We start from the raw sequence: 117,771 nt of genomic DNA, 5'->3' as shown, positions 1-117,771 counted from the left end.
ATCAAAACAAATCCATTTGAACAGATTCTGCCAGGAAGGACGCCAGAAGAAAAATGAGATGATATATTGCTTTCCCAGTTCTTTGAAAGGGATGAATAATCTGGTAATGGAGTGACAATACTGGGTTTCTTTATATCAGGTGGTTTATTGTTACTTTCTTTGAATCAACAGTCTAAAATTCAACATTAAGAGAGGTTTGACTTTATGGTGCTGGCAGGTTTGTGCTCTGAGAATAACCAGGAACAGTCCCTGCATTAGTAATCCCTAATTAATTTATTTGCTTACATCCTCCGCTTCATAAATTTGTTAAATAAATAAAAGCACCTGGTGGAAGCTGGTTTCATAACAGATGTTTGTTGACATGCTAAGAAGCTGTTCATTTAGGTTGAAACTGTTGCAGCTGTACATCACTGATAACACTACAATAAGCTCATGCCAAATATAAAATTCTTATATATAGGGAACGGTTTCAACTTAAGGCCTTAACTCTGTCATGTTTAAATGGTTAGAGGTATTCAGTATAAATTATGAAAATGGAAAGACAAAAATTAAAAGAGTTGGTGTAAAGTGTTCAGAAAATTTCATAAATAATCCATAATTAAATAACAAATCCAATCTAAAATCAATTAACTTCTAAAATACACAAAATGGAACATAAGTGAAATACTAAATATAACTGATTGGACTCGTGTGTCGCACCATACACTGCCCCCTGCTGGGCAGCCGGTGGAAGTTCATCAAACAATTCTTCAAACCTGGTTAAATGCTGATAAAACAGATTAAAAAACATTGTCAACATCAGGTAACAAGTAAAAGCTATTATACTTGTTAAAATGTTTAATTATTAATTTTCATTTTGGGAGGAAGTTGCATTTATTCATGTGTCCAGTAAATAGAATAGGACATAATGCATCATGGGCTACATTTAAACGGAAATTTTGACCATTATTGTGACAGTATACAGACTAATCAAGAGGAAGAGCAGAAAAAAGGAGGGATGAGACAGGAGCACACTGAAAGAAGAGACGAGGAAGCGAGGAAAGGTTCATTTTCATCACATTGAATAATATAAAAAATGGCCAAATATGTGCCCTCTTTATAGCTTTCATTTAATAAAAAGTCCTATTAATTTGTTTGCTACATGTAACTGGAACCCGTACTCATCGTCTTCCGCTTTATCTGGAACAGGGTCGCAGGGGCAGCAGACTCAGTAGAGACACCCAGACTTCACTCTACTCAGACACCTCCTCCAGCTCCTCTGGGGGGAGCCCAAGGTGCTCCCAGGCCAGCCGAGAGACATAGTCCCTTCAGCGTGTCCTGGGCCTCCTCCAGGTGGGATGTGCCTAGTACACCTCCTGAGAGGCATCCAGGAGCCACCTCAACTGGCCCATCTCGATGTGGAAGAGCAGCGGCTCTACTCCAAGCGCCTCCCGGATGGCCGAGCTCCTCACCCTATTTCTAAGGGAGTGCCCGGCCACCATATAGAGGAAGCTCATTTCAGCCGGTTGAATGGGGGATCTTGTTCTTTTGGTCATGACCCAAAGTTCATGGCCATAGGTGAGGGTAGGAACGTAGACCAACCGGTAAATCAAGAGCTCTAAACTCTCTCTTCACCACAATGGACCAGCACAGCATCCCCATTATTGTGGCAATCGCACCGATCCGTCTGTCAATCTCCCGCTCCATTCTCCCCTGACTCGTGAACAAGACCCCAAGATTCTTGAACTCCTCCACTTGAGGAAGGAACTCCCCTCCAACCTGAAGAGGACAAGCCACCCATTTCCGGTCAAGAAACATGGCCTCGGACCTGGAGGGGCTGATCCTCATCCCAACAGCTTTACACTTGCCTGCAAACTGCCCTGGAACCAACTGGAACCAAATATTTAAAAACATTCAATTCAATTCAATTCAAAAATTATTTATTAATCCCAAAGGGAAATTAAATGTTGTTATGTCTCATTATGAAGGTTTCTTCAAAGAGCCGTTGTAGATGCTGATGGCTGTGGGCTGGAAGGATCTCCTGTAGCGCTCCGTCTTACAGCAGATCTTTAAGAAGCCTCTGACTGAAGACACTCTGTTGTTGTAGGACAGTCTCATGAAGAGGATGCTCAGGGTTCTCCATAATGTTCTTCATTTTATGAAGAATCTGTCTTTCCACAATGATCTCCAGAGGTTCCAGAGGAGTCCCCAGAACAGAGCCAGCCTTTTTTATCAGCTTGTTGAGCTTTTTTAAGTCCCTGGCTCTGATGCTGCTTCTCCAGCAGATGATGGCAGAAGAGATCACACTCTCCACAACAGACTTATAGAAGATATGCAACATCTTGCTGCAAACACCAAAGGACCTAAGCTTCCTCAAGAGGTACAGTCTGCTCTGTCCCTTCTTGTAGATGGCTTCACAGTTGCATCTCCACTCTAGTCTGTTGTCCAGGTGAACACCGAGGTATTTATACTCCTCCACCACCTCCACTTCTTCTCCCATGATAGTAATAGTTTTTGGCTTGTTCCTGTTTCTCTTAAAATCTACAATCATCTCCTTTGTTTTAGTCACGTTCAAAATGAGATAAGTATAAGGATAGATATATAAGGATATATATAAGGATCTATATAGATATATTTATAACCTTTTTTTCCCCACATTTTCATGTTTCAGGTCAGTAAGGGTTTACAAAATTATTAATATTTGCCCAAAAACCGAGAGAAAATTTCACAATACTTTCTACAAAGTCAAAAATGAATATCCAGAAAGGTTACTATGGCTTTAAACCATTTAAAAATGCCCAGATGATGATGATGTCATGGTTTATTAAGCTTCTGATATGTACCGCATTCCTCAATTCCAACATTTATATCATAGCATAAACGCCATGGGGATATCCAGACATTATACCTGGCAATAGTGAACCAAGTTGCTGCTTAGAGCCCCCGAACCATCAAGGATCTCCTATAAATGCTTCAATTTGAACAGAGACCATACATTTTTTACATTTGTTTATTGAGAATATTAATACCTTTGATTTGACAGGTTTGGCGTAGATTAATTTACTTAGTAAAATGCAAAAAGAAATGTTTGTTGTCTGATTGTTGTGTTAACATAGCTACAATCTAATGCTACGAGTATGTGTTTTCTTTGTGTTTTTAGAGCTTGGTTTGTTCACAACTACATCTCAGTGAATAATTATCTGTGATTCCTTTTTAGCTCAGCCAATTAAACTTACCCAGATTCCACCAAATCTGTATTGAAACGTTGTTAGTGAGGGTGATGTTCTTAACAGTAAGGGGAGCCCCAAATCAAATTCTGCTCAAGGCCCCGTACATCCTTGTGCTAGCCCTGATTATACTCTTCAGGAAGAAAACAGTTTGTGTCCCAGAGATAAACGTGTTTTGTTACGATACGTTTTCATCAAACCAACACAAAGCAGAATTAAGATGTGTGACATTAGAAAAACAAGCTGAGCACATCCCTGAACAACATCGTCCTTTATTAAAGTATTAAAGACTCCTCAATGTCCTTCATTGGTCTAACATTTCTCAAACTGAATACAATAACAATAAGGTATGTGTTGAGATGAAAGAACGTGGGTTTAATTAATATCTGTCATATCTCCTTGAACTAAACAAGAGATCACCATGGAAACAGGGCCCAGTATTTAAGATGTCTTAGACATGTTTATGAGATATCATTGTATACTTTGTTGAACAGAAATGTATTTCTTGCCACAGGTTGAAAAGAAGCTGATATAATATTCATGTCGGTGTGATGAATCTGAAAGATTCAGACTGACTGAAAACACATAAAAAGCGCTCTGACTCAGAGCCCGGAGTCTCATCTCATATTAATAAACTCCAAACACTGCAGAAACTGAGATCGAATTGGAACAAATTCCCATTTTTCTATATAATAATTTTAGTAGCTATGTTTATAGGGGGGAAAAAAAAGACTTCTAAGGTGAAATATTGAAGAGCCAAACGGTTTTGGAGGTTCCTTATCCCTTAGATAGATGATACACAGACAACCCATAGACTCTGGAAGTGTTCCAACATAATATATCTTCAAAAGGAAACACAGGTGGAAGTAGTATTATGGGCTTTGTAGATGCACTGGATCAGCACTGGTTTCCAGTCAAGTTGTGAGTTTTGAGTCCTAATGGTGAAGACACATCATACAGTTCAAGTTCAGAAACTTCTTATTATTAGGTATTAACCTCTAAAATAGTTGCTATTTTAGACTTACTTCCATGTTTTTAACAACCTCAGCTTTCAAAACTGGTTCAATTATTAACCATTAAACTCCCAGAAATAATGACAAGACCAAAAACATACTAGAGAACGCACTATGACTCTTTTTCACTTGTCTTCTTTTTAAACAGCTATATTTACTGCTCGTTTAGTACCATATAAAAGGCTTTGTCCACCAATATAAATTTGCTGACCCGTCCACTGCTTCCAACTAACAACCTACACCCTCCAGATCAGAGTCTTATATGCATATTGTCCCTACAACTGTACAAAAAGGAGACAAAGAAGGAGACAAATGTCAAGTACTTGAAATGAATGTATTCATTCATTCATTCATTCATTCATGTTTTTGGCAGTTATTTCTTTAACTGAGATGTTGAGGAACTGAATATGGTAACCTGTCATTTTTCTTAGAACATTTTCATTTAGTTATATTAGTTGTTAAATAAGAATACAAAGCAAGCTTGTGTCCAAAGGTGATTCCCTACCTCCCATAGTGCAGTATTTTTCAAAGAGCTTTTATTTGGTGGTTGTATAGTACATACTTTGAAATTCCTGTATGGCTTTTGGTTTTAGTGTGCTACCCTGACAAAACCTCAGGGCACATCCACAACCCTGTGGGATGAGAATGAGTTGCAGAGTGTTGCTGGGATGTCTGGGTTTCCTCTTGAACCTGTTACCTGCATGACCTGATCTAGGACAAGCGAAGGGCTGACTGGCTGGCTAGCTGAATGGATGGATGGATGAATCCCAAGATTATGGGGTATGCTGAGCAGAAGAAAAAGATACAGGCAAGTTTTGGCAAGTTGATGATGCACCCACCGTTGCCAGCAATGGCTACTTTAACTAGTCCAGAATGACTTACAAATGAGAATGTAACAATTCAGTTAATATCAAAGCTAACGATAAGCTACTTAAAAGGAAGACCACTAGCCAGGTTTTGTCAGAGGTGACAGGGGTGACCGTGTAGAAATAGAGTGCAGGCACAAAGGGAAGTGCGGAGGAGAACGGCTTGTTTTGTGTCTGTGAGTGAGTGAGTGAGTGAGTGAGAGAGAGAGAGTTAGTGTGCAGAGTTGGGTCAGACCACTCCTCCGAAGGTGAAGCAGCTCTGATGATGGAAGGATGATCGGATAAAGGTGCAGCGGCTGAGGCAGAGGAGCTCACAGCAACCCGTTGTCTTTAAAACCTGTTGCGGTTCCCTGAAGAAGAGTTGATGTGGGGTTCTAAGCTTCCTTCCACGGTAAGCGAAATATTTTTTTCCCCTGATTCAATATTCCATTACTGATTGGGATAGCTTACAAATGCATTTCATGACATAGAAGTTTTTTGTTTTTTTTTACTGGTATTGTCTCTTTCTTTTCTTTGACTGGAAAACTAAAGATGTTAAAATGATTGGGGAAAGAACATTATGTATTACACATATAATGGATGAGCAATAAAATGCCATCTGTGGGGAAAGTCAGCAGTCTTTAATTGGGTGTGGGAGCGCAGAAGTGGAAAGAAAATGTCTGCGGGACATTTAATGTTACACTGATAGTCTCAACTATATCTCTTCATCCATGTATAAGGCTTTTTGTGTATTAAGATTGGCATGCATGGGCAAGCAGAAGATCCACCAGTAACACAAAGTGAGATAAAGCCCCCCAGTTGTTTAAAAATGATCAAATCCAAGTGTGAGATAGGCCCTCTTGTAGAAATGTGATATTGTTTTCATTACAGTATTAAACTTATTTCATAATACAATTTCTAAATTGTCTACAGAAAAAACATGCAGTTACTGACTAACATGTTCTCTAAAAACCACAAAGCTCACTGTATTCTATAGGGATTTTATGCAACACATCAACACAAAGTAAGACACGAATGTGAAGCTAAAAGAAAATGACACATGGTTCTCAAAATGTTTTAAAAATTAAAATCTAGAAAGTGTGGCATGCATTTGTATTTAGCTTCCCTAAGGTAACTGCAGCTGCAAGTCTCTTAGGGTGTGTGATTCTACCAGCTTTGCAAATAGGTCCTAAAGTCTGTCCTGATTCTTCTTTGTAAAACATCTCAGGTTCAGTCAGAATGGATGGAGAGCATCTGTGAACATACATTTTCAAGCCTTGCCACAGATTCTCAATTAGACTTAGGTTTGGACTTTAACTGGGCCATTCTAAGACACTATGCTTTGATCTAATCATTCATCTGGAGCTCTGGCTGCAAGTTTAGGGTGGTTGTCCTGCCGGAGGGCGAACCTCCACCACAGTCCCAGATCTTTTGGAGCCTCTAACAGGTCTAACTTCAGTTTTGTCTCTGTATTTAGCTCCCTCCATCTTCCTATCAAGTCCATTGGACCCGCTTCCCTGTCCCCACTAAGAATCCCCACTGAATGCTGCCACCGCCATTCTTCATGGTGGGGTTGTGTTTAGGGTGATGTGCAATTACAATTTTTCATCAGGACAACGATTTCAGGAATGGAACAGAGGAATCTGTAGTTAACAAAAGCAGAAGTACATCAATATATTATTGTATTATTGTTTATTATGTTATTATCTAACCCAGTGGTGGTTCTTCCATGATTGGTACCCTAAGCGAGACCCCATCTGCTGCCCCATACACAACCAAACACACAACCCCACCTCTGGAAAAAAAACTGTAATGCAGCTTTGTATTATGGTGGCAGGGAAGTGACTGTGGACTGTGGAAGTGACTGTGGTAACAGAACATAAAATGCAACATAAACATAATAAGTAAGAAACTAAACCTAAAGGAATGAAGTAAAGCACCACCTGGAAAACACAAAGATCAGAGGAAAGACTCAAAACAAAACTAAAACACATTCTAATCATGACAGACACCCACAGGCTCCTCAGCAGCGTTCTGGAGACATGAGAAAGATGGGCAGCAGTAAAAGTATTTCACTGTGGCCTTGTAATTCTCCTCCATCTGCAGAGTGTGCCAATTTAGTCCTTTCAGCTCTGTGCAGATGAACATTCTGTTAATGCATATTACTTACTCATCATGTCTCATCATTAATAGTTATTTATGGTATGTTTGTAGCTTTGTGTGGATAAGCTACAACCACTTTATCCCCCTTTCTCCCTCAGTATCACTTTTTTTTCTTCTCATTACCATAGCTGATGTGTGCAGAGAATAAGCAAAATGCTTCCTGCTCCAGAAGTTGCAGAAAATGAACACCTTTCCGTGTGAGTCCGCAGCAACCATGCATGACCTGGTGGCAGACCTCCAAGCTAATGTCACCTGCAACTGCTCCTTGGTCACTTCCAACTGGACAGCCGGGGAGGACGTCCCACAGCTGCCCACGTTCACCACAGCAGCCAAAATCAGAGTCATAATTACTTTTATCCTCTGTGGCACATCAGCCTTCTGCAATCTGGCAGTGCTGTGGGCGGCACACAGAGATGGGAAACGGAAATCCCACGTTAAGGTGTTGATTGTCAACCTGACCATGGCTGATCTGCTGGTGACGTTCATCGTGATGCCCGTGGATGCTGCGTGGAACATCACAGTCCAGTGGCTTGCTGGAGACTTTGCGTGCAGGCTGCTGATGTTTCTGAAGCTGCTGGCGATGTACTCCTGTGCTTTTGTCACAGTGGTGATCAGTCTGGATAGGCAGTCAGCCATCCTCAACCCTCTGGCAATCAATGAGGCCCGCATGAGGAACAGGATCATGCTTGCTGTGGCGTGGGGTATGAGTGTTATGCTTTCAATCCCTCAGGTAAGGTCAGTCATGCTCAGATGACAACATGACCAAAAGTGCAGGACAGATATTAATGTTATACTTTTAGACATATAGTTCAATCTCAGAAAGCCAAACATGTCTAAAAGGTGTTTTGGTTTTTGTGTGCCTGAGATATGATTTCCATTAGAGCGTATATTTGTATTTCTAACCACCAAATCTTATCTATTGTGTTCAGATAACCAGTAGGTATCTATGGAAGTCTGCACTAACCCATTAGGATAATCTTACTATATGTGTTTATTTAATGAACAAAAAAAGACCATTTAATTTTAGGTTGTACGTACCGCTTACAGACAAATTCAATGCCTTGCAAAATGTTACAGACATAGGGTTGAGATCGGAATTATTTGGGGGGGTTGGGACTGGCTGGGGATGCTCCGGTTCGGGTGGTGCCAGCACTAGTCTGGGCTGGTGCTGTCTACTATTCACCACTCCAGAAGGAAGGGGACCACCTCCTGGGTCCGGGGGTTGGTTGCCGCTCTGGGGTATCGGTACCTGGACTTGGGAGTATAGAGTATGAATGGAGAGTGTGATTCAGTGTACGACGTCCATTGTTGTGTGTCTTTATGTTGGGTGTGTGGGTGTGAGTGTTTTTACGGTACGCATGAGGGTGGGAATGTGTGATTGTGACTGTGTGTGCCTGTTTTTGTGTTAGGTTGGATCTTGGACTGCTCCCTCTCCTGGATCAGTTTAGGCTCCCCATCAAATGTGGGGCCTATTTCCTCCCCACCACACTACCTGCCGGTAGCTCTGCCCGCTGGTGTATTGGTGGTTCTCGGTGTCCGGGGCTGGGTGGTTTGGTGTGTGCTGGCTCACTCCCGGTGGCTACTTGCTGGGGCCTGGGCCCCCTGGCTCTGTCGGGCCTAAGCTTGGGGAGGCACGTGCCCCGGGACCTTGTGTCTCTGGGTCCACGGCTGGATCTCCTCCGGCACAGACAACTGCCGGCGGGGCCTGTGGGCTCAAAGCTGCAGCTCCTTGGGGCTTCTGCACTGTGGCTGCTGGCTGGTGCTCTCCTCTGCCCCTTTCTGGGGGAGGGGGGGGTTGCAATAGTCCAGAGGGTGGTTCTCCTGGGGTTCCCGGGCTTTGGGGGGCCTTTGGATGTGTGTGGCTCTCCTCCGTGTCTGTCTCTGGTCCAGGGGGGCAGAACCCTTGTATACACAAGCACGCTCACACTCAAACCCACAGGTGTTTGGATTCAGGGGTTAACAGATATGCAAATGTTATATGTTGAGCTGCAGTAATGACTAAATACATCTTGCATTCATTAGTGGTAACTTTGTGGTAACAATGCTGTTGTTATATAGGTTTCTGCAGGCGCAGAATCAGTCTTCTAGGGTGTTATCTTGTATTCTCTTCACCCTTCTTTCTCTCCTCTATTCTTTTCTCCTTCTCTCCCTTTTTCCTTTTTACCCCACCTCTCTCTCTCTCGCTTTTTTTTTTCCTTTTCGTTTCTGTCTCCGCGTCCGTAACAATTGAAATAATCCCAAAGCAGTTTCTAATAACGTTTCTTTTTAAAATATCAAACAGATCTTTAAAGCGTTAGCCGTAATGCTCCACGTGTGAAAGTAATTCTGTCGGGCTTTTTCTTGGCACTCAGACAACAATTCTGAGCGCTACTCTGCCGGACAGGACACGTATTTTACAGAGATTTTATACAATATTTTGTAGAACAACTTGTCACTGCTATTACACCATCACATCTTTTAGGGCATGTTTCTAATAGCTTTGCACATCTAGAGACTGACATTTTTGAGTGTTCTTCGCAAAATAGCTTAGGCTGAGGCAGAGTGGACTGAGGTTGTGAACATTTATTATCAAGTCATTTGAATGTAGGTCTAAGCTTTTACTGGGCCACTCTGAACAAAATAGAATGAAGCATAATATATTTCACAGTTTCATTATTTTATAAACACTAAGTGAAAATGTTGAAGCGGTAGGTAAAAACTCAACTACACCTTTCCGCTTCGAAATAAATCAAGAAGCTGGCTGGGTAGCCCAAATCTTACAGCACAGTAAAGAACCGAATGCAGAGTAGGAATAACATATAGGAGTTACCAATATTTGCAAAGTTAGATGCCTTAGCATGTTCACTCTGAGGTCAACAATTTAATTATGAAGAGAAGATCCCCAAACTCCCAGGAACAACATCTCATGCTCCCGTTAGCATGCAAAATGGTAAAGCTCATGATAACAAAATTAAAGAAAAAAACCCTGAAGATATTTAGCTTGTTGAAGGTTGCCAGAAGATGGCCATTTCTTTCTGAAATGAACATTGCAGCACAACCTAGATCCAAATAATTATTCTATCTGAATAACCAACGAGACCTCGGAGCAGTTTTCTTTGGGGAGATGTCTCCAAAGTGGAAATCTTTGGCCATAATGTTACAACAGCATGTCAACACAAACGTCCCACTAAAAGTCAAGCAATGTGGTTGATTTAGGTTTGTTTTGCAGTGATAGCATCTAAAGACCTCTTTGAGTTGCCCCCATTTTCTAGAATTTAACCTGACAAATATATTGGTGAAACCTTAAGTGAACTATACATAAACAACAAATAAACCACAACTCCTCAAACTGTTTTGGGCAACATGTAGATTGTTCAAATTCATATTATTATGTGGGTGTATTTATACTCCTTGAATTTTGCATTGCAACCACACAACATTGCAACCACACAATTCAATGTATCTTATTGGGATGTAATGTGGTAGCCTAACTCAACGTTGTGCACAAATGTGAAGTAATGTGACACAGCTTTAAAAACATTTAAGAATAAAAATCTGAAAAGTTTGGCGTGCATACGTATTCACCCCTTTTCATACTGATAGAGGTGGTCAGAGTTAATGGGGAGATCAATGGAGATCAATACAAGCAATACTGGATGGAGAACTATCTGGGGCTGAAAAGACTTGAGACTGGGGTGGAGTCTCAGCTGCCAGCAGAACAAACCTAAACACACAGCCAGAGCTACAAGGGGATGTGTTAGATTAAAGCATATTCACATGTTAGAATGGCCCAATTAAAGCCCAGACCTAAGTCTTATTTAGACTACGTGACAAGACTTGAAAATTGTTTTCAAACACTCTCCATCAAATCTGACCAGAGGTGGGTAGTAACTAGATATATTTATATGTTTTTGGCTACTCTACCCACCTAGTTTACAAAGACGAATGGGCAGAAGTTTCAGTCTACAGTGTGAAGCTGGGAGAGAGACCTAAAAAGGCTTGCTGCTGTAATTGCAGTAAAACGTGGTTAAGTATTGACTCAGGGGGGCTGAAATCATGCCAAGCAATTTAGAATTATGCTGTTAAAAAGGAAAAAGTGAAAACCATGCCCTACATTACACTACTTTGTGTTGGTCTCTCCCTTTTAATCCCAGTAAAACACATTGACTTTTGTTCTATTAATGTGACAAAATGTGACCAAACTCAAAAGTATAAATAAATGTGCTATAGCTACTATAGATAGAATGTAAAGCAGTAAGGGTTGTTATCCATTAGTTGGGTTTAGCCTCGGCAGTGCCAGTGGACCGTTCTACCTTTGCCATGCCAGTGGAGATTTCACATCAGTGACTGTTAGTCTAAATCCTTGGGTTACACAATGTGTTCATTTAACCTTGAATATGAAGAAAAACATCAAGCTAAGTGTGTCATGGGTAATAGAGAAGGAAATCAGTCTCCTGCAGAAAAACATACCAATTAAAAAAATGATCTGTGTAGAATTTTATAAAAGTTAGATACTACCTGATCAATGATACACATACATGGTAGCAGATTGCATTATGAGCTCAAACTGTCATGGCTAAAAGTTTTTAAATTCAACATACAACTATTTTGCCCTATATAAACAGTTATGGGAGATCCCACAAGATTGGCAAGATCAAACACAACGTGCTGAAACATATCTGTTTTTGTGACTCTTCAAGCCTTTCTCTGGGTCAGATCGTGTTCCCCTTAGCTCAGCAGAAGCGTGTGAACATACCAGTGAACTGGGAAATTTGAAAAACATGCTGGACTAGTCATTTCAACTGACTAAAATTACTTTTATAAATAATCTCCATCTCCCTCCTCAGATCTTCCTTTTTCACAATGTGACCATCATCCATCCTGAGGACTTCACCCAGTGCACGACATGGGGAAGCTTTGCCACTCGTTGGCATGAGACGGCCTACAACATGTTTACCTTTTCCTGCCTGTTCCTGCTGCCGCTGGCCATCATGATCACCTGTTACACCAGGATCTTCTGTGAGATCTCCAAGCGACTGAAAAAGGACCACTGTAAGTCTGAACTTTGAGCCAGAGCCCAGTGGAAGCAATTACAAGTCAGACTTTCTGCTAGTGATCTAGCATGGATCTGCCAATAAATAACCTTAAATTTGAGTACACTGATTCTTTAAAACATTTCTACAAGGCATTACCTACCCTGCTCAAACATGGCTATATCTACGCTGGAAACATTAATTCCTAAGTTTAAAAACACTGGGACAGTGACAAACAAGGCTAGACAAGGACCCAAATTTATTTTGATACGTCACACAGTGAGGAGGATGGTAAATATTCCCCAAAGCTCAATGTTACAGAACTACAGCAAATGTGTGAGGGTCAAATAATGCCAGTGCAAAAAGTGAATTTGTTCCAGGGGATCTTTACCAGAGGTACCACTGTAGATCGCAATGCAATTAGACCTTTGAATTTTCCAACCGAAGGACCTGCCTTTATTCTTTAACTTGCTTAATGGATAAAATAAACAAAGTTTCACCAATGTTAGTGTTGCAGTTTTCTCAAAACAGTGCAAGCATGAATATGAATCAGACTAACTTTGGAGAGGCCTCAAAAACCAAATCTAGTACCATGTGGTCTGGTTCCTTAATTAGGAAGGATCTTTATCTCTTATTTTATTGCTACACCACTCTTGAAATCACATAATGTCATGCCTAATTCTTCAGATTTGTCTCCCTCTGGTCTGTCCCTAGTGCCAACCAATGAAGTACGTCTGAGGTGTTCCAAAAATAACATCCCCAAAGCCCGGATGAGAACATTAAAAATGAGTGTTGTGATTGTCTTGTCTTTCATCATCTGCTGGACTCCGTACTACCTGCTGGGCCTCTGGTACTGGTTCTTTCCCGATGACCTGGAGGGTAAGGTGTCCCATTCGCTGACCCACATCCTGTTTATCTTTGGGCTTGTAAACGCCTGCCTGGACCCAGTAATCTACGGCCTGTTCACCATCCATTTCAGAAAGGGGCTCCGGAGGTATTACGGTAATGCACCCTCCACAGTGGACGTAGAGAATACCATCGTTACGAGTGGATCTTTCACTTCTCCTGCCATGTCTTTGTGTCTGAGAAGAGAGTTCAGTCAGTCAGGAAAAACTGGTGGTTTGCAGCGACAGCTTCAGGAAAGCAGAACCACCCTCACTAAATAGCAGCTTTCTGATTGAGGACAGAGATCTCCAGCAGTCCAGTCCTGAGAGCATCTTATGAGAAACATGATGAAAGGTGTATAAAACATGAAGCAAAGCTTTAACATGAAAAGATGACTCAACTGTTTTATTCTTAAAGAAAGGGTTATTAAAATAAACAGTGTTTTGTAAATTGTAACTTGTTAATAATTGCAAATGAAATGTATTCACTATGACTGATTCAGAGTAACTGATATTTAGTTGAAACAAGTGTTGTGAACATAAAAAAATAAAAATATATCCCATATCCTAATAGTAGCTCATTTGTTGTAGTTCTTCAGATGTCTGTTGCTCTATGGCGTTTGCCGCATCCTCACTGCAGTTTCCTGCAGCTTTCCCCATGTTTGCACAAGAGCTTTGTTCCTTTCATCCACAGAATGCATTCTTCAGAGAAAAACAAGCAAAAAAAAAAAAAAAACAGAGCGCAGTGTTAATATTCTAACTGTGAGCTGTCCCTGGTTTGTTGATTTATCCTGAGAGTGAAAACCTTAACATTTGCAGACAGTGTTGTGATAAACATGTTCGCCACCTTACAGGTTTCTTCTGTTTTTCTTTCTTGTCACACATACATGTTTCAAATCAACAAATTAATGTAACTCTATGTGAAGTAATCATCCCCCTTGCTAAATTACAAAATGATAACTAATTTATCACATTTGTTTTGATTGAGTTTCACTAGCCACATCCAGGCATTATTACTGCTTCACCTGTTAAAAGTCAATTAAATAGAACCTGTCAACATTAACTAGACTGAATGATCTAAAGAAATATTTTAAAAAAATGATCAAGAATAGATGAGAAAGTAAGTCACTGACATCCGTCAGTCTGGAAAGGGTTACAACGCCATTTCTAAGGCTTTAGGATTCCATTGAATCACAGTGAAAGTCATGGTCTACAAATTAAGAAAAAACAGAGTAGTGGTGAACCTTCCTAAGAGAGGCTCGCCTGTCAGAATTACTCTATAAGTGCATCAAAAAGAATCCAGAACAACATCCAAAACACTGCAGGCCTTTGTTGCCCCTGTTTAAGTCAGTGACCAAGAGTAAGAAAGAGAGACTGGGCAAAAATAGCATCCATGTGAGGGTTTCAAGGTGAAAACCACTGCTGACCACATAGAACACAAAGGTCCTTCTCAAGTTTGCCAAAAAACATCTTGATGATCCCTGACTTTGAAAATATTCTGTGGGCTGAAGTGATTTGGAACTTTTTGCAAGGTGTGCATCGCTTTCCATCTAGCATAAAAGTAAAAGCATTTCAGAAAAAGAACATCACACCTCCAGTCAAACATGGCAGTGGTAGTGTGATGGTCTGGAGCTGCTTTCCCACTTCAGCATCTGAACTACTGGCCATAATTCATGGAACCATAATTCCTGCTCTCTAGCAGAAAATCCGAAATGAAAAGGCCCAGACCTTAAGCTCAAACCCAGTCTGGTTATGCAGGAGGATGAAGAACCAAACCACACAAGCAAGTCCACCACTAGATGGTTAAAAACATGAAGGTTTGGGAGCAGCCTGCTCAAAAACCTGGGCTGAAATCTGACTGAGGCTGTTTATGCTTGAAAACACTCCAACATGTATAAATCTAAATGATTATGCATAAAAGGATGGCCAAAATTTCTACATGGCAAAAGATAAAACCAAGTAGTGATAACATGAAATGTGTTAAGGTAACAAATTGCAATTCTGTGAAAAATAGCGGAGTAATTTTGGCTACTGCCTAGAGTGCTAACCTTTGCTCAAGGCAGAGGTTGCAGATTTCCTCCATGCTGCCATGACAGAGTGTTGTTTGTTGTCTGGGAGGGTCTAGATGAGAAACAATGTGAGGCTTGATGATGTCAGATTGATCAAACTGGAAAACAAAGAGCTGACTCTGGCTTCTCTTCTTTAACAAATCATTGCAGCTGGTTTTCCGGTCACCTGGGAGACAGATGAAAGCCTTTAGTTACAGGAACTATTTTTAGGCCATATGAGGATCATAATAGTCACCTCGTATGAACAGCACTTGCTGTTTGGCATTTAGTGCGTAAACAGGGTTATAGGGGGAAGCGATTTGATAGGATGTTGGAAGGGTCAGGTGGCACACAGTGGCACTGTTGAGGACATCTTTCAGGATTATTTTTCCACTTCTTTGCACCACAAGCCACTAGTTTGAGCAAGAAAAACAACAGCAAATGGACACATTAGTCTAAAATGATTATTTATTTTATGGTATTGAACAAATTGTGCATTTATTTCATCCCAACAGATTAAGTGCCCCTACCACATCCTGCAGGAAAGGCACGGTCTTAGTAAAAGTCGGGAGATCCCTACTGTCTTTTGGCCTATGATATTAAATAGAAAATAAATGTGTCAATAAAAATGAATGAACACAAATGAAAAACTATTTATTTGTAAAGGAAAGCGTTCATTTGCATTGTTAACACTGGAACCATGTGAAGTGTAGTTAACCTTTCAGTGAGCAGCATGGTGCAGGACTGCATGCCTTGTCCTGCAGTCACTGTATAAATTGCTCCATTCTTATACAACACCAACACACTGACTGGTTTTGCAGCCACAATTTGGCAATCCTGAGCAGACGCAGACCAGTTATCCACAAACTGTATCCTGGAGAGGGCACTGGTTTCTTCTGGTAACAGAACGCTGGAGAGTGGGGCTCCTAAGGGTAAGAAGAAACAAAGTAAGAATTTCATATTTTACAAACAACAATCTCTGATCCTTACCCAATGAATATAATGAATAAAACAAATAGAAATTATGTTTGTTACTTTGCTATGTGGGAGATACCGTTATTGTGTATATAAAATACAGTAACATCAGCATACATTTGAATGTAAGAACAAACAGATGGAAGATTGTTAGCATAAACAGCAATAGTTCAAAGGACAAATGCTTTTTTTTTTTTGGAAATTCAGAAAAATAGCTTCAACAACAATATCTTTATGTAACATCAGTCTAATTTGTCAATAACATGACAGTTGGCGTTCTTAGTTGGGTAGTTGGCTCTGAAACTAAACTGCATCGGATGTCCATGGATGTGCCATTGTGGCAACTTTACTTTCAAACAGAACAGCTGTTCCTAAAAGGCAATACTACCTAAAAAAAGACAGAATTTTCTACAATATATCAGAAGTTTGTATAAACCAGAACATAATCTTAGAGATTCTTTATAATGTTTGCTCACCAGATCGTCTGTCCCAGATACACACCAAAGCATCCTCAAGCCCAAGAGCTATGTAACAAGTGCATCTGCTGACAGCTGAGCAGAGGATTTCCTTTGCATTTGGCCACAACATTTCAGGCAAGGATGTCACATCTGCTTCGAGAAAACAAAAAACAAAAAAAGTATTATTCTGTTGGTTACAAAGGACATGATCAAACAGCTTGAAGAACTCTGAATATTTAAAAACGAAGAAAAACAATGTCCTTCCTGGTTTGGTGCTTGAAGCTTTTTGCAGCAAATATTGAAGGAGATTATGGGATCCGCTCCACCACACAGCAACAGCCACAGGCAGTCCTGCTGAGAAGGGGCTATGCTCACTTCAATTCATTTTTTAAGGGTTTGAATGTAGGAGTTATCCTCTAAGATACACCTGACAACATGCAGCCACGGTGGGAAATACATTTCATGGATATGGCTGTTGAACACTTTAATACTTGATGAGAGTAATTCCACAGTGCTGATGAGAGGTTTGGATACAGTCATGATTGAAATTGATCTCATGTTGTTAGCATAAGTCTGAAGGAACATTTGAAGGTTCATGTTAGCCTGCTTTATCTACACCAAACCCTGTATGGAACATTGTTGTTTTGTGTCAAAGTTTCACTTATGTGACCAAAACTCACCTCTGATGAAAGAAAATTTGTCAAAATTTTTATAATGAACAAAAACAAAAAGCAGTATTCCCCAAGGCACCAGTCTCCCTGTTAGTGTCCGCAGTGAAAAAGAACAAAAACTTTATAGCTGCTCACATGGCCGAACCACGTGAAAAAACACGTCATTGCTTTGACTGCAATGACAAGAAATGCTTTAAGTGCTTTAAGATGTTAATGTCAGGCTTTCCAACCTAAGAACATTGCACCAACTGTCAAGCACATGGTGATGCTAACATCATGCCAAGTGATTGTTTTGCTAATAATGCTAACTAGAATGGATGAAACTACCCAACATTAGGCCTTTGGAGTTGCCCTGGCCATAACCCTATCTAAAAATGTATAGTTTTCTTTAATGCTTGGTCTTCACCAATTAAACCAACCAAATTAAGTGAACTCTACTATTTCTGCAAAAAAGAGCAGCTAAATATTATATTAAGCCAGGACACTGTACTCTGTCCTAAAAAAACAAGTATAGTTTCTCTGCAACTTACAATGGGACATTTAGTCAAATATCATTGGGGTGTTTGTATTTATTTGAGCTTGTATGTATAATTTTGATGTGATTTGGATGAGAGAAAATCCATAAGCAAATTCACTCTAGTGCACTCAGTTGTGGTTTTCAAAAATGTATTGCAATTGTTTGTTATGTAATACTACAGCCCCAAAAAGAACAGAACACATGCAGTATGACATCAAAAGCACAAAAATGAAGTGAAGGCCATGGCATGGTGAAGGTATGTGAACTTTTGACTTTTACTGTGTATAAAACACAGTATTCAGCTATTACAGAATGCCACAAAATGCCCTTTGCATTCCAAACCTGGTCTTGCTTTACTGTCACCAGTTGACCAATCACAGGGCAGGAGAAAGTGCTGAGTGCCACTCCTGAAATAGACAATGCAAAACAAGAGGATTGTTTGAATCTAATGGTTGACAGCTCAATTAAAATGACATAAAAGCATGAAAAGCAGTGTTTGTGCAGCAGATTTTAAAATGTGTTTAGTACATTCTAAATTTAAATTAGCATTACAAAGCAGAGTAGCAGTCCGGTTCTAATCGTATTTGCTTCAATCTAATAACTTAATTGCACCTTGGTTTTCCATGAGTCATCTTTGTTTTTCCAGCATCTGAACTGAATGAGGATTGTTCCTTCTGATGACTGCTGCTTTGGATTATATCAAGAGCCATACAGTGTGTCAAAAAGTCTGATGCTTTTCCTGCAAATCAGCAAAAAACTTGTAATTGTTTACATGTACTACCTAATATTATGTTTAAATCCTGTAACTTAGGTAGAGAAACAAAATCTAGGTTTTTTGTATTATTTTCAATAGAGGGATGTACACAGAGTACTTTTAATCACATTATTACCCCATCTAAAATTTAAACAACCACGGGTAATACAAAGAAGAGTGGATTGAATTTCTATTCAGCAACATCACAGAAAAACTGTAAAACATTTAAAATATTGTATTACCGGTTGGAACAGTAGGGGGAGAGATTTTCATCAGCAGTGTAACTAGAGACCATTTCACATCTGATCCTCCAGATAAGTTTCCATCCTGAAGATTAAAACAAGGTCTGAAAAGTTTGACCTGTAACTAGCTTTCTAAATGGGTAACGTAGTCTATTGCAAGTAGGTGTGTCTGGCAAACCTTCTACAGAACAGCTGGTTTTAAAAAAATAAAAGTAAAATTGAATCATTGCCTCAAAAAAGGAGGAAATATTAAAATTCTATTTTAAAATGAATAGGCATGATATAAATTCCCTTGAGATCAAAATAATTTTCAATGAAGACTTGGACCAGAAGATAAACCTATTCAAAATAACCCATGCCATATTTTCTCTGTGTCCTGTTTTGTAAAAGTCTTTATTTTCAAAATGTTTTTGAAATAGTAGCAGGTTGGTTTGGCAAAAAAACTTTTGAGGATATTAAAACTTTGGTCTGTTATCTATGTCTCCTGCATTCCCCGTGGTTTTTAGGCTAATCTAAAGTAGTTTAGTGCCAACCTCATATTTTGGGGCCAAAAACAATTACTTCTGCCTTTTCTGCATTAATCTTAAAAGGAAATTCTGACCCACCCACTCATCTATATAACAGTCACACTGATTCAGGAACTGTGGCCATGATACAAAAATATTTAGTTGTGTCTCTTCAGCATACAAATGGTAAGAGATTTTGCAACGCTCCGTAGTGTGGGCTATAGACGTTGAATAAACGTATTCCAAGAAGGGAGCTTTGTGGAACCCCACATTTGACCTTGGCTCAGTAAGATTTGTGATTTCCAAATGACAATTGCCAAAGTACTCCCCAACTGAACCAGTTTAGTACTATAACAGACAAAGGCAAAAGTTTTTGATGCATCACTGTTGAGACTTATATTACTTAAACTTTGACCAATGTTATCTCAATGCTGTGGTGTGGCAAAACATGACTGGTAAGCACTGAAGAAATGTTTGTATATAAAGAGTAAATCTATTGATAAACAGTCAAAAATGCATGGTCAAATATTGAAGTATCCAGATTAGACTTCTGAAGAGGTTTAATTGCTGCAGTTTTAAAGAGGCAAGAAAAAAATATTATATGCACTATGTACAAAGAGTTTGCAAAATGATTCCATTCTTTGTGGCCTTTTTCTAGCAACAAGACACTTAATGTAGCCAAGATCCTAACAGATCACAGTTCATTACCTTTTGTTGTGCTGACACCATCTCTACCTCTCTCAGCCATGCTTCTACAGGAAACTGATAGATCTCTAGCCACACTGCACCATTGCCTGCAAAGATGTATGATTTCAGCATTGAATGTAAAGATGGGATAAAATGTGTTCATGCTATTAAAACCAATCACTCACAGCTTACTGATGCTGCTCCATAATGCCCACTTTCATGTAGGTCAAATGTCACAAAAATGCTCCTTACATTGATATCCTCCTGCTTGTCAGATTATTTATTGTTATTACTTTGGTTTTGTTCAGTTCATAAAAAGAATAAGAAAACTATCGATCATTATAATCATCACATTTTTGAAAACAAGCCAGCCACATCAAAATAACAGATAAATAGAAGTAAGAGTACCCACCATGGTGTTGATAACACTGAGAAGATGAATGACATCAGAGTGAAGTCCAAACACTCTGGAAACACCTAGGGAATGAAAGACTTGGATATTAAATAGACGTAGTTTCTAGAAATCAGGCATGAGTCATTTAAATCAGTTATTTTTCTCACAAATAACATCTTTGGGGAATATGTCCATTTAAGATAAATGTTCTGTATGACAGCATGCAATAATCTGACAAGGGAAACGTGCAGTTTCTTGCAAAAGTACTCTTAGACGTTGAATTTTTTTTCACATTACAACACAAACTTCAATGTATTTTATTGACAGACCAACATAAAGTAATTATTTGGTCTTGTGCAGCATGTAACTGGCTTTCTTCGAGTATCTTGTCCTGTATTTAGCTCCAGCCATCTTCCTATCATGTCTGACTAGCTTCTCTGTCCCTGCAAATAAAAAGGACCCCCATAGCATTATGCTGCCACCACCATGTTTCACTGTGAGCATGGTGTGTTCAGGCTGATGTCCAGTGTGCAACCCCAATTCCAATGAAGTTGGGAGGCTGCGTAAAATGTAAATAAAAACCCAAATACGATTTGCAAATCCTGTTCAACCTATATGCAAAACGCTTATTGAGTGTTGTTAAAAGGAAAGGTGATGTAACACAGTGGTACACATATCCCTGACTCAGCTTTTTTGGAACATGTTGCAAGCATCAAATTCAGAATGAGTGAATATTTATATAAAAACAATAAAGCTTATCAGTTTGAACATAAATATAAATATCTTGTATTCTTGTAGGTTGAACAGGATTTGTAAATCATTCTATTCTGTTTGAATTGATGTTGCACATCATTCTGTACATTTTAATCTAATCTGATCAGAATACCCTCTTCTATGTGTTACTTGTGTCCTCTAAATATTTTGTGGGAAACTGCAAATGGGAGTTCATTTTAGTTTAGATTAAAACTAGTTTCCTTTTGCCACTCCTCATATTTGTGGAGTGTTGTTGTCCTCTCTCCTGAGCTGTGGCTCTCCATAGCTCTTCCAGTGTTTCTGTGGACCTCTTGGCAGCTTTTCTAATGAATGCTTTTCATGACCTGCCTCTTAGTTAAAGTGAATAAAAATCTCTTGGTAGATTTGCTGCTGTGCCATATTTTTCATGTTTTGCTAATGAATTGAACAGTGTTGCATGAGATGTCCAAAGCTTTGGTTATTGTTTCATAACTTCATCCTGCTTTAAACTTCTCGAAAGCTTTCTCCCTGACCTGTCTGCTGTGATCCTTGGTCTCCATGGCGCTGTTTGTTCACAAATGTTCTTTAACAAACCTCTGTATGAAGTCCCTGGTGGTTTGTGGTTAGGATTCTGTGCTTTCACTGCTGTGGCCTGGGTTTGATTCCCAGTCAGGGAACCATGTGACAACTGAAAGGAGATTTTCTGGTCATATATAGGTGTTGCATACTCTTGCAGGGTTGGGTGATTCCTTTGGGAGGAGGGTTACCTTGTTGTAGATGTTCCATTGTCTACCTTGTGCCTGGGGGCTTAACTGGTCTAAAGTTGTGAGGTGCTTTTAAATGACACCTCATCAGGGGGATTGTTAGGAATAACCTTTCTTATCACTTATGAGTTTTTACACACACACACCATAATGATATAGTATAAATTCTTCTGTTTTCACTTTTGTTAGGATATGGATAAGAATCCTCATTGACGTACATTAAAAGGACAAATGGCCTATGGTTTGACATAAGGTTTAGTACACTGGGTTTGATTGTGGAACAGTCTGTATGGGTTGATTGGAATGCCGCAGCCACACTTAGATAAAGGTTTGGACACCTGCTATTACAGACTCTATCAGATAGACACCACAAGGGTGACACTAGTCTACTAATAAACACTGAGGGAGTGCACATCCCTTGCAAGGGAATGTCAGATATAAAACTACATGCGACCTTCTTTCGGGGCTGCTTCGTCACTTTGATCACTGAACGGATCCAGGATGGGAGCCTCAGCACTGATCTCTGTAACCATTCCTCTGCCTTATTTAGGTTAAAAGTGTTAAAAGCATAGTACAATTTGAGAGTCATTGCTTTATAAGAAAGTGTTGTAGGTGTCAGTTCTGGGAAAAAGGGCTGTAGGGACTCCGAGGGGTCTATCCGCCAACAGGGTGCAATAGCTCGGACAAACCTTTCATAGAACAGCTGGGTTTATACTGAGATTAAAGTACACCCAGGTGGCCTTCATTCACTTAATGAGTAAATTCTGAAGGCAATGGATTTCATTAATGGGCATCAGAATTAAGAGGGGCTAAGTACAAATATACACCAAACTTTTCAAATATTTATTTGTAAAAGAAGTTGAAAAAAACTCTTTCACCTTCATTTTTGTACTACTTTGTGTTTGGTTAAAATATCTCAAAAATGCATTGACATTTGTGTCAGTAACACTGCAAAATAGGGGCATGAATACTTCTGCAAAGCATTATAGTTAATAAGAAGAAGGCATGAAAATCTAAGGATTAGATTATTGGCTGATCAGAGGAATTCTACCCATATCATCGATGGTCCCAAGCAGATAGGTCATCTCAGCCATTCTGGTCATCTGAATGAAGGTAATTTCCAGCTGTGGTTGAAGCCATTTTGCAACACGGGTGAAAGAAGAAGCACACCACACCGACAGGCCCAGGGTGTGACCCAGACCTAGAAATCTGCCGTCCTCTGTGCATGTCAGACAGTTTGTGCTCTTTGGAAGCTGATGAAAAGCCACATTTATTAAATATATCAAAGATTATTTAACTTTGTTTAGCAGAGTAGAAACTATGTCTATGTATAAGTAATATATTTAATAATAAGAAAAATGCACCAATAACAATATCTTTACTTGATTTGCGTTAAAATGCAATTTAGGGAGTTTCAATCTTAATCAATAATGTTGCGTACCTGCTTCTCATCTGTCGGTTCTAGAATGGATTTTTGTTTGGTGTGAACTGCTTTGCCGGGTCCTGCCATTTCTGTTGTATCCTATACATCCAATAAATAACAAAACAATGTTTTCTGGTATTTTATTCTTGCACCAAAGGGTTACAGCCCGCTTATTTGCGCTCTGAAACTCTGTTCGTCATCATTTACTTTTGACGCACTAGAAAACCCAACTGGACGATAGGATAGGCTTCCTTCATGGAAACAGCAGCATGTGAAAGGTTACCTTAAACGTGTTAAAGGCATGACCAGGTCATGTACGCTTAAAACTGTCTATCATAGTAATTCTTAGCACTTTTATATCAGTCTTACCTTTGGAAGAATTTTAAAGCGACGTCCATTAATAACGCCCCAGTCGTCATGACAACACACCGCCAGCAGAAGTCACGTGTCTATACATGACTGCGCTTGTGCGGCCGGATAAGAAATGCACTAATATGACCAAAAAAGGTATATATTTGAATTTACTTTAAAGCAATATTACAACATTTACAGATGGGAATTTCGGCATGTTTTCATGATTTGGATCATTTGGCCTTGAAAAATTACTCACATCCCTTACGCGTTTTCAGATGTCACATTACAACCACAATTTTTTTATTTATCGGGGTTTTGTTCAAATGCAGTCATGTTCAAAAACTTAGAATATGTGTTCTACTGAGGATTGCTTGTCAGATATTTTTTTGAAAATAACAACCTTTAATTATTTCTGTATTTTTTAATGTATTTTCATTAGCTGTAAGCAGACAATCCTCACAATTAGCTTGAAAACATCAGTTTGTATGCAGTTTATCTATCATCTATCATATATATATATATATATATATTTTTTTTTTTTTTTTTTTTTATTATTATTATTATTTTTTTTTTACATATGTGTTTCATTTAATGAGCTAAGTTACTGAAATAAATTTTCAACAATATTCTGATTTATTGAATGGGTTTGTAGATCAACAAAAAGGTATATGTAAGGTGGAATAATAAATGGCTATTAACAAGGGTTTTGCGAGTAAAAATCTAGAAAGTTTGGGGTGCATTTGAATTCCAGTCTTGAGTCAATACTTTCTAGAACTGTATTTCGCAGTGACAACTTTTTTTTTTTTGCAATTTGAAGTATTTCTACCAGTTTAGCACTAGAGATTGTCATTTTTACCACTTCCTTTCTTCCTAAATTATTTCCTAATTTCAGACGTTTTTAAGTCATGCAAGTAATTTTGGCAGGACTTTAAACCTCAGACATTTAAACCTCTCTCACAAAACATTTATGTTATAAAACCCCAAAAATGAGCTGCCTCTAAACCATTCCTAAATCACAAGTGGAGGCGGCCATATCTCCCATGGACGGCCAAGAGGTACCTTAATCCCACCTTTGAAGTGTTTTGTGAAAGGAGCCCAAATCTGGTGTGCCTCTGACTGGCTAAGAGTAAACATGGTGAGATCGATGGAGCTGTCTGAGGCCTTTAGAAAGGAGGAACAGCATCTTATGCGTTTGGTTTGGAACTTAAAGAAGTCTTACATCAATTTGAAATCAACTATTACACTATCCCAAACATGTCTACAAGTGGAGGACATTCAAAACAACTGCCAACAAAACCAAATCTGACCATCCAAGGAAGTTCACCCTGAAAGAAGCCTCCAGCAGAACCTGGTTAGCTCAATGCAGAATCCACCATGAATTTTGCCCTGTGTCACATTGCACTTGGGGAAAATGTGGGAGCATCTGTAAAAAGTATCTCGCTGAAGTTATTTCTGCCAAAGGGGACAAGGCCTAAGGTATTTTATGCTAATATTTTAAACCTTTTTTTAAATTACCACCCATTACTGGAAAACTTTATTGTATTCAAAATACCTGTAATGCTGCAAATTTTGCAAACAAAAAAAGGAAAGCGTCAACATTCTCTTACATGGGATCATCAGCTGCATTAATCCTGATGATGAATACCTAAACATTTACCTAATTGATGAGGACTCAAGAGCACCAGATGGGATCAGCGCAACAGATAACTTAAATTCCTCATGTCCAAACAACTTGGGAGCTTGTGAACTAAACATTTTGTTAGTACCTAATAAGCCCTAACACAATGTTGCTTGTAAGAAAAGGCAGATGGCTACATGTGTATGATGACCTCTGAATATTGTTCTTCACATTAGCAGTCTAAAAACTGACTTACAAAAGTTTCACTTTCAGGATTCTTTCTCACTGTAGTCACAACATGATGATACTCAGTTAAAAAATACAAGAATAGTGAATGTCTGCAGCTAAAATGGTAACTGATTCTTTCTTGCGAAAAAAGGCTATAAATATGCTTTGCACGGTTCATTCTGAAATCAATGTATAATGGTTGTCTGATTTTTAAATTCACAATCAGCATCTTCTGGCTTACTTTGATCATGGTAACATGGGTCAAATTATTTTGTGTTGATTACAGCCAGCTTAGATCTAAAATACAAATGGAAAATTCTCGTAATCAATAATGAAAAAGAAAGTAAGATTATTTCTTTTTTGTGTTCTTTGTTTTTTTTATGTGACGCATACTCCCCCTGGTGGACAGATTGTTGGCCGTTGCAAATACAGTTGCTAGGGGGGTTAAAACTGTCCCTGATTGGCTAAATTTAAGCAGAGAGAAACCAATCAGCGCTTATTTTGCAAAGACGTGGTTTGCAAGAGTTAGGCATCTACATACAGTGGGTGTTAAATCAGGGGTTGGACAGACCTTTTGCCTGCGTCACTGATTATTGCTCTCCTTGGACAGCATGTCAGTAGGTGGATGGACATGTCTTGGGGGATTAGCGTGTGTGCCATACTTTAGTTTTCAGAAAAAAGAAACTGATAAAAAGTGATCTGTTAGACATTAAACATTTGTTCTCCACAACTTTACCTTGGTCTTCATGATGCTCTCTGGTCCCAAGTGTTCTTTAACAACCTGGTGTATCCTATACTGAAAGTAAATTGCTCACAGGTTGACTTTATTTACTAATTGGTTTATTTTTAGGCTTCACTTTACATTACTTTTATAGGTTAATAGTAGGTGGCCAGGATACTAATGGATACTTTACACATTTAAAAAAAAAAAACGTTCAAAACCATATCATTTCACTGCCACTTCAAAATGATGTGCCATTTGGTGCTTTATCCAAATGGTATCAAATTCATTTATTCTGTCAAAATTCTACACAAAATACCCCATTATGACAATGTGAAAGTTGTTTTGAGATTGTTGCAAATTTATTAAAAATAGAAAACCAAGAAATCATACTAATGTATTCACAGCCTTTGCAATGAAGCTCAAAAATGAGCTGAGTTGCATACCGTTTCCACTGATCATCCTTGAGATGTTTCTACAGCCTAAATGAAGCCACCTGTGGTAGATTCAGTTGATTGGACATGATAAAGAAAGGAACACACCTGTCTACATAAAGTTGACAGTGCATGTCAAAGAGCAAAGATTACACATAAAATCAAAGGAATTGTCTGTAGACCTACAGGATAGGACTGTCTTGAAGCACAAATCTGGGGAAGGATATAGAACAATTTCCGCTGCCTTGAAGGTCCCAATGAGTACAGTGGCGTCCATCATTTGTAAATGGAAGAAGTTGAACAATCAGGGGGGGAGAAGTGTCTAAGTCAGGGTGGTGACCAAGAACCTAAAGGTTACTCTGTCAAAACCCCAGCGTTCCTCTCTGGGGAGAGGAGAACCTTCCAGAAGGGCAATCAGCTCTGTTTATTTTAGCTTTACAGTCTAAACCTGGATTAAAATATACACATTTAAATCTTACTACTGGAAATTGATTTTCAAAAAGTCAACAAAAAGTTTGGTTTCAAACAGTCATTACCTTCACTTTCAACACTTTAATGTTGCACAATGAAAACTACATTCTGAAGATTATGACTGAGATTGTTTAACAACAGAGCAGATTAAATCAATGCCATGATTCCCATTTTGCAGAGGACCTAAAGTGCACTGCATCAAATTAACTGCTGTGTCATTTTTGCCTACATAAAATATCTGGAATAACATTATTATTGCACAGACACCACACTTCTTGAGCCCCCTTCTTTAAAAATATGGAACAAACCACAGATGTGTTTTCCATTCCATGATCACACCTTACTGTTGAATGGCAACCAAAATTATTCATTCCCATTACAAACTGGTACAAGACAGAGGCTCTATCGTTGTTACAGCATCTTACATAGTTCAGGTAAAAGCCTGTCACAATAAGGTTTTGGGGTGGACTGAAGCGCAGACAAGAGCTCGGGCGCAGCATTTCAATTAGTCATCAGTCTATTCCAAAATATCAAAACCGTAACAAAAACACACTGCAGGTACTGACCAGAGTCTGGATTCAAAACAACTTATAGACACTGCAGGAACATGGCAAGGACGAGGGTTGCGAGCGTGAACAAACAAGCAGAACAGAGTGTGAACAAACAGAGGAACCAGCAGGGAACAAAGAGCACAGACTAACTAATATACAGGGAGACGTGAGAGGAGAACAAAGGGCAGATAATCAAAAAGACACAGAACAGGTGTGGCAAGGAGACAGGGAGGCTGAAGAGACAGGTGGAACTGATTAACTAATAAAGAGAAACAAAGACCTAAGCAGAACAATAGACTAAACCCAAACATAAGAAATCTAGAATAACCAAGAGGTAAATGAAACAGAGGAACTGGAATAAAAGTAAACAATAACTCAAGCTGACCAAACAGGAAGAAGAACTGGAACACTAGAAACTAAACATAAAGAACTAAGCTAGACAGAACAGAATAAAAACACAGAAAGGGAATAAAGATGAGGAGGAACAGAAAACATAGACTAGAAAAACAAGAAGAGTGCAAGGTGAAAAATACCAAACCATAAATAAACACAAAGATACTAAAAGAGGAGCTAAAGAATCCAGGAGAACAAAGAACCATAATATAGAGACTAATCATAATAATAGAACCATACAAAGTAATAAGGAAACAACTATGAGGGAGGAAAACAACAAAACACCAGGAGGCGGTAGAGGGAGCAAAACAAACTAATAAACATAATAGAAACATCTAGACAAAATAAATCATCACAAGAAACCATAAAACAAAGTCCGAAATGCCACACCATGACAAAGCCATCCACAAAGCCATAAACAATCATTTGCCATCACGCCAGCTTGTGGAGAAAAGCACAAGTAAAAATGTAAAAACAGACCAAAATCCTTGGTTACAATTAGTATACAGTAAAAAAGGTTTTAAGAAAGCATCAATATTCCTAGCCACTGTATGTCAGGTTTCCCCGTGCTTAATTACAAATAGAAAAAGGTAGTCAAACCCCATGCGGCATCTTAATGCTTACAGACATGTGGGAAAAGGTCAGGACAGTGTGCCCAAGATTAAATCAAGTATCAGAAAAGGACGCTTATTTAGGTGATCCTAAGAGCGGGAGTTGAGTTTTTTCTCACAGTTCTTACTCACATTGCTGTTAGCCATGTTAAGATTTAAATAAACATTAGTCATTAAATAAAGAGAACTTACAAAAAATGGTCTTGCATTAGGAAAACAGTCATGAAGCAGAGGAAATACTGGCAGTGGAACTGCAGTCAAGCAGGAGAGTCCAGCAGAGAACAATGAGAACCAGTGAGCTAATATACTGAGGCAGGAATGGAAGATGACCAATGAACCAGAATAGAGCTGAACAGAAACACAAAGAAACTCAGGGAAGTATCTAACAGAAATCTAACAGGAAATATCCATCTATATAACCCAGAGGTTGGAGTTCTTCCTGTAACCTGTGTTTTGCCGGTCGAGCTCCTGCTCGGTCCGTCTCAGTCATTGTCTCCTTGGGCAAGACACTTGCCCGCCTTGCCTGCTGATGGTGGTCAGAGGGCCTGGTGGCTCTGATTGAATGGCAGCCCTGCCTGCCCATGGTCGGTCTGCCTCAGGGCAGCTGAGACTACAATGTAGCTTACCACTATCAGTGTTTCAATGTGTGTATAAATGGGTGGATGGTTGTAAAAAAAAAAAAACAACAACAAATAAAGCATATAAGATCTGTTGCTGTTGATTTTCCTCCAGAGTTAAACCTGAGAAGTCAATAATTAGTAAATTCTTTTACCACAACAGATATCCCCATGTTCGAAAAGGAGTGGGTGGAGGTACAGCTTATTGAACCCCACCCCTTTTGCCATTGCACAATTAACACTGAAATTTCCAACATCCTGTTCTCTTAAACAATTACACAAGTAAATATCTCAAAGTTACTGATATTCAGTACATTCATTAGGTAAGTTTTTCTGAGTAAATTAAGTTTCTAAATTACACACATTCAGCATGTCATACATTGCCAGAATAATTTATCTTTATATTTTTTTGAATTGCTTGATGTTAACCCTAACCCTTTGTCAATAAACAACTTTTGAATACATTTTTAATATTTTCCGGTAATACCTAATTCTTGACCTTAAACACCACTTGTACTGTTTTAAGAACAACTACATTTTAAAATTTAAGTAATTTTGACCCAAGAAACAATGGGTTGGCATGTTCTAAGTGTTGGGGTCATGCATTTTGGTCGGACAGACCGACTAGGCTGCGCAGTTCGACATGCGCAGCTCAACAGGTGTCGCAGCTCCGACGTCACTTGGGATTATAAAACCCGCAGAGACCAAACTTTCGTTGCCATTTCCAACGTGTCTCACGGGCGACGCAACGAAGGCACATATCTGGAGAGACAAAAGCTCGCAGGCGAACTTTTTCTCCACACGGCCATTCCCGGAAGAGCTTGCAAGCTGGAAATCTGTCTGATACAAGAAGGTCAGAAGATTCATTTATCGATCAAAGACCACGCCGATATCCAGCGCAGGTGAAAACCCACATAGGTTTGTTGCCAAGGAGATGAGTTTTCCTCCTTGTTGATTCAGTCGACTGCAATGGTTCCTCATATTTTCTCCATTTTGGATGGATGAGAAGTTTACCGTTTTTTAGTTGACACTCTGCCCCCGTTGTCCCAGTTTAATTACTGGAGTTTTTCCACCAAGTTCCCGCCTCAGAGTTTTATAACCCTTGGTTCGAGATTTGGGGCAATCAGCTGTTAGTGGCTAAAGGGGCACAGCCCCATGCTTCTACCAGCTGATAGCCGCCATCCAGACACTAATTAATCCAAATTGCACATTTTGTCCATAAAACTGATCTTCATAGACACTCAATGCGCATATATTTTCTTTAATTATTATTTTTAGATAGTCATTTTACTCCCTTCTGTAGAATAGAACTTGTTAGTTAGGTGAAGGTTTTTGGACCAGCATAGTAATTATATCAGGGCTATATGGTCAATAAATGTTCACATATATAAAAAGAAGCGTTTGTGTTTAGAGTGATTTATCTGTCAAAATAAGGTCAAAGTTCCCCCATCGATTGGTGGAGCAGCTGATCAAACAGTGACATTTAGCGTGGTTTTGGCTAATGTTTATCAATTATTAATGAGAATTAACTTGTAATCATTAAGTGCTTCTGAGTCCACAATCACAACACCAGTGTCATATTGGATTTTATGGCTTTGACCCACATGCAGATTACACTCAGGAAAACAGATGTAGTTTAACAATCTCTTTATTTCTTCCTTTTTTCTTAACTTTTCTCTAATCACTTTTCTCTAATAACTTTTCTCTAATCACAGGTACAACTGGAACTGGGTAGGGAATGGATGGTCGCCAGCTGCACGGGAAGAGATAGTGGTGAGTATGGTTTCTTTCTGGGGGGGGCGGTGACAAATCAGTGAAATGGATAATGTTGCTTACAGGTTTGAGGGGGTGGAAGCCTCTGGAGGAAGGAATGACGTGGAACCGAGGAAGTAGGTGTTCCCAGGAGTCCTGGTTCCGGAGTCTGAGCAGGAGAGGAATACACAGGTCCAAGATCCCTCCTACGGGCCTTAACAAGACGTGGTAGTCAGAGCACAGAGAGAGTTGATCCTTGGACTCACGGTGGAGCGTGGGCTGGTTCGTTCCTGGTGTGGAGTGATCCAGAGCTTGGAGGCAGCCAGCTGACCTTGGTCCAAAGACATAGTTAGTGTGGCAGAGAATCTTGGGTGAAAGCGGAGATTTTTGCCAGCACTTGGAGTCAGGGTCTCAGGAGGCCTAGGAAAGATCATACAAGAGGTAAGTTTCAAGAATCTTCTGCGTAGAAAAAAACGCAACATAATTCTCAAGGCCAGTCAAGTTACCACTGAAGGTTAACACTCAGGCAGTGAAGTTCTTCTTCTTCTTCTTGAGATTTTTTGGCAGGTGGCATCAAACGTTTAGATGCATTATCGCCATGTACTATGCTGGAGTGTGGGCCAGAGTATCTAGCTATTTTATTTATTTAATTAATTAATTTAATTTATTTCTTGCAAATAATCCCGTTTGTCTTAAAAATCTTATGAATACTCTATTTATCATTTCATGTTTAGCTAGTACTGTATTCACTCTTAATGTTTCGCTACCATACTTCCTTAATTCTTGCTTTAATTTTTCTCTACTCTCCCTATATTTTTCACACTGAATTACAACATGCTTTACTGTTTCCAAATCCATTCCACAATCACATCTGCCTGTTGGATGTTTACCCAACATATTTAATGTTTTATTTATCATGTATGTCCTAATCGTAATCTTGTTATGCCTGTTCTTTCCGATATTCTCCAGTTACTTCCATTTTACCTACCGATTTTTGTATTTGAAAGAGATGTCACCCTTTGGTTCCCTCTTCCCAAAGCCGCTGCCATTCTGATTTCACTTTGTTCTTAGTAACAGATTTTATTTCAGATTTACTATATGCAATTTCCATAACTCTATCTTTACTTAAAGACTGTTTGGCTAAACGATCTGCAGCTTCATTACCTTCTATTTCTTTATGAGCAGGAATACACATGAACTTAACTATTAAATGAAATTGTATAAGTGTAAATAAAATTTCATGAATTTCATATAGTAAATCTATATGGCTTTTGGATGAGAACCCCATAATCGACATCAAGGAGGACAGTGAATAAGAGCAGATAAGAACTCTTTCTATTTTGTTGTTCTACCCATTGTAACGCCATCAGAATTGCAATCATTTCAACTGTAAAGACAGCTAAATGATCTGATGTTCTTTGTTTCAATTATATGTTTAACTCAGGAATAAAACATGCAAATCCGGTTTTACCTGAATCTGAATCCTTAGAACCATCTGTATATATTACAAGAAATGATCTGTATGTGTTCTCAATTCTATGACGTACTACATCTATCCAATTCCTCTTATCCAACATTAATGCTAGGAAACAACCAATAAGGTGTAACTGAATAGGGCATAGCTGTGCTAAATCTCTTCCCTTGTTCTCCCATTTCCTCACATTTGTTTGCTGCCCAACCAAAACAGTCTACTTTTGCCTTTCCACTTTCCCAGCACGGCTCTAAACTTTTAACTGTTGGATGTCTTTCTGCCTTATGTCCTTGCAAATTTGCCCAATAATTCCTCATAACTTGTTTATATCTTAGATTCAAAGGGAGCTCTCCCATTTCCACCTGTACAGCCAAATTTGGAGAAGTTCACATAGCCCCACAGCATAATTTCAGCGCTTGATTCTGAATTATCTCTAATTTATGAATCAGTTTTTGCAGCCTGTTTATATACTACAGATCCATAATCTAATACTGATCTTATCAAAGCGATATATCATTTTTAGAACAGTTTTATCTTCCCCCCAGTCTGATCCTGTTAAACACCTCATTATATTCACAATTTTCTTACATTTTCCCTCAATATATCTTAAATGGTCACCCCATAGAAGTTTTGAGTCAAATAATATTCCAAGAAATCTAAAGTTACTTACTTTTTCAATTTTTTCTCCATACATTTTTAAATCAATTTGTTCAACCTCCTTTCTACTAAATACAACTGTTTTAGTTTTATCTCAGGGAGTGAAGTACAGGCTGCATCTCCATATAAAGCTCCAGAGATGATTGGTGATGAGCGACACCTGTACCCGGTACCCCTGGTGGTTCTGGCTCTACCTAGTGACTGAATAAGGTTATTAGCAGGCAAATAGAGAGGAGCACTCCCAGGTTCCAACAACCAGAGTGCATCTCTGATTTCTATTTGTAAGCAATGATTGTTGGTTAACAAAAATCATTAATATGGATCAATAATAATTTTCCATCCTTATTTATAGCTTTATATTGATCTTCAGTATAATACCGGCAGTTATTATTGATGTGACTGAAAAAATTATTGTCCAGATCAATAGTATTCTCCACATCATGTACATTGTAATTTGTGTATTCAAATAACTGTAGTTCTATATCGCCATGCTGCTCAGCCTAAGTTAATAAGTCGCTTTTATTTCTACATGTAAGATGATTGACTCCTTCTGACTGTGTCATAGTGCATATCCATGTGTCCAAATTTACCTTTTACTTGTCTATATTCAGCAGTACTTTTCCAGATCCTCTATTTTACTCACAACTACCACTTTAGCTTGTTCTGGAGGGTCATTTAGCTTGATGTATATCATGGAGTTCATAGTCCATGTATTTTGGATTTTCTTCAGTTTCCTCAGATGATGCACTTTTTATGATAAGAGTTTGGTTTGTTAATAAAAGGCATGTTTATTTGTACAGCACATTTCAGCAACAAGTTAAACCAATCACTATTGCCCCGTAGTGGTGCTTTGATTTGTTGGTCTGGCTGAAAACTTTATATTCTAGCTTTATTAATATTTTTGTTGATAATTGTTAATTATTCATTTTAATTATTAATAGTTGCTTAAAGCCAAACCAAATCCATCGCTGTACAACAATGGCTTTCTGATCAAGTCACAATCACAGAGTCACCTTTTTCTACAATGAATTTTATCCAGCAGGTCCTCTGCTTCAGTTGTTGGTGGATCAAAACAATAACACACAGAGACCAGACAACAGGGTCAATGAGGAGAATAAACAAGGACAGCAGAAAGTCAGAAACGGTTTTTTACATTGACCTCAGCCTTACGCATATTTCAAATATTTAGCTGTGTAAAAACAAGTTTCCTTACTTTTTTGTTGATTTGGTTTTCTTATCTTCCTCCTGACTGGTGGTGTTTAAGGTGGAGGTTTACAAACTGATGAGATTCAACCTGGAATAATCAGTCATCAAAGGTCTACAGTGTCTGGTCCTAGAATCAGAAACTAGTTCTGGGTTTTCTTTAATAGTATATTCAATGTCGGATCCATAAACAGGTCATTTTTCATCATAACATTGTATTGTAAACCTTGGTTTGTTATAGAAGGACTTACTCCACAAGTTCTCCGTCTTTTTATCCTGTGTCTTGTCCTTAGGTGTCTCTCTGTTCGGACTGGAAACTCTTCATCAATAAATCTCTGAAAAAAATTGTTGTATCCTGAGTTTTACAACCTGATGAGCTTCAAACCTGGGATGATCAGAGACATTAGCGTTCTGTAGAGTCAGGAACTAGAATCTGACACTGGTTTGGATTATTTTATGTCTATTCTCTTTGTATTAGTTTTCTGTGATGCAACATATGACCATGTCATTTATAATCTTAATCTTAATAAAAATTAACTCCATGTGCGCTCTGTTCCCATCTCTCCAATCCTGTCCTCAGGTGTCCCACTGACCAGAAACTCTTCATCATAAAATTCCTGAATCAGAAATTTTGTGTCTCTGCCGTCTTATCTCTATACTGGGAATCACCTTTGTACTTTCATGATAGTGCAGCAGGTCCTCCATTTGTGTCACTGTGGCATGTTTGGTGAAGCTGATGCACCCAAATGCAGGCAGAAGGCAGGCAGCATCATGTCAATGTTAATTTGCAAGAACTTACAAGTTGTGTGAGAACCAGTAAAGTAACCAAAACAACAGAACCCATATGAGGGACAATAATAAAATCAAGCAATGAGCAGCTGAAAACTGAAAGATTAAATGCCGGAGAGTGGATTAGTGGAGTGAGGAACAGGTGAGTACAATTAATGGTGGGGAAGCATGACTAAAATGCTATGAAACATAGGGGAGTTGTGTAAAAAACAGTAACAGAACAGACTAACCACTACAGTAATCAGAATATAAACTTCAGAATACACTGGACTAGCAAAACAGAAAACCAACGTGACAAACAGATCTCAAAGTCCTCAAAATAGTGACAGAACCACAAGCAGAATCTTGGGTTTACAGTCGCTCAAAAGGAAAACCTTTCTCTAACCACTTTGTTGAGAGGCTGTGACTGAAGTCTCTCTTTCTCGCTATCTGTCTCTGGGACAGACTTACTAAACGTTTTTGCCTCCTAAAACTGGACAGCATATGCAAAATTAGCACGCCATCATTTACTAACGTGTGCAATAAGATCAGAAGGCTCCACCTCCATCAGAGTTGCCAGAAGAGACAGAAACTACAACACAGAGAAGCAGAATGACCACAGCATGATTTGAGGCGTAGCTGATTTGTGACTGTGAAGTCAGAGACAAGCTGAATGTATCTTCGTTGGTAACTGTTAAATACACGTGTACATATTATCCATCCCTACTGATTTATTTATTTATATTATAAGGACACTTTGTGTCCTTTATTTTGTATATTTATTTTTTATACTTGCCCTACTGTGCCGGTTGTGCACAAATCTGCTCTCCATCAGAGCAGTGTGCAGCCTCGGCGTCCTATACAGAGAAGTGGACAGGGGCGTTTTTAAGGTCTCAAAACATTGGGGGCTTTAGCCCAAATCCAAAATATTTAGATTTCAATAAGACAATTTATAGGTAATTTCAAATTAAAATAATATAGGACATATTGTACCAGTCATCTGTCTCGGCTGGTTTTAGACTGAATGTAATTCATTGTGAATCAAACAAGAAAGGTTTTCAATAATTTTACTTTGTATTTTTGTTAGAAGCTGAATGAAACTGAAACAGAGTTTAGGTCTGATGAAAAACCATTTTGCTGAAGCAAATAATGATACATTTTGAGGTATTTAGAAAATAACTTAATCTGAATTTTTGCTGACAAAAGTTTTTTTTAAACTCAGAGATGTTTAATATGGGCCAGATAAATGTGCTTCTTTTGTCATTTACCTAAATTACCTTTTTAAACTTTACATTCTCATCAAAGTGTTCCACTCCTGAGGCTCCATTGTCTTTATTCTTATATTTCAAAAAAGGAAAGTGGAATATAGTGGATTTTATTCAAACACATTTATTTTATTATGCCAAGAGCTTTCAAAAGATTTTATTAATATTGTTCCTTCTTTTATTCATCTTTTCAGCCCTTCATTCCACTTCTGGTGAAATTTGCCAAAAATAATAAATGAAACATTTTTCAACACAGTCTTTTGTTCTGCATGTGAGACATTACTGCAGTCCTTACTATTAAACACTGAGAGGAAAGGGTGTTAAGTTGTGGTGTTTATAATATAGCATAGAGCCTCATCCTGGACCTTATCAGTACTAATATTACAGTTATTAATAACTGCATACATCTGGTATGTATGTCTCACCTTCAGTAAAACTGTATCTTTGTTTAATTACTTTAGTTAATATAATATTACATGTGTAAATCAGAAAAATAAAATAGTTGACTAATTAATGGTCCACCTGTGATTAATTGCTATGATTTATTTCTTAATTATCCTGCATCTTTAAAGCCAGAGCTGTAGAAGATATGAAAAGAGAAGAGGGAGGCTTACTTTTGCTCTTTCTTCTACGTCTTACTGGAACCAGGAGATATTTTCCTGGTGTATTGAGCAACACTTTTTTCTGTCTACATGTAGAACTGGACTATAAGACTGGCTGCAGCCATGAGATCAATGTGTTTATCTGAAGGACCTTTTAATGTGTTCAGCTACATTAAGATTAAATGCTTTTATTTTGACAGAAGGACCAGATATTTTCACCTTATGATGCAAATCCAGCTAGAAGCTCACAGAGAAGGTTGCTACTGTTTTCTATCACAGACAGATCATTTAACTACACCTGTAGCTCAAGTGAAAGTTCCTCATCATGACCCTGAAGATGCTCATTAGAGTGAACCTCCACCTCATGTCTTGCTGGGTGAATCAGTGATTAGCTGTAATTTACATTTAGCCCATTCTCTTCATCTGGGTTATACCACTCTGCTTCCACCTTTTCCTGAACACACACCCACCAGGCTCCCTCTCTCTGGTTGGCTCCGCGGTTGTTCTGAAATGAGCCCTGTTCGAGGCGCTCTATTTGTCACCAATTTTATTGTGCAAATTATTATTATTTTTATTTGCATGGTGCATGAGCTCTAAGGGGATTAGCACTTTTATGGGAGACGGTGTAAAAGACCAAATTCTGCAAGTATTTTCTTGGCCGGTGTATCATCTTACAGAAGTAGCCACAAAGACTTACTACCCACAGTCAATGGACTTTAGAACTTTTGTCAAGTGTATTTATCATGTTTTATTTCCCACAAAAATGTTTCACTGACGATGGATGCATATCATGCATTTTAATTTTACCATGTTGTAATTTAAAATTTATTTTGACAAAGTTTAGCTTTAAAATACTTAAGAAAACTTCACAATTTTGCCACTTCAAGCAAAACCCTTGGAAAGCCCTGCAGTCTTTCAGGTGTTAATTGGAAGCTCCAGGTCAGGTTTGGGTAAGGTTTGTGTTAGAACAGTTTGAAGAGCTGGTTTGTTCTGTATGTTGAAGTTTTTTTTTTTTTTTACACCATGTTTTTCTTTATCCTGCCTTTTTCCAGTCACATTTAAAAAAAAATGTTTTCCACTGATTAATTTTGTTACAACCATAATATGTCAATTTCAATTTTCAAAGTTTTATTTGTTCTTTTCAAAACCACAATACAATCAAAAGGGATGACAGATTACAACAATAGAGAACAGAAAGCTCTCATTGGACAGGTTATATACAATTATTCCAATACAGTTCAGGTATCTTCCATAGTCTGCATCTTTCCTCATGATTTTTGCTGTCGAAGTCTTTCAACATGTAATCACTTAATAAAGTTACTACGCCTTTAACCACAGTTTTTGCTGGTATCTCATATTTTCTAAAGACTAAAACATTCCTTGCCTTCCATAACATATCTTTGATACAGTTAACTAGAGCCCACCAGCGATGATCGTTTAATGTCCAGTTTTCGTCCTTTCACATGATAAATATCTGTTTAAGTCATACAACCAAGGGGATAACAGTCCCCACACCCTTTGAGCAAAAACACATTTCCAAAAAAGATGTTGGACCGACTCTTCATCCCCACAATATCTTCTTGGGCATTGTAAACTCTTTGTACAATTTCTGTTTTTAAGGAACACTCTGGTCGGTAAGCATTCGTGTACAATTTGCCACGCAAGATCTTTATGCTTGTTGAGAAGAAACCTATTACTCACATTACTCCAGATCTTTTTTTGGGACTCCTCATTAAATCTTCCAACTGTAGACAAAACATTGGGGGGCAATAGTCTTTCCTCTACTATCATACGCGACAATTTCTCTGTGGGGAAGTGCTGCAAGCCGACATCCAAGGCCTGAATAACTTTTTCATAAATTGGAGGACATGTATCAGAAAAAGGAGTATTTAAAGGGACTCGCCGACCCCAAGCTCTTAGTATTGTGCGACCAACCCAGAATCTGGCAAAGAAAGGCCATATGGATTCTGATGGTTTCTCTAGACATGCCTTTATAATCGGTGTTACGAACATAGCTTTTAGTTTTCCTTCAATGCTGGGGACTGCTTTCCCTCCATTTTTCAGGGATCTATATAAAATCTTCCTGTTTAACCTCTCATGTTGGCCACTCCAAAAAAAGGCAAACATGGTTTTTCGAAGTGATACAAGTACTTTAAAGGGGACTGGGAGAATAGTAGCTAAGTGAGCCAGGGAGCTAATCACTTCCACTTTTAACACTAAGACTTTACCACTAAAAGAGAGATCTCTGTCCTTCCACTGGAGGAGTTTTGCTTGGATATTAGGCAATTTTGTTTTCCAGTTCTTTTCCTCCATATCTTTTCCTATATACACACCTAAGATTTTTATTGTTTCACTTTGTTCCAAGAGCCCCCACTGCTCATAATTCAGGAAAATGATTTCTTAACCAAAAATCATTACTTACAAATATAAATCAGAGATGTCCTCTGGTGTTGTGATTATGGACTCAAAGCTCTTAATAATTACAATTAGTTATTCATCATTAATGACTGATAATTATTAACCAAAACCACAAAATGTCACTGTTTATTCAACCGCTTCACCGAAGGTGTGGGAACTTCAACCTTATTTTGACAGATAAATTACTTATGCTTATGATAATTACAGCTACCTTAAAAGCCTGTGGTACATATCCATTTACTAAGGATAGATTAATCATATCTAAAATGTGGCTGGTAATCAGAGGAAACACTTCCTTAAATAATTTGGTTTTGATTGGGTCTAACATACAAGTTGAAGGTTTAGATGAAGCTAATATTTCTGATAACTCAGGAAGCTTCACAGGTTTAAAACAGTCCAAACACAAATCAGGTTCTACAGTTACTTCCAATGTTGTCTCGCTTGCTGAGGATGAAGTAATCACCTTCAGGAGCATGTCAAAGAATCAATTTGTGAAGGGGAAGAAACAAAATTATTGCCCTCCATTGTGCTTTTCAGTGATAATGAGGAAATCAAAAGTGGAACAGATTATTTAACGGTTGTTACAGCATTGTCTGATAATGATCTACTATAATGAAATTTTCTTTCAGGTGCGGAGTACTCGGACAATTAAACTCAAAGGTTATTAAAAAATGGTCAGACAGGACGTGTTATGTGAAAATATTGTTATGTCTTTACACTCAATGCCATATGTCAGCACAAGGTCCAGAGAATGAAGACAAAGGTGGGTAGGTTCGTTAATGTTTTGAGCAAAGCCAATTGAGTCTAAGATAGCATTAAAGGCTATATTTAGGCTATCACTTTCAGTGTCAACATGAATGTTAAAACCCCCCACTATAATAACCTTATCTGTATTTAACACTAAATCAGATAAAAGGTCTGAAAACTGATCTAAAAATTGAGAATAAGGGCCTGGTGGACGGTACAAAACAACAAACAGAAGTGGTTTTAGTGCTTTGCAATTTGGATGAGGAAAACTAAGGATTAAATATTCAAGAGTTGTAGCTATTGATTGGTCTGGGACTAAGGCAAAATAAATAAATCTAATTGTCACAAATCGGGTCACTAACTAGCAAAGTCTTTGAATAGAGGTCTTATGTTCAGTAAGCCACATTTAATTGTTTTATTTTTATTTTCGGTCTGAGTTGTGTTTATTTTTATTAGATTTTCCTGATTTTCTCGTTTTAGATTATTTTTTAATCTATTCAATTTTGGCCGTGGGGGAGACACTGTCTTAATAGGGTAATGGGTGGGTAGCAGTACAGAAGCTGCAGAGAGGAGTGTTAAACTACGACAATGCTTCCTGGTCTGAACCCTGGGTTGACAGAGTTTTGGAGAACTAATAAATTCAGCCAGATTCCTAGAAAGAAGAGCAGCTCCATCCAAAGTGGGATGGATGCCGTCTCTCTGGATCAGACCAGGTTTTCCTGGTCTGAAGGACTGCTACGGGGAGCTACTTGGTGGCTCCGCGTTGGCTAAGGGGCCTCGGCTATCTGCTGGTTACAGTACAAGTCTCCAGAAAACAATATATGATTAAAACAAATTATCCATTACATTCAAGAACTTTTAATGATTATTTGTTTCCATGATTTAAAACAAATTAACACTTCCACAAGCTCATGGATATAAAACCGCTTCATTACAGATACACTACAGGTCAAAGGTTCGAGAAACACTTTCTCATTTAATGGTTTTCTTTTTTTCCTTGACTATTTACATTGTACATAGATTTTCACTGAAGGCATCAAAACTGTGCATGAACACATGGAATAATGTAGCAAACAAAAAATTGTGAAAGAACTTTAATTATATTTTAGATTCCTTAAAGTAGTGCCCTTTGCCAAGAGAGCAAAGCAGTAATCAAAGCAAATAGTGGCTAAAAATCTAAAATATAAAAATGTTAAGATTTACTTCACACCTTTTCTATACTACATAAATGTATGTGTGTTCATTCATAGCTTTTTTGCATTTGGTGAGAATCTACTATGTAAACAGTCATGAAAATAAGAATAGCCAGAAAGTGATAAAGTGTATCTAAAGCGTTTGACCAGTAGTGTAACTCATAATAGAAGTACATTCATATTAGAATGGATGTTAATTGACGTAATCATATCAACCACAACTTTAATAACTAAAATATGTGTAATTAACAAACTAGATGAATAATGAACATTAGCACCAAAGAACAACACTGTTTTTAAATTAAATATTTTTCATTTCACAATTAATCAGGGGAGAGCGCGAACGCAGTCCCCCACTACCACAAATTATGCAGTCGAGATTCCCACATTTGGGGAATTCGCAGGGGTCAGCACAACCGGAGTGCAATGGCTGAGCCTCACCCTGGGTGAACCACCTTCTTGATCATGGTATCTCCCCTGCCAGGTAAGTATGAGTTGTTCTACTCACACACCGGGATGTCTTTCACACACACACCTAAATGAATCATGGTGCCAACACACTGTCACCTAACAAAACCAGAGCCTGGAAGCTGTCTTGCTACAACAGTTAAAAAACACTGGAATAACTGTTGTAGAAAATTGAAAAACAAAGTTATTAAGGTAAGATTTATGGTTTAAAATGCAGTTTGACTACCCACAATGCAACACTGCTTTAGCATGGATAAAAGGCTAACTAAGCTAACTGACAGAACATCTCTATTTTCAACCTTCTCCAAAAGACCAACAACCCAACAGCGCTCATATGGGTTGAAAATATGTTTGACCTTTAATAACAACTGTTTGATGCACACCATAACGCCAAAATAAAGAATAAAAATACATTTTAAAACGTATTGTTAAAACTTACAGCACAACCACTTCCTGCTTCTTGATTTTCAGACTCCTGCTGTCGCTGCCACCTGCTGACCAGGAGGGGAAATTACAGCCATTTTTTGAACAGTGTGAACAGGCTGGAAGAGAAATAAATAAATTAACATCAAAATATAAAATACATATTATAAATCTCATTTATAAACAATATCTCATCGCCCTAAAGACTGATCTTTTCCAGCAAAGTTTTGAACCAAATCTTTGAGCATTTCAATGGGTGACTTCATTTCCTGAACACGAGTTACTGCAAATCATGATTGTGGACTGTGGCTCCCTCCATATTATGTTAGCATCAAAGCAGGAGAATTTCTCATGGATAAATACCATTAAATCTGTCTATTCTTTGAAAAATATGTTTGTGGGATTCCTACAGATGCCAACTGCTGTGTCTACCACCCATCTGCAAAAAACCTTCAGTAAAAAGGTGATGATTAGTTTGAATGTTATTCATTCATTCATTCATCTTCTATACCACTTATTCCATAGTGGGTCACGGGGGAGCTGGTGCCTATCTCCAGCAGTCTACGGGCGAGAGACAGGTTACACCATGGACAGGTTGCCAGTCCATCGCAGGCCAACACAGAGACATACAGGACAAACAACCACGCACACACTCATGCACACCTAAGGGCAATTTAGAGAGACCAATTAGAGCAGGAAAATGAGAGTAAATACCACACACCAGGTAAAGATAGAACAAATATGAGAAACAGAGTATTAGCAGCCAAATAATATCAGTAACATTTTAAATGACAATTAAGTAGCAACATAATGTTGGGTGTTACACTCCCTGATTTATGCGGTAGAGGAATGCAGCACTCAGGCTGAAGCGCTTCACAACAACATCCTTCATATCAGTGTTTAGAGAAAAATTCACAGGACGGTCATGCTCAGCTCGTCTTTGGAAACATTCATATTTGGATGCGTTTGTATTTAGAGGTTCCACCTGTTCATCTGTTTTGGCAACCGGACCCCCGCTAAAACTGATCTGAAGTTAAACCAAGTGGGAAAAAACTTTGCAGTAATGTTTAAAGTTCCTGTGCATCAGGTAGTTTGAATGACTAGAAAGTAAAGCTTTGATACACATGTAAAAGATGAAGACTTGAAGGTTAAAATACAAACGTATTTCTCTCATCTTACTAATATTTAATGCTCCAATGTCACTTTTTAAATGGATTACGTTATGCAATGTATGATTGTTAAAACGTTTTACAACTACCTTTATGAAACAATGTTAGAAAATGGCAAGTAGTCTTCAGTTGGTGTTGAACAAGAAGAAATAAAGAGCTTCAATCTGTGTTTGGTTGGAGCATTAGTTGATGTAGAACAGGGGTGCTCAATACATCGATCGCGATCTACCGGTCGATTGCGAAGTGACATTAAAAAAAATATTTGTCAGCCTATCAAACATCCCGTCACTTGATTGACATACAGGGCAACCATTCAGATGACATGAAATGTGGAGTGGCATGTTCGGATTGTTCATGGAAAATACGACATCGACTTTCCGCCAAAAAGCCAGCTGAGAAAGAGAAAGGTGGAGGAACTAAAATCCCAGTTGTCCGGACAGCAGTCACCGAAGCATCGTTCCAGGTGAGTCACGCCATCGTTAAAAACAATAAGTCCTTCCAAGACGGAGAGATGGTAAAAGAAGCATTCGTTGAAGCAGCTGACTCAAGTAATTCAGGTAATTACAGAAAATGTAAATAATGATTTATTATGTGTGTTGTGCAATATTGGCTTATTCAGTAATGCAAGGTACATCAACATACATTATACATACAAAGACTCCTTAATAAATTTGAAAATAGTTATATGTTTTGCATTTTTGTAGTGGGTAGGTTGATCTTTTTGACTCTGTTGTTTTATAAGTAGCTCGCATGCTGAAAAAGTGTGAGCACCCCTGATGTAGAACATCCCTGCATCTGGAGCAACTTGGCTAGAGTGCAGAAAACCCCTTGAAACAAAATTAAAAGTTCTCTGGCGAGCTCTGGTGGACAAATGAGGCAATTGTGCAAACTGCAAAACGTTGCAAGATTATAATCATTTCACCCATTCACCCTACCCTACTGTGTCATACAGAAGTACCTGGCTGCAGGAACCAGCAAACCTCCGAAGCTCCCACCACCCTCAGCTCTTTAGTTCATAAATTTGTGTAATGTGACGCCCTCACCCCTAACGCTAACCTAGACACCTAATCATCACCCCCTAAACTAAGCTTTATCACAAGCTACACTGATAAAAGGTCAAATTCTATGTTTATCAGCCTACTTGCAGTTCTTAACACAAAAATCAACTTGCAAAGATTTGCTCCAAGTGGAGTAAACTGTGAACAAACCTGAAAGAGTTTTAGATTGTGGGGCCTTAGAGCTGTGTTGGTAATCTTTAACTAAATACACACATGGTTACATCCCTAAATGTTTGGGGTTAAAAATGGAGCATCTTACACAAGTTGGTACATATCAACCATGTGTCAATGTTTTTGCTACCAATGTGGATGTTTCAAGCCTGCTTTGATATCTGTTCATTTAGGTATTTTTCTATAACCTGCTTCTGTTCTACCTTAAGAAAATGTGGTTCAATAAATATTTGCCAGCAAGAGATCACAAGACATTTCAGTTTAATCAGGAGGTCATAATCTGTATTTCATATAGTCAACAGACCCCAACTGGAATCAGTACCATTATAAATTAAACTAGTCTCCAGAAAACAATATATGATTAAAACAAATTATCCATTACATTCAAGAACTTTTAATGATTATTTGTTTCCATGATTTAAAACAAATTAACACTTCCACAAGTTCATGGATATAAAACCGCTTCATTACAGATACACTACAGGTCAAAGGTTCGAGAAACACTTTCTCATTTAATGGTTTTCTTTTTTTCCTTGACTATTTACATTGTACATAGATTTTCACTGAAGGCATCAAAACTGTGCATGAACACATGGAATAATGTAGCAAACAAAAAATTGTGAAAGAACTTTAATTATATTTTAGATTCCTTAAAGTAGTGCCCTTTGCCAAGAGAGCAAAGCAGTAATCAAAGCAAATAGTGGCTAAAAATCTAAAATATAAAAATGTTAAGATTTACTTCACACCTTTTCTATACTACATAAATGTATGTGTGTTCATTCATAGCTTTTTTGCATTTGTTGAGAATCTACTATGTAAACAGTCGTGAAAATAAGAATACCCAGAAAGTGATAAAGTGTATCTAAAGCGTTTGACCAGTAGTGTAACTCATAATAGAAGTACATTCATATTAGAATGGATGTTAATTGACGTAATCATATCAACCACAACTTTAATAACTAAAATATGTGTATTTAACAAAATAGATGAATAATGAACATTAGCACCAAAGAACAACACTGTTATTAAATATTTTTCATTTCACAATTAATCAGGGGAGAGCGCGAACGCAGTCCCCCACTACCACAAATTATGCAGTCGAGATTCCCACATTTGGGGAATTCGCAGGGGTCAGCACAACCGGAGTGCAATGGCTGAGCCTCACCCTGGGTGAACCACCTTCTTGATCATGGTATCTCCCCTGCCAGGTAAGTATGAGTTGTTCTACTCACACACCGGGATGTCTTTCACACACACACCTAAATGAATCATGGTGCCAACACACTATCACCTAACAAAACCAGAGCCTGGAAGCTGTCTTGCTACCACAGTTAAAGCATACTGGAATAAATGTTGAAGAAAATTAAAAAACAGTTTACATCTAACGTTTAAAAAAAAAACAACAATTTTATTACCCACAATGCAACACTGCATTAGCATGGCTAAAGCTAACCAACATCTGACATATTTCCACTATTTGTAACTTCTTATAAAGTCCCAACAGCCAAATAGAGAGCTCATGAGTCAAAGATACACCAGTCTGAAATTAACTAATTCATCCACATCGCAGAGAATAAATATGAAACATGTAATGATGTTTGTTTTACTTAGTCTAACCACTTCCTGTTTCTTTGTGACCATGTGAAAAGTCCTGCTGCTGCCACCTGCTGTTCACAAGAAGAAACTGCATCCATCTGTGTGGAAACAGAAGAGACACAATTAAGCTGCAATTAAGTTGATTGTGAGTCTTAAACGTCATGAGAAGAGGCAAAAATATCAATATCTGTGACTGAGTCCAGCTTTCAGACTCATCACAGCCCATATGATAATGTTAGCTGATCTCCTTCACATAACTGTAGTTCAGGACATGGGTACATATTAGATGTTGTTCCTCCTTATGTTGTTTCTTGACCTTGAAGTCAACAGGAGCTAAAATCCTTGGTCACATAGAAAAATCATGTATGCCATTCTTCAAATAAAAACTGATGGTCATTTTTTATTTACAGTATATATGGCTGTAGTCTCTGTTTGCAGCACTGCTGGTGTGAAGCTGTGCCCCTGCAGGGGGAGATTAATGTGGTTCCATTTGTAATCAAAACCAGTTTTAACAACTATTAGCTGCAGGGTACTATCTATATGTTGATAGTTTGTGTTTTGTGGCCATTTAAAAAAAACAAGCATCACAATAAAATAGAATATCATTAAAAAGCAGATTTTAGTAATTCAAAGTCTAACTCACATAGGTTCATTACAAACACAGCTATATTTCAAGCTTTTATTTCTGTTCATTTGAACAATTATGGCTAACAGCTAATCAAAACCCAAAATAGAATCTCTGTATCTGTTCAGCAGTACAGCAATCATATCTGATAAAAATGAGACACTAATGCACAGAAACCTAGTTACTCTCATAAGTCTGGCATATTTAGATGTGCAACATGCTTTAATATATATATGCACCACTGAAAGAATTGCATTAATATCAGTTGTAAATTCAGGTTTCTCTTTCTATTCATGGTTTTCTTTAACAATTAATCAGGGGAGAGCGCGAACGCAGTCCCCCACTACCAGAAATTATGCAGTCGAGATTCCCACATTTGGGGAATTCGCAGGGGTCAGCACAACCGGAGTGCAATGGCTGAGCCTCACCCTGGGTGAACCACCTTCTTGATCATGGTATCTCCCCTGCCAGGTAAGTATGAGTTGTTCTACTCACACACCGGGATGTCTTTCACACACACACCTAAATGAATCATGGTGCTAACACACTGTCACTTAACAAAACCAGAGCCTGGAAGCTGTCTTGCTACACTAGTTAAAAAACACTGGAATAACTGTTGTAGAAAATTGAAAAACAAAGTTATTAAGGTTAGATTTATGGTTTAAAATGCAGTTTGACTACCCACAATGCAACACTGCTTTAGCATGGATAAAAGGCTAACTAAGCTAACTGACAGAACATCTCTATTTTCAACCTTCTCCAAAAGACCAACAACCCAACAGCGCTCATATGGGTTGAAAATATGTTTGACCTTTAATAACAACTGTTTGATGCACACCATAACGCCAAAATAAAGAATAAAAATACATTTTAAAACGTATTGTTAAAACTTACAGCACAACCACTTCCTGCTTCTTGATTTTCAGACTCCTGCTGTCGCTGCCACCTGCTGACCAGGAGGGGAAATTACAGCCATTTTTTGAACAGTGTGAACAGGCTGGAAGAGAAATAAATAAATTAACATCAAAATATAAAACATATATTATAAATCTCATTTATAAACAATATCTCATCGCCCTAAAGACTGATCTTTTCCAGCAACGTTTTGAACCAAACCTTTGAGCATCTCAATGGGTGACTTCATTTCCTGAACACGAGTTACTGCAAATCATGATTGTGGACTGTGGCTCCCTCCATATTATGTTAGCATCAAAGCAGGAGAATTTCTCATGGATAAATACCATTAAATCTGTCTATTCTTTGAAAAATATGTCTGTGGTATTCCTACAGATGCCAACTGCTGTGTCTACAACCCATCTGCAAAAAACCTTCAGTAAAAAGGTGATGATTAGTTTGAATGTTATTCATTCATTCATTCATCTTCTATACCACTTATTCCATAGTGGGTCACGGGGGAGATGGTGCCTATCTCCAGCAGTCTACGGGCGAGAGATAGGTTGCCAGTCCATCGCAGGCCAACACAGAGACATACAGGACAAACAACCATGCATACACTCATTAATACATAAGGGCAATTTAGAGAGACCAATTAACCTAACAGTCATGTTTTTGGACTGTGGGAGGAAGCCGGAGTACCAGGTGAGAACCCACGCATGCACGGGGAGAACATGCAAACTCCATGCAGAAAGATCCCCAGCCAGGGGGGTCAAACCCAGTTTGAATGTTACAGAATAAAATCCTCCAAGTGGACAAATGACAAAGGCTAAAGAGAGCAGGAAAGTGAGAGTAAATAAGAGAGAGTAAATACCACACACCAGGTAAAGATAGAACAATTATGAGAAACAATTGATATAGCAGAGTTTTTGCTTGTGTTACACTCCCTGACTGATGTGAAGGTTTGTGTTGTGTTTTTCTGTTTGTCCTCCCTCACCTCTTCAGCAGGGTGTGACTGACAGGCTCCGCAGCTGCAGCTCGTTGAACCAATCAGGAGGTGCTTAAAAGGAGCAGAATCCCTGAAAGACACCAGGTTGTTAGCTCACATAGTATAGTAATCAGGCCAGATCTTGCTGACTTCTTCATGAAGTATTTTGATTGATCATACCTTTGTCTCCTTCCTTCTAGGATCCTGCTCCAGTAAACTTCGTCAGGTTTGTACCTTGGTGGTTGGTGTTCCTCAGTCTCTGGATTTTCCAGAAGATCCCTCCTTGATCCTTGTTAAACTGCAGCTTGGTAAACCATCCACCTCTTTCCTCTCCATCCTCTGTTAACTGAGGTGTCTCAATCAGCCTCATTCTGGGGAAGAACAAACAGATGCCCTTCCATCTCAAACCTCGCAAACACTATCAATCTGCCAATCTACAACTCAGGGTTGCTTATTTTCTCTGAACCTCCATCTTCATCACCAAACAGCAGGCCACTTATTCAACCTATTACAAGACCCCATATTCAACCTAACCTTACCACCAACTAATCCTGACCTTCTCCTTCCAGTGTTTGGCCTGGTCCTGGTGCAGAAACCTGATGTTTTCTACCTTGTGTTTTCTATAAACCTCCTAAAACTGCCAGGTGAGTCTGTAATTGCTGCTTGAACCAGAGCCGAGCCAACATGACTATGCCAGCTTCGGAACAAATATATTTAATAAAAGTCAAAACATTTATGACCATCTGAAGCCCATGAACCCCTTCATAAGTTATGCTTCCCCTGCTGGACATTTAAAGAAAATGTAATTTTCTTCCTTCACTGCTTTTAAAAACGCCATTAAAAGCCTTAAACTAAAACATGCATAGTAATAAAAAGGTTGTTTAGGTGAAGCCTATTTATCTCTTATTAGTGACCAGAATTGAAAAAAATATACATAAAATGAAATTGGACCGAGCAGGTCAGCGGCCTACACAACGAGGTAGCGTAATACACTTACAGTAATATCTACACTTTAATCCAACCTGTGCTTTTCTAAACGCGGACGACCCATTTATCTGGTCATTTTGTTTGCATTAATCGTCTTTTAGCGTCTCAGGTGAACACAACCTGCAGAGAAACGCTATGAGCCAAACATGGCGCCGAGGAGACGCCGCCAGCGCCCAAACCTTGGCGAAAAGGTGCTAAAAACCCCTGAAAATGTTCATATATTTAGTTAAAAAGCAATATAACGAAACCATAAATGTCACAGATTAAACAAACCGACTTACTGGTAAGATGCCATGGCACAATGAATTCCCTTCACATCGACTCTACAGGTCCTTCTCAAAATATTAGCATATTGTGATAAAGTTCATTATTTTCCATAATGTAATGATGAAAATTTAACATTCATATATTTTAGATTCATTGCACTCTAACTGTAATATTTCAGGTCTTTTATTGTCTTAATACAGATGATTTTGGCATACAGTTCATAAAAACGCAAAATTCCTATCTCACAAAATTAGCATATCATTAAAAGGGTCTCTAAACGAGCTATGAACCTAATCATCTGAATCAACGAGTTAACTCTAAACACCTGCAAAAGATTCCTGAGGCCTTTAAAACTCCCAGCCTGGTTCATCACTCAAAACCCCAATCATGGGTAAGACTGCCGACCTGACTGCTGTCCAGAAGGCCACTATTGACACCCTCAAGCAAGAGGGTAAGACACAGAAAGACATTTCTGAACGAATAGGATGTTCCCAGAGTGCTGTATCAAGGCACCTCAGTGGGAAGTCTGTGGGAAGGAAAAAGTGTGGCAGAAAACACTGCACAACGAGAAGAGGTGACCGGACCCTGAGGAAGATTGTGGAGAAGGGCCGATTCCAGACCTTGGGGGACCTGCGGAAGCAGTGGACTGAGTCTGGTGTAGAAACTTCCAGAGCCACTGTGCACAGGCGTGTGCAGGAAATGGGCTACAGGTGCCGCATTCCCCAGGTCAAGCCACTTTTGAACCAGAAACAGCGGCAGAAGCGCCTGACCTGGGCTACAGAGAAGCAGCACTGGACTGTTGCTCAGTGGTCCAAAGTACTTTTTTCGGATGAAAGCAAATTCTGCATGTCATTTGGAAATCAAGGTGCCAGAGTCTGGAGGAAGACTGGGGAGAAGGAAATGCCAAAATGCCAGAAGTCCAGTGTCAAGTACCCACAGTCAGTGATGGTCTGGGGTGCCGTGTCAGCTGCTGGTGTTGGTCCACTGTGTTTTATCAAGGGCAGGGTCAATGCAGCTAGCTATCAGGAGATTTTGGAGCACTTCATGCTTCCATCTGTTGAAAAGCTTTATGGAGATGAAGATTTCAGTTTTCAGCACGACCTGGCACCTGCTCACAGTGCCAAAACCACTGGTAAATGGTTTACTGACCATGGTATCACTGTGCTCAATTGGCCTGCCAACTCTCCTGACCTGAACCCCATAGAGAATCTGTGGGATATTGTGAAGAGAACGTTGAGAGACTCAAGACCCAACACTCTGGATGAGCTAAAGGCCGCTATCAAAGCATCCTGGGCCTCCATAAGACCTCAGCAGTGCCACAGGCTGATTGCCTCCATGCCACGCCGCATTGAAGCAGACATTTCTGCCAAAGGATTCCCGACCAAGTATTGAGTGCATAACTGTACATGATTATTTGAAGGTTGACGTTTTTTGTATTAAAAACACTTTTCTTTTATTGGTCGGATGAAATATGCTAATTTTGTGAGATAGGAATTTTGGGTTTTCATGAGCTGTATGCCAAAATCATCCGTATTAAGACAATAAAAGACCTGAAATATTTCATTTAGTGTGCAATGAATCTAAAATATATGAATGTTAAATTTTCATCATGACATTATGGAAAATAATGAACTTTATCACAATATGCTAATATTTTGAGAAGGACCTGTAAGTTATTTGGACTCGGACTCCATCGTTGGGTTGTTCCAGGCCAATTATGCAAATGAGCCTTGATCAGGCGGTTCAATGACACGATTTAATGTGTTTCCAGGCCTGAAGAATAAAACAAGAACACTTTATTGAATCCAATAATTAAGACCAACAACAGAGCTTCAAATAATAAATCACAGAAATAGAATGAAGCCTTTCAGTGGTTTTATTACAAACACAAGTAAAAGCAACAACTAACAAAGTTAAACATTTAATCTTCCTTTTATAATGTCTGAAAGGTAACATCAAAATATTAAAGTAGAAACTTGACATAAATATAGCAGCAACAGCTGATTTCAAATTCTTTACAGCTTTATATATATTTCATTAACTTTAGTAGTGACTTCAATGTTTAGAAATGGAGCTCAGGGTATTATGTTTTGCTCTTGAAACACACCAATAAAATATTAAATAATGCACCTGCTTGCTTACTGCAGTCCACTTTTAATTTTTCAGTGAATTAAACCTTTATTTTAAACTTTTTCATGCTATGAAACAAATAAAACAAAGTGCATTTTATTGCATTAATTTCAACCTTTTCTTCGAAACTGTGGCAAACTCAAAGATTCTCATAATGACAGAACCTGGTCACTGGACCCTTGCTGGCCTGCTTTTTCTCTGCAAATAAACCTACTAATTATTTCCAGGAAGTCTAATTAGTTCAAATATTTAAGAACATTATGTTTTTTGTTTTCAATTTTAAACATGTCAGTGTTTTTCTGCTTCTTCTCACATTAGAGAAATATATAATATCTTCATTGATTAGACTGGAGCAGTTTAGGAATAATTAAACATATACCTTCATAATGTCTGGTTAGTGCGAGCAGCACACGAGTGATGCAAACGGCTGTAAGTGACCTGGTCTATGATTACAAGGGATTCAGAGTTATAACATTAGTTTAGTCAGAGGAACGAAACTTTTTCTTAGTGCAGTTCTTAGTTTCAAAGCAAAGAAGCGGGTCAGAAATACAGCTGCCTGTCAGAAATAAAAGTATTTCACTTTAAAAAAAACATCTGAATAGGAATATCAATAATAGATTAGGTTAATTTCACTGGGACCTGGTACATTAATAGCATTGCTGCAAATGCACCAGAGTTGGCCAAGAAGCTATTTTTCATCATAGGTTATAGAGAACTGGCTGCAGTGGATAGTGGCATCATATTTTTGAATTCACATAAAATTACTGACTTCAAAATATACGTTTCAAGCAGTTCCTGATAGTCTGTGGCTAGAAACTGGTCTAAGATCTGCTGATACGTGTTCAGATGTTTCTGTTCCTCCTTCCTAATGGCAGAAGCAGGAACATTGTCTGACTGGAATAGCGAGGACCAGAAAGGGTCTGCTGCTCCTTGCTTCTACAGTGCTGTTGTAGAGCTCCTGGATGGCTGTCAGTTCAACCCTGGTGATGTATTGTGCTGACTTCACCTCCCTCTGCATGCAGTCTGCATCATTACAGCCACCATACCAAGCAGTGATACACCCTGCTAGAAGACTCTTAATGCTCCACAAGTGGAAGGTACTCTCTACAGCAGCTGTTTCTCCCCCTCTGCCTCTTCAGTGCTCTCTGGGTCATATTCTCCTCCACGTAGCCTTGATGTGTCCATAAAATACTATATTGTAAGATTAAACCATGTATTGTACATTGATAACATAGTTGTCCAGTTGGACTCTAACAGCCCTTAATTCCCACTCTTGGTGCACATCTTAGGTGGCCTATTCTCTACAGTCAGAGAATACATCATAAGTTAACTGTAACTGAAATAATCATTTCAATATTATCATAATTTTCCTAATCCCATGTGGCTCTACTGATGACATTTGATTTGTTTATGGCTGTACAGTCATGAGTAAACAGGCTTTACAACAGGGTGCTGTTGTGGAAAATTCTTTTTATCCCTCTCATCTATGACCGCTGTGTTTGGTTACTTAGAGGAAATGGGTTCTAAATTCATTATCAGAAGAGTTTATGGTTAACACTTCCTGAAGTGTTGTATCTCAAGGGATGGTAGATGGGTGCCCTCATAAATAACTTTGTTACCTTTGACCCAGGGAGGGGTCTAGGGGCTATATTTTCAAACTATTTTATGTTGAGATAACACCCACATACTGGTATAAATACTGTCTGTAAATTTTGTTCGGGGCTCTGCTTCACTGACTCGTTCAGTGACAGGGTCTTCAAATGCTGTATGCCTTTGAATAAACTTATAAAGATAAAATCCGGTCTTTCTCTTGTTAATGAGTTGTCTTCTCTCCCACTTTGATTAGAAAATCCACAATAGTGCTTAGCACACACCCCTGTGGGATACAAAAGCTGATTCTTGCATCTGTGGTGGGCTTGTAAAGAAGTCCAAGATCTGGTTTGTAAAAAGAAGAACTGATGCCGAGGTCCTGGAACATCAAGTGTGGATGAAACTGTTGAATTAAAAGCACAGTTTTGCTCAAAATATTGAAATGCACACAACATTATGGGTGACATACCAGAGTTCAAAAGAGGACAAATTGTTGGTGTACGTCTTGCTGGTGCATCTGTGACCAAGACAGCAAGTCTTTGTGATGTATCAAGAGCCACGGTATCCAGGGTAATGTCAGCATACCACCAAGAAGGACGAACCACATCCAACAGGATTAACTGTGGACGCAAGAGGAAGCTGGTCTGAAAGGGATGTTCGGGTGCTAACCCGGATTGTATCCAAAAAACATAAAACCACGGCTGCCCAAATCACGGCAGAATTAAATGTGCACCTCAACTCTCCTGTTTCCACCAGAACTGTCCATCAGGAGCTCCACAGGGTCAATATACACGGCCGGGCTGCTATAGCCAAACCTTTGGTCATTCATGCCAATGCCAAACGTCGGTTTCAATGGTGCAAGGAGCACAAATCTTGGGCTGTGGACAATGTGAAACATGTATTGTTCTCTGATGAATCCACCTTTACTGTTTTCCCCACATCCAGGAGAGTTACGGTGTGGAGAAGCCCCAAAGAAGCGTACCACCCAGACTGTTGCATGTCCAGAGTGAAGCATGGGGGTGGATTGTGCTAGATGGGCGCGTCACTGCCAAGGACTACCGAACCATTCTTGAGGACCATGTGCATCCAATGGTTCAAACATTGTATCCTGAAGGCGGTGCCATGTATCAGGATGACAATGCACCAATACACACAGCAAGATTGGTGAAAGATTGGTTTGATGAACATGAAAGTGAAGTTGAACATCTCCCATGGCCTGCACAGTCACCAGATCTAAATATTATTGAGCCACTTTGGGGTGTTTTGGAGGAGCGAGTCTGGAAACGTTTTCCTCCACCAGTATCACCTAGTGACCTGGCCACTATCCTGCAAGAAGAATGGCTTTTTGGATCCACATAGATCTAAAGATCCATTTACTACAAAAAACTGACTACTTTGGTTGTTTAATTAAAATATTGTTGGTTTAGTTATGCAATAACTACTGAAAATAATAAGAAGCAGGTACAGATTAACCATTTCTAAGAGATTTCGTTTTTTTGATAAAAACAGCCGGCTTTGGAAAAGGTTTGGACTCGACTGATCTGGAAACTTTGTCACATATACACATTCAGCGCTGGTAAAAATTAACCAGGATTTACTCCTTTGTGTAAAAGCATTTTGAAGAACAAAAACATGGAGCCACGGCCCAAAATGAAGATCAGACTTAACGGTGATTCAACCTTTTTTCTTCTGAATGAACTCCAACATTACAGTGAAACTACAAAAACGGACAATAGTTCAGCTGTAAGAACATTAAACCTCTGTTTTAATACTACAGACAGTTACACCTGCCCATCATCTCAATACCACAGTCAACATCATCACAAAAAAGGCTTTCATTAAAAATATCCACATTTTGGTAAGTTGCACATTTCTGTTCATATTATTTCAATTCTGCTGAGCATTTGTGCAGTTATGGAACGTGATAAACATCTATCTTTTTTAAACAAGAAAATATATTCCTAATATAAAAGCTTAATGCATCTGTACATCAAAGATATCAATAAAGAGATCTGAACTTGAGAAAATGATCCAGTCCTTCAGCAGGAAAATCAGCTTAGACATTCATATTATTCATTATTATTATTATTATGAAAATCATGACCTGAAAACATCACAGAGGTAAACAACAAACCACACTATGCTATTCCCATTTTAAAGCATTAAAAACATCCTGAAATGTGAATGACCATCTCATTAAAACTAAACGCTCCCAAATGGACATTGCAAATAAAAATGAATGCATGCATTTAAACATTTTACTTAAAACCTAATAAGCAGATTTTATATTCAGCTCATCCAGCAGATGTGTTCTTCCTCTGGATTATGTGCATCCTCAGAAGAATCTGTCACTTTAGAGATGAGATGAAGCAAACAATAGATCTGCAGTGCAGATTCAAACAATAATTCAGCTGAAGTCTGAATAACAGATGATTTGATTTCTGCTTTGCTGTCAGTCCAGCTCCTCTGATGGTGCTTGGTCAAACGGTAAACTCTGGGTATACTTTGGTTTTATAGTGTTTTTAACCATCACATCTGAAATACAAACAGTTTAACAAACAAATTCAGTGAAAGCCTGAAATCCCAACCAACACACGTTTTAGTCTTTTGATGTCGGTTTCAAGAGTTTTTCCACAAGAGAAAAGAAGAAAAGGTCAGCTCCATGTTGATGAATCCACAGGTTCAGAGCATCTTTATGGTTCCATCATGAGTAGGGGCTGCAGTTCCGTTCAATCCAGCCAATCACATCACTCGCTGACGAAGAGTCCCGCCTTCTTCAACTTTGCAGCCCGTCTCGTCGGTTCTTGGTAACAATGGACTGAGCTCTGAAACAAATAACAAAATTCAATCAAGATTCATATTCTTCAAATTTACCTGCTTTGGTCATTGTTCAATGCTTTTGTAATTTTTTATTCAACACTTCAGTAATGGGTATGCACAGTTTCTATTACAATATTGATCACACACTGATAAGAAATTCAGCCTTTATTCAGATCTGTCTGCTTTTATCTGTCATTCCTGTTTGTGTTCTGAGAAACCAAATGCATCAACTGGAAACTGGTTTTCCTTGATAAATTTAACCCAACATAAAAACTGTTAAAACAGAAAACATTCTTTAAAAAAATTTTATTTCTGTTTTGAGTTTTAGCTAAACATGCTAAAAGGCAGCAGTCTATTAGAAAACATATTCTGCCAGCTGCATGAGTCTCTGTTTAGCAAAATGAATAAAAACCCAAATAGAAACAGCAGAATAATCTGATTTCGTTTTCTTTTTATAAAAAGACAAACAGTGACATCTACTAGTGATTTATTACAAAAGCAATGGGATTGACATTTCAAGCTGAAATACTTTTAAACTATGAAATTACCAGATTAAAGTTCAGATCGAAGCCTGTTTCTTTAATTGTCAAACTAGGCACAAAGGTGGTTCTGTGAGCTCAGCTGCAAGATGAAATAACCAGAATAAAACCAGAACAAAGCACAAGTGTTTCTTTTCATTCAGACAGAAGATCACCAATTAGTGGAATGCACAACTTTCATTTGTTTTAATGCTTTTCCAGAGTTTCCTGAAACCCAGTAAATCCGGCAAAGATTGTATCTACCTTGCATCTCTGCTTCCATCTTGATGTCGTTTCCAGATGTGGAGTTTGGACGGCGGAGGTTGTTCAGAGCTGCTCCATAGTTGGCTGCTCCGCCAGCAGTATTCATTTTGACCTGATCCAGTTTGGCCGTGCTTCTCTTTCCATCCACGGTATCCATCTTTACCAGGCAGAGGGTCTGCAGTAGCCCCACGGTGTCAAAGTTTTCTCTTGAGCATTCGCCGCGCTTCTTTAACATCTCCAACACCTGCAGAGAGAAAATACACACGTTCAAACAAATGTTTAAACAAAATACGACAGTGTCTGAATTATTCCAACATACAGACATTCTAATTTATTTACAAAACAGCAGCTAAAAATATGAAATAACTAGTGATTGTCTTCTGCTCATCTGAGATCAGGGTTCAAAGGTAGCAGAGATACCCAAACATCCACGCCAGCAATACTTCAAAGCTAGATCCAGACGGATCCCAAGGTGCTTACAGGCCAGGAGGGTTTTATCATCTGCCTAGCAAGTCCTGGGTCGGGCCCAGGGTCTTTCCTCTATAGGAAAACCTCCAAATATCTGGGATCACAGTATTTCAGACATTTGGAAAATTTACTGCAATGAATTTAGACCAATTTTCAAGCTCAGCCTCCTCACTCTGACGGACCGGAGCAGCGTCCTCGTTACTGCAGACGAATCCTACATTCCACTGTCAGTCTCCTGCTCCATCATACCACCACTCACGAACGACTCTACAACATAGTTGAACTCCTGTTTTAAAAAGATTCACCTCCAACAAAGGAGCACTGGAGTTTACGTCAGCCTCTTATTCTCTCTGAAATAATTTATTTAGTTTGTCTTTGCCTGAGCATTATTACCGTCCAAATTCTGGAGCAAACAGTAATGAGTTTCATGATGAAATGTTCTGATCCCAGGATAAGGTCAAATTAGACGCTCGGGAAAAGGTGTAGTAAACACACCTTTATGTACTTGTATGACTTCAGCTCGCTGAGGTTCTCCTCCATGTAGAGCAGGTACAGAGAGAGGTCATCCCATTGGCCATCAGGGGAGGGCAGGACGCTCACAGTGGGAAGTGACTGGTAGGTTTCCAGGAAGCGGGCGTGTCCCTGGCTGAAGAAGGGGCGGAGACTGGCGTAGATCACCACTGGCATCAGTGCGATGAACACGGCCAAGTTCACGCCGCTGGACAGAGAAATAAACAAAGAGGCTACAGTCTGATATGAAAAGAGAGGTTATAAACCTGCAGAGACCAAATGATCACAAGAGAAAAACAGACAGTGAATGAAAACCTACCCTTTGTCTTTTTATCACCTTCCATTGACATACTGAACAAAGCAGTTAGACAGCAACTAAAAATTTCTGGATCTGTCTTATTGGGCAACTTTTAAGAGATTTTACAGCAAGTAATAACAACCAAGCAGCGCATGTTTTAAAGTGGAACCACACTGACGATTTGCATGAGAAAGTAAAACTTCCAAGGTCAAAATCTCTCATTTAGCAGGCTCTAAAAATAACCTGAACCAGCACATTAGAGGATTTGTACTTTAAAATGTGTTTTTCATAACATTATCTTCTATTTAAAAGTTATAATTTTGTCTCATGTTCTGTATACAGTATTACTAATTTTAAAAGCATGTAAACCTTTACATTATTTTTAGTAATAAATTATTTTCAGCAACAACAAAACTGAGGAGCCATTTGGGACCTGAAAGAGACACCAGTTTTTACTGCGCTGAGCCATAAAATCCTTTTTTCTTAAAAAAAGTCAGAATTGGGGCACACCGACCCAAACACTGAGGCCTCAGTCCTTGACGCAATGCTCCTAGGTCCCAACCTCTGCTGCATGTCTTCCCCCTCTCTCCACCCCACCTCCTGTCTTCCTACTTTGGGAAAATAACTAAAATAAAGGACACTAATGTTGTGAAAATAAAATAAATAAAAAATAAATAAATATATATATATATATATATATAATAGCCAGAATTTCCATCACTTGGATGAGTGCATTACAATAACCCAATACAAAAGTACACTGCTGCAGGACAAATAATATCCTGAGCTTGGTCTGTAAAAGGGCTGAAACGCTTAGAGAAACTCGATTACTAAAATCTCTCGAGGCTTCATTAAATTCTGCTTAACTATTTAGTTCACTGTCTTCCAGCCAGGTGGTTCTTTGTGTTGCACAACGCTCTCACTTCCACTAATGATAGCCCACGCTGCTGTTACGTCGATCCCAAGTATGATTATCAGCTATTGGTGGAGACAGCAAGGGGCAAAAAGAAGCGCTGACAAAATGACAGAAAATGTCAAAAGTGTGGGATCACTTTAAAAGAAACAGAATAGAAAGCACAGAGCATGCATGTACTGCAAAACTGAATCAATATTGCATAACAGCACATCCTCAATGCTGCAACACCTGAGCGGAAAACATCCGATGTAGCAACAAACTACCTCATCCCTGAGACTAAGTCGCTTGTTTATTATAAACACTTCCATAAACAGCGATGTTTGCAGAACAAGACCACTCGAGCAGCGAGAGGAAACTAGAAGTGAGGTTTGAAATATAAAAAGCAGAGTTTATTATTTATTTCTTTTCTTTTCTTAGTCCAACAAAACAACACTGTGCTTATAACACTTAAGATCAGTAAACTTTCAGCCATCCTGCAGCAGGCTTTGAACACATGATACCCATTTAAATACAAGATTCAACCAAGATCTTTCTATATTAACACAATACACAAACCTGACTTCACATATACATACTAAACATAAATGAGACACTTTCTACCTATTAAATTAATGCCGATTAAACAACTAATGAAACATATAATTATAAAGTCCGCAGCTAATATAGTTCATATTATTATTAGACAAGTTTGGGGAGGTGCACCGTTCCTGGAGGTAATGCAATACCAGGTCGATGCGTGGAGTGGACGGAGCAAGCCCCTATTCCATCTCCCTGTTCCAAAAATCAATTTAATATATGGTCCCCGGGTAGGGGACGTATCAGATATTAAACTGATAAGAACAGATTTTCTTTCGAAAAAATTTATTGACATATACCTTCAGAGCACAGTTCTTCAATTAATACAATACATTACAATAATACAATAATGAAACAATAGGATTAGTCCTCTGATCTTAAGAGATGTTTAAAAACGTCATATTTTTTTAAGTGACAGTGCAATTTTTAAAATTTGTGTAGGATCGGGGTGACTCCTTAAAAAGTAATAGAAAACCATCTCATTCTCCCAAACAGTCATGGTGCTCAGAGGGGATCCCCACCCTGATGCTCCTTCCCACCTGCCTCACCCGGAGAGCCAGGCCGGCGCTGCTTTAACCTTTGTTTGTGTGGCTCCGGCTCCTTCGTCCGAATGGGCACAGAGGCGATGCTTCTTTGTGGCTGTGTCCTAGGCCTGCCGCCTGCAGCTGTGGTCGACTTCCTTGTTGCTGCTGCCATCTGGATCACAGCCACGGGGGGAATCTGCTTGTGCTTCCTTACCAGCAAGTTTCTGGAGGTCCATATGGCGTCTTTGATGGCGGCAAGGGTGAGCCACATCTCGGCGAAGTCCTTTTTCTCTGTGTGTATGCCACGGCTCACCCCGTAAAGCACTAGTTGTGCTGTGAGGACCTCCCTTGCTGGTAAGTACGGGAATTGTAAGGAGCCGGCCTTTGCCCACTGGTCTACGGCAGCGCTGCACTCCCAGAGCAGGTGCCTCACCGATTCAGGTGCGCCACAACCTGGTCGGGGGCACACAGATGTTACTGACATGCCCCGAGAGTGCATGACGGTCCTGACTGGGAGGATCTCGTGAGCCACCATCCATGACAAGTCTCGAAGTCTGTTTGGGAGCCTAGGATGGTTCACATTGAGCCAAACTGTCTTGGGCTCCCCAAAAGAGAGGCCGCGCACTGGAGTCACTTGTTCCCGCTCCTGCACAACAGAAATGAGAGAGCGGTGGTTCATTAAAATGTTCTGCTCTTCTTTTTCCAAGTTAAAATGCAATAAAAACTTCTTTATAAAAGAGTAAGCTGGGGGCATGTTAAAAGCCACAGGTATTCTAAGATCAGGGCTTAAAAGTTTCAACTGTCTCAAATAAGATCCCATCCAAAATCTCGTCATCGCTTTGGTTTTTGGATTGCTGGAGAGATCCATAGCCTGCTTCAGGTGGGTGCTTGTGTATAAGCTTCCTAAAAACAGGTACAGGTCAGGGACCCCTTTTCCTCCCTTCTCCTTTGGCTTCTTCATTATGTCTCTTCTTAGTCTTTCCCATTTGGAGCCCCACAAGAAGTAAAAAATGGTGCGTTCCAATTCTAAAATCACTCTCCTGGGTGGGAAAAAAACAGAACTGGTCAATAAAAGCAAAGGTAAAATCACTGCTTTAATGATTAAAACCTTGCCTTCAAAAGTCAATTTCCTAAGTCCCCAGAATCCCAGTCGTTGCTTTACTTTACCTATCATGTCAACCCAGTTTGTGTCTCCTCCACCCACATTGTTAAATTTGATGCCCAGTATTCGTTGGTCAGTCTGTGCCACATCTAGTGGAAGTCCTGTCGTTTCGGTTGTCGCCCACGGTCCATAAAATTGTGCTCTCGTTTTATTTTTATTTAGTTTTGAGCCAGAGGCTTGTCCAAACCAGTCGGTCACGTCAAGAGCTCTGTTTACAGATAAAAGGTCAGTACATAAAATGTTGATGTCATCCATGTATAAAATGCATTTTGTTGTTTGTCCTCCTCCTCCTGGTATTCCTACCCCCCTGATTTGTGGGTCTCTTCTCAAGATCTGTGCCAACGGTTCTCTACAAATCACGTACAGGAGGGCAGATAACGGACAACCCTGACGGACACCGCAGTTAATTTTTACTGCTTTTGTCAGATGCCCGTTTACCATGAATTTGCTGGAAATGTCCCGATACAGCAGTCCCACCCAGACTAAAAACCTTTCAGGAAAACCCATTTTTTGCAGTACCCGGAAGAGGTACTGGTGCGAGACCCGATCAAAGGCTTTCTCAAAATCTAAATTTAGGACTACTAGCCGAATGTTTCTGTCTCTCGCAAAACAGATGGTGTCTCGAATCAGTACGAGGCTGTCGGTGATCTTCCTGCCTTCAATGGCACAGGCTTGATCCGGGTGGATGATTTCTTTTAAAACCAAGCGCATACGTATGGCTAAAAGTTTGCTAAAAAGTTTGCAGTCACAATTTAAAAAGGGTAATGGGTCTCCAGTTTCTTAAGTCAGTCTTGTCTTTATCTTTATAGATAAGAGTCCCTTCTCTAAAACTGTCTGGGAGTCTGTCCAGTTGGCTAAAATCTGTAAAAACAACAAGTAAGTCAGATGCTAAAATGTCCCAAAAAGTCAAGTAAAACTAGAGGGAGTCCATCTGATCCTGGGGACTTCCCTCTCTTAAAACCTTTAAGACATTTATTGAGCTCTAAACTGGTAAAATCCTGACCTAAAAGCATGCCATCTTTGACAGTTTTTTTGATAAAACTTAAGGTTTCTGTGATGTTCTCCATGGATACAGCTTTTTCTTTATATAATTTGCAATAAAAATCTTCTACTGTTTCAGTTATATCTTTTGTACTTTTAGCTAGACATCCATGTTCCTGTCTTAGCTCTGAGATAAAGCATGGTTTACTTAAAATGTTCTTAAAAAAGTATCTCGTACATTTTTCTCCTTCCACTATTTCCCTCTCTCTACTTCTTAAGATGACTCCTATGCTTTTTATGTCAGTCAAGGCTGACATTTCTCTTTTAATTTCTTTAATTTCGTTATTAAAATTCATTCCCTGTTGATTTAAAATGTAGTACCGTTGCAGACGTTTCTGCAGCCCCATCATGCGTCTATTTTCTTTTTTTTTTTCCTTTGCCCGGCCAGTCGAAAGAAAGTCTGGGTCCTTCCCTTCACCATCTCCCACCACAGTGCACGTGTTTCGTATAAGTCCTGGAGGGTCTGCCACTCCCGATACTGCTCCCTATATTGGTCGGCCAAAGCCTGGTCGTCCAAAAGGGAGCAGTTGAGCTTCCACAGACCTCTCCCTGTCGTCACACCCAAAGAAAGTGAAAGAGTGCAGGACAGCATTAAGTGATTGGAAAAGAACACCGGTGTCAATCTAGCATCCGTTGGTGAACAGTCCCGAGTAAAAACATAGTCTATGCGAGAGGCTTTGGAACCATCACCACTGACCCAGGTGAAGCCCTCCTCTCTAGGATGCATTGCTTTAAAACAATCGACTAGTTTAAAATCCCTAACTATTCCCTGCAGTAAAAGCGATGTCTTATCCACCTTAAAATCTTGTTTTGCTCTTTTCCTATCTTTTCTGCTTAAAATGCAATTAAAATCTCCCCCGACGATAAGTGGTTTCTTTCCAAGCATGTGGGGCCGCAGATCCTCTAAAAGGTCATACCTGTCATGTTTGTCGTTAAAACCATAAATATTTAAGAGGTTAAAATCCTGTCCCATAAAAGTCAAATTTGCTAAAAGTGCTCGTCCTTCTCTCACCACAGTGCTTCCCTTCACCAGAACCTGAGGATTTTTAATTAAAATGGCCACTCCATCATTTTTATTGTCGTTTGATCCACTCCAGATCGACGTCTGTGGCCACATGTTCTGCCACTGGGTATAGTTAGTTAAAAAAGGTATTGCACATCCTTGAATTAAAAGCACATCTGACTTTACAGAACTTAAAAAGGATAAAACACTTTGGGCTCTAACTCTTGACTTCACACTTCTAACATTGATTGTTGAGAAGGTGAGGGCCATGAGTATGGTTAAAGAGACTAGGCTTGACATTTTAGAGGTTAAAACGGTTAAATATAAATAAATACACTTAAAATCCAAAAGGGGTGGGGTGTCTAGTTTAAGTAATTTCTTGTGAATGGAGCTCCTCCTTCACTTCGCAGGGTGGGCAAGGAAGGGATTGAGCTCCATTCCCCTTCCGGACTCTAGGTGTTGGCCTCTGTTGCAAGGTTTTATTTAACACAGTGTCCTTTGGGGTTGATTGAAGAGCTATGTTCAAAAAAGAGACCTCATTTGGTGAGTCAGAGGGGAAGACTCTGGGCTCCTCCTCAGATGAGTTATCTGAGAGGTTCCCAAGCCTACCTCTCTTTTCCAAGACAACGATGTTCTCAGGAGACAACTCTGATGCTGGCCTCTTTGCCAGCTGGGCATCGGGGAGGGGGGCATCCTCACTACTCTCATCTGATTCCATTTCCTCATCCTGAGACATAGCTCCGCCTTCTGCCTGCATGTCCTCATCTTCATTGGATGTTTCAGTGTGTGGGGACATTACAGGCCCCTCCCCTGTTCCCGCCTCCACCTGTTCCTCTCCTCCAATCACAGGTTTTGGCGGAAAATTTAAATTTTCTGGCCCAGCTGCTTCAATTAACTCTTCAACTGTTGTAATTTGTCTTACCTTTTCAGTTTGTTCATTTACTTTTCTATTTTTACGCTTGTTTGCAAAGGACTTTGGGCAGTCTCGAAAAAGGTGGCCCTCCTCTCCACACAGGTTGCATTTTCTCCCATTTGTACATTCATCGAAAGTGTGTCCAACTTCTCTACATTTCCCACAAAACAATTTGTCACAAGCTTCAACCAGGTGGCCGTGCTCTCCACATCTCCAGCAGAGCTTACGCTGTCCCTGGTAATGAATATAGCCTCTGTTTTCCCCCAGGACTACCATCGAGGGCAGATGTTTCAGGCCCTGGAAACCTTGGGGGTCTTCCCATTGTTTAATTGGGACCCTCCAAGCACAGTTCCAGATGCCATCCACATCCCTCACCTTCATAGCCTGGCCTTTCACAGTGCAATATCTCCCCAGCCACATACAAATGTCTTCAGCATTAACTGTCTCATTGAACATCCTGACAATAACTGTTTTCAAGGTATTATCAGTCAGCTTCTCAACGCTGAATGCTGAAAATTGGGGTTTTTCATTTTCAAAACGTGTCCAAAACTCTCGTAACAGCGCACTTGTGCAGAAACTCACATCAAATCCTTTGTTGAAAGGCAGGGTCAGGATACAGTTCAGGTCATTTGCAGTAAACTTCAATGTCTGCTGGATCAGCTTCCTGGAAAAGTCTAGTCTGGACATTACCATTGACTTACCATCATTTTCTTTGAATAAAAAACGGACGCTGTGGTGCCTCCGCATGCCGGCATGATTGGCCGACATGGTGGAGGCACCACAAACTAAAAAACACTAAAAACCTTAAAAGGGTTAAAAGTACTATAAACCAATAAAAATGGGAAACAAGAAAAGATACCTAAGACGCAATAATTAAAATGCTCTAAAAATATCACAAGACACAATAAATATACTATAAACAGTAAGCAAATTAAAAAAGCGTGAAGAAAGTTTCAACTACTTCAAGTTGATCTTTTCTGCACAAAAGAGAAAAACACTTCTGTCAGATGAAAGCGGCTAAACCACAACAGGTAAGACGCTCACCACCCAGAGGTGTCGATCGCTGTCTTAGCCAAAAGGCCGAAAACCTTTTTTATATTATCGTTATTTGGATGACATTTGGGGTGTTTGGACCCACTCAGAGGAGGACTTTCAACATTTCTTACACACACTTAATATCAATGCCTCCATCAAACTTAAATCGACCACGAGCGTTACAGCAGTGGATTTTTTGGACACCACCACTTTTAAAGGCCCTAAATTTGACACCACCGGCATATTGGACATTAAAGTCTTTTTTAAACCTACAGATACACATGCTTTATTGTATAAAACTAGCTTCCACCCTAAGCACACATTTTCTGGACTAGTTAAATCCCAATTGATTAGATTTCACAGAATATGTACACAACACTCTGATTTTTGTGAGGCAGTCAGTGTTGTTCTCTGCTTTGTCCAGCAGAGGCTACCAGAGGTAATTTCTGAGGAGATGTTTAAAGAGCCTGCCTGAGACCCAACTTGTGAAGGAGAAGGAGGGGCCCCTGCTCCCCTTCTTGGCCACTTTCTACCCTAATAATGTGGAACTGTCCAGAGTTCTGAAAAAGAACTTTGTACAGTTCCAATCTAGCAGTGAAAGGCTGACTACGCTGAGGGTCATATCTGCTTTCCGGAGAAATAAGAATTTACAGGACCTCTTGGTGCATGCCAAAATAGGGCCTCCCTCACACATCTCCAAACATAGCACCTCCCCTCCTTTGGTACCTTTCAAGTTTCAACAGTGGCTTCAAAATCCAGTCACTCATACTGTTTATTTGGTGCAACAACGAGGGGGGATGGAAACACACAATTGTGTATTTTTATTGTCTTGTTCCTCTTGTGCTTTTTGTTTTGTGGGGGAGTCTGCTAACATCCTGTATGGCAGACTCTTATTGTTTTATTTAAACGTTGTCAGACAAACACCAAGACACCCACATTTTGGAGTAGAAACACACTTTATTACTCACGGTTGGGAGGCAGCTCAGGTGATGCTGCTTCAACATCATCCGAACTGGAACCGGGGCCAGTGGATGAAAGCCACCAGGACCTGGAGAGCAAAATTGGGCCTAAATTAATTCAATTAGTTCTAATTTGATTTGCTTTCTTTATGTTGACTCATTTACATTATTGCTGACCTTTGACTTCTTGACTCTAGTGCGCGGGGGATCACTGGTTTCCACCCCTATGGTGGAAATCATTATTTTGTTATTTGTCACTTCACATATACATACTAAACGTAAATGAGACACTTTCTACCTAATAAATTAATGCCGATTAAACAACTAATGAAACATAATTATAAAGTCCGCAGCTAATATAGTTCACATTATTATTAGACAAGTTTGGGGAGGTGCACCGTTCCTGGAGGTAATGCAATACCAGGTCGATGCGTGGAGTGGACGGAGCAAGCCCCTATTCCATCTCCCTGTTCCAAAAATCAATTTAATATATGGTCCCCGGGTAGGGGACGTATCAGATATTAAACTGATAAGAACAGATACTACACTTGATCTTAGCCAAAAGGCCGAGAAGCGATACCAGAAATCCCTCGGAGGAGACCAAGTCATTCTGACCGACCTCAGTCTGACTCACGGTTCGGAAACGTTAACAAATATTAGCTCACAACACAAATAGCGACAAGAAAAAATAGTGATTACACGGCACCGATCTGGTTCTGCGGAAGAAAATAAAGTAAAATGACCTAGCTCAAACTAAAAAACGTCACTGAAAAACAAGCCGATTTGTTTATTTCCTGTCACCTGGTACACTTTCCTCCAATAGGGCACCTTTAAGATGAAAATTTAAAAAGGTACATTTCCGCTTACATTTACATTTAAATGTGAAGGTAACTATGATATATGTGTATAAAAGTCATTGCATTTGCACTCGATTAGGTTGAGTAAACCTGTACGGTTGAAATTGATGAAGCCTTTGACGATATTGACGCTAGACGCAGTGCCTACAGCGGTCTCTAGTGGAGATCAAGTGGTATTGCAGCTTGGCCTGTTCTGCACAAACTAAACATTGAGTTGGGGGAGGAGAGGGAGGCATTTACACGTAAAATAATACTGGGCAATATTCTTAACGTTTTCAGTTTGTTTTAACAATAAAAAAAAAATAAAGAATTTAGTGTAAATGTTCTTCATAGTTGTCATAAAGTAACCGATGGCTGTACACCACCACTGCCGCCCTGAGTCAGAAAATTCAAATTTTTCATTCTGCCCACAATTCCCCTAAAGTAGTTAAAAAACAGTAACAACACAGGCAATAATAGACCAGAACGTGAAAACGTAAAAAATAGAAAAAGTATCAAACCAAGAAACTTCTGTAAATGGCGTTTGTGAAAAACGGCAGCGCATTGTCATGATGTGTTAGCAACTAAACGAAACTTTAAATTACTTCTCAATTCTAACTATTTATACGGTCAACACGATCACATTTATTAGTAAAATGACATTACTTACTCAAATAAAATAACTATATGATGAAAACTCACGAATTGGTCGCGTTATCCTCAAACATGCCCTGTTGCGTGGTGAGCTAACGATAAGCTTGTCTGCTTTCATTTGTGCATGCTCACTTCGAGACCTTAAAAATTTTTTAGCTAACGGTGAATATCACCAAAACCAAATATCAAATAACACATTTTAAATTATTTATGTTGTGTACAGTGGTTGACCTGCCTAGCTCATGATTATTTCTCATTAAATTAGCTTTAATGAGAACCAAATGTGCAATAAAGGTCAACAAGCAGATATTTTAACACATCTTTATTTTTAACAGTTTATTCTCAAAATAAGGCAAACAAAAACAGAACAGACAATGTTTTTAAACTTAAATCCTGTGCTAAAAAACAGAGATTTTAACAAATAACAGTAAAAATTGAAGTTCCCAAAATATGTTATGTTGTACATAACGGTTTCTTTTTTCTATCACGCCAGTTGTTTCGAATGTTGGATGCTCAATGTGATTAAGATTGTGGAGTTCCTCTAGGTCGGACTAATATAAAAATGTATATTGGCAACACATGTTTATTTTATAAATGGTAAATAAGCTGAAAAGCTTAGAAAAGACAAGCACTACTCAAACACTAGGTTATATAATCTAGACATCCTGACCTCTTAGCCAACAGTAAAATACAGGGGTTGGACAATGAAACGGAAACACCTGGTTTTAGACCACAATAATTTATTAGTATGGTGTAGGGCCTCATTTTGTGGCCAGTACAGCGTCAATTTGTCTTGGGAATGACATATACAAGTCCTGCACAGTGGTCAGAGGGATTTTAAGCCATTCTTCTTGCAGGATAGTGGCAAGGTCACTACGTGATACTGGTGGAGGAAAACGTTTCCTGACTCGCTCCTCCAAAACACCCCAAAGTGGCTCAATAATATTTAGATCTGGTGACTGTGCAGGCCATGGGAGATGTTCAACTTCACTTTCATGTTCATCAAACCAATCTTTCACCAGTCTTGCTGTGTGTATTGGTGCATTATCATCCTGATACACGGCACCGCCTTCAGGATACAATGTTTGAACCATTGGATGCACATGATCCTCAAGAATGGTTCGGTAGTCCTTGGCAGTGACGCGCCCATCTAGCACAAGCATTGGGCCAAGGGAATGCCATGATATGGCAGCCCAAACCATCACTGATCCACCCCCATGCTTCACTCTGGGCATGCAACAGTCTGGGTGGTATGCTTCTTTGGGGCTTCTCCACACCGTAACTCTCCCGGATGTGGGGAAAACAGTAAAGATGGACTCATCAGAGAACAATACATGTTTCACATTGTCCACAGCCCAAGATTTGCGCTCCTTGCACCATTGAAACCGATGTTTGGCATTGGCATGAGTGACCAAAGGTTTGGCTATAGCAGCCCGGCCGTGTATATTGACCCTGTGGAGCTCCCGATGGACAGTTCTGGTGGAAACAGGAGAGTTGAGGTGCACATTTAATTCTGCCGTGATTTGGGCAGTCGTAGTTTTATATTTTATGGATACAATCCGGGTTAGCACCCGAACATCCCTTTCAGACAGCTTCCTCTTGCGTCCACAGTTAACCCTGTTGGATGTGATTCGTCCTTCTTGGTGGTATGCTGACATTACCCTAGATACCGTGGCTCTTGATACATCACAAAGACTTGCTGTCTTGGTCACAGATGCGCCAGCAAGACGTGCATCAACAATTTGTCCTATTTTGAACTCTGGTATGTCACCCATAATGTTGTGTGCATTTCAATATTTTGAGCAAAACTGTGCTCTTACCCTGCTAATTGAACCTTCACACTCTGCTCTTACTGGTGCAATGTGCAATCAATGAAGACTGGCTACCAGACTGGTCCAATTTAGCCATGAAACCTCCCACACTAAAATGACAGGTGTTTCAGTTTCATTATCCAACCTCTGTACCTGCTCAGTATGAGCCATTGCTGCAAAGTCAATGCAAGGGACTGTCCACTGTCTCTACATTCTTATCCAGGAGGAGTGAACGCTGTACAGGTCCTTCTCAAAATATTAGCATATTGTGATAAAGTTCATTATTTTCCATAATGTAATGATGAAAATTTAACATTCATATATTTTAGATTCATTGCACACTAACTGAAATATTTCAGGTCTTTTATTGTCTTAATACGGATGATTTTGGCATACAGCTCATGAAAACCCAAAATTCCTATCTCACAAAATTAGCATATTTCATCCGACCAATAAAAGAAAAGTGTTTTTAATACAAAAAACGTCAACCTTCAAATAATCATGTACAGTTATGCATTCAATACTTGGTCGGGAATCCTTTTGCAGAAATGACTGCTTCAATGCGGCGTGGCATGGAGGCAATCAGCCTGTGGCACTGCTGAGGTCTAATGGAGGCCCAGGATGCTCCGATAGCGGCCTTTAGCTCATCCAGAGTGTTGGGTCTTGAGTCTCTCAACGTTCTCTTCACAATATCCCACAGATTCTCTATGGGGTTCAGGTCAGGAGAGTTGGCAGGCCAATTGAGCACAGTGATACCATGGTCAGTAAACCATTTACCAGTGGGTTTGGCACTGTGAGCAGGTGCCAGGTCGTGCTGAAAAATGAAATCTTCATCTCCATAAAGCTTTTCAGCATAAATTGTAGACATTCTCCTGGCGCATGGTGGCGGCCATAGAAGACATAGCAGGTAATGGTATGCCATTGATTGGCCTGTTCTGTTTAGATAAAATGGTGGCAGGTGAAGTTTTAACTTTTTCATCTAAAGTTTAGTAAGCAAGTATATTCGTTTTGTTTGATTCCTGGATGGTTAGCCGGCAGGGCAGGGCTCTATCTGACGGCGGAGGGGAGGAGAGGTAAGTTGGACCAGTGCAGGTCCAACTCTCCGCTCTGCACGCAGCCCGTCTCCGCTGAGAGACACACGAGGCGGGACACTATGTGTGTTGGTTGGAAGGGGGGTGGTTGTCGATCAAAATTTCAAAAACCTGGGGCCCTGGTATTATAGAATTCAGAAGTTGTACCTTGGGCCCCACACTATACACTGTAAAAAAAAAAAGGTTTCAGGAGGGCACTTTTTTGTCCATAGGATAAAAGGGCAGGAGCTCTAGCACCACTTCGTGTCTATCTGTGTACGTCCCTGATTGTTACTTTATTCTAGTAATGCTGTGAAACTTTAAAAGCTATTTTCCAGGCAATCTGAAATATAAATTTGTAAAAACTAAACAAAAGACAAATGGTCTGTGAAAATTTTTCGTAGTTCCTATTAATAGTACATCACAACTTTTATCAAAGTCAGTCATTGGTTTCGATTTTGGTGGGCCACCCCGAGATTTTTAATGGCCCCGTGTGCCCCCCCTCTGTAAAACATTTCTCGGGGCGCCGCTGACGTGTTTGTCTGCTTTGAGTAGATTCAGTCACTAATAACATTTCTCTGTCAGATGTGATTATACCATAAAAACTTCAACCTAGACATTTTCAGAGTTAGAAAACTACAAACTGCAATAAAAACAACTGAAAACAGATTCAACATTTCATAACTGTATTTTTTTTTTACCGATATGCAGAGGAGGGACAAAGTTATTGTTACAAGTAAATCTAAGGTCTTTCAATTCAAGTCTGGAGTGAAATCCCAAGTAAAGATATTTTTTGTGTAGAGACCAAAGTTAGGACATGCAAGTGTTAAAGAAGTAATTGACCAAATATCTCATTTGATCACAAGTAATAGTGGAAAAAAATTTAAATTTACAAATAAGTTTTAAAAAGGTGCATTTGTTTTTTGGAACAACCAGCAAGAGGAACTGAACTTAAAAAACATCCGAAAAACCACTGCATATGTTATTTTTTAGAGTAAATGTTAACTCAGTATTATAACAGAAGGATGTAGGTTTCTGTCCTTTTCACTGTCCCTAACCTATCTTTTAATAAAATGATGGCTATATATTACTTTAAATGGATGCTGTATGTAGCTGCATGATTAAGATTTAAATTGCATAAAAATGTAAAAACTATAACTGTTTTGTAAAACGTAGTTCTAGTTCACCTACTTTATAGAGAAATTACATGACACAACAGCTTTATTAATTACATACTTTATGAATATTTTTGACAGGATAGTTTATTAGACAAGAGACGATAGTTGCATTTAAGGTCTATTTCATAATTAAGGCTTCAGAAATGTAAAGGTTTTCTGCTTTTTAGTTAATTAAAATTTGAAAACTTTTCATTAAGTTTCAGGTTCGGACTGTTTTTGTGAAGGTGTCACATTGAAGCAGGTAACTGTGATGGGACTTCACTATTTTCTGTTTTAAGACATCAAGTATTTTCTTTATTTTTTTTACCCTGTCCTGTCCAGCAGAGTAGCACTCAGAGTTTTTGTCTGAATGCCAAGAAGCGCAACAGATTTACTTTCACAAGTGGAGCATTACGGCTAACGCTTTAATGCTCTGCTTGATATATATAGAAAAAAACCTTCTTAGAAACTGCTTTGGAGTTATTTCAAATGCAATGGACAAGGAGACGGAAATGAAAGGGAAGAAAAAGAAGCAAGAAAGAGAGGTGGGGCAAAAAGGAAAAAGAGGAGAAAAGAATATAGGAGAGAAAGAAGGATGAAGAGATTACAAGATGACACCCTAGAAGACTGCTTTTACACCTGCAGAAATGCATTTACAGTGTAGGGAGGAATTCAGAGTTATGATCCATTCTTATAGCTCTACATAAAGAGCTAGGTAGATTAGGTACCTTTTTAATCTCTGACCATATCGATAGTGTGGACTTAACCCATTCATTATTGATTTTTTTCTTAGACCAAGTGTTTTTTTTTACAAAATGGTATCAAGGTATACATCTCGGCAGTCATCTTGTTCCATCTTATACCAAATTGTGTCTTCATCTTGGCATATTTAAGTGATCATTGACCTCAGTTGGGCAGCCCAGTAATATTTTTTTTAATTTGGTATGTTTAGTCCCCCATGTTCTTTAGGGCACATAAGTCTTCAGACTAATTCTTGGAGGTTTGTTTGGCCGAATGAATCTTGAAAGCAATTTGTTCAATATAGTTAATATAGACATAGGTATTGTTATTGGTAGGGATTGAAAAAGGAAAAGCAATTTCAGAAGGATGTTCATTCTAATGGATTCTATTCTACCTACAAGTGAGAGAGACAGAATATCCCATCTCATGAAATCTGCCTTAATCTCCTCCATCAATTTTTCATTTAAACAGTTGTGCTAATTGAGGAGTAATAAAAATACCTAAGTACCAGAATCCCTGTTTGGATGTTCTAAAATTACATTTTCCTGTTAAAATTGAGGGTAAGTGACCATTTGTTAGGATGTTTCTACCCTGGAAAGCGTAGCTTTGGTGTTATTGCCAGTATCCATGTGTTCCTTTCTCAGTTGCATCATCTCACGAGCCCTGCCTCCATGTTGTCTTTAAGTTCACTCATGTCTGAAGCAGCTTCACCATGATGGCTAACTTTCTTACTGGTAGACTTACTTTTCTTTTCAGCTTCTTTTCTGAGGGTAGACATCTTTAGTTGTATTTGATTTGCAGTGGAATATGTTCTTTACTTTTAAAATTTGGCCAGTTTTCAGGGTCTCTGGCTTTTCTCTTCATGACATCATCGGAAGTCGCCCTTTCATTACTAGTTTATTCTAAGATATTATGAATTATTATATTCAAAATCTGTTAACTAAACACATTAGCGCTTGTATATCAAAGGCCCGTAACACAAGGCAGAAAAATTGGCGAATGACCTTTTTAATGTGAGTGGATAAAGTCAAATCCCATGACATGCCACGGATTAGAGACACGGATTAGAGATACTTAAACTCCTCCACTTGAGGCAGGAACTCCCCTCCAACCTGAAGAGGACAAGCCACCCTTTTCCGGTCAAGAAGCATGGCCTCGGACATGGAGGAGCTGATCCTCATCCCAGCCGCTTCACACGCGGCTGCGAATTGCACCAGTGCATGCTGTAGGTCTTGGCTAGAGGGGGCCAGCAGGACCACGTCATCTGCAAAAAGAAAAGATGAAATCATCTGGTCCCCAAACCAGACCCCCTCCGGCCCTGGGCTGCACCTAGAAATCCTGTCCATAAAAGTTATGAACAGGACTGGTGACAAAGGGCAGCCCTGCCGGAGTCCAACATGCACCGGGAACAGGTCCAACTTAGTGCTGGCAATGCACTAAGTACAGAGACCGGATTGCCCCTAGTAAAGGGCCCCCGATTCCATACTCCTGGAGCACCCCCCACAGGGCATCACGAGGGACACAGTCAAATGCTTTCTCCAGGTCCACAAAACACATGTGGACCGGTTGGGCAAACTCCCATGAACCGTCGAATACCCTGTAGAAGGTTTAGAGCTGGTCCAGTGTTCCACGGCCGGGACGAAAACCACACTGCTTCTCCTGAAGCCGAGGTTCGAATATCGGCCGGACTCTCCTCTCCAATACCCTGTCGCAGGCCTTACCAGGGAGGCTGAGGAGTGTCATCCACCTGTAGTTGGAACACACCCTCCGGTCACCCTTCTTATGAAGGAGGACCACCACCCCAGTCTGCCAGTCCAGAGGCACTGTCCCCAACCGCCACGCAATGTTGAAGAGGCGTGTCAACCATGACAGCCCCACAACATCCAGAGACTTGAGGTACTCAGGGCGGATGTCATCCACCCCCGAAGCCCTGCCACCGCGGAGCTTTTTAACCACCTCGGTGACTTCAGCCTGGGTGATGAAAGAGTCCAACCCCGAGTCCCCAGCCTCTGTTTCCACCACGGAATGCGTGATGGCAGGATTGAGGAGATCCTTGAAGTACTCCTTCCACCGCCCGATAATGTCCCAAGTCGAGGTCAGCAGCTCCCCACCCCCACTGTAAACAGTGTTGGTGATGCACTGCTTCCCCCTTCTGAGGCGCCGGACGATTTGCCATAATCGCTTCGAGGCCGACCGGTAGTCCTTCTCCATGGCCTCACTGAACTCCTCCCAGGCCTGAGGTTTTGCCTCTGCCACCGCCCAGGCCACAGCACGCTTGGCCTCACGGTACCCATCAGCCACCTCGGGAGTCCCACAAGCCAACCACAGCCGACATAACTCCTTCAGCTTGACAGCGTCCCTTACTGCCGATGTCCGGCACCGGGTTCGGGGATTGCTGCCGTAACAGCCACCGCAGACCTTACGGCCGCAGCATTGACAATAGATGCGGAGAACATAGTCCACTAGGACTCTATGTCACCAACATCGCTTGGAATCTGGTCAAAGCTCTCCCAGAGGTGGGAGTTGAATACATCCCTGGCCAAGGGCTCCGCCAGACTTTCCAGCAGACCCTCACTATGCACTTGGGCCTACCAAGTCTGTCCAGCTTTCTCCTCCTCCAGGTGGTGATCAGTGGACAGCTCAGCCCCTCTCTTCACCCGAGTGTCCAAAACATGCAGCCGAAGGTCTGATGATATGACAACAAAGTCGATCATTGACCTCCTGCGTAGGTTGTCCTGGTGCCAAGTGCACTGATGGACGCCCTTATGTTTGGGCATGGTGTTCATTATGGGCAATCCGTGACTAGCACAGAAGTCCAATAACAAAACACCACTCGGATTCATATCGGGGAGGCCATTCCTCCAGATCATGCCTCTCCAGCTCCAGGTGTCACTGTCGTTTTCCACGTGGGCATTGAAGTCCCCCAGCAGAATAACAGAGTCCCTGGGAGGGGCACTATCCAGCACCCCCGACAGGGACGGCAAGAAGGCCGGGTACTCCCCAACCCGAAGGCGCAGGGATGCGACCCTCTCATCCACTGGGTTAAACCCCAACACGAGATGGCTGAGCTGTGGGGCAACAAGCAAACCTACCCCAGCCTGCCGCTTCTCCCCGTGGACCACTCCAGAGTAGAAGAGAGTCCGGCCCCTCTCGAGGTGATGGGTTCCAGAGCCCACGCTAATTCATCAGAGATAACCTAGAACTCTGGAACAGCTATGGAGATCACACAGAAACAAATGGTCAAACATCCTGAGATTTTGTGGTGAGTAAACAAACAAACAAAAAAATATATATATTTTTTAATTTTGGATTTTCTCCACTGATGAAATGTACAGAAATGAATGGTTGGATTTTTAAGTTTTGTTTTTCTGGTGAGATTATGGTGCTGCCAGTAAACATGGATCTATTTTAAAAACGTGCAGCTCTAATTTTGAAATAGAGACTGTTGTTTAACCACTAGAAAATGTTATTTGCCGTCTTTCACCTGAAGACCTCAGAGATGTTTGAGTAGAAGATGCAAAGGTTTAGACAGGTAAGGTTGTGTCATGCCATTTAAATTCTTAAAACAAGAAACAAACATTTAAAAAGAGTTGTAAAAAAGAAAAGAAGCCCGTGCAGGTGTAATCCATGTTGGTTGCAGTTGATGAAATCCAGCTCAAGTATTGGCAGCATTTGTTTTTATTCACTTATAGTCGATGCTTTTAAAGGCAACTAAAAGCAAGAGAATCTAAGGACGGAAACAGATTAAATTAAAAGATACCTTTCAATCTTTCTTACATCATGTCCCTGGCTGCATGGCTGCAAACACTTTGATTTAAAAGCTCAGATGACTAATGTCACAGGACATAGGTAAATTGGCTGAAAATAAATACATCAGTAGTTCAATGCAAAAAAAACAACATACACGCAAGTGTTTTTCTTCTATTGGTTAAAATACTTCAGCAGATGTGCTAGTTAAACGCTTTGGTCCATTTACCAGATGCTCAAAAGACAGGGAATGTGATAAATAAATACTTTAAACTCAAGTGCATTTCGGAGACAACACAGATGTCGATTACACTGAATCCATTCAGCCTTTTCTGTTCTCTTTAAAATAAATCTAAATAAAATAGAGTGTGACATGTCATTTTAATGTAACAAATGTTACTAACTCAGTTGTAAGTCCCTCAGCCCACATGGGCTCTAATGCTAAATATTTTTAGTAAACAGAGCTTTGCAAAGGTATTCTGACTTTAAACCTTTTCCCATTTTGTGACATTACAACCACAAACCTCAAATGTATGTCTTTGGGATTTAGACCAACACAACATCATGTATAGTTTTACAGTGAATGGAAAAGGATACATGGTTTATGAAATCGTTATGGAAAAAAATCAAAATGTAAAATCAAAATTTGAAAAGTGTGGCGTGCAAATGTTTGTTTGCCACAAGCCATGTAGGGGACAGATGAGACTAAAACTGAATTTTCTGGACCACATGCAAAACAAGGAGAACTAACACTGAACATCAGCCTAAACACTCCAACCCCAACTCAAAACATGGTAGTGGCAGGATCATGCAGCGGAAATCAAGATTTTTTACTTGTAAAAAAACCTCAACAAATTTCAAGCCATGTATCGTTTTGCTTCCATTTGAAAAATATGCACTACTCTGTTGCAAAGAAGTGCTCCAGATCTCAATAATTTTGCAAAACACTGTAATTCACCATTTTGTGTAATATAGCATAAAATCTGTGAGGAGACTGCAGGGGCAACAAATGAAGTGGATTCATTTATGTTCACATGTGGGCTGATTCACCTATTTCACCTAGATAAGGCAATTTCTAAAAGCATTTTGGCTTACACTGCAAAAAGACATATTTAGAAGAATAAAAGGTATAAAAAAGAAAATAAATGATTTAACAAGTGTCAAAAAAGCACAGTAAATAAGTTAAGATCAAGCCTACTTTCCAACCAAATACCTTTGAGTGATTTTTCACTCAGATTTGACCCTCTTGCCCCTTTGACTGCTCAGAGAGACTGAAACACTCAGTTGCTAATATATTACAAGAACTCACAGTTCCATCTGTGGTTTGAGTGAAGGTGTGCGGAAAAAGCTGATGTCCTCTTTCAAAACTGTTTATATCACTGTTAAAAACACATCAGCACTCGAGCTGGGTATGCAAAGTTGACATTTTTTAAAATATGCAAGCAAATGCTATAAAGAGGCCTTAGAGAGATCATAGTCGATGATGAGCTGTTTGATGTATGACAGTTTTTCATGAAGATACTCGCAGCGCTTCTTTTCTTCCCTGTAGCCTGGAAACTTCTGTGGAGAAAGAAGACAGTGAGTCAGTACAACGATCATCCTCACCAAACATGGAGCATGTTCAGTTCGGTGATATACATGCACTTACATCCACTGACCTCATACTGTTACAACTACAAACCTCCTTTAGGTTTTATGTGACAGACCAACACAAAGCAGCGCATCATTGTCAACCGGAAGGAAAATCATAAATTTTCTTAATTATTTTTTACAAATAGAAATTTGATATGTGCATTTGTATAGTAAAAACATCATAATACCGCCACCACCATGTTTCACCATGGAGATGGTGTGTTCAGGTTGGAATTCAGTGTTCATTTTTTTCTTGGTCAAGACAATATATTTTGGCTCTCATCAAACCAGAGAACCTTTTTCTCCACAAAGAGGACTTTTTACGGCTTTCTTTCAACAGTTGCTTGTACGTTTAGGGTCGCTGCCCAGCTGGAAGATGAACCTCTGCCCCAGACTCAAGTCTTTTGAGAGGTTTTCTTCCAGGATTACCCTGTGTCTAGCTCCACCATAGCTTCCAATCAAGTCTGACAGCTTCTCAACACCTGGTGAAGGAAATTGTCACCCTACTGCATCATATAAATTTTCATGTAGGCCAAAAAGTTCAGTTTTTGGTGTCTTCTGACCCCTGGGTTCTCCACAACCTTCTCTCTGACCTGTCCTCTGTGTTCCTTGGTCTTCATTATGCTGTTTGTTCATTACTGTCCTCTTAGGCCTACAGAGAATATCTGGATTTATCTGGAGAATAAATTACACACAAGTGGACTATTTTTACTAGATAGGTAACTTCTGATGACACATGGTTGCACTGGATTTTATTCAGGGGAATGAAAATAAATGCACAAGACACTTTCTTGATTTATGTTTCTAAAAAATAGCAAACCATATATCCTTACACTTCCCAATGATGCAGTACTTAGTGTTGGTCTGTCACATAAAATCCTTGATGAGGTTTGTGGGTGAAATGGTACAAAACCTGAAAAAAGGTTCAGTAGATGTATTTATTCTCATAGCAATGTGTGTTCTCATGGTGACTGAAGCATTTTAAAGAACAGTCTAAGATTGTGCCCTTTAGAAACATAAAAGTTAGGTCAAAGTAGTTTTGGTTGCCTAATTTACCACAAAGCCATACACCAGTCTGACAAACAAAATTTCTCATTGTAGTTTGGGGCTTTAGAATATATTTTACAACTTTTAGCGTTATCGCTAAAGTTGAACCGCCACCTTAACGTGGTGGAGGGGTTTGAGTGCTCAAATGACCCTAGAGGCTATGTTTTCTGGGGCCTAAATGCCCTGGTAGGGTCTCCCATGGCAAACAGGCTGTAGGTGATGGGTCAGACAAAGAGTGGTTCAAGAATCCCTCATGAAGAACAAAATATCGAGGCACGTGACGTCGCCCGGTACGGCGTAGCCGGGGTCCCACCCTGGAGCCAGGCCTGGTCGGGACTCGTCGGAGAGCGCCTGGTGGCCAGGTTGCTCCTCGCAGGACCCGGCCGGGCCAAGCCCGAACGAGAGACGCGAGGCCATCCCCCAGTGGGCCCACCACCTGCAGGGGGAACCGTGAGGGACCGGTGCAAAGAGGATTGGGTGGCGGACGAAGGTGGAGACCTCAGCGGCCCGATCCCCGGATGCTTAGGCTGGCTCTAGGGACGTGGAATGTCACCTTGCTGGGGGGGAAGGAGCCTGAGCTTGTGCGGGAGGTCGAGAGATATCGACTAGAAATAGTCGGGCTCGCCTCCACGCACAGCGTGGGCTCTGGAACCCATCTCCTTGAGAGGGGTTGGACTCTCTTCTACTCTGGAGTGGCCCACGGGGAGAGGCGGCGGGCTGGTGTGGGTTTGCTTGTTGCCCCCCAGCTCAGCTGTCTCGTGTTGTGGTTTACCCCAGTGGATGAGAGGGTCGTATCCCTGCGCCTTCGGGTTGGGGAGAGGTCTCTGACTATCATTTCAGCCTACGGGCCGAGTGGTAGTGCAGAGTACCCGGCCTTCTTGGCGTCCCTGTCAGGGGTGCTGGATAGTGCCCCTCCCGGGGACTCCATTATTCTGCTGGGGGACTTCAACGCCCACGTGGGGAACGACAGTGACACTTGGAGAGGCGTGATTGGGAGGAATGGCCTCCCCGATCTGAATCCGAGTGGTGTTTTGTTATTGGACTTCTGTGCTAGTCACGGATTGTCCATAACGAACACCATGTTCAAACATAAGGGTGTCAATCAGTGCACTTGGCACCAGGACACCCTAGGCAGAAGGTCGATGATCAACTTTGTTGTCGTATCATCAGACCTTCGGCCGCATGTTTTGGACACTCGGGTGAAGAGAGGGGCTGAGCTGTCCACTGATCACCACCTGGTGGTGAGTTGGATCCGCTGGAGGAGGAGAAAGCCGGACAGACTTGGAAGGCCCAAGCGCATAGTGAGGGTCTGCTGGGAACGCCTGGCGGAGCCCTCGGCCAGGGATGTATTCAACTCCCACCTCCGGGAGAGCTTCGACCAGATCCCGGGGGATGTTGGAGACATAGAATCCGAGTGGACCATGTTCTCCACATCTATTGTCGATGCTGCTGCTTGTAGCTGCGGCCGTAAGGTCTGCGGTGCCTGTCGCGGCAGCAATCCCAGAACCCGGTGGTGGACACCGGCAGTAAGGGATGCTGTCAAGCTGAAGAAGGAGTCCTATCGGCTGTGGTTGGCTTGTGGGACTCCTGAGGCGGCTGACGGGTACCGTGAGGCCAAGCGTGCTGCGGCCCGTGCTGTGGCAGAGGCAAAAACTCGGGCCTGGGAGGAGTTCGGTGAGGCCATGGAGAAGGACTACCGGTTGGCCTCGAAGCGATTCTGGCAAACCGTCCGGCGCCTCAGGAGGGGGAAGCAGTGCTTCGCCAACACTGTTTATAGTGGGGGCGGGAGACTGCTGACCTCGACTGAGGACGTTATTGGGTGGTGGAAGGAGTACTTCGAGGATCTCCTCAATCCTGCCAGGGTATTGGAGAGGAGAGTCCGACCGATAGTCGAACCTCGGCTTCAGGAGGAGCAGTGTGGTTTTCGTCCCGGCCGTGGAACACTGGACCAGCCCTATACCCTCTACAGGGTGCTCGAGGGTTCATGGGAGTTTGCCCAACCGGTTCACATGTGTTTTGTGGACCTGGAGAAGGCATTCGACTGTGTCCCTCGTGATGCCCTGTGGGGGTGCTCCAGGAGTATGGAATCGGGGGCCCTTTATTAGGGGCAATCCGGTCCCTGTACGAGCGGAGCAGGAGTTTGGTCCGCATTGCCGGCACTAAGTCGGACCTGTTCCCGGTGCATGTTGGACTCTGGCAGGGCTGCCCTTTGTCACCGGTCCTGTTCATAACTATTATGGACTGGATTTCTAGATGCAGCCAAGGGCCGGAGAGGGTCTGGTTTGGGGACCAGTTTATTTTGTCTCTTCTTTTTGTGGATGACGTGGTCCTGCTGGCCCCCTCTAGCCAAGACCTACAGCATGTGCTGGGGCAGTTCGCAGCCGAGTGTGAAGCGGCTGGGATGAGGATCAGCTCCTCCAAGTCCGAGGCCATGGTACTCGACCGGAAAAGGGTGGCTTGTCCTCTTCAGGTTGGAGGGGAGTTCCTGCCTCAAGTGGAGGAGTTTAAGTATCTCGGGGTCTTGTTCACGAGTGAGGGAAGAATGGAGCGGGAGATCGACAGACGGATCGGTGCTGTTGCCACAGTAATGGGGGCGCTGTGCCGGTCTGTTGTGGTGAAGAGAGAGCTGAGCCGAAAAGCAAAGCTCTCAATTTACCGGTCGGTCTACGTTCCTACCCTCATCTATGGCCATGAACTTTGGGTCATGACCGAAAGAACGAGATCCCGGATACAAGCGGCTGAAATGAGCTTCCTCCGTAGGGTGGCCGGGCACTCCCTTAGAGATAGGGTGAGGAGCTCGGCCATCCGGGAGGAGCTCGGAGTAGAGCCGCTGCTCCTCCACATCGAGAGGAGCCAGTTGAGGTGGCTCGGGCATCTATACCGGATGCCTCCTGGACGCCTTCTTCGGGAGGTGTTCCAGGCACGTCCCACCGGGAGGAGGCCCAGGGGACGGCCCAGGACACGCTGGAGGGACTATGTCTCTCGGCTGGCCTGGGAACGCCTTGGGCTCCCCCTGGAGGAACTGGAGGAGGTGTCTGGAGAGAGGGACGTCTGGGCGTCTCTGCTGAGTCTGCTGCCCCCGCGACCCGGTCCCGGATAAGCGGAAGACGACGAGTACGAGTACGAGCGTTATTGCAATATCGCTGTATGCAATATGCATATTGCAAAAACTGCCTTAACTGCAACAAGTGTGAGGTAATTATTCAGGTACTGTGCATTCAGGCTACCTATGCCTGTAATACATTTGGTGACACTTGTTGGTTAATGCAGCATAAAACGTTTTAAAAGGTTAAAACTAGAAGGCGGTCAAGTCCTTAACTACAACTAAATTGTTTCAACAGCAAAATAGCGGTCATTGGTGAGAAGCAATGTTTTTAATAAAAGCTTGTTGTTGAGAAGGAAAACTGGAAGTTTTTTCCTTCAGTAGCTGGAAAGAATCCTCACTATCTGGGGTTCTAATTATCTGTTGTCCGAACAGTTGCCAATATTATTGCACATTGCAAGTACTCCTAATATTGTGCAGCCCTATTACAGCTTGAAAAAATATTGATCTAAGACTCCAGGTCATTTGTCTTGATATAAAATTTAGGATGCGTGGATAGAAACAAAAAGGTCTAAATTTGAGCAGCAAGAAATTCACAAAAGGAACCTCAAAAACCTCAATGTTGTTTAAGCGCCGTTACCTTTCGAAACTTGCTGTACTTTTCCAGTATTTGGTCTTCCATTGTCTAAACCAAAAAAAAAGAATAAATTACCAACTTATTGCAAATCATTTAGATTGTACAACAAATCATGTTTGTCTCTATGCTGCATGCCCCGTTTCTGATAAGCTGTAGATGTGCACCTTATATTCCTGCGTGCCAGGAGACAGAGTATTGATCTTGGATCCCAGCTGAACAAACATGTGTGTTATGGCTGCAATCCGGGAGTGAAGGTCTTTGTACTCATCGTACTCTGTACAGAAATCCTCCTGATATTGTTGTCGTTGCTCCGAATGTGTGATGGGGCTGTATGCCCTACAAGAACACACAAAACCCAGAGGTTGTCAGAAACAAATGAGTGTAACAAGACACTTTGTTCATTATTGTTCACAGTAGCCAGATTTTGTTCTAATCTCAATAGACAGCTGTCCAAAAATGTTTCTGCTTTCTAAAGTCTACTTCTAACAAGTTTCTTCTCATGCAGTGAATTATTTTGCCACAAGAGGGCAGCAAGACAGTCATGAAAAATGTAATGAAAGGAAAAATCTAATAACCAGCTTTTGACCCATAACAAAACACTTCTGCTAATAATATCTGTTTTTTGTCAAGATAATGTCAGCAAAATCAACATTCACCAGCAGCTACAGCACACAGATCAGTAACTTTACATCCTGTTTACACTCACAGCAGGTAATCCGGCTTCTCAGAGGCCGCAGCACTTGTGATGTCAAGATCTGAAGCAAACACATGAGATTAAGAAAATTCAATTAAGTGGAGTGGAGTCAGTGCAGTCATCGACATGAAGCTCAGCTGTTGTCTGAATGTTAAGCTTTGTGTTTTTGTTTCCCTAAGAACCGCAAAGCGTGAGGGTGTTTGTGCCGCCCATCTCAGTTCAGACAGGCTAAAAGCTAATGGGCGTCAGGGGACCTCTCGCTCTGTTTGAGCTGTTTTTGAGTCACTAAGCCACAGAAGACAGCGAGGACTCGAGAGGGCTGGCTCACAGGAGCAAACACCGTCACAAATGCATAAATGCCCGGCCCGTGGTGCTGTCCGATTGCAGCCTGAAGCCCTCTCTGGTCATCTGTTTTCAGTGTTTATGGCTAAACTAATATTTTAGTTGCCACAGGAGCAGATCAGATACAAATGAGCTAAAGAATGTGCGGCAACAGGTGTCAAGCTAAGACAGAAATAAAAGAATGCCACATAGAAGCTGAGAAGGCCAAAATTAGGGGGAATAAGGTAAAGGCGCTTCAGGATCTGAGTCAGTTGAAAGAAAATATATGAAACAAAGAAAGGGGGTGGTGGGCTTACTGTCAAGTTTATCTGGATTCTGCTTGAGATCAGGACTCAACTGCAGCCATTCAGCTCCTTTGTCATCTTTTAACCTTTCTCGCTCCTTTTCTTTGTGCTTTTTAGATTTCTTCTTTCTGTGCTGGCTGTTGTTTAGTTGCTGCTGAGTGCAGTCAGAGTTGTTCTGGGGCATTTTGAGCTTGTTCACTTTGGGGTCCTGCTCTCTGTTCTCAGATATGTGTCCATCAGATGTGGCATGCACAAAAGGAAAGTCACAGTGGGTCACATTTAGGCCACACAGGTCACCAGTAATGCCACTGGTCCTCTGAGGTTCAATACTAGAGTTGGGGCTGGGGTCAAGGGTCACAGCTGCATTATCATGTGCTCCTTTAATGGTCACGAGTGCTTTAGCTGCAGACTGGTGGTGTAGCCTTTGGTCAGAAGGTTTTTGTCTTTTCGCTGCCAGTCTTTCCTGTGAGTCCAAAGGAACCGGACGTTTCTGGAAATAAAAAGGAAAGAAAAGAAACGGATGATAATTACATCTAAAACATTTTCAAAGTAATCCTTCCGTCCTACATACAAAATGTCATGACAACCTCCCCCCTGCTCTAAACTACATTACTAAACAAAAGAAAATAAAAATCTGTTTGGGCAGTAACATTATATTAAAAGGAAACCGGTGTACCCAAACATGACAGCAACATTTCCATGAAGACCGTATTTGATGCCGGTTGTACCAAGATGTTACCTTTGTTTTTGAGAGTGAATAGTGAACTTTTGTTCTGTTGACATTAATGCTGTGTAGTAGAGTGATTTTTTTATTTTTTAGGGACTTTTTAGGAAAGCAACTGTAGCGAGTTTAATATTTTGACTGGAAACGATGGTGGTCTCTGGGCCGCCCCCAGTTCAGTTTCCAATACTGATGCTGCATGTAAAACGTAATGAAAGTTTCAGGTAGGACTGTGCAAAAAAATCAAAATGTTTTGTTCGGTTGTTGCTCCAAACAATCCCAAAAAAACTTAATTACAACAATAAAATACCATTATTTACTGTTCTAGCCTATTCCGCTCTGCATGTATGCTTTTATTTTGTAATTGTTCCAGACTGATGTGCACTTCCACCCCTTTCAAAGGCAGAACCCTCATGTTTTGAAAAAGCAGCAGAAGGAATGATGGCAGTCCTGCGGTAGACCGCATCTCTTCATACCTGGAAAAACTCAGGCATGAAACAAAAAAATGCAATGAGCAGTCATTTGCACGTTGGGCAAAATAATCGCAATTATTAATTTTCTCTACAGCCCAGGTGTAACCTATTTGGTACCATTTCTGCATCTCATTAAAGCAGATCCACACATAGTACTGTACAACATCTATCCGTGAACATGTTCCTTGTCTTTGAAGTACACAAAATATACTAAAAATAGTTGGAGCCTTAACAATTAGCAAATCCTTCTGGTTTTCAGAGTTGGAACCAGAACCCGATCAGCTCCTAGATCCGAGCTCCAAATTCAGAGAAAAATGAAACGCAGCATAACTCAAAGAGGCCACTATACTAGTAGGATTTCTACTAACAAGACTAGTTGCTCCAGTTTTGCAAATAGTGAAAGATTATTGACAAGAAAACATTAATTTACCACAGCTGGGTTTTTTGCTGTGCTTGGATCCTCAGGGGTCACAGGTGTTGAAAAGCTTGCTCGAAAGTTTCTTGATTTCTTGCTGATGTGGGGCTGAAGTTTTCTGTTATACACACAAAGAGAACAGGGTAAGTAAACTGGAGTTACTCAAAAGACACTTGGATTTAGAGAAGAGGTGAGTACTGCCCTGTTCAATGGTTAGGATTAATTGGAATGTATGTACCTGACTGTTGTGAAGTGCCTTGAGACAACATGTGTTGTGAATTGGCGCTATATAAATAAAACTGAATTGAATTGAGTATGAAAGTATGAAAGTGAAACAGAATGAGGGACAGGTGCGGACATGCTATGTCTCTGAGTGATGATCCCCTTCATAAAGAAATGAGTGAGGCTGACAGAATAAGTGGGCTAGCACCTGTCTGAAGCTTAAAGCAAGGGAAAAAGTCTCCATGTCTGATCACGCAATCTACACAAAGATAGCGTCAGTCTAGTGAGAAATATGCAGCATAACTGCAGAATAATCTGCATAATTTGACTTGTGCAAATATTGAAGATATTGAATATAAATACATTCCTTTGTTAAAAATATTTTTTTTCTTTTGCTAAAAAGAACATCCTGTTATGGTAGTGATTCCAGATGTTCTGCCAGGGACTATAATAGGCACGCTGCCTCTAACTCACCTGGACAGCAGCTTGCGGATCAGCTGCTTCTCCTCCTCGATGTAGCCTGGCCAGTCCCTCTGCACATGCTTGTAGAAGTCCTCCTTCAGCAAATAGCTGCTGTCTTTGGGATTTACTTTAGCCACCTAAAACATGGAAAACACTGTCCATTAAATGAGCAAGGTGGATGATGCTCTAACATCTTGGGTCCACGTTGGAGAATACAAACAAATGCCTTTTAGTACCCATAGCGACAGCAACCGTAAAAAAAAAAAAAAGATGCATGGAGGCGTTAGGGCGGGAACATAAAGAAGTTAACTGAGATTTAATGTCTTGAGAAAAGTTCACATGGGAAAGATCTGATCATTTAGCCACTAAAGTCAATTATTCAGAAAATTAAAAAGTAGTGTTTTAAGTGTTTTGTCTTTAAATAAGCTTCTGGCTTTTGGATCATAATGTGAACACTAAAGCAAAACTCCTGCATGGTGGCACAGTTGGTAGCACTGTTGACTTGCAGCAAGAAGGTCCTGGGTTCGACACCCGGCCCGGGGTCTTTCTGCATGGAGTTTGCATGTTCTCCCTGTGCATGCGTGGGTTCTCACTAGGTACTCCGGCTTCCTCCCACAGTCTAAAGACAGGTTAATTGGTCTCTCTAAATTGCCTTTAGGTGTGTGAATGAGTGTGTGCATGGTTGTTTTTGTGTTGCCCTGCGATGGACTGGCGACCTGTCCAGGGTGTAACCCGCCTCCCACCCATAGACTGCTGGAGATAGCCACCAGTTTCCCCGCGACCCACTATGGAAGAAGCGGTATAAAAAAATGCCTGACTGACAAACTCCTACTTTACATCTGAATATTTATAAAAACTAAATGCATCATCATTAAAAATCTTAAATATTTGACAAAACCCTTTTTCCTCGTTAAAATGATCTGCATTCATAATCTATTTATAATAATTAGATGCACAGCTGCAAAGCTAAAAAACTAAACTATATCAATGCTTCTGCTGCCACCTAAGAGCCAAACACTTTCTTTGTGATAGTCTCATAGCTGACTGCCTTTCTCTGAGGACATCCATCTTTGTGATGCCTGCTGACACGGCAGCCTGCCCAACAGCAAACAGCATCTCTGAAGAGGCAATTACAGTCTGACCTAATTAGAAACAACAAACTATAAAACCCCCGACCACCCCAAGCCAGGCATTGAGGGGCTAAGGGCTTTGAAAGAACACAGAGACGAATATGATCATTAAAAAACAACAAACAAAAAAAACCTCATAAACCAAGAATAGCCAGAACAATCCTCAATAACCCAGAAAGGTCTGTGAGACCTGATGCTGGTTTATAGCTTTTAGCTCCACGGTTACACACGCTTCAGTAACTATAAAGATTGTTGCTTAGGTAAATTAAAGGGAAAGCATCACTGTTTCCTAGAAATGAATGTCGTTAGTGTTCCAGCCTTTAACACATTGCTTCTATGTACAGGTTGGGTTTTATGACAAAATCCCTTCAGAAACAGGTTAATGTGGAGGTAGATATGTTTCTATGTGTGGGACGGGTGCACAGCTACATCCTACAGGTATGAGCACACAGACACGCCACAGTGTGTATAAGGATTTTCTTTAGCCGAGATGTAAATGTATGTCACATAAATATACAGTCCCTTGCTAGAGTATTCATGGTCACATTACAACTAAACAAACCTCATGGTATTTTACTGGGATTTTATGTGAAAGACCAACACATTGTATAAGAATTTGGAAAAAAGGGATACATGGTTACAACATCCCTTGTGAATCATGGGGTATCAATACTTTTGCAAGTCACTGTTTTCAAACTGTGTGAACCGTTTATGTTGAAGTGTGTGCACATGGTCTAGTTTTTACCTCCTCGAGCACAGCACCCAGCTCAGCCTTGTCCTTTGTTCCAGCTCGCTCTCTTTCCAGCCACAGGAGAAGCTCTGGTTTCCTGTAAGGTTTGAGGGCCAGCAGGTGGATGATGCGTTCCTTCAGGGGCTTCTGGATGGGGGCAGGCATGCTGCTGTTCCTCCTTTTGTTGGCTGACTGCTTGTAGAAGTTGGTGTCAGAAGCAGCTGGGGGAGCGGATCTTTTTTGGTACTTGAGATTTTTACCTGCACACAGGGGAGATGAGCCACATTTGTAGGAAGAAGTATTTGGTCAGATATTGGGTCCTTGGTAAGATCAGACAGAAAAAAAGGTCATTATTAATGTTTCTTATTCTCCACAAGAAGACAGTTAAATGATTACAATAAACGCTCATGGTGCTTATTCCTCTAGGATGTAAACGTATAACTGATTTTTGCTTACATTCCTTTTGCAAGCAGACTGGGCATGTTTGAGCCATGAAAGCCATCATCTCTCTGCGCTAATCCTGGTTAATAAAGGTTGAAATGGGGGGAGAAGTTCAGCAAAAGAGAGGTTTCTCTTCAACCACTGAAGCGTGTCTGCCTTGGGATATATTACACTGTGCATGTTATTATCCTGGATTTTTGTGCCTTATTTGTCATCTACTGTAGTGGATTTCATATCAACAACGATAAGGCGTGCATGTTGGTGCTATTTGACCCATATAAATAACAGCACTAGCCCCTGTAACCACCGCACAGCTGCAATCTGATAACTGAGCAAAAAATATAAATGATTTTACGTATAACTTCCTAGATTTATAATCATTGCATAGAAGCCTCTTTCAATGTACAGTCATATTCAATACATTAGAATATGGGGTCCAATGAGGAATGTTTGTCAGATTAAGAGTATTTTTTTAATAACTATCTTTAAGCAGGTATAAAACATGCCTTCTAAAAAGCCTACATTTATGTATAAAATAAGTTTTCTTATTGGTCTAATGTAATATTCTAATCTTAAATGTCGTGTTTTCATTAGGTGTAAGCAGAAAATCATAATTAACAGAAACAAAGGCTTGAAAACATCAGTTTGTGTGCAGTTAATCTATATAATGTGTTTCACTTAATGAGCTAAGTTACTGAAATAAATGAACTTTTTAACAATATTCTAATTTACTGAATGGCTCCAGTTACAGCTGCATGTGTTTTGGGATTTGTCTCCATCAGCTTTGCACATATAGAGCATTAAGGTTTTGCCCATTCTTCTTCGCGGAATGGCTCAACAACAGTCAGACTGGACACAGAGCATCTATGAACATCGATTTTTAACTCTTGCCAAAGATTTTTAATTAGAACAAGGTCTGGACTTAACTTGACCCACACGAACACATGAATATGTCTTGATTTAAACCATTCTGCTGCATTTCTGGTTGTATGTTAGAGTTGCTGTTCTTCTAAAGTTGGACCTCAAGCCCCCGTCTCAAGTCTGGTTTTTAACAGCTTGTCTTCCAAAACTGCATGTGACACTGACCTAGGCTGTGGATCTCTGCAGCCCCTCTAGCGTTACCATGGGCCCTTAGCTGCTTCTCTGAATAATGTTCTCCTGGCCCAGCTAGTCAGTTTTATGTGGACTGCCTTATCGTAACATTTGGGATATTGTTAACCTAACCCTTCTTTAAACTTCTCCACAACTTTTTCCCTAACCAGTTGATGTGTCCCTTGGTCTTCATGGTGCTGTTTGTTCCCAAATGTTCTCGAACAAACCCCCAAAGCCTTCAAGGAACTGCTGCATTTCCACTCAGATTACATTATACACAGATGGACTCTATTTACTAATTAGGTTACTTCTAAAGACGATTGGTTGCACTGGATTACATTTAGGGGTATCAGAGTTTGCTGCGGGTTGTTCTATCAGATAAAATCCCAATAAAAGTACATTGAAATTTCTGGTTGCATCATAACAAATTGTGGAGACATTGAAGTGTTATGAAAACACTGCAAGATACTCTGATGAACTGTGAGTCAGATGCAGATTTGACATGCTTTATGTGTTCTGCAGTTGGAAACATTTGCGCAGAATCACAGTAAAGTTCAGAGAGCAGTTTAAACTGATCCTTTTGGCCACACAATCCATTTGTTTTGCCATTTTGAGCTTAAGAGCTCGTTACACAATATACAGAGTCTAAATTTGGTCCACATTAGCTGGAGGTTCAGCTCCCCTGGAGCTCCAGCCTCGACATAGGGGTCCAGAAATGGGCCAAGAAAAATGATTGCATAACTACAGCAAAGGCTGAAGTGGAGGCAAACAATGATAGACAGAGAGTAGCTGTCCAGTTTGTCTTCTCTTATGATTACATCGCTGCAAGGTATCCTTGGATTCAAGATTGGAAAGAAAAACACAAAAATTGGATTTTGAGCTTTCTCCATGGCAAACATTTCACTGATTTATTATCTGAAGCCCATAAAACTCTTTCAGACCATCACATGGTGCTGCACTATTTCAGATTCCTACCGTTTAACAACAAAGTTAAACATTTGCTGCAAAGATGTGTTCAAATGGGTAAAGAGACAACAGTGCATAGCAAATAGCATTTGTATAGTTGAGTCCCAAACAAAGAGCCTGCTTCTGAACATCATCACAGCCTGGTTTCAAGAAAGATACCTGGTACTGAACACCATCAGACCAACAGCATACAATTTGTGGGTAAAAGAGATACACTAAGGCTGAAAAGCAGAATCCAACAAAAATATTGAAGACAAGACTTTTATAAGCAACGGGCCAGCCTGCACATCTGGTTTCATTACTTACCACAAGAGGAAAATGTCTGGTTTTCAGCTTCAAGCAGTGATCTAAGCAGTGTTGTTCAACTTCAACAAATATTCCAAAAGATTTTATTGGTGCTATTACTTTTCTATTTTTGATCTTATAATGGACCATTGTATCCACAGCCAATCTCTTCTTCCCCCATTCAGTACGAAGGTTTTTGCCCTCTCTACAGAGAGATGTTTTCATGCACAGCATTTTTCCATACCAAGAGACCCTTTGGTCTAATCTTACTTGGATGTGTGGCTCCAGGTTTGATCTCGATGGCTGAACGGCTCCAGCTGTCCTTTTCCATCTGAGACATCCTCTCGCGGGTCATCTGGTAGGAGTCGTCAGTGGCGCACACGGTGATCTTGTCCTGGATGCTGCCTTGGCCCTCCAGCTGCTCACGGCCATCGCTGTGAAACAAAGAAAACGCAAAGCCGCTAAAGAGCAAGATTTCTCCTCGTGTTCTTGTAGCCTGACATGACTCTGTACAAGAAATTCTCTTAGATAAATCTACGGCTGTATGTTACGTCACAGGCTGGATTTAGCCAGGTTCAAGGCAGTACAGAGCCGATGGAAAACCACCAGGATTACTTTGGCTCAGAGAGCATACTTGCTCAACAGGGATCATCTTAGACAGAGGTAAATAGTTGTTAAATGAACCTGTGCACGAGTGCAATAAAGATTTACGAAGATTTGACTTTCTTTTCACTTAAAAAAAAATCCTGCTGCCTTGATGCAAGAAGAGTTGAATCAGGGACAAGACATTTCTAGTTGGAGTTTGTATGTTCTCTCAGTGCATACGTAGATTTTCTCTGGGTACGCTGGCTTCCTTCATCTGTCCAAAAACATGCAAGTTAAGTTACCTGGCCAGTCTAAATTACCCTTCAGTGTGAGTGTGTCTATGCACAACTGTCTGTGTCCTACGTGTTGCTCATATATGGTCAGAGTGTGACCTGTCATTTGCAAACTGAAAGCTGGAGTTAGGAATCAGGTGTGGAAAATGTGCAGATGTATGTATTTAATTCTCCTGATTTTGTTAACTGCAGCAACAGACTTTAACTAATTCAGCTCTCTGTAGCTTCGTCACAACTCTTAGTTACGAAGCATTGTGGTTGAGACTGTGCCCCTCCCCCACTTGTTGCTGCACACTCCCTGTCAGCTGGATGAAAGTATGTTCTACAGCTACCACTGTAACACCACAACCAAAATTGGCTGTTGGGAATTTTCTGGGGGCATGTAAACACTTTGGGAGTCATATTGTAGAAACAAAAGAAGCACCCATCCCTCTCATTAATGCCATTCTCAGAGCTGCTCTAAAATGAGCAGAACAGCAAAACATTTTATAAAAAGAACAATAACAATCAATATATTGTTTTTTGCAGTAGAAAAAGCTGTTGCTTTTTAAATAAAAGCAGGAAGATCATGTTATAGGTTGTTGTTTCAGGTGTTTTTGTATAAATGCCAATAAACTGTCGTAGTTTTACTTAAGGGTATCATACCATGACAATGTCACACAAGCACTGCCTTGTTCAACCTACAAAAACAAACTTTTTAGTAATGAAAGGATCCATCCAGAACAAATAAAAAGAATTTGGCATCCCTTGTGATGTATATATAACAGAGAAATTAAGTAGTCAAGTATTTAAAAATAGAGTGACTGAGTGATGAGCTGTGAAAACATTCCATCCAAGATCACAACCGTGAAATCAGATTGTACACATACCAATCACAGTGGGAAGATAAGTCTATGTTGATTTGCATTTTACAATAATGAACATTGGAGATGCATTGATTGAACAGCCAGAGATCAGAAGTGGGCAACTTTTGTTTGTTTGGCTCTGATCTGAGGTTGGTACTTTTTTGGAAAAATAAAAATGGATAAAGTGAGGGGCAAATGCTTGAATGTAAGAATGGGGATAATCTAATTTCTCCATTTTCTGTAGGAACCAATATTACTACCTCTTTTGAAATAAATTGCAGCCCATTTTTGCTATCTATGCATTACACTGAGAAAATATATTTGGAATCTTACAAAATCTCAATCGGCAGCCTGGAACCTTTAAAGAAAGTAGAGATCGGACAGGAAAAGCCATATTTCTGGTGAAAATAACAGCTTATAACTGGTTATCACCATACCTTGAAATGTACTGATGGATGCAGTCAAAACTGGCTTGTGGCTGGTCTTTGCTGTCACTGGATAAGTAGAAGGAGAAGATGCGCAGAGCAGAAGGTAACTCTGGTGTAGGTGCTGGGATCTTCATGTACTATGAGGCAGACAGGAAAAAAAAAAAAAAAAAAAGAGTTCTCTAAAATGCGATTGATAGATACATGGGCTACATGTGGGAATACATTTTGAAGTTTAAAGAAAGGCCTTAAAACTTGGCTATTGGCTGGCCAGAACCAGCCAATAGCTTGGACTTGTCAACTCACTCCAGATAATTCATGCATCATTCACTACCTTTCAAAACTGTCAAGTTATTGCAGAGGAAAAAGCAACTATCTACATAGACTCTGCAGCCAAATGCACTGTGTCCAACACAGGGCTGTAGTTTTTGTAATCAACATAAATCAGTTCCTACTTTCCCTTTCTTGACTGCTTGAGGACAAAACCATTTCAGTCTAGTCCAAGAAGAGAATAGTTAATGTAAAAAAGGCTTATTCTGGTCTTCTCTGTTCAGTTTTATTTAATATGTTCAAAAGCAGTGAAGTGTTCAATATGACAAAAGGATACAGAGACCTACTGTATTTCAGTTAGGTAAACAGTATTCATAAAATGTTTTAAAGTCCAAAGATTAGGTACTGTAGTTGAGATGTAGGGCACACCCTGGACAGGTACTAGCGTCAACAAAAAGATATATGCGGGTCAGCAAAAGAAAAGCAAAGTAACCAACTGGAAAACTGAAGCATTTGGTGAAAACCCTTTTAACAATAGCCACAGACCAGTATGTACCATATTTTTCTACAGTATGATAACCTTAAGTAAAAGTATTTACACAAGCATTGCAAACAACTTTACTGAGTAATCCTTTAGATTTCCTGGCAAATTCAGTGGAGTGCAGCAGAGTCAAGGCTGAAACATGAAACAAACACTGAAGACCGACACATGCAAATCTGCAACATTTGCTCTGCTTCAGAGAAAGGTTTAGGACAAGTGCTGAAATGATGTCTGAGAGAGCATAACATGACACTTGGACAAGTAGGGAAATTTGCAGCAAGGCCTTACAATAGAAGCTCAAATGCTCCAGGAGACAAACTACACCATATCGCCAAAAGTGTTCGCTCACCTGCCTTGACTCGCATACGAATTTAAGTGACATCCCATTCTTAATCCATAGGGTTCAATATGACGATATGGCGATTCGTCCCTCCAGAGACCGGGCCTCTACTGCTGTAGAGTCCAGTGGTGGTGTGCTTTACAACAGCGCATCCAACGATTTGCATTGTAATGTACAGTTTGGATGCAGCTGCTCAGCCATGGAAAACAATTCCATGAAGCTCTCAATGGACTTTTCTTGAGCTAATCTAAAGGCCGCATAAAGTTTGGAGTTCTGTAGTGAATGACTGCAGAAAGTTGGCGACCTCTACACACTGCATCAGCATTTGCAGTTGCTCCGTCATTTTACCTGGTCTAGCACTTGGTGGCTGAGTGGCTGTTGTTCTCAATTGTTTCCACTTTCTTATAACACTGACAGTTGATGATGGAATATTTAGGATGAAATTTCATGAATGGACTTGTTGCACAGGTGGCATCCTATCACAGTACCACACAGGAATTCACTGACCTCCTGAGAGCGACACATTCTTTCACAAAAGTTTGTAGAAACAGTCTACTTGCCTAGATGCTTAATATTATGGAAATTTGGCAACGGAAGTGATTGGAATACCTGATTTTAATTATTTTGATAGGTGAGGGAATACTTTTGGGAATATATTGTATGTAACTGGCTACAATAAATAGGAGTCAGTGTTAACATACATGAATGTCAGAGTCAAGGGTCTTTTTTGAAATTTCTCTACCTTCTGCTCTTGTGGCCTTTCATCTAGCAATATAATTGCCCAGACACTACAACATGCATATGCAAGATACTGATATTTAATGGGTTAATGTGCCACTTAACGTATTTTTACAAAACATTACAGAATATCAGATCTAACAAAGAAAAACAAAAAACGTTTAGTTTTCCGAGACACAGATTTACCGTTTAGGGGATTCCAATGCCCTTTTTTCATTTTCATTTCTTTTTTATTTGAAATTATCTGTTTAATACTCAATGTCTAAGGGAAAATGCAAAAAAATGCTCTGCACATTCACCTGCTGAATAAAGAAGTTTCTACCCTGGGCTTGGTGAGCAGATGGACAGTTTATTTAACCTGGTTGGTTTTCTGCAATAGATTCGACTTTTGTAGTCCAGAAAAATTTTTCGATTGTTGAGGTCAGGGTCATTTCAGAAGCATAATGTTAGCTTGCTTTATCCATACCAAAACTAATTTTCATGAACGTTTTGGGATCACCTGTTGGAACACCAAAGTGTGTCCAAGCTTCGACTCTCTGACCCCAGTCAAAATGAGATCTAAACTGGTCAATTTGGCCAAACAAATTAACAGGAAGTATGTTTGGAGGAATCATAGTGAAGTTTTTAAACGTAAAAACACTGTACCAACTGTCAGGCATGGTGGTGGAAGCATCATGGTGAGGGTCTGTTGAGATGCCAGTAGTACTGGTGCATTGTAGAAAGTGGGTAAAACAATAATAAAAAAAGAAAATTCCTGAATTTCAATGTACAATTGAACCTTGAACCACAAAAAGTGGGTTTTAAAAAAGGACAATAAAAAGCTTGCTTATGACAAAAGAAAGTGTATAATTTCTTTGCAAATTTCTAAAGCATATTTAACCAAATACTAGAAAGATTTTATCCGTATATTTTTTACCACCTGTGGATAAGGGAAAATCTGCAATAAATTCAAATATGTGCAATTAGTTCTAGCTTTTGAAATTCTACTGACAAAAGATCAGTTCAAATACATAATTAAAACACCAAAATTAAAAAGGCTTTGCACGTAATGAGACCATGTAAACCATTCACAGGAAATGAAAGTTGATTATAGAGCTTACAATATATTTATGACAATGAACTATCAACAGGCTCTGTGGCTTATTTTTAGCGTTTTTTTTTTTACATCATCTGTCCTAAACTGCCACAGTTGAAAGTAAAAATGACTTGGTGTGCCGTTGTTGATGTTAGACATTTGAAAACAAAGCTGGCTGCGTCTGTGCTCTGTTTTAAAGCATGCAAATATCAATTTGTCCTAATGTAAATGCATTGCATAAGCTCTAGTGTTGTCCCAACTAGAATAACAATACAAAGCCACCAAGAAAAAGAAAACACGCATTGAAACCACTCAGCAATGAGTCCACTTTCATTTTTAGTGCCCAACCTTCCTCACATGCAGTTGTTGCCTATAAGGATCACCTTTGACATTTCACAAATTTGCAGTTAAGCAACATGACGTTGGCTCCTTTTCTCTTATCAAATTGCGGCACACGTCTTTACAGGCAAGCTGTCACCACAGGAATTTATACAAACTACATACCAAACACTACAGGCATCTGAGGTGGATTTCAGTTCATTATAAAATGTGTTGTGTGGTTGTGTAATGCTTCGCCTATGGACAGCCTCTTAGTAATGAGCACATTTAAAGTCTAAAAGGTAACAGATCAGTTGAGTTTCAGTTTTTTCTAAAGAAAATATGTTAATTACACCAGAGAGGTCATCATTTCCCACATGGATTTTGGTAATATTTCATAGGTTGAGGTGCATCTTTTTAATGAATTCAAAACATTTGCAGCCTGGCTTATGTTACTGAAAACCTGGTTAGACTGCAGATACACACAGACGTCATCACGTTCTTCTGCAGCTTGTGTATAGCATGCTGCTTGGTACACAGCATGTGTTTCCATGCATTTTAGCGAGATTTTACGGGACAGACCAACAAGTAGTGGATGATTGCAGAGCGAAATGTTTTAGAAATTAAAATGTTAAAAGTGTGGTGTGCCTTTGTATTGAGAATCCTTTACTTTTATATCCCAAAATAAAATTCAGTGCAAACAACTGCCCTAAGAAGTCACCTAATTAGTAATCATAGTCTACCTGAGTGTAATTTAATGTAATGTAATTTAATAATTTAATGTAGATTCAGCTATTCTGTGAAGGCATCAAAGGTTTGTTAGAGAGCATTAGCAAACAAACAGCAACATGAATACTAAGGAACACAGCAGACAAGTCGCAGAGAAAGTTGTGAGAAATCTAAAGCAAGGCAACATTGAACATCTAAGGTAGCAATGTTAAATCCATCATCTGAAAATGTGTGTCCACTGTAAACCTACCAAAACATGGCTATCACTCAAACTGAAAGGCAGAGCAAGGACCGTGCTATTTAGAGAGGCAACCAAGATCCCCATGGTAACTCTGGAGGAGCTGCAGAGATCCACAGCCCAGGTGTAAGAATCTGTTCACAGGACAGCTAATCATTTTGTAGTTTGAAAATCTGGCTTTCATAGAAAAGTGATCAAAAAAGCCATACAAAGTGCTGTTAACAGTTTGCAACAAGCCATGTAGGGGACACAGCAAACGCATGAAAGAAGTGGTTTGGACACTAAAATATTTTGGGCCTAAACAGAAAACACTGTGTGGCAAAAACAAACACTGCACATCATCCTTAAATACAACCCACACAGAATAATATGGTGGAACCTCTTAGAGGCTTCAAAAGACTTCAGACTGGGGTGGAGGCTCCCTTTCCAACAGGACTGTGACCCTTAATGTATAGCCAGAGCTACAAGGGAATGGTTTAGAACATAGCATATTGATTAATAAGAACAGTCCAGTCAATGCCCAGACCTAAATCTAATTGAGAATAGGTAGCATTATTTGAAATGGACTGTTTTTCAAATGACTGATGCTCTGCATTAAATCTGATTGAGCGTAAGAGTAATGGAGATACTCCAGAAGATCTTTAGGCCTTTACAAAGTCTGGCTCAGGGGGACTGAACACAGATACATCTTTGCTATAAGAACTGTTTTTACAAAAGAAACTTGGTGCTCGTTGGTTGGGGTAGTGTTGCGAGGGGCCCTTGCCTTGCCATTGCGGCGCACTGTGTTGTGGGGGGCAGGATGTGGCAGGGGTGCTTGGAGCGGGGCTGTGTGTGAAGCTTGCACTGTGTGGGTGTGGCTTTGTCGGCTTTTCGAGGATGGAGCTCATGTGTGTGGGTGTGCCCCTGTGCCGTGGGGAAGGAATTCAAGGCTTTGGGTTTGGGCCATGAGTTCGATATCTGTGTCCTGGTTGGGGGTGGCCCTGTGGGGAAATTCATGTTGGGGTTCACTGGGGGTGGGGGGCTCATGGGGTTAGGATCGGAATTCATTGGGGGGTTGGGACTGTTTCATCCTCTGGTTGGCGGGCTAGTCTGGACCATGTAGACCCCTCTTTTGTACATGGCCCCCTCTCCGGATGAGTTTGGGGGTCGGGGTCTGGGCCGGGGTTGCTCAGGTTCAGGCACCAGCCAAGGCTAACCCAGCCCAGGTTCAGGTGCTGGGTTGGTCTACCTGTCTCCACCTCCGGAGAGAAGGGGACCACCTCCTGGATCTGGGGGCTGGTTGCCCCTATGGGGTATCGGCACCTGGACCTGGGAGTATAGAGTATGTATGGGGAGTGTGAGTGAATGTACGATGTCCATTGTTATTTGTCTTTACGTTGGGTGAGTGGGTGTGAGTGTTTTTATGTGTACGCATGAGGGTGGGAATGTGTGATTGTGACAGTGTGTGCCTGTTTTTTGTGTCAGGCTGAGTCTTGGACTGCTCCCTTTCCTGGATCAGTTTAGGCCCCCCATCAAATGTGGGGCCTATTTCCTCCCTGCCCCACTACCTGCCGGTGGTTGGGGTCTCTGCCCGCTGGTGTACATGTGGTTCTCAGTGTCCGGGGCTGGGTGCATTGGTGTGTGCTGGCTCACTCCCGGTGGCTGCTTGTTGGGGCCTGGACCCCTGGGCTCTGTCGGGCCTCTGCTTGGGGAGTGATGAGTCCCGGGGTCTCAGGTCTGTGGGTCCATGGCTGGATCTGCTCGGGCGTAGATGGCTGCCGGCGGGGCCTGTGGGCTCGTCACTGCAGTTTCCTGGGGCTTCTGCACTTTGGCTGCTGGGTGGTTCCCCTGGGACTCTCCCCTGCTCTTCTCTGGGGGGGTTGGTGTAGTCCAGGCGGTGGTTCTCCTGGGGTTCCTGTGCTCTGGGGGGCCTTTGGATGTCTATGGTTGGATCACCTCTGTATCTGTCCCAGGTCCAGGGGTTCACACTCAGACCCACAGGTGTTTAGATTCAGGTGTTAACAGATACACAAATGTTCTATTTTGAGACACGTTTACCACTAAATACATCTTGCATTCATAAGTACTGTGCACTTTTTAGTAAAAAAGCTGTTAATATGAACGTTTCTGCAGGTGTAGAAGCAAGCAGGGTGTTTTCTTGTATTTTCTTCATCCTTCTTTCTCTCCTCCATTCTTTTCTCCTTCTCTCCCCTTTTCCTTTTTGATCCACCTCTCTCTCTTTTGTGCTTCTTATTTTTTTCCTTTTCGTTTCTGCCTGCGTGTACTTAACAATTGAAATAATCCCGAAGCAGTTTCTAATAAAGTTTCTTTTTATAAGTATCAAGCAGAGCTTTAAAGCGTTAGCCGTAATGCTCCACTTGTGAAAGTAAATCTGTTGGGCTTTTTCCTGGCACTCAGACAACAATTCTGAGGGATACTCCGCTGGACAGGACACGGCTAAAAACAATAAAAAATACAAAAACTTGGTTCAAAATTATGCAATGCTTTGTGATGGTCTATCACACTAGTTGTAATGTGACAAAAGTTCAATTTGAAAGGCCCTTTCTCAGAAATCCAGCGGTCAAAGCATGCAGACCGGTTCTTTTTACTTTATTTTGCTGTTTAGCAGCTTCATTTTTGTGTTAATAACATTGACTTTGGACAGAAACATGCCACTAGGTAAATGAGGAGATTTTCAGAAGAGGTCCCTGCAGAAAACTTCAATAATTCACGTTCTGTGTTCACTGGATTATTGTTTGTGCCGTCCCTTGACTCCTACAGCTCCAAGCGTCCTGCCGTGCACTGTACAAAGAAGCACTGGCTGGCATTTATCTTCTGGCGACTGCTCATATGACCTCCGCTGGCATATTTCTTCACTCCTGCTGTGGGAACTACAACAAGCACTCTCTTTCCCAGCCACTGAGGCCCACACCAGAGCCGAGCCTGCTCCCTGAGAAGGCCCGCACTACAATCCCAACCCAAAGAGGAGGTCTTAAAAAAAAAGGACATGGTAGTTTCAGAACTTAACTCACCATGAATGATGGAACATTTATGGAATTCCTTTCAAGTTAAAATATTCAGAGAATCTGTGTGTTACTTATAATCTTTAAATGAATAATAGACTGAAAAAATGAAATGGCTAGGTCCAAGCTCTGTGGATTTCTACACAATTTCTTACCAAAAGAGCAAACCCTTTATTTTGAATTTGGTTTGGGTTTGTTTTAACATCTAACATCTCACTGTAATCCGATATGCTGGTTTGGTTAATTTAGCCTGCAGATTCACATCGTCTTAAATTTTAGACATATTTTAGTTTCTCGAGCTTTCTTGGTTGCAGGACCAGTCAGCATCAAGGCTCTACCAAAGTGCAATGTCAGTGCACAGAGGAAACAGTTGTAGTGGACATGCAGCCTGTGGGATTAAACATCAAGCATTCAGCTTCCACGTTGTGTTCCCATGTGCCGTCAAATTAGAGGCTGACGCCCTGAATGACACTTTATCGGATCACAGTTATCAGCTCTGAAGGTAAATAGATATTACAGCCAGTGTTCAGCGTGGAGGTACATGAAAGTTTCAAAACCACAAACACTTCTCCCAAACCTTACCTACTGTTAAAGGTTTTCTAATGTGATAGCAGAGAAAGTGTAGTAGTGAATGGAGTTTAGCAAGGCAGTACCACACCTCCCCTACCTGTTACTGCACATTGTTGGTCAGCTGGCTAAAAAGAAAGCTCCCGCACTATTCACAGGCTGACAAGAAGTACAAACTCTGTTAGGAAATATTTCCTGTCATGAAAAATCTTGTGCAAACCAAGGGAGCGCCATCCATCACCTTAGGGTCCTTGACCTCTCTATGAAAGAGCAGCTCTCCAGGATTGACTGCCCTATATGGAGATAACAAGGCCAGAAGCTAGAACTAGTTCTGCGTATATTTCTTCATTAATAGTTTATACTTCCTGTCCAGGGTGTACCCCGCCTCTTGCCCATAGACTGCTGGAGATAGGCACCAGCTACCCCGTGACCCACTATGGAATAAGCGGTAGAAAATGACTGACTGACTGACTGACTAGTTTATACTTATACTACAAGTCAAAAGTTTTAGACACAGTTTCTCATTTGATGGTTTTCTTCATATTTATGACCATTGACATTGTACATAGATTCTCACTGAAGGCATCAAAACTGTAAATGAACATATATGAAATTATGTAGCAAACAAAAAATTGTAAAAGACCTTTAAATATGTTTTATATTTTAGATTCCTTAAAGTAGCGGCCTTTGCTTTAATGACTGAAATATTAACCTTTGGCTGTCTCTCAATGAACCTCTGGGAAGTTCTTTCAAGACTCTTTGGAAAACCATTTCAGGTGATCACTTCATGAAGCTCATAGAGAGAATGCTAAGAGAGCAAAGCAGTAATCAAAGCAAAGGGTGGATATTTTTGAAGAATCTAAAATATAAAAATGTTTAGAGTTATTTCACACTTTTTGTTTACTACATAATTTTATTTGTCTTTATTCATAGCTTTGTTGCCATTGGTGAGAATCCACAATGTAAATAGTCATGAAAATAAAGAGACCCATAAAGTGAGAATGTGTATCTAAAACTTTTGACCGGTAGTGTACATGCATTGCATGGGGAAAACCACATATATATCCAATAAATGACTTTACAATAGGTACATTTGTGTGGATTCCATTGTTGTGGTTTTTTTGTTCACATACTGTAGGTAAATCAATGTTAAAGTTAACATAATTATAACGGTAATAATCAATATGTTGCATTATTTTAAAAGGAATAGTTCAAACTTTGCTGTTTTAAAGAAAATCAAGTAGATTATTTTGAACATTTCTGCTATATGTGTGTGTAAATACCATGAATCTGTGGGACTCTTTTAAGGTCATCATACTGGGAGAATCTTTTACCAGCCTATGCCTGATGGTGACACAAGCTTAACGAGCTGCAGCTCTATCTTAACTGTCAGAAATGTCTCCACATGTTGAAGGTGCAAAAGGGGAAAGGGTCAATTTCCTGGCTTTATCAAAGTATAAACCTGTGAGAGACTGCTGTCGGTTCATGGGGCTTATGTTTCCTGTGAGCCTTTTGGTTGGATGTCAGGTCTGGGTGTAGATCTGCTGTAGGCCATTGTTTCCACATCCTCTGCAGCCTGGGTAATGGCCCTCTCAAAACAGCCCATCTTTTGTCCCCGCCTCTGGAGTGGGATGCCATGGCACTTCTCCCCCTTTGTGGCAGGCTGGAGGATTGGGAAGACGTGCAGGACAAGAAGGAGGAGGAGGAGGGGGTGAAACCTGCCGTCACCATCCCTGTCTGTTGTCAGGGATGGGGGGTGGGGGGGGGGGGGGGGGGTCACTCTGGGCCGGCTGCTAATGCAAACTCTGCGAGTGAGAGTGTGTTAATCCAGCATGAGCAAAGAAGGGCTCAGCTCCAACTACTCTCAGCAGGGCATAATCAGCCTTACTGGCACTCATAAAAGACGAGGGAGAGAGGCCAAGTTGGACGATGAGCAAACATCCTCACCCCTGCCTCAGAAACACACACAGATCCTCACCACACTTCAGTAAACACCACTTCTCATCATCTTACTGCAAACAAAAGGGGTGAATTGTTCCCAGGACCACAAGTTGACACATGCCACTAAAGACACTGCTACAATGGAGGATAGAGGGATAGAGATGCGAAATACAATGTGCGTCTGTGTCTCTAGATGCAGGGAGGAGACACAAAGACCAGGGCAGCAGGGCTGTACAGGAGAGAAATCAGCTCACATTTTTGTGGCTCTTCAAATGCAGCCGTGTGTTTTACGAGCCTCCCTGTCAGTCTGTTGAGGCTTGGAGCTGCAGAGAGTCTTCTCCCTCACTGGGTTTCACAAGGCGACACTGGGTGATTAATGTGGCTTCCATGAGTGGGAGACAGTGCATGTAATCAAGTCCCAGCCTATAATCACCTTCTATTCCTTTCCATTTGCAATTTCACAGAGAGGCAGAGCTGTAGTCGGCACTGCACAACTGGCAGAGAAAGGGACAGACAGACAGGTAGATGGTGGGGGTGGGGGGTGCCACAAGAATCCCCCCGTCTGGGGCAGCTGCCTCAGGGTCGGACTGTCAACTTCAACAAACTTTCAAACTACAGGCACCCAACAACGTCTGAGCGGGACAGTGGTACGCCACACGTGTTGGGATACGGAGAACTGAGAGGTTTAGGGTCTCATTAAGTTATATAGTGAGCTTTTACACAACCCAATTAGACAGGACTCATTCTTTAGCAAGTCCAGATATGCTCCTTAAGTTCAAGCAGCCTAATTAAATACAGGAGCCATTTTTTTTAAGAGTGCCTGCTGGATCTCAGAGGGAAGTTTGTCTTGGTTGTGTGGTCACAGTCTCAATAAGCCTAAAGGTAATCCAGTCAGTGAGAAAGATTTTCATTCCTGGTCTTTGAGACGCAGCAACAGCACCCAGTGCTGTTTAAAACGTCATAATCTTAAAACAACTTTGCACTTGTTGGCCGATGTGAAATTATGTAAATCTTGTAGTATTTTTACCAGGTGACATAAGCAGCACATGCAGCATGATAAAGAGATTACGGAAATGCAGAGAAAGCTGTTTTGCAGTGTAAAATAAAAGTGTGCTTCTTGTACCAAATTAACCCTACTGGATTATATACTGATGAATATTTTACAGTATTCTTGGAAAAGTATTCCAACCACTCAAACCTTTTTCACATTTTTTCACATTACAACCACCAACTTTTATGTATTTTGTTGATTTACAAATAAATAGTAGTGCATAACTGAAGTTAAAGGAACATTTGAAGATCTGAAAAGTGTTCATTTGTATTTAGCCTCTTTAACTTTGATACCCATAAATAAAATATAGCAAAACCAATTGCATTCAGTTAAATGCTCAAAGTTTGTCACAAGGTGTTCTAGTGAGATAAGACCAAGAACAAAAGCTATTTGTGATGGAACACACCATCACCATACTGACACATAGGTGTGGCAGTATAATGCCACACCTATGTGTGGATGCCTTTCTTTGACAGGGACAGATAAGCTGGTCAGGGTTGACTGGGAACATGGATAGAGCTAAACTCAGGGCAATCCCAGAACAAAATCTGCAGAGTTGAAAGGGAAATGGATCAGAGCTTTAACTTCTAGCAAGACAAGAATGCTAAACGTACAGCCGGAGCTACAATGCAATGGTTTAGATCAAAGCACATTTATGGGTTAGAATCGTCCAGTAAATTCCAGACCTAATTCCAATTAAAATCTGGGGCCAAGACTTAAAAATTGATGTTAACATTTGGTGTCCACCCATGCTGCATAGTTGGAGCTATTTTTTTCAGTTCAGGGCAAAGCAGGTAGAAATAAATTCTACAAGACTTGCAGCATCAGCTGCAGAGAGAGGTGGTTCAACAGAGTATTGGCTCTGGCTGAAAACAAAGGCATGACATTCTTTTCTGATTTTTATTCGTAATATTCTGCAAACCCTGGATCATTTCCTTCCACCACATAATTATGCACAACTCTGTGCTGGTGTTTCACATGAAATTGCACAATGTGAAAACGTTCAAGGAATAGAATAGCTGTTGAAAGGAACTGTAGAGATTGCATTCAAGGATGATGTTAAACATTCAAGAAACATCAAATTAAAATCTCTTTATAGCATGTTTGATGCTCAGTTGTAGCTTCCAGACCACTGGATCCGCATTCTTCTACTATGCTGGGCCCAAAAAAAAAGCCCTGAGGCCACATCACCACACATCTGGACTAAGCGCATTGCCTGCATTCCCTGCTCATTGTTATTCAAAACAGAGGCGACAACACACAATCAGAGGGGACTGTCAGGGTCGTAGCACAGCCAGCCTGAACGCACACAGGCAAGAAAATCATAATCCTTCCTTTAAACGTGTACACTAACAGTTAAACAAGAGCTATAAATGTCTATTTCCATCCTATGCCACAGAAACATACTAAACATTCAGAGGGTCCTCAGGGGATCCACTTTTAACTGCAGCAAGATGGGCATAAAGGAGGGCAGACAGGATGAAGGAGGTGGGACCCAAATCAATCATGTCTACAGACTGTGTAAACCACCCTTTTACACACAAGTCATTGCCAATAAAAATTTTTCTTTTAAATGATTGATGGGGCACGGCGCTGTTGATGTTGATGTGAGGCTTTAGTCCTTGATGGGGCTGTCCCGGGTTCGAGTCCTGGACCCGGCGACCTTTGCTAAATGTCTCCTCTTCTCTTTGCCCTCTTTCCTGTCTACCTACTGTCGAAAAAATGAAAAATAAAGGTCTCTCGTGCCACAAAAAAAATAAATAAATGAGTGACTAGACATGGATCGATTACTGGTATCAGGATATCCCAAGATTTAAATGTTATAGTTTATGTTGTTTATAATGTTATAGCGTAGGACGTTTTCGTCCTCGTGTTCCCACAGTTTGAAGAGTCGCAATAAAAGCACCACATTAATGGGAGTTTTCACTGTCTGTAAGGAACATGAAGTAATGCAGTGCTGACACAAGACCCAGAATTTGGGCTTTTAAATTTTGAAACTTGTTCTTTTTTGGGAAGTTTCTTAGGCAAGAAAAAGACAGTGGATGGAGGTTCTTGGGTGGGGATGGTCATCTTAAAATACTTATTTATCATGAGATCTTGTGGATTGTTCAGCTGGTAGATACTCTTGACTTCATAAAGAAAATAGACTTCTGTTCATTTTTATTAAAACAACAAAAAAGATTGATTTGATATTCCAATTTTGGAAATATTTTTCAGAATGATTTGTTTTCCCTTTAATTTATTTTTCCTTTCCTTTTTTGTCTTTTTTTATTTTTACTGAATTTTTCCATTTGTGGTTTTGGAATCATTTACTTATTCATAAAATGTGATGTAATTTCTCTTTGGAGGAGTAGTGACAGTCCAGCTTCCACCTGATAGGTTAAGGATAGTGTGTTCAATCTTTGTTAAGGTTAGCGCAGAAGAAGAAGCCTGTTAGCAATGTGCTCGTCAATGTTGTGCTCGCTGAATTAGAATGTTAAAATAAAGGGATGCAAAATGTTTTTCCCTTTATATATATATATATATATATATATATATATATATATATATATATATATAGGTATATATATATATCCTATTAAGCTTTTTCAAGGCTACAGTAGGGCAGGTATGAGCCACATGCCCAGAGGATATCCACAGCATAGCTGCTTGCTTTACTTGTATGCATCTGTGGTGGTTTTATGTTATATTTATGTTACGAGAATCTGCACACACGCAAAGTAGCCAGTGTATCACTGCAGCATTTAAGGGGCATTTGCTGTGTATACTTAGATGCACACACCGATGGTGAGAGTGCAGAGTTCATATCAGCAGCCCTGTTCACCCTACTGATAAAGTGCTTCTGTAATAGACACAAAACACTTGTAGATGTCTGGGTCAAGCAGACAGCGAAAGCTAATACAAACACAAGTCATAATGCCTTCGTGTGTAATCAAGAGCACTACAGCTCCTGTCATTACCTCTTAACACTTATTTTGATATTAACCTTAGGCCTCTGTGCTGTATAATTGGAGGGGTTTGAGACTTGCTCCAATCCCTTAAAAAACAGAAAAGGTTTCAGAACTATAAACGTTTTTAGTACAGAATGATCTCAGCTGAAATCTTACTAGCGTAAACCATTTCAAAAATAATAACACTAATCTACAGAATGAACGCTTAATCTTTCTCCCTGACCTGTCTGCTATTTTACTTGGTCTTCATGTTGCTGTTTGTTCACCTATGTTCTCTGACAAACATCTAAGGCCTTCTCAGAACAGCAGGATTTATACTGAGATTAAATTACACACAGGTGGAGCCTATTAACCAATTAGGGGACTTCTGAAGCCATGTAGCTACTCTGGATTTTATGTAGGGGGATCAGAGTGAAGGGGGCTGAATACTTATGCAGCCACACTTTTCAGATTTATTTTGCAAAAAAGCTTTTGAAGGCTGTGTATCAGTTTTCCTTCCACAGTTAGTTGCTACTTTGAGTTGGCCTATCACATAAAATCCCATTCAGATACATTGTAACCCCCAGTGAACAGAGCATTGATAGCAATTTGTGTGGCAACGTCAGAGACACAACTCCCCCAAAGCCAAAGAAAAACAACTGACTGACCCCCTCTTCACCTCTAACCCCTAACCCCTGTGCACAGAACTATGTCATCCTGGCAAAAAAAACCAAAACACTTTCAGCCAGTTATATATCCTAACTTTGTCATACTGTACCATGGATTCTGAAAATTAAAAAACAGAAACTATTCCTATTTATTTATTTATTTTTAGTTTTTTTTCCAAACTATCCAGAAGCCACAAAAAACCTTCCCACCTAATCAGGTTTAACCAGTCTGATGACTCCATAGGCCCCCTTTAAAAACTCACCACCACTCAGCTAGTTTTGTCGTGACAGGGAGGGGGCTGTAACTCTTTCAAAGCAGCCTGGGCAATTAGCATTGACTGAAAAGTAAGTATTCCCCAAGGACACAGCTGCTCCCAGCTCAAGTCAAAACACACACAGCTCAGGCTGTTTACTGCAGATCATGCATCGATGTCCCAAGAGTCAAAGCAAGGTGGGTGAGATATTATGGCTTGAATCTGTTGTGGAGTACTTTGGAAACATTGTCCTACACCTTGAACTTTTTCACACTATGTCTTCAGACATCATGTGTTTTATTGGGATTTGAGTGATAAGTTGTGTAGAATTATGAAGGGCAAGTAAGAGGATGCATGGTTACTTTTTTAAAAGTTAAAGTCTCATTACACAACACATGGTTTTCAAAATGTTTTATAAATCAAAAGTGTGGCATTGGTATTTAGCCCTCTTTAATCTGATACCCTAAAATAAAATATTGTGCAACTAATTGCCCTCAAATGTCACCTATGTAGTAAAATAGTACAGTCCACCAGTGTGTTATTTAATCACAGCATAAATCCAGCTGTTCTGTGAAGGCCTTAGAAGTTTGCCAGCGAACATCAATGAACAAACAGCATCATAAAGACTGAGGAACACGGCAGACAGGTTGATATCCCACGGTTTAAACATCTTACAGCACATTGTTCGGTCTACCATTACAAAATGGAGAGAATATGGGACAACTACACAAACCTACAGAGACGGCCACCCAAGGACATCAATAGTGAGAGTAGCAGCCAAGAGGCCAACGGTAACTGGAGGAGCTGTAGAGATTCACAGCCCAGGTAGGAGAATTTGTTGACCGGACAACTATTAGTTGTGAACCACATAAATCTGGTAGAGTGGCAAGAAGAAAGTGATTAATAAAAGAAAGTCATAGGACGTCCTGTTTGCAGTTTGCCACTAGCCATGCAGGAGACATACCAAACATGAAGATAAAGGTGCTCTCCTCAGATGAGACTAAAATAAAAAAAACATCTTAACTTACATGCAATACTGTGCGTGTGATTGAAGACTAACATTGCGAAGCACCCTAAACACACAACCCCCATTGTGAAACATGGTGGTGGCATCATGCTGTGGGGCTGCCCTCCATCAGGACAACAACACTAAGTTTACATGGGATTAAAAGTTGATAACAATATTTTGAAGAATTTATCACCATAACGATAAAAGTAATGATTTCAATTTAAAATCTTTTGCTGCCTTTTCTAGCAATAAATTGTGGGGCTGTGGCTGCACGTCACTGCAAAGCCATACAATGGCATGTAGTGCTTCTAAACAAAGACCAACCCTAATAAAGAACAGCTTACCGAATATTAAGGAGGCAACTTAAGGAAACCAGTTACATTAGGGTGCAATCCTATTGCTATTGTTATTTTTTGGTGTTGTCATGGAACCATTAGCGGAAAAAAAATAGTAAAAGTGACCATCCCAACACTTCTTTTGGTTTTTGGCGTTAGCAAACATCATCATGTAGAGTTTATTGTCACCATAATTCAAAATTGTTAGGACAATAAAAAAAACAAAACAAAAAAAAACATTTTCACGATCATGATAACTGGTATGATAATTGCCCATCCCTAGCTTAGATCAAAGCATATTAATGTGTCAGAATGGCCCAGTTAAAGTCCAGAGCTAAATCTATTTGAGAAGATAGAAACAAAGCAGCAGTGGAGGGGTGGTTCTGGGGGGGGCTGAAAACTATCATAATAAATCCTAAGAAAATACATTAAAGCCATGACAAGATGTTGAAAAGTGTAAGGGGTATGAACACTTCTGCAAGCAACTATAGATGCCCAGACACACATTTAAAGTCTGAATTGTATTTTTAGAAATGAGAACAAGAATAAGGTTATTCTGCCTCTCTGACTCATCAACAATTTCTCAGGTTGACTCCAGCTCCAACAATGCCCTCCCCCACCCCACCCTCTCAATGTTCCCCTCCTTCATTCTTTTCCCAGCACCGCTTGCTGACCCAACAAATCCCCTGCACAGTCACCAGCCTGACCCAGTAACCTGCGTGGCTCCTATCTGCTGCCAAGGACCAGGCATAAGCTCCCCTCCCAGTGCTCAGAGGGTGGCAGCACCGTGGGGCACAGTGAGTCGTCAGTGAAGCATGATGAATCAAGACAAAAGAAGAAATTATTGGATTTTATGTTTTTTATAGAAGGGTTGACAGCCTTTTTAACACCACCACTCATCCTGTAATGCAGTTTCATCCATTTAGGCAAATGAGCTAAGCTGCATGCGCTGCAGATAGGTATACCTCCCTGTATATCGCAGGTAAATGGTTAAAAAGTGTTTCTTCATTATACACATAAAACTAAACATACAAATGAAAAGAAAAACTTACCCCATGGTTTCCTTTGAAACAGATTGATGTCTCATTTTGTAAAACTCCCTGTAAGAAAGAAAGGAAGGAGCAATTCATTTTTGCATGTATGCAAAGTAAATTCCTTTAATTAGTCCAGTAAACACAATTATGCTGTAAGTTGATTTTACACAATCAATAATGCCTCTCAATGGTCTTCATTGGAGCTAATTATGAGACAAAGCAGCCTACTTTTTAAACCAGATAAGCTTCCGTGTTTCTATACAGAGATCTTCTGAAATTAACTTAAACTGGAGGGGAAAAAAAGCAGAGTTTCAAAGCAACAGCTGAGTAGTTTGTTTTTGAAGATAATTACAGGGTTCTGTCCCACTTTTCTGTGCACCAGGGAGACGCTGGTTCTGGGTAGAAGCACAGAAACCAGCAGCTGTAGACTGACAGGAGTAATTCTAGCCTTTATGCTGCTAATAGCAAATACAAAAAAAAAAAAAAAAAAAAAACTACACACAGCAGCTGTACAATATCTTAAAGGAAACAGCGCAACTTTTTGAGATGTGAAAAAATAAAATAAACGCACCCCCTCCTTAAAGAGACAAAAATAAAATATTGTACCTTGAGGTTCTGATAAGCCTCCAGAGCTCTGATCGCAGTGTCTGTGAGCTTGACGTGGTACAGAGTAATGCTGGGGCAGTTTTTGGTAGCTTTTCCACAGGAGAGCCCATAGTGGTGCTCCTGTCTGAGTGAAGCCATCGCTGGCTCTCCCCGCTGTTCTCCAGTTAGAGCAGCTTTCCTCTGTCAGATCAGCGTCAGGACGCGGGCGGGGCCTACAGTCAACGGAGAGATCCCTGTATGGCAAGCCATATAGTCATTCAATTGTTGTGGCCACACAGAAGAAGACTTTTCACACCTGGTGTCAATTTGAGGAGCATAACAACTGCAGTTCACATGGCTCGGAGCGATCAGATCACAGTTACCTTACATCAAAACGATAACGTAGCCATGTCACAGAGTGGGCTGTCATCTAAGCAATAAGCAGGACCCGTTATGCTGTGGTTACATCACAGACACATTCAGTAGAGCTACGTTAGAATTTACACTTCAACCCAGCTGAGATTCATTTGTGTTGCATTTTTGTGAAGCTGTTTTGGCTACAAACTATAAGCTCACCTGTGGTTCAACTGACACGACTGGAGAGAGGAAACTGCAAACGTTAAACCCACGATGCAGCTCCCCCGTTAGCAGCTGGCAGCTTGTTTGCACCACTCTGCGGGCATGCATTACACTCATAAACAGGACATTGCCAGGATTTTGTGTTTTATATGATTCTATCTTATAATAGAATCAGCTCAAATAATAATTAAAATTCTACTGGTGGTGTAAACAACTGTTAAAACAACGCAGCATTCATCTGAAGAAGACTCTAAAATTTAATTATTAGATTAAGCAACAAATTGGAGTGTGTAGAACAGGTACACCTATATCATCAATGCTCATTTGTCCAGTAAAGATAAAAAATGTCTTCTGAACATCTAAAATGTTCTTTTCAAAAAGGAACATTTGAAATCCAACTATCTGCAATGGATAACCAGAAGACGGCTCAATTGTTTTAGAATTTGTGAGAATTCTATTAAAATGAGATTTTCTTGAAACATAATTTTCTTGTTGAAATACAATTTTAGATATGATTTCAATCCTGCTCAGTAAAAGTGTGAATTTAACCACAAAGAACCCTGCTGTAGGCATGTACAGGTCCTTCTCAAAATATTAGCATATTGTGATAACGTTCATTATTTTCCATAATGTCATGATGAAAATTTAACATTCATATATTTTAGATTCATTGCACACTAACTGAAATATTTCAGGTCTTTTATTGTCTTAATACGGATGATTTTGGCATACAGCTCATGAAAACCCAAAATTCCTATCTCACAAAATTAGCATATCATTAAAAGGGTCTCTAAACGAGCTATGAACCTAATCATCTGAATCAACGAGTTAACTCTAAACACCTGCAAAAGATTCCTGAGGCCTTTAAAACTCCCAGCCTGGTTCATTACTCAAAACCCCAATCATGGGTAAGACTGCCGACCTGACTGCTGTCCAGAAGGCCACTATTGACACCCTCAAGCAAGAGGGTAAGACACAGAAAGAAATTTCTGAACGAATAGGCTGTTCCCAGAGTGCTGTATCAAGGCACCTCAGTGGGAAGTCTGTGGGAAGGAAAAAGTGTGGCAGAAAACGCTGCACAACGAGAAGAGGTGACCGGACCCTAAGGAAGATTGTGGAGAAGGGCCGATTCCAGACCTTGGGGGAGCTGCGGAAGCAGTGGACTGAGTCTGGAGTAGAAACATCCAGAGCCACCGTGCACAGGCGTGTGCAGGAAATGGGCTACAGGTGCCGCATTCCCCAGGTCAAGCCACTTTTGAACCAGAAACAGCGGAAGAAGCGCCTGACCTGGGCTACAGAGAAGCAGCACTGGACTGTTGCTCAGTGGTCCAAAGTACTTTTTTTGGATGAAAGCAAATTCTGCATGTCATTCGGAAATCAAGGTGCCAGAGTCTGGAGGAAGACTGGGGAGAAGGAAATGCCAAAATGCCAGAAGTCCAGTGTCAAGTACCCACAGTCAGTGATGGTCTGCTGCTGGTGTTGGTCCACTGTGTTTTATCAAGGGCAGGGTCAATGCAGCTAGCTATCAGGAGATTTTGGAGCACTTCATGCTTCCATCTGCTGAAAAGCTTTATGGAGATGAAGATTTCATTTTTCAGCACGACCTTGCACCTGCTCACAGTGCCAAAACCAATGGTAAGTGGTTTACTGACCATGGTATCACTGTGCTCAATTGGCCTGCCAACTCTCCTGACCTGAACCCCATAGAGAATCTGTGGGATATTGTGAAGAGAACGTTGAGAGACTCAAGACCCAACACTCTGGATGAGCTAAAGGCCGCTATCGGAGCATCCTGGGCCTCCATTAGACCTCAGCAGTGCCACAGGCTGATTGCCTCCATGCCACGCCGCATTGAAGCAGTCATTTCTGCAAAAGGATTCCCGACCAAGTATTGAGTGCATAACTGTACATGATTATTTGAAGGTTGACGTTTTTTGTATTAAAAACACTTTTCTTTTATTGGTCGGATGAAATATGCTAATTCTGTGAGATAGGAATTTTGGGTTTTCATGAGCTGTATGCCAAAATCATCCGTATTAAGACAATAAAAGACCTGAAATATTTCAGTTAGTGTGCAATGAATCTAAAATATATGACTGTTAAATTTTCATCATTACATTATGGAAAATAATTAACTTTATCACAATATGCTAATATTTTGAGAAGGACCTGTAACAAAATGTAATCACTGTTTGATTATATGTTTAAGTGGCCTGCCATATATCTGTTCATAACCATGACATTGTACTTCGATTTGAGATTTCGTTTTTCCATTATTTGATGTGTGTTCTTTAAAATTTTAAATCTTTAAAATAACATACTTGTATTTTAGGCTTTAACTCCTAACTTGAATTCCCTTCCGGGCCTCATATGCTCACCTTTAAAACTCCAGCCAGTGAAACCAAATAATGCTGTGAATTTCAAGCGTCACAAAAAAGCATCCTTACCACAGCTTTTACTGTGGTATGGATGGGGGAAATGAAGATTAGATAAAAATTCTAAAGGGAAAACAAACATCAACCAGTCTGCAGAGGAAAAAAAACGTGGATGTCATTTATCCTTCCAAGAAGACAGTGGTCAAGTCTAAATACTGAGAACTGTTTGAAAACAGTCGTACAGTCAGCATGCGTCTGCTCTGCAGAAGGTGGCTGCAAAGCAGAGCAGGGTTATCAATGCAAAGCAACAAGACAGTGTTTTCTCATGGAAACAGGCATTCCTGCTCGATGAGTAGCAAATTCCTTCTGTTTTACCGGTGATGTTTAAAAAGACAGTCCTCCAGTCCCATATCCCAGGGGTATCTTATTTGTTGACCTGAATTTCTCTATATTGTCTGTTAGTGGGGAAAGGGTGTTATCTGCTGCTGAGACCTGCTCAGTAAATATGCTTCTGTGGGTCACTTTGTAATCCTTAACAAGAAAGATTCCCCTTTCCATTTCTCACAGGATTCAAGAGAAATAACAAAAACTGATTTTTAACGCCCTTTACTGGGAATTCTGTCTAGTTTTTAAGAATATTCACATATTATTCAAGGATATTCACACATTATTTTGAATGTTTTATAGTCAATCAACCATGACTGTGAAGAATGACACCAAATCAAAGCAACTTAAATGCTTGCATAACTGTGAGAAAGCAGAAGAGTCGTACAAGTAAGCCTATTTAGTTAAATTGCTAAGCTACTGCCTGAATGAAAGTAGATGGGGGAGGGGCAGGAGACAGGGTGTTTACTGGTGGTCAGCTGTAGACACAAGGCAGAGCATCTTTAGACAGTGCCTTGCAAAGTGATCATGAAGGTGAATGTTCAAGAAGTTTTTACATTTTGTCACATTTCCACCTAAGACTTCAGTGTATTTTCTTAGGATTTTATGTGATAGACAAACACAAAACACATTGTTTCCCATTATTTTTACAAATAGAAACCTGAAGTGTGGTGTGCATGTATATTGAACTTGGCCGAGTCAAGACTTTGTAGAACCAAGTCTTTGGGATATGTCTCTACCAGTTTTGTACATCTAGAAACTGAAGCCTTTGCCCATTCTTTGCTAAATACATCTGGCTCAGTCAGATTGGATGGAGATCATCTGTGTCCACACATTTTCAAGTCTTACCTTGATTTAGGTCTGGACTTTGACTGGGCCATTCTAACACATAATTCGAACATATACTTTGATCCAAGGCATTTCATTGTAGCTTTGGCTGGATGTTCAGGGTAATTTTCCTGCTGGAAGCTAAATCTCCACCCCATTTTCAAGACATTTGGATCCTCAGACAGTTTTTCTTCCAGGATTACCCTGCATATATATATATATATATATATCATTTTCTTCCACTTCACAATCATGCACTTGTTTGTATTGGTCTATCACATAAAATGATAGACCAACTTGTTTTATAAAAATAGTTCTCTTTATTAAGTGAGAAAATGTAAAGAAGTTCAAGAGCTGTGGAAACTTTTGTAGGGCACTGTACCATATTCCTGGAAATGTGCCATTTTTGAGAAAGCTTTTTTTCTCTAATTGTAATGGAAGTCTCAAACATATAATACATGTTGCGTTAGAGCAAAAATATTCTTTTTATTTTGAAATACAGCTCACTGAATGGTTACTATATGAGTCATAGGTACCAGAGTCATTGCTCCTACTAACCTGCTCAAGCAGGAAGGGGCTTCAAGCACTCCCCCCAAAGAACAAAAACAAGAGATCAAACCACTTTTGCCCCTCCTTCTTTGTCACATTTACCTGACTTCTGTCTCATCTTGGTTTGCCATCTGCTGCATACCACTAATGCATACTGACCCCCTGGGAATGACGTTCCACACCTGAGGTTGGTTACTCACACAACACCTGCACACTCTATTTATGTAGTCTTATTGTTCAGAGGTGGCAGTGTTCTGGAAGCACTAAAATCAGGGTCACAAGGAGAACATGATGGTCCAGGAAGTATATATTTAAAATTACTATTAAATCTTGCAAGCATCTGTTGATCTGGAAGGGGCATGTTTTTCTCTGGTCAGATCCAGAATGAGCAGTTCAGGAACATCCACTTTAGAAGAAACAAAGATACCATCAGTTCCCACAATTCAACTCTACCAGTGAGTATGATATTTTCCCTGTAGCGAGGCCTGGGGCAGAACACCGCCAGCTGAAATAAGAATCAACAACAGATGCTCAACCCTTTTCCAGCCCCTAACCTGTACATTTCATATGTTTTCCCAGTTCTCAACGCTTAGAAGCAGCTGATGTTGGCTCAAGCAATGTTACTAAAGTTAAAAACAACTGATTTCCCACAGTCCTTCTGGAGAAAAGGCTTTCTCCATGAGTGGCAGTACCCTCCACTAGGTGTGTAAAAATTACAATTCTGGTGAGCAGAAAAAGTACAGCTCAAAAAATTTGAATATCGTGAAAAGAATCAATATTTCTTGTCACTCATTTCAGAAAGTGAAACTCTTTATTACATACTATATAATTCATTACACACAGATTTAAATATTTCAAGCTTTTATTTCTTTTAATTTTGATAATTATGGCTTACAGATAATGAATACCCAAAAATGCAATGTCCCAGAAAATTGACTATTGTTAAAAAGTTATAGCATATTCATAGAATTTTGGTTTATAGAGCGGAAGGAAAAAGTGTGGTAGGAAAAGGTGCACCAGCAACAGGGATCACTGCAGCCTTAAGAGGATTGTCAAGCAAAATGAGAATTTTGGGGAGATTTACCATGAGTGGACTGAGGCTGGAGTCAGTGCATCAAGACCCACTACACACAGACAATCCTACACATGGGCTGAACCCCATAAAGAATCTATAGAGTATTGTCAAGAGGAAGATGAGACCCAGCAATGCAGATGAACCGAAAACCACTATCATAGCAACCTGGGCTTCAGTTACACCTCAGCAGAATCACAGGCTGATCTCCTCTATGCCACGCCACATTGATGTAATAATTTAGCAAAAGAAGCCCCGACCAAGTATTGAGTGCATATAAGTGAACATACTTTTCAGAAACCTGTTTAAAATATCCCTTTTTAATGATCGTATGTAATATTATAATTTTCTGATTCTGCAAACTGAACACATTCGATTAATCACCTGCAAATGTGAGCAACTCTGTCCAAGCAGATGGCCCAGTATGTTCCTTTTGAGTCTGGGCCATCCAGTACTCAGAAAAATGACATGAAGCTAAAACACTCCATCTTAGACATTGTTAAATGTTTGTGATTAGACAACGACTATCAAAGTGCAGCTTCTTAGGAACAGTTGCCAGGAAGCGTCTTCTCTCTAATAATCGCAAAATAAGGTAAGGTAAGGTAAGTTTATTTATATAGTGCTTTACAGTAATGATACACTCAAAGCGCTGTACATACAATTACAATACAATCACAAAGAAAATAAACACAGATACAGACACAGAAAAAACAAATCAAATGATACCACAATCCTTCTAAGAAATCTAAAAATCTATGAATCCTTCTGAGAAATCTAATAGTCTCATTATTCCACTGAATTCTAACTAGTGAAGCTGAGTCACTGGTACAAAACAGCT

General features: G+C 40.3%; 3 protein-coding genes, 2 long non-coding RNA genes, 4 other non-coding genes and 1 pseudogene across 14 annotated transcripts; 2 read left to right on the top strand and 8 right to left on the bottom strand.

Annotated features, from left to right (window-relative positions):
* Positions 1–5,356: 5,356 nt before the first annotated feature.
* Positions 5,357–13,475, top strand: LOC124867566 (putative gonadotropin-releasing hormone II receptor). Its single transcript, XM_047364076.1, is given in 5 exon segments — positions 5,357–5,476; positions 7,356–7,957; positions 12,054–12,258; positions 12,954–13,338; positions 13,340–13,475. Coding segments are annotated over 4 exon segments (1,263 nt in total). The 5' UTR covers positions 5,357–5,476; positions 7,356–7,408; the 3' UTR covers positions 13,464–13,475.
* A 26-nt stretch (positions 13,476–13,501) lies between these two features.
* wdr93 (WD repeat domain 93) lies at positions 13,502–33,379 on the bottom strand. Of its 5 annotated transcripts, XM_047364069.1 has the most exons (17): positions 33,186–33,379; positions 31,129–31,464; positions 23,313–23,393; positions 22,923–23,124; positions 20,394–20,458; positions 20,167–20,248; positions 20,003–20,088; positions 18,789–18,873; positions 18,405–18,531; positions 18,135–18,199; positions 16,869–16,958; positions 16,623–16,754; positions 15,890–16,097; positions 15,702–15,762; positions 15,428–15,584; positions 15,172–15,358; positions 13,502–13,825 (listed from the first exon to the last, which is right to left on the bottom strand). In XM_047364069.1, the coding sequence occupies exons 3-17, from the start codon at positions 23,379–23,381 to the stop codon at positions 13,735–13,737; spliced, it is 1,707 nt and encodes a 568-aa protein (XP_047220025.1). In that variant the 5' UTR covers positions 23,382–23,393; positions 31,129–31,464; positions 33,186–33,379; the 3' UTR covers positions 13,502–13,734. The 5 variants fall into 5 exon arrangements, with proteins under 5 accessions (XP_047220025.1, XP_047220026.1, XP_047220027.1 ...); XM_047364070.1 differs by lacking the exons at positions 31,129–31,464; positions 33,186–33,379 and adding an exon at positions 23,664–23,722 and having other exon boundaries at positions 20,167–20,245; XM_047364071.1 differs by lacking the exons at positions 22,923–23,124; positions 23,313–23,393 and having other exon boundaries at positions 33,186–33,371.
* Positions 33,380–41,696: 8,317 nt separating this feature from the next.
* Positions 41,697–41,860, bottom strand: LOC124867661. The gene has a single exon (XR_007038124.1). It is a non-coding gene; the product is annotated as a U1 spliceosomal RNA (small nuclear RNA).
* Positions 41,861–43,798: 1,938 nt separating this feature from the next.
* Positions 43,799–53,859, top strand: LOC124866755. Of its 2 annotated transcripts, none has more exons than XR_007037907.1 (5): positions 43,799–43,891; positions 48,778–48,865; positions 48,961–48,986; positions 49,330–49,404; positions 53,020–53,859. It is a non-coding gene; the product is annotated as an uncharacterized LOC124866755 (long non-coding RNA). The 2 variants fall into 2 exon arrangements; XR_007037908.1 differs by having other exon boundaries at positions 43,829–43,985.
* Positions 45,709–48,020, bottom strand: LOC124866756. Its single transcript, XR_007037909.1, has 2 exons — positions 47,773–48,020; positions 45,709–46,351 (listed from the first exon to the last, which is right to left on the bottom strand). It is a non-coding gene; the product is annotated as an uncharacterized LOC124866756 (long non-coding RNA).
* Positions 45,710–45,873, bottom strand: LOC124867652. Its single transcript, XR_007038116.1, has one exon. It is a non-coding gene; the product is annotated as a U1 spliceosomal RNA (small nuclear RNA).
* On the bottom strand, positions 47,194–47,357 carry LOC124867662. The gene has a single exon (XR_007038125.1). It is a non-coding gene; the product is annotated as a U1 spliceosomal RNA (small nuclear RNA).
* Positions 53,860–60,219: 6,360 nt separating the features above from the next.
* Positions 60,220–60,393, bottom strand: LOC124867664 (annotated as a pseudogene).
* Positions 60,394–67,128: 6,735 nt separating this feature from the next.
* Positions 67,129–67,319, bottom strand: LOC124867663. The gene has a single exon (XR_007038126.1). It is a non-coding gene; the product is annotated as a U2 spliceosomal RNA (small nuclear RNA).
* Positions 67,320–76,670: 9,351 nt separating this feature from the next.
* Positions 76,671–111,385, bottom strand: LOC124866503 (RNA polymerase II elongation factor ELL2-like). Its single transcript, XM_047362306.1, has 12 exons — positions 111,168–111,385; positions 110,580–110,627; positions 93,534–93,661; positions 91,644–91,807; positions 88,605–88,849; positions 86,742–86,866; positions 86,061–86,163; positions 84,449–84,926; positions 83,823–83,871; positions 83,281–83,452; positions 83,120–83,164; positions 76,671–78,317 (listed from the first exon to the last, which is right to left on the bottom strand). Exons 1-12 carry the CDS (start codon positions 111,303–111,305, stop codon positions 78,207–78,209), a joined length of 1,806 nt encoding a protein of 601 aa, XP_047218262.1. The 5' UTR covers positions 111,306–111,385; the 3' UTR covers positions 76,671–78,206.
* Between the last annotated feature and the right edge of the window lie 6,386 nt (positions 111,386–117,771).

This window comes from Girardinichthys multiradiatus, chromosome 4 (assembly GCF_021462225.1).
Source record: "Girardinichthys multiradiatus isolate DD_20200921_A chromosome 4, DD_fGirMul_XY1, whole genome shotgun sequence".
NCBI classification, from domain to species: Eukaryota; Metazoa; Chordata; class Actinopteri; order Cyprinodontiformes; family Goodeidae; genus Girardinichthys; species Girardinichthys multiradiatus.
The sequence above is the reverse complement of the archived record's forward strand: the minus strand, read 5'-3'. Positions and strand labels throughout refer to the sequence as shown.

Excerpts from the sequence above, each read along its gene's own strand:
- wdr93 (XM_047364069.1), bottom strand. The coding sequence starts at position 23,381 with ATGGCAGGACCCGGCAAAGCAGTTCACACCAAACAAAAATCCATTCTA. Across the intron at positions 16,959-18,134 it reads TGACAGTAAAGCAAGACCAG|CAGGACTGCCTGTGGCTGTT; the intron begins GTTTGGAATGCA and ends GCCCCTTCTCAG. Across the intron at positions 16,755-16,868 it reads AGCTTCAAGCACCAAACCAG|ATGTGACATCCTTGCCTGAA; the intron begins GAAGGACATTGT and ends TTCTCGAAGCAG.
- LOC124866503 (XM_047362306.1), bottom strand. The coding sequence starts at position 111,305 with ATGGCTTCACTCAGACAGGAGCACCACTATGGGCTCTCCTGTGGAAAA. Across the intron at positions 91,808-93,533 it reads ATCCATCAGTACATTTCAAG|CGATGGCCGTGAGCAGCTGG; the intron begins GTATGGTGATAA and ends TTTGTTTCACAG. Across the intron at positions 83,453-83,822 it reads GAGAAGCCGGATTACCTGCT|GGCATACAGCCCCATCACAC; the intron begins GTGAGTGTAAAC and ends GTGTTCTTGTAG.